The sequence below is a fragment of the Marmota flaviventris genome, chromosome 8 (assembly GCF_047511675.1).
Source record: "Marmota flaviventris isolate mMarFla1 chromosome 8, mMarFla1.hap1, whole genome shotgun sequence".
NCBI classification, from domain to species: domain Eukaryota; kingdom Metazoa; phylum Chordata; class Mammalia; order Rodentia; family Sciuridae; genus Marmota; species Marmota flaviventris.
Window position 1 is genome coordinate 117,943,903 of NC_092505.1, and position 144,179 is coordinate 118,088,081.

Consider the following 144,179-nt stretch of genomic DNA (forward strand, 5'->3'; position numbering starts at 1 on the left):
AAAATTTTTAAAAGTCTACCCTACAATTATAGAGGAAATCAAACTAACTCTTCAAACTAAACTTTTTTTTTTTAATTTTTTATTGTTGGTTGTTCAAAACATTACAAATTTCTTGACATATCATATCCCACACTTTGATTCAAGTGGGTTATGAACTCCCACCTTCACTCCATACACAGATTGCAGAATCACATCAGTTACACATCCATTGATTTACATATTGCCATACTAGTGTCTGTTGTGCTCCGCTGCCTTTCCCATCCTCCACCATCCCCCCTCCCCACCTCTCCCCTCCCCTCCCCTCCCCTTCTCTCTCTCTACCCCCTTCACTGTATAACCCTGAGGGTCTCCTTCCATTTCCATGCAATTTCCCTTCTCTCTCCCTTTCCCTCCCACCTCTCATCCCTGTTAAATGTTAATCTTCTTCTCCTGCTCTTCGTCCCTACTCTGATCTTAGTTACTCTCCTTATATCAAAGAAGACATTTGGCATTTGTTTTTTAGGGATTGGCTAGCTTCACTTAGCATAATCTGCTCTAATGCCATCCATTTCCCTGCAAATTCTGTGATTTTGTCATTTTCTAATGCAGAGTAATACTCCATTGTGTATAAATGCCACATTTTTTTTATCCATTCATCTATTGAAGGGCATCTAGGTTGGTTCCACAGTCTTGCTATTGTGAATTGTGCTGCTATGAACATCGATGTAGCAGTGTCCCTGTAGCATGCTCTTTTTAGGTCTTTAGGGAATAGACTAAGAAGGGGAATAGCTGGGTCAAATGGTGGCTCCATTCCCAGCTTTCCAAGAAATCTCCATACTGCTTTCCAAATTGGCTGCACCAATTTGCAGTCCCACCAGCAATGTACAAGTGTACCCTTTTCCCCACATCCTCGCCAGCACTTGTTGTTGTTTGACTTCATAATGGCTGCCAATCTTACTGGAGTGAGATGGTATCTTAGGGTGGTTTTGATTTGCATTTCTCTGACAGCTAGAGATGGTGAGCATTTTTTCATGTACTTGTTGATTGACTGTATGTCCTCCTCTGAGAAGTGTCGGTTCAGGTCCTTGGCCCATTTGTTGATTGGGTTGTTTGTTCTTTTATTGTCTAATTTTTGGAGTTCTTTGTATACTCTGGATATTAGGGCTCTATCTGAAGTGTGAGGAGTAAAGATTTGTTCGCAGGGTGTAGGCTCACTATTTACCTCTCTTATTGTTTCTTTTGCTGAGAAAAAACTTTTTAGTTTGAGTAAGTCCCATTTGTTGATTCTAGTTATTAACTTTTGTGCTATGGGTGTCCTATTGAGGAATTTGGAGCCCGACCCCACCGAATGTAGATCGTAGCCAACTTTTTCTTCTATCAGATGCCGTGTCTCTGATTTGATATCAAGCTCCTTGATCCATTTTGAATTAACTTTTGTGCATGGCGAGAGAAAGGGATTCAGTTTCATTTTGTTGCATATGGATTTCCAGTTTTCCCAGCACCATTTATTGAAGATGCTATCCTTCCTCCATTGCATGCTTTTAGCCCCTTTATCAAATATAAGATAGTTGTAGTTTTGTGGATTGGTTTCTGTGTCCTCTATTCTGTACCATTGGTCCACCCGCCTGTTTTGGTACCAGTACCATGCTGTTTTTGTTACTATTGCTCTGTAGTATAGTTTGAAGTCTGGTATCGCTATACCGCCTGATTCACACTTCCTGCTTAGCATTGTTTTTGCTATTCTGGGTCTTTTATTTTTCCATATGAATTTCATGATTGCTTTCTCTATTTCTACAAGAAATGCCGTTGGGATTTTGATTGGCATTGCATTAAACCTATAGAGAACTTTTGGTAATATCGCCATTTTGATGATGTTAGTTCTGCCTATCCATGAACAGGGTATATTTTTCCATCTTCTAAGATCTTCTTCTATTTCTCTCTTTAGGGTTCTGTAGTTTTCATTGTATAAGTCTTTCACCTCTTTTGTTAGGTTGATTCCCAAGTATTTTTTTTTTTTAAATATTGTGAATGGAGTGGTTGTCCTCATTTCCATTTCAGAGGATTTGTAGCTAATATACAGGAATGCCTTTGATTTATGCGTGTTGATTTTATATCCTGCCACTTTGCTGAATTCATTTCTTAGCTCTAATAGTTTCTTTGTAGACCCTAGGTATAGAATCATGTCATCTGCAAATAGTGATAACTTAAGTTCTTCTTTTCCTATTTTTATGCCTTTAATTTCTTTCGTCTGTCTAATTGCTCTGGCCAGTATTTCGAGAACTATGTTGAACAGAAGTGGAGAGAGAGGGCATCCCTGTCTTGTTCCAGATTTTAGAGGGAATGCCTTCAGTTTTTCCTCCATTCAGAATGATGCTAGCCTGAGGCTTAGCATAGATTGCTTTTACAATATTGAGGTATGTTCCTGTTATCCCTAGTTTTTCTAGAGTTTTGAACATAAAGGGATGCTGTACTTTGTCGAATGCTTTTTCTGCATCTATCGAGATGATCATATGGTTCTTATTTTTAAGTCTATTGATGTGGTGAATAACATTTATTGATTTCCGTATATTGAACCAGCCTTGCATCCCAGGGATGAATCCTACTTGATCATGGTGCACAATTTTTTTGATATGTTTTTGTATCCGATTCGCCAGAATTTTATTGAGGATTTTTGCATCTAGGTTCATTAGAGATATTGGTCTGTAGTTTTCTTTCTTTGAAGTGTCGTTGTCTGGTTTAGGTATCAGGGTGATGTTGGCCTCATAGAATGAATTTGGAAGTTCTCCCTCTTTTTCTATTTCCTGAAGTAGCTTGAAAAGTATTGGTATTAGTTCTTCTTTAAAGGTTTTGTAAAACTCTGCTGTATACCCATCCGGTCCTGGACTTTTCTTAGTTGGTAGTCCTTTTATGGTTTATTCTATTTCCTCAATTGATATTGGTCTGTTTAGGTTGTCTATATCTTCCTGACTCAATCTGGGCAGATCATATGACTTAAGAAATTTATCTATGCCTTCACTATCTTCTAATTTTTTGGAGTATAAGGATTCAAAATAGTTTTTGATTATCTTCTGTATTTCTGAAGTGTCTGTTGTGATATTGCCTTTTTCATCCCGTATGCTAGTAATTTGAGTTCTCTCTCTTCTTCTCTTCGCTAGCATGGCTAAGGGTCTGTCAATTTTGTTTATTTTTTCAAAGAACCAACTTTTAGTTTTGTCAATTTTTTCAATTGTTTCTTTTGTTTCGATTTCATTAATTTCAGCTCTGATTTTAATTATTTCTTGCCTTCTACTTCTTTTGCTGTTGTTTTGCTCTTCTTTTTCTAGGATTTTGAGATGAAGTATGAGATCATTTATTTGTTGGTTTTTTCTTTTTTTAAGGAATGAACTCCAAGCAATGAATTTTCCTCTTAGAACTGCTTTCAATGTGTCCCATAGATTCCGATATGTTGTGTCTGTGTTTTCATTTATCTCTAAGAATTTTTTAATTTCCTCCTTAATGTCTTCTATAACCCATTGATCATTCAGTAACCTATTGTTCATTCTCCAAGTGATGTATGCTTTTTCCTTCCTTCTTTTATCATTGATTTTCAGTTTCATTCCATTATGATCAGATAAGATGCATGGTATTATCTCTACTCCTTTATATTGTCTAAGAGTTGCCCTGTGACATAATATATGATCTATTTTTGAGAAGGATCCATGTGCTGCTGAGAAAAAAGTGTAACTGCTTGATGTTGGGTGGTATACTCTATATATGTCAATTAAGTCTAGGTTATTAATTGTGTTATTGAGTTCTATAGTTTCCTTATTCAACTTTTGTTTGGAAGATCTGTCCAGTGGCGAGAGAGGTGTGTTGAAGTCTCCCATGATTATTGTATGGTGGTCTATTAGACTCTTGAACTTGAGAAGAGTTTGTTTGACGAACATAGCTGCACCATTGTTTGGGGCATAAATATTTATGATTGTTATGTCTTGTTGGTGTATGGTTCCCTTAAGCAGTATGTAGTGTCCCTCTTTATCCCTTTTGATTAACTTTGGCTTGAAATCTATTTTATTTGATATGAGTATGGACACTCCTGCTTGTTTCCGAAGTCCATATGAGTGATATGATTTTTCCCAACCTTTCACCTTCAGCCTATGTATGTCTTTTCCTATCAAATGCGTCTCCTGTAGGCAGCATATTGTTGGGTCTTGTTTTGTGATCCATTCTACTAGCCTGTGTCTCTTAATTGGTGAGTTTAAGCCATTAACATTTAGGGTTATTATTGATATATGGGTTGTTCTTCCAGCCATATTTGTTTATTTCTGTTACTAAACATGGTTTGTTTTCCTGTTTGATTATTTCCCCCCCCTTTACTGCCCTACCTCCCACTGTTGGTTTTCATTGTTATTTTCCATTTCCTCTTCCTGTAATGCTTTCGCGAGGATGTTTTGAAGAGATGGTTTTCTAGCTGCGAATTCTTTAAACTTTTGTTTATCGTGGAAGGTTTTAATTTCATCTTCCATCCTGAAGCTTAATTTCGCTGGATACACAATTCTTGGTTGGAACCCATTTTCTTTCAGTGTTTGAAATATGTTATTCCAGGATCTTCTAGCTTTCAGAGTCTGTGTTGAAAGATCAGCTGTTATCCTGATTGGCTTACCCCTAAACGTAATCTGCTTCCTTTCTCTTGTAGCTTTTATAATTCTCTCCTTATTCTGTATGTTGGGCATCTTCATTATAATGTGTCTAGGTGTGGATCTCTTATGATTTTGCACATTCGGCGTCCTGTAGGCTTCTAGGATTTGGGATTCTGTCTCATTCTTCAAGTCTGGTAAGTTTTCTCGTATTATTTCATTGAATAGACTGCTCATTCCTTTGGTTTGGAGCTCTGTGCCTTCCTATATCCCAATGACTCTTAAGTTTGGTCTCTTAATGTTATCCCATATTTCTTGGATGTTCTGCTCATGGTTTCTTAACAGTCTTGCTGAGCTGTCTATGTTCTTTTCCAGTTGAAATACTTTGTCTTCATTGTCTGATGTTCTATCTTCTAAGTGTTCTACTCTGCTGGTAGTATTCTCCATTGAGTTTTTAAGTTGGTTTATTGCTTCCTGCATTTCTAGGATTTCTGTTTGTTTGTTTTTTATAACCTCTATCTCCCTGTATAGTTGATCCTTTGCTTCCTGGATTTGTTTGCGTAATTCATTGTCGAAGTGATCTTTCATTGTCTGATTTTGCTGTCTAATGTCTTCCTTGATACTCCAGATCATCTGAAGCATGTATATCCTGAATTCTTTATCTGACATTCCATCTGCTGCAGCTGTTACCTCTTCTAAAGTTGCGTTGACCTGCATTGCTTGTGGTCCTTTCTTTCCTTGTCTTTTCATACTGCTTGCGTATCTTTCCTGCAGGCATGGGCAGCGGCTCTGCTCTCTCCTTATTCCAATTGGGGTGTCGTGACTACCACGCCGGCAGGTCACTGGGCCTGTTCTGGGCCCATGCGGCGGCTCTGTTCTGCCCCTACTCCAATTGGGGTGACGATTGTACCACGCTGGCAGGCCACCGGGCCTGATCCGCCAGTCGGTTGCAGGTTTGCCTACCCTGCAGGCACGGGCGGCGGCTCTACTCTGCCCCTACTCCAAATGGGGTGATGTGTCTGTTGTACCGGCAGGCCACTGGGCCTGTCCCGCTGGTCGGTTGCAGATCTGCCCACCTTTCGGGGTGGTGGCTCTGCTCTGCCCCTACTCCAATTGGGGTGTCGTGACTACCCCGCCTGCAGGACGCTGGGCCTGTTCCTGGCACGGGCGGCGACTCTGCTCTGCCCCTACTCCAATTAGGGTGGTGTGTGTACCACGCCGGCAGGCTCCTGGGCCTGATCCGCCGGTCTGTCGCAGGTCTGCCTACCTTGCAGGCTCGGGCGGCGGATCTGCCCTGCCCCTCCTACCACGCCTGCGGACCGCTGGGCCTGATCTGCAGGTTGGTCACAGGTCTGCTCACCCTGCGGGCACGGGTGGCGGTTCCGCTCCGCCCCCACTCCAATTGGGGTCACGTGACCACCACACTGGCAGGGCCTGATCCGGGCGTGGGCGAAGGATCTGCTCTGCCCCTACTCCAGTTGGGGTGACGTGTGTACCACGCTGGCAGGCCACTGGGCCTGACCCACCAGTCTGTCACAGGCCTGCTTACCTTGCAAGCACGGGCGGAGGCTCTGCCCCGCCCCTCCTACCACGCCCGTGTACCACTGGGTCGCGGATCTGCCCACCTTGTGGGCGCAGGTGGCGGCTCCACTCCGCCCCCTCTCCAATTGGGGTCACGAGGTCACCACGCTGGTGAGCTGCTGGGCCTGCTCTGGGCGCTGGCGGCGGCCCGGCTCCTCTCCTCTGGCTCGAAGACAAATCGAGGAGACTTGGGTGTCTGTGCCTCACCCCCCCCTACCAGGAGACCAACTGTTTCTGTCGCCGCTGGTATTGATGAAGTTCTCTCCTCCGCCGCTTTCTGATGACATCAGATCTCTGCCATGTTGGTATCCTATGCGAATGGCAGCATTTTGTTCCCCTTGCCGGGCCACCAAAGCAACGGGTGAGTCCTGACCGGCCCTCAGCAGGACCCGGACCGAGAAGCAGTTTCCGCGGGCTCCTAGCCCTGGGCCAGGGCAATTCCGGGAGCCGGAACTCGGCCGCTCCGTGTTCGGTGTAAGCTCCTATAAGGGTAGGCTCCAAGAAGCAGTCCCCACGGGCTCAGTTCCAGGACCCGGAACTCGGCCGCTTAGTGCTCAAGAAGCAGCCTCCGCAGGGTCCCCAGCCCTGGGCCAGGGCGGTTCCGGGAGCCGGAACTCGGCCGCCCCACGCTTGGTGTTCGCTCCGATAAGAGCAGGTTCTAAGAAGCACCCAGGCACTGAGCCCGAGCAATCTGTCTGCAAGCCGCAGGCGAATGGCAGCCTGAAATTACCTGTTCTATGGCTGAATGAGCTGTGGTCAATCGAAAACAGGGATGGTGACGTCAGCTTTCCAACATGGTGGCCGCTGGCCTCCTCTGTGGTCTGACCGGTGTGGAGAACCGAGATGGACCGCTTCCTTCCCCCGTCTCGAACCCAGAATTCAGCCCTAAGTACGGTGCTTGCACGGCTGGCAGAAACTGCAGCGCTGTATTCCTGCGTCGCTATCTCCTCCTTTCCCAGCGCGCGCTGCAGACTCTAGCTGCGGGGCGATTAAACAGTGTTACCCTCCATGCGACAAACCTCTCGCGTTTGAGTCCCCGTAGCCGATCCTCGTGCGATGGAAATCCTTCCTCCAGGTTCCGGAGCACCCCACTATTGCTGGAAATTCCTAACAAGATATCCTTTAGCCGCCCTGACTTGTCATACTCCCACACAGTGAAGCAGCACACGGGGGCAATGCACTCCCCTCGCCGCCATCTTCCTAATATCAAACTAAACTTTCATGGATGGAGTGAGTGTAAATATTTATTGAAATGTTTCAGATGCAAAATAGCCATCAGAAAAGAAAGATAATTTCAATGACTCCATCAGACAATAAGAGAGAAAATAAGTCAGTTAACCAAATATTACCAAAAAAATGAAATTTGGCAATAAAAAATACATATATATGTACATATACACACTTTTGAAAATGTGATGTTCAATATCAGTTATAATCTGAGAAATGTTAGTTGAAAATGTAATATTTTTATTTATGTTATGAGTCAAAATTATAAAGATTTTTCAATGGTGGTAAGAGCATAAGAATATTAACTCAATAAAATATCACTGTACTTACCATATTCTGTGTATCCTGACACTTGAGTCATAGCAGTAAAAAACACAGAAAAAAGCTCCACCCTCAGTATATTAATGTCATTGCAATTTTCTTTCATAATCTGTTCAAAGGTAAAATGTGTATATAGAGTATTTATGTCTATCCCCAGTGCACTAATTAAACAAATAAAGGTGAAAGTTGTTATGAAAAGAAATAATATAAGGAAGTGGGAGAGGGAATACTACAGTCAAATGAAAATTGAATTTTGATCTATCCATGCAATGTGGTCCATATTTAATTGACATGGACATTCAGAACAGTTGATAGCAAGCCAAAAATTGCAGCAAGCTCTGAAGGCTTCTGCCAGGCCACATATTAATCTAATTCCTGGGTCATGGGTTCTGGAAGAAGCATTGTGTTGGATGGGGAAGGAGGAGGATTTGGATTTGCTACTTAATCTGTAAGTATGGAATTATTTCCTTATTTTAAGAACTGGTCTGATTGTGTCAGAGTACATTGACTCTAATAGCTGGTAGAGTAGTACTGAGATTTTAAAAAGATCAAAGATTTTTATATCTGATAAATAATGCAAAGTTAAAATGTGTATATAGAGTATTTATGTCTATCCGCAGTGCACTAATTAAACAAATAAAAGTAAAAGTTGTTATGAAAAGAGATTTAAGAAAACAGATAACAGATAATGCAGAAAAGTAAAACATAACCCCATTTACCTCCTGAAACTATTACATACATGCATCGACTCTCACTTTATAAATATATCTATCTATCATCTGTCTATCTATCCACATTAACTTTATACACAGGCATATAAATATACATAATTGCCTATGAAGGTACATGTAAAACTGATTGATAACAGTAAATGACGTGGGGTGGCAAAAGAGAATAGGGAAGATGATTTTAATTTTTAACTAATCTATTACAAGTTTTGTATTTTTATAAGAAGAATGCTATCATTTTTGCACTACTTTTGTCAGTGAAAGTAATCTATTGTGCCTACATTATAACATGTTTTCTCCCATCTTCTGGGGAAAATAAATTAAGAAAATTAATAACTTAAAACAAAGCAAGGCCAATCAGTATTTTCTTCATACGTTGTTAATAGAACTATTTATAATATTGCATAGAATATGCAAGAAAGATAGAAATGGTTGATCATAAATTTGCTGCAAAGTGACTGCTTTTGCCACTTACTGATGTCACTTCATTCCTGGTTATTTTGAATTTAGATGAGGTTCTTCAGCTCATGAAACACAATGACTATCTGTTCTTTCAAGAGTAGAGAATCCTGGAGAGACTGAAGTGCATTTTGTTGACAAATGATTTGTGCAGCATTTCTTAGGTACTGTCTTGACTATGACATATTTTTCAAAGCTCTTCTACATCAACTTCACATTTTTTACCCTGCTACCATCATTAACTTTTAGAAACCCAACATGTGATATGCAAACAGAGCTTTAAGAAAACAGATAACCTTGCCTTGTTAAGACAGATTCTCTCTTTGTTGTTGCAAGAATTATTACTATCTTGCTATTCTTTTCTATTTTATTTTGGAAATTGAGTGTGTGAGTATGTGTTTGTGTGTGTGTGTGTGTGTGTGTAATAAAATATACGTAATGTTAGTCTTATAAATAATGTAATAGATTACAAGTTCATCAATAACATGAGCTGTGATATTCTTCACATCACCTAACTTTTCCGTACATTAAAATTCTTACTTTCTTATCTGTAAAATAGAGGCAAATGTCAAGCAAGAAGGGAAGGGAAAAGTTTCTTTAAGATGCTCCAGCATTTTATGGGTAAAGAAATTGAAGATCTTTGCAATTCACTCTATACCTGAGGAAACAGAAGTTCTTAGAGGTAAAGTGAGTTCTCCGTGGCACTCGGCCGATTTCTCCTCTTTTAGAGTTCATTAAATTTTTCGAATGTAAGATGTTATTGATTCTTGCTATATTATTGATTTGCATAATAATTTGTTTTTTTGTCCTTGGATCCACAGGTCTAGATTTTTTTAGGAGACCAAGTATTATGAAGGAGAATCTGTTTCCAAACCTGTGTGATAATTGTTAATACTATTCCTTTGCAGAAATAAATTTAACTCTTTTTCTCAAAGGTTGTGTGATAATAACAAAGAGTACTGATTCTCATATACTATGATGTAAAGAAAAAATAATAATAGGAGACACAGGGACATAGTTCAGAGGCAGGAAGAAAAATGATTGCTTGTCCAAGTGACCACATTTATATATACTAGTAGGATACATTAGGTCATTAGTACTGTAACTACACTATTGTTTAGAGTATCATTAAGGTTGCTTATTCTGCAGTTATATTCCACAGTTACAGTATGAAATGTCAAGAGCTTTGTCAAATTCTTAAGAAAGTCTATCTTCTAAAGTTACTGTTAAGCTGGCAGATCCAGGAGCACCAGAGCTTGATGAATCATTGTAGTTATCTAGCAAGCAAGTTCCTTTATTCCCAAGAGTTTTGTGCCTAAGATCAAGGTCAAGGTTGATAAAACTCTAAACACAGAGCTTCCTCAAGAAGGACATTGCTACAGTGGCCAGGCATCCCATGTCTTTACATGGAAATTTCCCAGCAGTCAGGCATTCTGCATCTTTGAACAGAAACTTCCTAGCATCCAGGCATTCTGTGCCTTTGCACAGAAACTTCCTAGCCACCAAGCATGCCACAATCTCAAAGTTTATCAGAGACCCCAATTCCAAACACAGAACCCTGCACTTTGATGATTGCAAATGTTATTCGGGAAATACCTGTGATTCTGTCTTCAGTACATAGGATTATGATTCACTGCCCCTGAAGTTAGCTCTGCTTCTGTAAGTAGGACATGGGTGAGATCTACACTTTCAGCTTCTGGAGTTGAGCCTGAGGATAGTTTCCATGGGTACTCCTTCTTACCTTAGTAAATGCAGAAGTTCAGAGACAGAGCTGGCACCCTGAATGAAAGGCAGAGCTGAAGCCCAGGCAGACCCGCGAAGGACATTCACTCCAAGTGAGGTAGTATAGTAGTCTGCCTGGGCTTCAGCTCTGCCTTTATACAGGGTGCCAGCTCTGTCTCTGAACTTCTGCATTTACTAAGGTAAGAAGGATACCCATGGAAACTATCCTCAGGCTCAACTCCAGAAGCTGAAGTGTAGATCTCACCCATGTCCTACTTACAGAGCAGAGCTAACTTCAGGGGCAGTGAATCATAATCCTATGTACTGAAGACAGAATCACAGGTATTTCCCGAATAACATTTGCAATCATCAAAGTGCAGGGTTCTGTGTTTGGAATTGGTGTCTCTGAAAACTTTGAGATTGTGGCATGCTTGGTGGCTAGGAAGTTTCTGTGCAAAGGCACAGAATGCCTGGATGCTAGGAAGTTTCTGTTCAAAGATGCGAGAAGGCCTGTTTTAACCATCTGGAATTATATTGAGTGAGCAATCAAAGATCCTGAAGTTTTACTTTATAGATGAGGGAATTGAGCTTATTGAAAGGCTCTGGGTAAGGAAAACTCTTTGGGTCATTGCATATGTAAACGGACTTAATTGTTCTCATATTTGACTGTTTTCTCAGTTGCATAATTCTAGGATCAGTGATCATCAACAATTGGATGAGACAAAGACCTTACCACTATCAGTCAATGGCATCAAATCTTAATAATGAGACATCTTATGTCAGTTTTATTCTTATATATTTTGTAGTATGTGTTTTGTCTAATTTGTTTATTATTAATCTGGAAAAATTCAACATTTTTCTTATTTTTTGTGTGAAAGATGAACACATATATGTCCCATTAAAATAATTTTCTAGTCTGGCATAAAGTGGACTTTCTAAATGTGATGATTTCTTCAAGTCAGGAATACTTCTAGGTCATGTTTTCTGCTCTGAATTCTGTCTGCTTTCTCCTGCTGTTATTCCTTTTTTAGGGTTTTTAGAATTGCAACTTTGTTCCCTGTCCCTGTAAACTCTTCTGTTGTATTTTCTATCGCCTTTAGTTATTGCTGAAACTTCTAGGAGATTTCTCACAGTTTTAAGTTGCAGGTCACCTACACATGCATTCTCTCCTAGTGGCATTCTATTAAAGTTTTACTTATAGGAATTACATTTTAATTTATAATGACTTCTCTTTCCCATTTATTTATTTATTTATACAAGGGATTGAATCTAAAGATACTGAGTGACTGAGCCACATCCTCTAGCCCTTTTATTTTTCTTTCTTTCTTTCTTTTTTTTTTTTTTTTTTTGTGACAGGGTCTTGCTAAATTGCTCAGGGACTCACTAAGGTGCTGAGGCTGGCTTTGAAATTGCAATCCTCCTGCCTCAGCCTCCTGATCTGTTGGGATTACAGGCATGTGCTACCATGCCTGGCCAATTTCCCCTCTTTTAGAGTTCATTATTTTTTCGTAAATGTAAGATGCTATTGATTCTTGCTATAATACTGATTTACATAGTAGTTAATTTTTGTCCTTGGACCCATAGGTCTAGTTTTGACTGGACCAATGATTTTAATCATTCATAGTAAATATTTTCTTTTTGTTATCTACAATTATCAAATTATGTTTTACTGAGCTGTTATATGTAAAGGCACCACTATGAGAACTGTGTATTTCCCTTGCATTTGTGTGAGTATATTTATTCCTCTGCATTAGAGAGCAGCCCAGAGATATCCTTTGGGCACGTGTGTTCTACCAGAAGCAGACTAAAATAAGAACAAAATGTAAGCTGAAGTGCTTCAGAGTAATCCCACCTTGTTGAATGAAAGGATAGGACAATTTGGGTTTTTCTCTTTCACTTGTGCCCCTTACAGTGTTCTGAAGAGACACTTGGCTATAGTGTACTTTTCTTCCACATGAGCTCCCCATGCAAATATTCCACTGTGTTTATAAAGTGATTCTCACAGTTTGAACCTAGAACCAAATGCAATACTTCATGCTGCTGGAATGAGGACACTGTAGACTCAGATCTTGGCAGGTGTCCATTATTCATTTAGCTATGTTAGCAATTCTCAAACTTTTGGGCCTTACTGTTCATTTCCACACTTTTATCTAACTGAACTGTGTTCCTGATGAGTCCAAAATTAATAGCTAAAAAAATTTTAAAGACAAACTTCAAAACCCCCAAAATCTATACACAGATTTTATTAATCATTGGAGTGATGTCATCATCATGTATAGTCGCTGGGAAATTTTCCATTATACATTGTAGGAAAATAAAACTAAAATAGACAGTGATAATAACAAGAGTTTGTGTCATTATAAAACTACTTTTGAACTCATTGAAGTTCTCATAGGTTTCATGGGGTTCTCTGGATGACAGTTTGAGAAACACTGAATTCTGTTATTGAGTGGATTCACTGGAGCAAAGAAAGCTTGGAGGTAATATAACCTGTTTCTTGTACATTTTCTCTCTTCTCTACCTGTGATAGAATTTAGTCTAAAACTTTTCAATATGACACACAGTGTTGTCTGTAGACTTGTTTCTCTCCATCCTGCTCTGCTTATCCATGACTTAAAAGTTGAAAGATTTTGATACTCAATCCTACTTCTAGTGTTTGTTGACTCTGAGTATAAATTCTCTTAGGAAAACACAATTCATTCTGCGACAACCTTCTTTTTGGGATTTGACTTTTTACTTCTCCTAGGCTCCAGTAGTTTACTCACTTGCTTTCTGAATTCCTTTATAGTCATTCTCCTTTTCTCAGCCAGAGACCCTGGCAGCCAGATACCTGCTATCACTATGGTTTTGCCAATTTTAAGATATGAAAAATGTAATAATACAATATGGTGTCATTCATGGCTGTCTTCTTTCACTTAGCATGATGCCTCTGGGATTCCTTCTGGCTACTGCTGTTTATGAATTTTTTTTTTTTGGTATTTGGTAGTTGCTTAGTTATTTAGTAGTTAGATCCATTTTGTTGCTTGTGCATAGATATTTGGGTTGCTAATCAATTTTTGCTATTACAAAGAAAATTATATTGAATATTTTACCCAAATCTTCATGTGGGCAGATTTTCATTTAACTAGTTTTTAAAACTGTTACTGTATTAATATTTTGATCATGAAGTGATTTGCCATCTGCTAAAAATATAAATTATTATTTTCATTTTAATAAATAAACAGGTTAAATAGAGCTATTAAATATATTGATCTGAAACAAAAATTTTGATACATGGTCGTTTACTGTGGAAGAATTATACTGTAAGATAATTTGTAAATTTTCAAACATACTAGTGAAAAGAGTTAACATCAGTGTTCTTAAATAAATTTATTTTTACATTTTTAAATTATTAACTGATTGACACAATCACAAGAGTTGTACATATTAATGGGGTTATCCTCTGATGTTAGATACATATATAGTAAAATATTTATCTCTTTAAACACTTATCATATTGAAACCAGAGTTGGAGACATTACTTGATGCTCTACTTCTATTGGTGAGTGGGTCCTGTACAAGCTACAGCCTCTGCAGCCAAGAAAGCTTGTTTTAGTGTTTAGCAGCTAATCACAGCAGCGGAGGCCTGCAGGTGACCACTGCCAGCAGAGCCTGATTCTTTTCCACTACCACTGAGAGGTATGCTGTAGCTTTCTGTGTAGGAGAGCAGGCTGTGGCCTCCTGTGTTGAAACAGATCCCAGCAGCTCATTGCCAACTTCTTTCTAGGTTCTTATCTTGCAAATCTGAAGAATGAAAATCATAGGACATGGAAGTGAAAAGAGTTTATTTAAGTGTGAAGAATAGAAATAGAAATCTTGCAGGGCAACAGGGGACACAGACAAGGGTTGCTGCCTGAGAGTGCTAGTCTAGGGGTTTGTATAGCACTTGGGTCTATGTTATTGGTTCCAGTTTTGCTATTCAGGGTTTGGAAAAGTACCAATGCCATTGGTCCAACTTTATGCTAAAAGGAATTTTGAAAAGTACTAATGCTATTGGTTAACACTTGAGTCTAAACTTCCATTCAGGTCTCCCCAACTTCTGTTTTCTTCACCACTCATGTGGAAGAGGGACTTTTTCATTGAGTGAAATATTCTCATTTTCTTTGTGACCAAAGACTGCAGAAGAATTAAAACATTGGTTGAAATTCTTCAGTCATAAGGCTTTCTTTTCAAGAAAAACTATTAGTGGACAACTATCTACTAATTAAAATACCAGATCACATTATTTTAAATAAGGAAATCCTTATTTTTATACCTACTACAAATGTCTAAAGCAAAAAATGGTTAACAAATGTGGATTGAGTTAGTAAAAATAAATGAAAATAAATGAAGAATACCTATTCTGTGAATTTAGAGGTGAAATTGTTTTCTTTTAATTCTAGAGTTCCTGTTTCTGCATTACAAATATGTTAGTTATATGACTTTAAGAATCTTAAAGCAGAATAGTATAATGCACAAGAAAATTTTATTAACAGACTAAATCCAGTACCACTAGAATGATAGACTTTTGTGGGATATCCAAAGAAGTTAATATCATCTACTGAAGAAACAGGGAAATATTTTGCTCAGTAATGTGATTGTCCAGGAAATTAAGTTTAATCTTTCACCAAATAATTATGGACTCTGTTGTTATTTTTATATCAACTTATTCTACATATATTAAAAATAACTTATGTTCCTAGCACTGATTTATCCAATTCCTCTCAACAATGTATTCTTAAGCAGTGTGATATATTTGGACACTAAATATTTCCAGTGAAGGCCACTGAGATTACAATATTAACTGTAAAATATTTTTGAGTGTTCTGACTAAAAATCTATATAATGCCTTAAGAATTCCAGGAAAAAAATGAAAAGAGAAGATATAAGATAAACATTTATAAATCAATAACTTTCCTAGACTACAATAATGAATCTTCAGAAAAAAAAATAATCAGTAAAATTATCTCATTCACAACAACTTAAAAAAATACTCAGGAATAAATCTAACTGAGGAGGTGAAAGATCTCAACAATGAAAACTATAGAGTACTGCTGAAAACAATTGAAGATGACTTCAGAAGATGGAAAAACATTCCATTTTCTTGGATATGCAGAATTAATATAGTTAAATGGCCTTAATACCAAAAGCATTACACATAGTCAATACAATACCCGTCAAAATACCAATGGCATTCTTCACAGAACTGGAAAAAAGGATCTGAAAATTCATTTAGAACAATAAACGACCCAGAATAGTTGGTGCAATGTTAAGCAAGAAGAGTGACACTGGAGAAATTATAAACCTGGTCACAAATTATATAGTGACAAAACCAGCATGGTATCCACATCCAAATATACATGAAAACAATGGAAGAGAATACAAGATACAGAGACAAATCCATATACTTACCGGTTGAAGAAACGATAACCTTTTAATCAAATGGCACTGGGAAAACTAAATATCCATATGTAGAAGAATGAGACTAGGTCTCTCACTCTACACAAAAGTCAAATGAAAGTGAGTCAAAGATTAGAAATTAGACCAGAAATTTTGCAACTGCTAGAGGAAAACATAGGATCAACACTCCAACATACTGGAATTTGACTGCTTGCCTTAACAAAATCCCTAAAGCTCAAGAAATAAAACCAAATATCAATCAGTGGAACAGCATCAAATTAAAAAAAAACAACTTATGCATAGCAATGGAAATGATTGTAGATATAAATGATTATAGATAAAAAGAGTGAGCCTACAGAATGGAAGAAAATCTTTGCCAGGTACTTTTATGACAGGGGACTAAAATCCAGAACATATGAAGAGTTCAAAATACAATATCAAAAGAAAAAAAAATCAATAAATGGGCAAAACAACTAAACAAAAATTCCCCAAAAGTAGAAATACAAATAGCCAAGAAATATATTAAAAAATGTTTAACATCCTTGGCAATCACAGAAATGCAAACCAAAGCTACATTAATGTTTCATCTTACCCCAGTTAGACTATCAATCCACAAGAATACAAAAATAATAAATGCTGAAGAGGAGGTGGGGCAAAGAGACACTCATCCACTGTTGGCATATTGGACATTAGAACAACCACTCTGGAAAGCAATATGGAGATTCCTCAAAATACCACCAATTGAGCTAGCTATTCCACTCCTGGATCTTTGTCCAAAAAGACCTATAATTGGGTTAAGGATATAGTTCAGTTGCTAGAGCACTTGCTTCTCATGTACAAGGCAAAAGACCTATAATTAGTATACTATAGTGATAGAGGCACATTCATTATTATAATAACGCAACTCACAAGAGCCAAGTTTTGGAACCAGCCCAAGTGCTTTTCAACAAATAAATGAATAAACAAAATATGTCACACACACACACACACACACACACAAACCATAGATAATGGAATTTTTATGTGCTTTAATAAAGAATAAAATTATGGAAGTTTTGGGTTTATAGATGGAACTAGAGAACATCATCTTAAGTGAAATAAACCAGACTCAAAGAAACAAAGGTTGAAAGTTTCCTCTGATATGCAGAAACTAGACCGAAATAAAGGGAAAACGGGGCTTCAGATGTAATGAAGTTAGAGGTGAGATCAGTGGAGTAGAGGAAGAGGGTTGGCAGGGATGGGAAAAGGCAGGACCTGCAGGATCAACTTAACAAAATTATGCCATGTACATATATTAATATGGCATAGTGAATTCCACCTTTTTGATTATCTATAAAGCACCAATTTTAAAAAAAAGTAAATAGAAGGAAGACCAGTGCAGTAGAGGAAGGAGACTAGGGGGAGGGAGGAAAGAAAGGAGTAAGGAACCACTGAGGACTGAAATGGAGCAAGTGATACTCCATGAATGTAAGATTATGTCAAAATGAACCCCAATATTAAGTAGGAATATAATGCAACAACAAAAAGTGAAATCAGGAAAATAACAATAAGAGTAAAAGTTCTCTTTCCTCCCCTACAATACGTAGATTACTATAATAATCACATTCAAATACATCATAATAAGTTCTCCCACATCACTTCTTATAGCCTTGATATATTTTTCTCAAAAATCCACAAAAGTTGCTTTTATGGAAGTTATCAATACTTTTTATTAAAATATTTTATTACAAACAACATTAACCAGTCTGCCAAGTAGCAATAACAAATTCCTTATTAGATTCCTATTCTTACCATTATCCTTAATAAATGAATATAACTCCAAGAAAAAAATTAAAATGTGTCACCATTTTTAATTTGAAATAACTTGATAAAAGGCAATATCTACTAGTTTATTTTTTTGTGTCAGTTTGAATTTTAAAAAGGATTTTTTTTTGTGTATATATATATATATATATATATATATATATATATATATATATATATATTTGTAAGCCTGATCTCAAAACCTAAAGGTTTTGATTTCAAGTCTTCAAGATTGTACAAGATTATCTATAATAGAAAATTACTTAAGGTGAGATAAATCCAGCTACTTAGAAATTGCTTTTGTGGTTTTGGAAAAGCCATGAAGCAAACACTTAAACTCATGAAGATTAACAATACTGATCATTCCATTAACAGCTTCCCCAACCCAGAAGTCTTTTCAACCAACAGGGACAAATCTCAAAATAATAAGGAAAGAAATATCAGAAAAGAAATTCCAAATTTACATGTTTAATTTGATTTGGAGGTTCATGCATATGATCTAAGTATATTTAGATAATAATATTCTTGAAATAATCACTTTGTTCCATATGTGTTTAAATGATATAAAATTATTACAAATATCTCAAGCAACAAATTTGTCATTAGTTATTTGTCTACTTCTCACTAGTTTTACTTATTACATTTATGACACTTGGACATTTTCTGCTGTGATGTTATATTTCATCCTGAAATAAATTTTTTGGTTTCCTATATTGAAGCTCTCAATTTTAAATCTCATTATTTGCCTGTCTTTCTAAATACCTTCTATATAAGAGTAATTTCATTAGGGAATACAATTTTATTTACAAAACTATTCCACTGAATCCTGGCTTCTTCGCTGTTGGGAAATTTCCTATCTGCTCCCTTATTAATTGTTTTAAACAACATCTTTCAAGTGGTAACTTAATTTTGCTTTTTTTCTGATCCCTGATTGGGATGTATTCATATTGTTTCTGTAAGCTTTCCTGATTTAGTAGATTCTTGCCTTTTGTTATTTTCTGAAAATTACATCCCTCCAATAAAAAACCAAAAAAATGTCCTCAGGAGGTAAATATTCATTACTTTTAATAAAAACAAATTAGATTTAATTTATGAACTGTAATAATATGCTTTGAGACCTAATTTAGTAGACTAGGAGATAAGTAAAGTGGCAATAAACAGATATTCCAAAAAGCACTGATAATAAAATTTGAAAACTATAGCATAACTTACGGGATAATGTGAAATATTTTATATGGAGGAAAAAAGTTTCTTTTTCTTTTTTTTGTACCAAGGATTGAACTAAAAGGCACTTGACCGCTGAGCCACATCCCAATCCCTAATTTGTATTTGTTTTAGAGACAGGGTCTCACTGAGCTGCTAAGTGCCTTGCTTTTGCTGAGTCTGGCTTTTAACCCGCAATCCTCCTGCTGTAGCCTCTGGAGCTGCTGGGATTACAGGCATGTGCCACTGCGCCTGGCTAAAATGTGGTTTATTTTAAATGAAATTGCTGTACATAAAAATGAGTAAAAACATTTTTTGTATCCCCTGTTCTTTATTTTTTAAAATTTGAATTAAATATAGATAGATTAGTTATAGATAAATATGTTCTTTTTAGTTATACATGGCAATAGAATTTATTTTAACAATGTGGAATATATTTTGTTCTAACTTAGTACTTCTCCTTCCCCTCCCCTTCCTCACCCCATTCTCTTTCCTCTACTCTACTGATCATTTTCCAATTTACATGTATGTATTTAATGTGTATCTTGTAGATTCTCACATTGATGAGATTCACTGTGATATATTCATGCAAGTACATAAGAACATTTGTCTTTCCCTCTTCCATCCCTTGTGCCTTCCCTTCATTCCCCTTTGTCTATTCCACTGATATTTCTTTCTTTCTTTCTTTTTTTTTTTTTGTCTCTTGCCCCTAGCTCTTGTATATCAGAGAAAATATTTAAACTTTCACTTTTGGGGATTGACTTATTTTACTCAGCATGATCATCTAGTGTTCCATCAATTTACCAGAAATGATGTCATAAAGTCATTTCCCTTGACTAAATAATATTCTATTGTATACATACCCATTTTCTTTAGGCATTTATTGGTTGAATCATACCTAGGTTGGCTCCCTCCATTACTTGGCTATTGTAAATTTTGCTGCTATAAACCTTAGTGTGGCCTTATCACTGTAATATGCTGATTTAAAATCCTTTGAATATATTATTTAGAACAAGGAGTGAGCTAGCTTGGTCATATGGTGGTTGCATTCCTTGATTTTTGAGGAATCTCCATATTGATTTCCAGAGTGGTTGCACCAATTTGTACTCCCACCAATAATGCATGAGTGTACCCTTTTCCCTAACATTGATTGTTACTTGCATTTTTGATAATTGACATTCTGACTCCAGTGAGAGGAAATCATAGTACAGTTTTAATTTGCATTTCCCAGTTGCTAGAGATGTTGAATGTTATTTATGTATTTGTTGACCATTTGTATTTCTTCTTTGAGGAAGTGTCTGTTTAGTTCCTTTGCCATTTATTGATTGGATTATTTGGGGTTATTTTTGGTGGTAAGTTTATGGAGTTCTTTTTATAGCCTAAATATTAATGCCCTATCTGAGGAGCAAGTGGTAAAGATTTTCTCCCATTTTGTAGGCTCTCTCTTCAAACTCTTGATGTTTCTTTTGCTATGGGGTAATTTTCTAATTTGATGACATCCCATTTGTTGATTTTGTTGTTGTTGTTGTTTTACTTTTTGTATTTTAGGAGCTTTTTAACAAAGTCAGTTCCTGAGTTGACATGCCTACATTTTCTTCTAGAAGGTACAGGGTTTCTGGTTTGATTCTTAGGTCTTTGATCCACTTTAATTTGAGTTTGGTGCAGTGTGAGAGATAGGGACTTAATTTCATTCTACTACATATGGACTTTCTAGTTTTCCCAGCACCATTTGTTAAAAAATCTATCTTTTCTCCAACATATAATTTTGGCACCTTTGTCTAGTATGAGATAACTGTATTTATGTGGGTTTTTCTCTATGTCTTCCACTGTGTTCCATTAGTTTTCATGCCTGTATTGGTGCCAGTACCATGTTGATTTTTTTACTATAGCTCTATAGTATAATTTGAAATCTTATATTATGATGTATACTTCTAATTTCATTGAATCTGGAGTTTTTGGTGATATGTCCATTTTAAAAATATTAATTCTGCCTATCCAAGAACACGGAAGTTCTTTTTATCTTCTAATGCCTTCTTCAAATTCTTTACTTAATGTTCTATATTTTTCATTGTAGAGGTCTTTCATCTCTTGTTCTCTAAGATTGATTCCCAGTTATTTTATTTTTTTAAGGCTATTTTGAAAGGGATAGTTTTCCTAATTTCTCTTTCAGCAGGGCCATCATTGGTGTTTAAGAACCTGATTGATTTATGGGTGTTGATTTTGCAAAAAGCACTTTCTGAATTCATTTATAAGTTCCTGTAATCTTTTTGGGGGCCTTCTAAACATAGAATCATATCATCAGAAAACTTGAGCTCTTTCTATTTGTATTTCTTTAGTTTCTCTCTCTCTCTCTCTCTCTCTCTCTCTCTCTCTCTCTCTCTCTCTTCTCAATTGCTCTGGCTAGAGTTTCAAGGATCATGCTGAATACTAGCAGTGAAAGTGTACATCCTTGTCTTGTTCCTGTTAGAGAAAATGCTTTCACTTTTTTCCATGCAGAATAATTTTGGCTTTATGTTTGTTTTATATATATAGCCTTTACAATGTTGAGGTGAATTCCTTTTATCTCTAGTTTTTCTAGTGGTTTAAACATGAATGGGTTTTGTACTGTCAAATCTTTTTTCTGCATCTATTAAGATAACCATGTGATTCTTGTCTTTGAATTATTCAGTGAATTACATTTATTGATTTCCATATGTTGAACCAACCTTGCATCCCTGGGATAAAACCCACTTGATCATGGTGTCATATTTTTAATGTGCTTTTGTATGAAGTTTGCTAATGTTGTATTAAGAATTTTTGCATCCATGTTCATCAAAGGTATTGATCTGAAGTTTTCTTTCCTTGATGTGTCTTTGTCTGGTTTTGTTATCAGGGTGATATTTCCTTTAACTGACACATAAAACATAAAAATTGTAGCTATTTTGGGTTACCATGTGATGATGTTAGTATACATGTGTATATTTTATAACATTTAAACCAGGAAAAACAAATTTATCTACTCAAATTGTTATAATTTCTCTATAATAAATATATCCAGACTCCTTTATTATAGCTTTTTTGAAATATGCAGTGTTCTATCACTATCTATACTCAATCCTTTCATGCAGTTCCATACTGAACTTCTTATTCTATTAGTATAATTTAGTCATTGATCAGCCTCTCTCTAGCCCTCTCTGCCTTCCCTGCCCTCTGACATTTTTTATTTTCCACATATAAGTGACATCATTTGTAACTTGTCTTTCTGTATATGGCATACTTTAGTTAACATAATGACCTCCAATTTTATCCATATTGCTCAAATGATAAAGTTATTTTTCCTTTTTGTGACAGAATATATAATCAGAAATCGCTATATATAAAATCTCCAAATTTTCTCTTTTACTCATTCCTCAGTTGATGAAAAAAGTCTTTCTCTTTTTGTATTTGTATTTTATTTATTTGTATATGTGATTGCACACGTGTGTGTATGCACATGCATGTGTAGTAATGAATGGGGGGAGCGCTCTCTGTATTTCTCTCTCTGTCCTTCCTGGCTGATGTGAGCTCCACAGCTTTCCTCTGTTACCCTCTTTCTCCATGACTTTCTGCCTCACCTCAGGCCCAAACCAATGTAGCCTGCCCACCATGGTCACTAAAACCGCTGAAACCATGGGACAAAATACATTTTTCCTCCTCTAAGTTATTGTTTTCAGCATCATCATTGCCTTCAGACGAATGTTGCTCTGAGTGGTGAAATCACAGAATCTTTACAACAAAAATCAAGCTTTTCAACACAACTTTAAATTAACTCAAGTCTAGCCTATTTTGGAGCCATTCTAACATGGAGTAAGGTTGGATATAATGCATAAATAATACAGGTTTAAGATTATAAAATTCATTTTACTTGGCACATAGCTATTCCACAAACTAAATATGTTTTTGCTCTTTTAATTTCATTTTGTATTTCTTTGTAAACTTTGTAACTGTTGCCTGTCAGTGTTTTGCAGAGTTACTGCTTCTCATCAAACAACATGAGTTAATTTGAGATAATTAGCTATCATCTATAGGACAGATAGAGTGTAACATTTACATACAATACTAACTCTGACCCCAACTAAATTAAAGGGGTAACTGTAAAGTTATAGATATTTAAGTTATAACCCATTACTCCCACTTTAAGTCTGGTGAAACCAGCCTGCAGGATTTTAAAACCAAAACTTGGATACCAAAGTCAAGGAAGTAAAAGGGCCAAGGAAAAAGCAGACAAATTTTTGGCCCTCACCTTCTTAAGGTCAGCCATTGCCCATAGAATAATGGGACTCCTCCTGGGCCCTTCAACTCTGGTGAGTCATGTGATCTACCAGTCAGGAAGATCAAGAGGACCCCAGAAATGAACAAGTGCAAATTCTACAGAGAGGAGGGTCTTCGGAGAGGGAAATGTCCCTCATTCTTCCAAGAGGAGCCATATATGATCAACAACACTCTGTCTGATGGCACCCCTGGTAAAGGAAATCTAAGGGAGCCAAGAGGCTTTGCAAACATCCCCAGTAGTGATTTCTGAGGAATTTCAGGTGAACCTTAAGAGTAGGTAGAAAAAGGTCAGTTTTGACCAATTTAGTCTTAATCACCTGTCAGGAAAGTATTGACTAAGCACAGTCCTACCTGGACATTTAAAAGGAAAAATAGTGTTGTTGTTTTTTTTAATGTAACTTTTGATGTACACTTGTGTTAGCCATGCCAAAATAAATAAAACTGGACACTATAAATAAAGGGTTCTTGTGTGGGAGTGCCTAAAAATAACAATCACAAAGGACTCTAGATTTGCAAGTCTGTCCTGAGTTAATTTGAACCTGATCTCAAGGACCTACAAATCTTCCTAACCTCCTACATTGATAAACTCAATCTGTTTTTCACTGATATGATTCTAGGCTACTGTCTTCTTGGTTTTCACAGACTAGTGAAAATAATAATTTCTTTTGTGCTATCTGTTTACAAAGAAGCAGTGCTTTACTGTTTGTTTATTGTTGTCTTAGCATGATCACTGTCCTATGAATGCTTTGTCCAGTCACGTGCCATTTGCCACTGTGGACTTCTGGACTGCCCTAATGCTGAATACCCTTAACCATCCATACCCCACATAATAGAGAACAAGGACTTTGTGTTATTTCCCCCACCCACTTTACCCCTTTTCAGCAGGAAGCAGCTTGGAGATATGGTCAGCCATTTTCCCATGGAAATTGAATATAAAAATTGACAGTGGTCCACTTATGCTGTGAATATAGCCCTTGTTGCTCTGCCACTGCTGCTTATTTTTAAAATGGACATGTTTCTCTTCCTGTCTCTCTGCTCCTCTCTAAACTCTTCCCTCCCTAATTGCAGGGAAAACAGAATTACTTTTCTTCCCCATACTAGTTAGAGTCATCTGTCCTTTAATATACACCCAAAGGAACAGAGTAATCCAGACTTTGGGGATGATACCAGAAGATCTCAGAAATGACTATCTCCCAAACAAACAAGTGAATTATTATTTTTTTCTTTCTGACCTTTGTCATTTCTTATCTTCTACTAGTTGGGTTTTTTTTTTTTTTTTTTGACACTTAAGAGACACTGATAGATTATTTATTCAAGATCTTTCTGCTTTTCTGATGTGGACATTGATTGTTCTGAATTTCCTTCTTAATACTGATTTTGCAGAATCCCATGTCTTAGCTATGTTGTGTTTCTATTTATATTTGATTTTCAAGAAGTCTTCTAATTTGAATTTCTTCCCTGATTCAATCATTGTTCAGTGTAAGTTGTTTAATTTTCATGTGTTTTTATAGTTTCCCAAACTTTTCTTTTTATTGACTTCTAGTTTTATTACATTGTGATATTGTAGTGGAAAAGATGCTTGATACATTTTTTTTTGGACATTTGATTTATGGTTTCTCATATGACCTATTCAGGACCAAACATTATGTTCTAATGAGAAGAATCTGCATTCCACAAGAGTTGGTTGAAACATTTTTGTAGACACACGTTAGGACCATTTGGTCTGAGTGCAATTTAATTATATTTTCTTATTTATTTTCTGTCTGAGATAATCCGTCCATTGCTGAACATGAGATACTCATGTTCCTTACTGTTATTATATTGGAATCTATTTCTACCTGTAAGTTTATTAATGTATTTGGTTGTTCCACTATTTGGTATACATTTATAGTTATTATTCCCTCTTGCTGAATTCATCTTTATCATTATATAGTTAACATTCCTATATGACATTACAGCTTTTGATTTAAAATCTAATTTATCTGTTATAAGGATGATTCATCCTTCTTTTCAACAATTTTTTAGCATGAAATATCTTATTGCATTCTTTCACTTTCAGTCTGTTAATGTCCTTAGAATTGAAGTGAGTTTCTTATATATGGTATATATTTTCTTCTTCATCTTCTTTCCTTCATCCTTCCCCTTCTCCTCTTCCTCCCTGTTTTTTCTTTTTTTATTATATTTTTAATTAATTCACTTTTTTTTGCATGTGTGTCCATTAATACACTTTTTGTTGTTTGTGTGTGTGTGTATTTGCATACACTCATTTACATGTATGTAGTACTAAAGACTGAACCTAAAATCTCAAATGTGTTAGTCAGAAACTATCACTATAGAGTTGCAGTTTTAGTCACTTTATGTCTTTTAATTGAGGAATCCAAAGCATTTACATTTAAGGTAATATTGATAGGTAAGATCTTTTATGAAATTGTATTTATTGGCTCTTTTTAGTCATATACGACAGTAGAGTCCATTTTGACATAATTATGAAAACATGGAATATATCTTGTTCTAATTCAGTCCCCAGTACCTTTCCTCCGTCTGCCACGATTCTCTGTTCCATTTCCCCTACGGATCTTTCTACCATTGTGAAAGGTAAAATCTCACTATAGCCATTTGTTAAAATTGCTTTCTAGCTTAACTGTAGGTCTTTTCCTATTTCTTCCCTTCCTTACAGCTTTCCTGTGTGTTTGTGGTTTACTCTAGCAATGTGTTCTGATTCCTATCTTATATTTTGAATTTCTCTCTTTTAGTTTCATCCTTCTTGATATTATAAAGACTTAGAAAAATATTTTTGATTATAATAAACTAATTTGAAAAGTAACAGTGATGGTGACAGCAGTATGACATGATTAGAAATAAAAGAAACAAAAAACGATTAAATATGACAATAAAACTCTTCACTTGCACTACACTCCTCCAAATTTAAATTTTTCATGCCCCATTTTCCAACTTTCTATTTTACTTACCTCTTACCATGATAATGAAGTTAATATTAATGGTTTTATTTATACTCTTCACACTATAGACATGAATGGTTTATGTACTACATTTTTATTATTAGAGCATTCTGAAATACTTACAGTTATATTCACCAGTCAGTTTGATTATCTTCTGGTGTTTTCTTTTTAGTTTTAATTTCCTTTTCTTTTATTTAGAAGTACTCATTATAGCAATTTTTGTAGGAAATTTCTGGTTGAGATATGGTCTCTTGACTATTGTTTGGAAATATCTTAATCTTTCTTTAATTTCTAAAACACAGCTTTGCTGATTACAGTATTCTTAGATTGTTTTTTTCTCCCTAAAGAATTGTGAAAATCACATGCTGCTGTTTCCTTATCTGTTCACTTTTTGATGAGAAATCTGCTATTAGGACACTTGGGACATACCTATATGGTATTTCTTTCTTTTGTCTTGATAAATTGGCAATCTTTTCAGTATTTATAACTTTTTATAATTCATTATAATATGTGTTTGGTTAGATTTGGTTGAGTTATATCTGACTGGTGACCTTTGACTTGCAGTTTTGAAAATCTTTCTGCTGTGATCTCTTTCAATAAAATTTCTACTTTTGGCTTTTTCAAATCTCTTTTGAACCCCCAATTATGTGAAGATTTCCTCTTTTAATTTTGTCCCAAATTTTCTGCAATCTTTCTACATTACTCTTCAATATTTTTCTTTTTTCTTCTTTAACTATAGTATCAGATAACTTGTCTTCAACTTCACTAATTCCTTCCAATCTTTGACCTACCTTCTGTCATATTTTGATTTTGCTCAATGTACGTTGGAGTTCAATAATTTTTTTGATATTTTAAAACTGTTTTTGTCACTGTAAATTTCTCTATTAGTACATCAAATCATTTCTTTTGCAAATCATTTACTTTCCTTAAAAGAACTGTTCAAATTCTCCAACATTTTTTCCATACTGATTACCATCAGTCAGTTTTTGGTCTCTTATTTTGAACATTAAGGGAGATCAGGGTTCCCTGAAATTTATCCATGATTTTTGTTTATGAACCATGTGAACATTTAATGATATTCCAGTCTTCACAATCTGGCTTTGTTTATGCCTGTCTTTCCAGAAACTAAGCAGTTAATTTTCTTTGAACTTTTATTAACCTTGCTATTTGAACACTAGATGGCACCATAAGATCAGTTCACTGAGTGGTGCACGTTGATGTGGTGTAATTGTTTCAGCACTAAAGGGAAACCCAAGCCTAGATATGTCAATTGTTATGTTTTGGGGCATGAACTAGGGAATAGCCAAAAAAAAAAAAAAAAAAGTAGCATATTTATATCAGTCTTTCCCTGGGGCCTGGGCAGATCCAGATTTATCTTCCACAATTATCAACCTGTGATCAGGCCCTTGGAGTTTCTGCTCAACTCTGGGCAGAACCACCATGAAAGAACCAGCTGCAAGCCCTAATGTCATGCCCATAACCACCCAAACTTCAATGCTGCATCATACCTTAAGCTCTCTGCCCAGAAAAACACAGCACATTACTCGAATAGAACCAAAACTCACACTATGCCCTGCTAACTGCTGTGGACTTCTGGCTTATGACCACTGCAACTAATCACAAGTGATACTAACTGGAATAGATATCCAAGATACTGGGCCACATGTCTCTACCTCACAGCGAGGCAATTACACAGGATCTGTCCATTGGAACTGGCATGGGGGTGAGGTCTGTTAAAGTGTGACCAGAGTTAGGTTTTACCATTTCAGTACTGAGTTCCTTTGCTTACTACCAGGACCTATGCCCAGTGAATGGAGTCTTATTCCAGGCTATGCTTGTAGTAATGGTGAAGCCAATCCCTTGGCTTTAACACTGATGCTGAGCTGGATCACATTTGATTGTCATAAGCAAAAGACCTGAACAATTGCAAGGACTTCCCTGGCCCTTGCCACAGCTGGCAATGATGACGGCAGAATAATGAGTCCATCCCTCTGGGGCACAGGTCCCTCCTGATACCAGAGCAGATCTAGATCGTTACCTGTGAGTACTGCCTGCTAGTAGCTGAGCTGCCAGAGGTGGGGGGCAGGTGATGAAAAGTTCCTACATCTCCAAGGTTAATATTAAGCTGAGTTGCACCAGAGTCTCACAGCCACAGGGGGTGCCATGATAGGGTGTGCCATCTTGGTAGGAGATGATTTTGGTCCACTCTAAGAATGACAATGATGCAGGCCAAAATTGAGTCTACACTATTAGTGTATAAGGCTCTACATGATACTAGAGAAAGACTAGAGGTTCTGTCTGAAATCTTTGGCTGGTTCATAGGATTGTTAATTTTCTGCCTAGTGTTGGTTTTCACTGTGGTAGACCTGGAATTGAGCTCCAAGGCAAAATCCTGTGCTTTGTCAGGAGGTCTGCTCTCAAAAAGATGGAAGCCTGTTCTCCCATCTGTTGCTGTGGTTGGGTTAGGCCTAGTAGAGACCTTCCATAGTTATCAGACTAATGCAGTTCCCATGGCGAAGTCTGTAGTACTGGCTTTGTGGTAGAGGTTGTGGGCTTCTGCCAGGCACTAGGATTAATGGCAAACCTTGCATTGGACTTGAAGTCCATGGACTATACTTAACCCATTCTTCTTCCCTTTAGTGGAAGGCATCTTTCCATATGCTGCTTGGTGTTGGGAGATGGGTGATGTATGCTACTCTTTCTTCCCAGACTTCAATGTATCTTTTTATTATATTTAAAATAGGGCATTTTTATTTTTTAGGTGGATTTTAGCTCTTGTGATGGTAGTTCAGTGCATGAATAGTTGATTAAATTGATGTGTGTGTGTGTCCAGGGGGAAGTTATCAATGCAGGTTCCATCTCAGCTGCCACCTTGCTCTGCCTCCTAAGGAGTAATTTAAAATTTGTTTTAAAACAATAAAAATAGAAACACAAACAAAAATTTGATGTAGGAAGTTTAATTGTATTGAATAAAATTACCTGAATTCAATTACTAATTCCTCAAAACTTTTAAATTAAATTTTAATAACTATTTGGGTTTACTCCCAGAACATAAGAGTAATTCATAACAAATCCATTTCATCAAAAAAAGAAAAAGCAAAAAACACATTATAAAATGTGACACTTGAAAAAGTATTCTATAAGACCCAGTTGCTAATAGTACATTTAAAAACAGAGTAATTAAACATTCTAAGTATGATAAATTACTAATCAGAAATTACAAGAAATATCTTGTTGAAATATTAAAACCATTTTAATAAAAAGCAGCAACTGGATAGGATGCCTGTAGCAAGATTAATATTTCATGATGCATTAGAGCTTCTGACAAATCTAGCAGCACAAGCCAAGTATCCAGAACAGAAGCTCTGATGTGTCTCAGTATTTTTCTGTAATTTTCTGAAATAGAAAAGTTATTTCCTTAGTCATTGCTTCCATATATCTTCCTCAGATTTACTAGAAATACCTGTTTTACATCATTTTCATTTTAAAAATATATGAATTTAGGAGCCCAGAGAACACAGTCAAGAAACCCTTTCCGTTATCCAATATCTTAAGCTTCTGTTCATCAGAAGATGTTAAAAACTAGGTTATTACTCGCTTGAAAATAATTTAGTTCTATTATCTTTTTAGAATGACAACATTCAAAGTAGATGAAGTATTATTAAATTATAACATTGCAATATATCTTCCAATTTTGTTTTAGTTCCACTTTGAAATCTATGAAATAAAATAATCCTAAATACTTTTCAAATATATTCATACACTATGAAAACCTGACATATATAGGTAGTGATATGAATAGTTCATGCTAGGAACTAATTTAAAAATCTAAAATATTTTCATTGTTATAGAGCTTTTCTTTAAGTATAACGAATATTTCATTGCATTTCTAGAATTTTCCAGCTTTCCCTTAGACTTCTAAATAAAACTATGTCAATTAGAAAACAATTTAGGAAAATGTTTTGACTAATTCTTCAATGGCTATGAACAAAATTTTGTATACCATGCTATTTACTTTAAAATTTTTTTTAAAATTCTATTTATTGTAAAATCTCACAAAACTCAGTGCATTTGTAAATTCTTTTACCTTGGTGAGTATTTTTGTTGTTGTTGAGTTGTTTATCCTTCTGACTTGAAACTTCCTATAATGTCAGACTATTTAATAAACATTTGAAGATTTGAAGTTCTTTAAAAATACAAATAATTTTAAAGTAAAAATTATAACAATAAAAATATATATATATATATATATATATATATATATATATATATATATATATATAATGGGGAAATACTAGGGATTGAACCCAGGGTCACTGTACCACTAAGCTACATTCCCATGTCTATTTCATTTTATTTTGGGCAGGGTCTTACCAACTTGCTGAGACTGGCCATGAACTTGGGATCCTCTTGACTTACCCTCCCAAGTCATGTGCCATTTTAACCTACTCTTAAATTATTGCTTCATAATAATTTTTATAGTAATACAAATGACAATTTTTACAATAACAACAATTAAAATATATTATTAATTATTGAGAATTTTTGCTCAGAGGGGATGAGCCACCTGAGAAAATGAAAGTCTGAAACAGTGAAGAATTGAGAGTCAGAGTCAGAAAAATAGATTTAAAAGGAATGGAGCACCTGACAGGTCCAGTCCACACAGGAGCTGAGCAGCTAGAAAATGGCTCTGGTCACTTATTTTAGGGAGAGGACATCAAAGGTAGGGATCAAGTTTCGGTGGGTGGAGTCTTGCTTCATGGTGTTTTGCAGTCAACAGGTTGATTGGCATCTTGGCAAGCCACACCCATCTCTGGGAAGCTGTGTGTCTATGTGGCTTCAGTGAGTCACTCCATCTCCAGTGCTGTATGGAACCTGAGAAAGCTGGGTAGGAAGTCACATGTATTGGGGCAGTCTCACCAGCAGGAGTGTCACAGGGAGTTCCCAGATACCAGATTTCCAATGTCACTTTGGTTCATGGATAGCTCCCAACAAATAATTATATATATATATATATATATATATATATATATATATATATATATATATATATATATATATATACACATACACACACACACACACATACATACACATATATTATATATATTATATATATATATAAATATATGTATATATATATTATATATATATATATACACACACACACACACTTTTATCTATATTACATACAATTTAATTTTAAATTATAACAGTTTTGAAAGACTTTTAGGGGAAAGCCAGTCTTCCATTTTGGTCTGGGGCTGATGATAGTTCACTGTCTCCAACATTGTCTATCACTTAAAATAGCTTTTTAGTAGCAAAAATATTAGATGTGCCATTATATTTAATCATCTTACAAAAATTTTCAGAACAGAAATTTTGTTGTTCTTATTTTAAAGACTCCAAGTATCTAAACATGTTGACTAAGTTACAGCTATTACCACACAGCGAGTGGTGAATCCTAGGCAAAAGCAAGGGTGCTCCACCATGAGTGCTCCCTCTTTGCTCTCTCTTCACTGCTTCTCAGCCATTGACAGTTTCTAGACTCAGATGTCACTATCACTCCTCTTCCTACAGAGACAGAAAGCAGAAAATATGCTGAAATACTTGCCGTTGTGTAAATTTGATGCATTGGGAGAAAATCAAGAACTCTTTTTTTTCGTGAAGAGAAATTTACGGAAGACACATTGTTTTGGACTGAGCTCCTACAAGGGCCACAACAGACCAGACTAGAGTGGAGTCACTTATACCAGCTACCACATAATCACAATGGAGCCTAAAATGGACTCGTTTTCCAAAAATAAATATAGGGTTGATGGCAGTCAATCTGAAAGGGCACACTTTCCCTGAGTGATTATTAAGAGCAATTCTCTTCTGTTTTAACAGGCATAGGGAAAGAAACTGTGAGTCCAACAATCAGATTCGGTTCCCTGTTCCCACTTCTGCTCTCCTTTTTTCTCTATAAATCTCCTCTCCTCTGTTCAACTTCCTCCTATTCTCCATTCCTTTGTCCCTCCTTCTCTCCCTCACTTCCTTTTTTTAAATTTATTTATTGGGCTTAAAACACCCTGTTTGGTTCTGCTTTATCATTGTTGATAACTAAATACATAATATGCACACACAATTATTTTTTCAATTTTCTCTTTGGCTATAGGTAGTTTGACCTGTTTCCTGATATTTTAGCTAGCAACTATAATCACAAAAGGAAAGTACTCAAGCATGATTAGAAAAAAAAATTCTAGTAAATATTGTTCCATTTTACATATACTTTAAAAAGATTCTGCATCAAATTATTTTTAAGAAAATGTTCTCTGATTTGGAAATAAAAAAATAGTTATTCATCTTATTTTCACTTTTTCAAATTATTTAGGAAGAAATGTTACCAGATGAGATAATCCCTTGGCATACCCTCCAGAATTAGTGTATAGCTGTAGAGTGTGAAGCTATCCAGTAGGGGTATGTGTGTGCACATATGCGTCTTTATACACAAGTATATTTATAGTTGTATATAATGACAGAACTGTATAACAGCAGTTTTCAAAAGTCTGTATGGTGCAACTGGCTTTTTTTTTCCCCACAGTCACTGGTTCAATTGTCTTTCAAGCAGAGATAGAATTGGAGGATGGAATATAATTTAAGATTAATGTTACATTTTGTAATAGCTTTTGGAAACTGATTTGTTTTGACAGTAATAATTTTAAATGAAACTGAAGTGATTTTCTTTTGTTTCATCTTAACAACTTGACCTCATGTTGTATGCCAGTTTAATGTTTTGCATGCAAATGCTCAGCGAAGAATGCTGTCCAGATAATAACAAAGCCAGAAGTAAAACCAATGACTTGATAAATTTTCTTATTTCCTCCTGTTATAAGTTCAAAATAGTATTCTTGGTTTATTACATTCATTGATATGATAAATATAATTGAAAACATACCTGAAATTTTCTTCCAAGAATTAAAATTATTGATTATTTATGTTAAACTAATAAAGTTTACTTCAATTTAGAAGTCTGCATTTCTAGTTATTTAATTATTATGTCATTATTAGTCACATTAAGTCAAATTTTTTTTATTTTGTTGCCTTTTGAAATAGTCAATAATTTACTTAAATGATTAAAGCAAAACGTTTCAAAAATTCAAAATACAATTAAATTAATGAATTTTATTTTTGTTATTCTCAGGGAACATGATTGTTTTCATCAAATGTATGAGAAATAGCTCTGCAGGAAAAAAACTATCTATTTAGGACAAATTCGACACTTCAGGGCCAAGACGGTACACAAAAGTTACACAATGAAAAACGACTTTGAGTATTCATTGCATGCAATGTATACCTAGTGTCAAGCCATCATAGTTTTAAGGAATAATAAAATGGCTAAAGCAAGGGAATAAAATCCTTACCTTGGTCTTAGAATTTGGTCTCCATTTTAATAAAATATACAATAGGTAAAATATGTTTTATTCATGAAAGCAAAGTGAATAGTAACAAAGGGAATAAGTTATTTGCTGTAGTAAAAATGGTAAGGCACAAATTGCAATTTGAATGTCTCCCGAGGAGTATGAAAGTCAGACAAAGGATGTGAACCTGAAACTGAAAAAGTGCATCTTAGTGTCCATTGAAGCCACTATACAGTGTCTAGACTCCAGGTGAGATATGTCATTCATACTGTGCATTACAATGACTATTACATTTTAAAAACTACCACAGCCTGTCTTTTTATAAAGCCTATTTTTTTACCTGATTCTGTAGAAGAAAACCAAATAATAATAATAATAATGGAAGTGAAAGTAATTTTGAAAAATGTTCTATGAGAAAAAAATTGTAAAAGTTATATCCCATCTTACATTTTGAAAGAGCTTAACATATTAGAACATAGGCAAACGTTATTAGTTTAATATTGAACCTTAAACTATCACCTTTCCATAAAAAATACTTTTGACAGATATTAAGTATTTGTTATATTCTAGGTATATTTCTAATCTCTTTGCACATTTTATTTAATTTAAATTTCACAATCATAATTACTACTGCAGTTCTATTTCACAGATTGAGAAATGACACATATGAAAAGAAGCCAGCAGCCCAATTTCACAAAATCAGTTAAAAATCTTACAACATCCATATTTTTCAAGACAAAATGATTCAGTGTTTAAGCAAAGTTTAAAGTATGAATCAATTTTTTAAAAAGTGTGTCATGATTGTTGCTGTAATACTAATTGCCTTAAAATACAGTCCAATTAATAATGAACTTTTCCTCCTCAGTTTTAGCACAACAGATATATGGAAAGCACTTGGCTGAGAAATTCTGGTGGATCTCTACTGAGATTTCAGTCCAATGTTAGAGCTGCAGTTATCTGAAGATTTGACTGAGGCTGGGGACTACTTCCCAAGTGGCTCACTCACATGGCCAATAGGCTCCTTACAGGAAGCCTCGCTCTCCACCCAATCCCATGAGGTTCTTTCCACGGGACTGCTGGAGCGTTCTCAGAAATGAAAGCTGACCTCCCCTATCCTGAGTTATTCAAGAAACAAAAGCAGAAGCCACAGATAAATTCTGTGATATGGGCTCAGAAGTTACATACTATTACCTCAGTAATGCCCTATAGATCACACAAGTCTACTGCAATGGGAGAAGAGTGCAGAAGATCATAAGAAATTAGGCCAGGATTATTGGGCACTATTTTGCAGACTCTCTTCCACAAATATTATATTAAAAAAGAAAATATTTTTATGCCTAAACATACCTTAAAAATATACCTTTAATTTCCAGTGGAAGTTAATTTTATTTTATTCATGTGTACTACATTAGTAATAATTGTTTCAACACCAATGAATATTGGATATAGAGTGTTATTTGAATAAGAAAAGAGAATGAACACGTGGAATGCCTTGTCCCTAGTGAAAGTTTGATAGAGTATCTTCCTGATTTTCTGGGACATGTATTGAATAATTACTAAAATAAATCATACAAAAAAACAAGTATTACAACCAATTATTCCAAAATTATGGATTGTGTTGCTGTGCAGCCTAACTTTTAAAGTATTTCAGCTGGCAGTTTTATTTATGCTTTTTTAAAAGTAATTAATTTATTTTAATTAGGTATATATGACAGCAGAACACATTTTGATTCATTGTACCCAATTGCAGCACAACTTTTCACTTCTCTGGTTGTACACAATGTAGTGTTACACCATATGTGCAATCATACAATGTACCTAAGGTAATGACCAAAGGTCATTCCACCGTATTTCCTGCCACCATGCCCCCTCCTCACTCCCCCTCTCATTTTGCCCAATTGAAGTTCCTCCATTTATCCCATGCCCCCTCATTATGGATCAGCATCTACTTATCAGAGAGAACATTCAGTCTTTGGTTTTTTGGGAATGGTTTAATTCACATAGCATGATATTCTCCAACTCCATCCATTTATCTACTAATGCTATAATTTTATTCTCTTTTAATGCTGAGAGTAATATTCTATTGTGTGTGCGTGTGCGTGTGTGTGTGTGTGTGTGTATATATATATATATATATATATATATATATATATATATGACAGTTTCTTTATCCATTCATCTATTGAAGGGCATCTAGGTTGCTTCCACAGTTTAGCTATTGTGAACTGAGCTGCTATAAACATTGAAGTGGCTGCATTACTATGTATGCTGATTTTACATCCTTTGCATATAGACTGGGGAGTGGGATAGCTGGGCCAAATGGTGGTTCCATTCCAAGTTTTCTAAGGAACCTTCATACTGCTTTCCATACTGGCTGTATCAATTTGCAGTCTCACCAGCATTGTATGAGTGTATCTTTTTCCCTACATCCTCATCAACACTTATTGTTCTCTGTATTCTTGATAACCGCTATTCTGACTGTTGTGAGATGAAATTAGAGTGGTTTTGATTTGTATATCTCTAATTACTAGAGATGTTGAGAATTTTTTTCATATATATGTTAATCATCAACTTAACAAAAGAGGTGAAAGACCTCTACAATTAAAATTACAGAACACTAAAGAAATAAATTCAAGAAGACCTTAGAAAATGGAAAGAACTTCCATGCTATTGGATAGGCAAAATAAATATCAAAATGGCCATAGTACCCAAAGCACTATACAGATTCAATGTGATTCCAATTAAAATCCATTCATCATTCCTTATAGAAACAGAAAAAGCAATCATAAAATTCATTTGAAAAATAAGAGACCCAAAATATCCAAAATAATTTTTAGCAAGAAGAGTGAAGCAGGAGGTAGTACAATACCAGAGCTTAAACTATACTACAAAGATACAGTTAAAAAACAGCATGGTATTGGCACCAAAATAGACATGTAGACCAATGCTACAGAATAGAAGACACAGAAACAAGCCCACATAAATACAGTTATCTCATACTAGACAAAGGAGCAGAAAACATAAAAAAAAAGATTGCCTCTTCAACAAATAGTGCTGGGAGAACTAGAAATCCATATGCAGCTAAATGAAATTAGACTCCTATCTCTCACCATGCATGAAACTCAACTCAAAGTGAATCAAGTACCTAGGAATTAGACCAGAGATCCTGCACCTAACAGAGGAAAAAGTAGGCCCAAATCTTTATCACATCAGATTAGGCTCTGACTTCCTTAACAAGACTCCTGAAGTGCAAGAAATAAAATCAAGAATTAATAAATGGTATGGACTCAAACTAAAAAGCATCTTCTCATAAAAAAAATCAATGAGGTGAAGAGAGAGGTTACATTTGGGGAGCAAATTTTTGCCACACGCATGACAGATAGAGCACTAATCTCCAGGATATATAAAGAACTCAAAAAACTTAATGCCAAAAAAACAAACAACCCAATAAATAAATGGACTAAGGAGCTGAACAGACACTTCTCAGAATAAGATATACATTCCATCAACAAATTTATTCATGCTTTCTGCAGCATATCATGGGTTGCTAGCTTTCTCCTCTGCTGTACCTTTATTCTGGGGGTCTGCTGTATGCCTTCTATGAAAACAGATCATTTTTATGACAGCTTCTACTTCCTTCCACTACATTTTCTTTAAGCATTGGTATATAGGCTAAGATGTAGTACACTGAATTTTGATGCATAACAAACCACTCTGAAACTCAGCAACTTAAAAAGCAATCATTCTATTTAGTTCTCTATTCACAGTTCTTGCAGTCTAGGCTGGTTTTGTGCATCTCAGTTTTGAATTACTCATCATTATAAGTTATTTTGGAAGTCTATTGGTGGCTACATAATGTAGGGCAGACTTAGCCACATGTAGTATCCTGACAGATACTGTTCACAACAACCCAACTCCCCCTTATGGGGGTACTTTTCCTTCGATGACTCAATGGACGACCAGGTTTATAGATAGAGTGATCTCTGGTTTCAAGTGCATGAAAAGAGTTCTCAATTGATAAATGCTTTTGTTTAGTCCCTGCTTATAATATGTCTGATATTATCATATTGGCCAAGAAAAAAGTAAAAGATCTAAGCTCATATTTTGAGGATGGAGAAACAAAATCCATTCATTTCCTTTTTTTCAACATTTTTATAATGACATATAGTAACAACAGTACATGTTGATAGACTATGTTGTGACATTACAAAATAGGGTAATTGTAATATCTTTGAACTCAGACATTTGCCATTTGTTTGTGTTGGAAACTTCAAAAGTCTCTAGCTATTTTTAAATCTTCAATTAATTATTGTTGATCATAATTATGATTGTAATTGTAATTGTATGGCTAGTTTCTTTATCCATTGCATGGTTAATTTTCTATAACACAGTATGGTTCTACTGTGCTATGGAAAATTAGATGTTATTCCTCCTATCCAACTGTCCCCCTATACCATTAGCCATCTTCTCTCCCTACCCCTCATCAAGACCCTTCTGAGGGTCCAGTACCACTTTTCTGTTATTTCTATCAGGTCAATATTCTGTTTTTAATATATAAAAATATGGCATTTTTCTGTGCTGAATTATTGTACTTAACATTCTCTGGTTCCATCCATATTGTAGCAAATGGCAGGATTTTGTTTTTTCTTATGACTGAATAATATTCCATTCTGTATACATTCCACATTTTCTTTATTCTTCTATCTGTTGGTCATCACCTATGTGGCTTTCAGATCATGGCCATTGTAAATAGTGCTGCAAAAAAAAATGTAAGTACTCATGTCTCTTCAATATCCTGATGTCAATAACTTTGAATTTATGCAAATTGTACAATTCCTGGTTCATATAGGATTTAGGTCTATTTCTTGGTATTTGAGAACCTCTATATTCTCCCATAATGACTAAACTAAGTTAACATTACTACTAACAGTGTATTTGAGTTTTTCATTCTCCCTATCCTCATCAGCATTTGACATATTATTTTTTGTCATTTTGATAATAGCCATGTTCTAACTGGGGTGAGATGTTATCTGTTAGTGGTTTTGAAGTGAAGTTCCCTAATGATTAGTGATGCTGAAGTTGTTTTTCATACACTTGCAGATCATTTTCATATCCTCTTTAGAAATATTATTTAGATCAACTGCTCATATTTAACTCAGTTTATTTGGCTTTCTGTAGCTGAATTTTTAAAATTTCTCATATATTCTGAATGCAATCCCTACTTGAATAAATGGTTTGCATTTTTTTTCCATTCTGTAGATTGTGTCTCCACTTGGTTAATTGCTTCCTTTGCTGTTAAAAATTTTAAGTTTGTAGTAATCCTAATCGCAATTGTGGTTCCTTTGTTTATGTTTCTTAGGTCATGTTCAAAAATATATTTTTCCAAGCCCAATGTAATTAAACATTTCTCTTATATATTCTTCTAGTATTTTCACAGGTTTGAAAATATCTAAGTCTTTGATCTATTCCAAGTTGACTTTTATGCATTTTGAGGGATAAAGGTCTAAATTCATTCTTTTGCATATGAATATCTCATATTCCCAACATCATTTATGTCATTTTTTGAAGAGGTTCTTCTTCCTCCAATATAGTCTTTTGCTGACTTCAGAGAATTTGAATTGTCTACAGATATGTGGATTTACTTATGCATTCTTTGCACTGTTCCATATGTGGATGTGCTTATTTTTATGACAAAACAATATAGTTTAATTTCTTATAGCATTATGGTATATTTTATAGCCAGGCATTATAATACCTCCAGTTTTGTACTTTTTACTCAGGATTGCTTTAGTCAAGCATGGTCCTTTGTGGTTCTGTACATATTTTAGGAGTGCTTGTTCTTTTTATTTGTTTTTTTTAATTTTTTCATACTTTTGTGAGAAATCTTATTGGTATGTTGATAGGAATTGCATTGACTCTATAGATTTCTTTGTTTAGTATGGACATTTTTTAACAAATTAATACTTCCAAACCATGAACATGGGATACATTTCTATTTGGTGTGTGTGTGTGTGTGTGTGTGTGTGTGTTTGTGTTTCCCCTCTTTAATTTCTTTCATCAGTGTTTTACAATTTTCATTATAAAGGTCATTTTTTGACAATTTCATATCTAGCAATTTTATTTTATTACAGTTATTGTTGCTGCTATTGTGAATGGTACTAATTTCTTGATTTTTTCCTCAGCAATTAAATTATCAGTGCATATATATGTATATATATATATATATATATATATATATATATATATATATTCTGCAAAATTTCTGCATTCATTTATCATTTCCAGAAAGTTTGTTTGGTGCAGTTTTTAGGTGTTTCCATACATAAAATTATATCCCTTGCAAACAGGTAAAATTTATGAGACTGAATCCATTTCTTTACGAGAGCAAATCCATAGTCAGATCACAAAAGAAGTATAAACAAAGATGTAAAGAATATGGAATCATTTGCAAACCTCAATATTCTACCTGTGGTTAAAAATAATTTATATTTCTTTCACATATAAATTATGTTAACCCTGAGTTCTCCCAAAAGTCTTGTCTGATTTATGGTAACAAGTTTCAAGTTCAGAATCGTATGATTGAAAACAAGTCCAAGTTCAGTGGAATTTCCTTGGGTGTGACTCTCCTTGATCTATAGAACTGTAAAACTAAAAGGAAAGTTATGTGGGTTCTATAATCCCAAACTACAATGGAGAGAAAAAAAAAGTTAGATTTACTTTCATTTGTTCTAAGAAGGTAAGAAGAGTCTATTTAGTAGTGCAGAGATTTTGCCCCAAGGAAATAAACCATAGCCTAGCTGTCCCCTCTGTTTTAGGGTAGGCTGGAGGAGAAATTTTACGTAAACATGAACTTTTACATGTAAATATAAGTACATGTCAACGCTATGTGAATTTTCTCAGGTCTTAAATCTGTATGTATTGCATTATAAACCCTTGTCTCTTAGTTCAAAAACCATAGTGAGTAATGTTTAGAACTTTTTTATGATATCAAATAAGGTATTAGTAAACCATTATAGTTAATATTTGTTTTTTAATCATCTCATTTTTTTTAATCACCTCTATTTTTTATTATTTAAAAAGCCAATAGCTGCCAACTATTTAATAAGAATTTATTTCCAATAGTAAGTTGGACACCTGAAAAACCCAAAGTAAGCCCACCATGCCTACTCTCCCCATGATGGTCATAGCAACAAACCAACTACATTCTTTTTCTTTTCCTGGCTTCTCTGGAATTGGAGTGTTCAACTCCCCCCATCAGAACTCTGGTTTCCTTGCAACTGGCAGTAAGAAATGCATATTATGTCACAGGTAGATATGCACACATATACATGCGTATCTGAAAATATATAAGATGGTTTGTATTTTAGGCTAGGTGTACTAAAAGAGTAAACTGTGAATCTGGGAGATAGCAAGATTAAATTGCTTTCATAATATTAAGTCACTGCTCCACATTTTCACCCTCATTTTCTCATGAGGGCCCAGTGAAGTTTTCAATTTTTATTTCCAGAAGTTTCACACTGTGCAATCGCACTAGTGCCTTCTGATTAATTAGAAAGTGTGTAATTGTATATTGGCTTTCAAGAAATTCCAAAGTTATTAGATAGAGGGAATAAATATGTCCATATTCAAATATTAAATCATGTTTGTCTGGCTACTTCTATTGTGCTCCTGCTCGCCGTACTCACATGTTTCTCTTATGATCTGCACATTTACACTTTTGTCCAATATAGTTTAGAATTTAATATTACTCATTATGTACTTTAGAATTACTAATATACTTTGCTAATATTTCAAAGTAGATTATATAATTCAAAAGGGGGAAAACTTGAAGCCTGGCCTTTTCAGCCCACCAATTCTGCTCTTCAATGTCTAATCACACTGAAAAGATGAAATTGGCATAAATATTTATGACCACAAAAGATAGGCATCTACTCCAAAGAAAATGGAAAAATAGTGTAAATAATGAACAGAGATATGAACAGATGCTGTCATTTCGGGGGCTTTTTAAATGTTAATAATTTATCTTATATGTCTTATGCAATAAAAGATTTCCAAAGATGCTTATGCTGCTTGATAAATTATAACACAATTTTTAACCATTTTGCTTACATTTTAAAGAAAGCTAAACTGAATATAATTTTTTCAAACTGGAATTTTAAAAAAGAGTGAACATCTTAACAGTCCAAGTTAATATTATCTTGGTTGGAGAAATTCAGACAATAGCTAATGGATTATTAGATCTAAATGCTGTTGACCTTGGGAGTGCCTGATGGTGAGAAGTAACACTACTGTCTCCAACAGCAGAGAAACTGGACAAGTTAAAGGATAGGCTGTGAGTGTAGATACCGACTCCATGTCTTATGTGCAGAATTGCAACAATGCCTTACATATAAATGAAATGATGGGTAATTGGTGGATGAACTTTCTGTTTGGGTTTTGGCTATCAGTACTCTCTAACAATCAAAGAAACTATTTTATGGGGAGGATTGGAAAAGAACACAAATCATGCTGAAACATTCAGAGTTGAATAGCCCACTGGAACCTCAGGGTACATCAGTAACCTGAACTGATGGTTACTGCTGTGGTCTTAATTGGAATCAAGACCCTGACACTAGCAAATAGTTATGTGATGTTTCCCATCACATATTTTTAGGGGGAAAATTTTCAATGAGGAGTGTCTTTCAAGATTCAGGAAAAAGTATTAATTTTATGAAAGTTCAATGTAAAGTTCAGGTTTTAAAAATATTCTTCAAAATGAAATAAGCACTATATATACCACTGTTATCTCCTGACATTGAAGGTTGTCAAAAGCCCATGTGTGAGTCATTTGACTTGAGAGTTAAAGACAACCTCATCCACAGAATGTTGTTTTTTTCCTTGAAGGAACAACTGACAAACTATGATTATTCAGACTCAGATTATTGGCAAATATTTTTTGAACATGAAAGAGGCAAACTAGGTATTTATTTGTTACATTGATAACCTGAGATTTCAAGCAGAAATTAAAATTTAGAAATCTCCTATTTGGTTCCAGCAGCTTGAGAACTGACAAGTGCTCAAAGACTTTTTTGCAAAGACTGATGGACATAGTAATAGACATAGGTTTATAATAGATGTATGTCTATTTTAGTGATGTATAAAATGTATCAATATTTGGAAGACTGTCATGCTAGAATTTCCAAGTCAGATTTTCAACTCAGATTTTCTTTTGAGATAATGGGAAATAACTTAAATCCTTAACTTCAATATCTGGAATGCTTCTGAAACAAAAAGGTGATTTCAAATATCTGAAAAAAAAAAATAGAAAAAGTAAAAAGAAACTCATCTGTAACCTGTCAGAATATGAGAGGCAGCTGAGAAATTTCAAGAGAAAAAAAAAATTCAGGGGATTAAGAGAGGATGAAACACTTGAGTGTGTAAAATAAAATTGCATTGGTATTAAGGAATTATACAACTCAATCATTGTGCTGATATCCTTTCAAGAATTTTGTATATGATGAATGTTTACTTCAATCGACTATGAATCAGAAGGAAGAAAGTTTAGGTTTGTTTTCCTCTTTTCCTTGAGTGTAAATTGCTGATTATTTTCTAATACAAATATTTGTAGATTTTGTGAAACACTGTTCACACCTCTCTAGGAGTCTCAGTGCCACTCATATGGCAAGTATCAAGGCATAACTAGGAGACGTTTTCCAAAGTGAAGGAGGATTTGATCATACCATCAAGTTTATTTTCTCTCCACACTTACAAAGGATCCTCTCTAAAATAACCAAAAATGTGTTGGTGGCTGCCAGCTCAGATACTATCAGAACATGTTTTAAGATGCTTTGCTGATGAATTTCAAAATAATAATCAATACAAAGAAACCAAATATAGTAAAAAATCAATTATCATACCCAGTCATCTTTCTTAGGGGATCACTGAGGTCTCTAGTTTGTATTGTGTAATAGTGGCACACACTGGAGATATAAAAACAATTATCATCCTCTCCTGTAGTTACAAAGCCATGAATGTAATGAATTCTTGGAAATAAAAGACCACAGTTTTAGTCCCATTTTTCATTTAAATATGACTTGAATATTAGAGGATAGGGAATTTTTTAATTTAAAAAATGGCTTCAAGGTGAATTCCAGAACGAAGCAATTTACTTATGCTAATTTTGGCTAACATATACATAAGCAATTTCAAATAACTGTCAACACTTTTATTACCATAAATCTTTCTTAAGGCATTGATGCTGCTTGGAAATATGTAGAGCCAATGTGTTAATTTCACTTAGTAGCATAGAATTGCTTAATTCAGGTCTTATTCATATTTGTTGTGTGAAACAACATAACTATCTTTCATATTGTTCTCTTCTTCCACTCTTTTTTCCCATTTTATATCTTCATTCTCACCACAGATTTGAAATAGAGCTGATGTGAGATGTGTTTTCCCCCAAACTGAGAAAATATAATGTTTTAGTTTATTTTCCCCACTCTAACACAATATTGGTGACTGGGTAGTTTATAGGCAACATAAAATTATGGGGCTTATGGTTGTAGGAGCTGGGAAATCCAAGAGCAAGGTGGCAGCCTCTAATACCTGCAACTGCAGACTTACTGTATTTATGGAGCAATGTCCCCCAAATCTACTCACCTTTTAAAGATTCCTCCTCTCAATACTTAAACTGGCCATTAAATTTTAACAAGAGTTTTGAAGGGACAGTCAAATCATATGAAGACATCACACATCTTTGATGTTTGATTGGGTAAATTATTTATTTTTCTAATCTCCAGTTTCCTTATAATTTGGAATTCACTGAGCGATTGGATTGAAATATTGCTGTATATTAAATACAGAAATATCTACAAATACTGTATATAATCATCTTTCAAAATACATCCTTTATATTCCAATGCATGCCTAGACCTTAAATATAAATCAATAGAGAAAATATTTAAAAACACATGTCAAGAAATGCCACAGAAACATCAGTATGAATTGTGTTTAGCCTAAAGCATATTCCAATGTTTAGTCAGAAGCAATCACAGGTAGGCTTGTGTGCTCAGGTTGACATGCACACCTGTGTTGTCATGCTCTGTCCACTGCGAAGGCCTGGGAGCAATAATACCTCAGAAGGAATAAGTGTATCCAGATCTTGGAATCTAAGTACTTTTATTCAAGAAAAAGGGCTAGTATTCCTTGCAGAAATCACTGATGCTTGCTGTAGGAAAGGGACAGTACCAGTTAAGCCTGGAGCACATTTTGTACCAGAAAATAGTGTTCAAAAAGCACAAGGATGGAGAATTGTAAAGGGACACAGTCCCAACCTGAAAAATGCCCCCTGTCACCAAAACTGAAAGAATTAGCCACAAACAGAATAATGAGGCACTATCGTGTAATCCAAAGTATGAAATAAATATCCATTAGTCCATGCAGATATAAATAAGAGACCAAATAAATAAATCAGGGGAAAGAAATAAACTTTCCTATAAATGACTGCCAAAATATTTTCATTGCCAGAGTTCTTTCATTTATATTATCCAAATGCATGACACGTTATGGTACAAAAAATAACTCATAAAGCTGAGCACTGCTGGAGAATCCGTGAGTTAAAGGGTGAACTGGCCTAAGGCCTTTAAAGAGCAATATGTCTATGAACTGCAAAACGAAAACAGATCCATCATTTGATCCAGATATAACCCTTTTGAAAGTTTACTTGTAATTTTTTTCTTTTTAGTTGTAGATGGACACAATACCTTCATTTTACTGGTTTTTATTTATTTATTTATTTTATATGGTGACGAAGATCAAAGCCAGTGTCTCATGCATGCTAGGAAGCGCTCTACCACTGAGCCACAACCCTGGCCCCTGAAAGTTTATTTTTGAGAAAATCTTACTTGTATGTATCAGGAGACAGCTATAAACATATTACGCACAGTGTTTTATTATTAAAAGGAAAGCCCATCAATAGGAGAATTGATGATAAAATACTTTATATTGACCCATAAAAATAAGATTAGAAATTACCTAAAATATATTTGCTCTTATCAATACCTTTCGTAGAGATAGAACTGAGTTTTATTGATTAGTTTTTAAAGATTGTTCAAAATCGAAACAATAGAGAAAGAGGAAAGCTTCATGATAAAGGAGAAACAACTGATTTTTTAAAACAGTATCTTAAGTTTAAAAATTTGTTTTTGACCTTCAGTCATTCAAACAGTCAGAAAGATTATTATAAAAATAATAAGATTATTGTAAATCTATTTCTACTTACATAAAGTCTGTTTCATTACTTGGCTTCCCCGTTTAGTGCTGTGGGGGAAATCCTTGCTCCATTACTGCCTCAGCCCTAGGGGGACATGGCATTGGTTGGAGAGAGGCAGCCCTTTGACTCCAGTTCAGTGGTATAGTTTGGATTAAGACTGTCCCCCAAAGGCTCATGAACTAAAGACCTGCCTCCCAGCTGGTGGTGGAAAAGTTAGGTGGGGCCTCGTTGAAGGAAGTAAGTCACCTGGGGCATGTCCTGGAAGGCTGTATCTTGTCCCAACCCCCTCCCCACCTTCTTACTCTCTGATTCTGGCTGTTGTGGGGTCCACTCCACCATGATGTTCTGCCTCACTGCAGGCCCAGAAAAAATGGAGCCCAGAGGCCATGGATGAAAGTCTCTGAAACCATGACCCAAATCTTTCCTCCTTTTATGTAACTTTTCTCAGGTATTTTGTGAAAGTGACAGAAAGTTGACTAATACATATAGATTGTATAATATTAAAGCAGAAAGGAGAAAGTGAAAGATGATTATTTACCATATGTGATGGAGTCCCGTTGAACTGATGGTTAATATCTTATTTATTTATTTATTTTAGTATGTCTTTACTACTGAAACAGATTGAAATGAAGAACCTGTCTGAAATGAAGGGGAACTTATCCATGCTGGGAGTAAAAGCTGAAGAGCTGGCTGTTCCCCTCAACCTGGGAAGTGCATAGAGATTGCCCTTTGCAGCATCTGGTCTAGCAGAGGCTGCCACATCTGCATATATCTATCACCTAGCTTTTGTTTCAGTGAATTGTAACTGCTTCTGTGGGGCCAGTGGGAGCAGTAATCTACCTGCTTCTCTCCAGTTGGATCAAACAGCATAAAACTCATTTATCCAGCCAGCCAGGGTCCAGCTGGGCACCCTGGACTAGGACACCAGGAGCACTACTCTTACTTCCTGAATGTCTTCATATACAGATACAATGCAGAAACCAAACTGTGGTCAGATAATGTACAGGGAAAATGCCACTGGGTTGAAATAGGAGTGTAAATATGTAAATCTTCTAATTATATCTCCACAAACACACACATCATAACTTCTTATAGAAAGGTGATGATTACATTTTTTGGAAGCTTATTTCATAAATATTATAATTTACAAATTGTGACATCTAAGAAAATATGATTGTCATTTATAAAACTGAAAATTGTATAAATAATTACCTGAAAGTCCTAAATATAGGAGATATGTATTGATCACCTTTTAATCGGAGTTGAATATGTTTCTGTGTTCAAATTTATAACTAAAGATTATAGGCAACTTCTTGTTAACCTATTACCTAAACTCATTATCTTGAAGAAGGCTCAGAAATTATCATATTCAAAGTAATAAGTTTTCTATGTAAGAGTTGCAAAAAATCTGAGCATTGCTATTTTTAATGATTGGCTAATAGCATAACTTTCAGTTTTATTATTTTATTTAGCAAGGGTTTATGTAGAAAAGACTGCTGCACTGTACATAAATAGTGCTCATATCTTATGAAGAATAATACATATAACTGTGAAACATCTTGAATAAAGAAATTTAATGAATTGTATTGTCTTTTATCAACTATATATTCTACAAAGGCAGAAATGTATTTTCACACATTTATACTGTATTACAGAAATATTCTAATAATATCTTATTTAATCAGGATACTATGGAAAGAAATCAGAAAATTATTTATTATTGTATGAGTGCTCATTTCTTGTTTGTAAAGTTTAAGTGTCTTACTTGTACATTCAATATTATTTCCCCAGATGTTTCATAGATAATCAACCTGTTTTATCTTTTTATTCAAAATGTTTTTAATTTTATGCACACACTACCCTTTCCCAGGCATTTAGAATTGAGACCAATTTGTAAAACCCTCCTGATAATTCATCATGGTTTTGTACTCATTTTTTTAATTGTTTAAATTTTAAGGCAAAAGCTAAAACTTGGAGAAATCGAGTTTAATTTATTCCTTTATGGTTTAAGTATTTGTTACTCTACTATTTTAGATGTTTATATCTACTGCATTTTCTTTTTGTCCTTTGAATTTAACTAAATAATTAAAATCCGTGGGAAATACCTTTAAGCCAAAGTAATATATCTCCTGGGCCTTATGAAGAGTAAAATAGAGACTTAAAGAACTTACTGGGGGAAAAAAATCAATAAAATTCAGTTTTGAATTAAATATGAAACTTTCAAGAATTTGTTGTCTTCTCACTTTTATTTGCAGTTGAGTGGGGGATATCAACACCCTGTTGCTTAAACCAGGGATCAGGTGATATCTTAAAGCATCAAGAGTGAACTTAATTTTTTTATAATGTCTGTTTTTTTTTCCTCCATATTGCCGATCTATTCTAGTTGCTCAGCAGGAATTTGCAAGTCCCCCTTAAATCTCTCTAAACAACTTGTCTCTGCGATTTCCCACATGGCTGTAGCTCTACAAATTTATAATTCAGTGTGCATTTATATACTCCATTTCCTTTTAGGGGTTTTAAATTTTCTCCAAGTCCTAGGCATTATGTGTCCCTTTGCTCTTGTAGTATGGAGTTGGATGAAGAGATGTGGGTGATGAGTGTTGTTTTAATAACCTATTAATTATTCATCAAGCTGCTAAAATGCAACATTTGCTATCTCCTGTCTCCAAGTTCTGTTTTTTTTTTTTTTTTAGTTACTCCAAAGACACATACCATTCTTTGAGTTGCTGTTATCACCATCCCTTAGGAGCTTAGCATATTCACAGAAGATTTTTATAGTAAGAAACTCAGCATACGATGAGTATTTAAAGGTGAGGTGTTATTCATGCCGCTTGCTCTGAAGTTGCTTGGAACAAATAATTAGTAATTCTTTCCCTTACAAAGAGAACAACTGGTATTCCTAGAACCCATGTCTAGTAGTCATATAATATTTCTTTCTCCAGGATGTAATAGTTCATATTTGTTTTTTTAACTTTTCTAACGATATGCATTGTTTTTATCCATCTTTTATTTGACAAATAGCTTTTTCACAGCCCAATAAACTCCTCAGATTGTTTTATTTGGTCTATATACTGCGGAGGAAGTTGCTGATTTAAAGTCCACTGGTAGTCCTGAAATCTGTGAGAATTGTCATTCTGCATTTTCATATAATTAATGAGACTGGGAAATAACACTATTTGAGCACAGGCCTCTCTTGTTCTAAGTAAAATAAAATGGAAAGTCAGCTTGTATCCCTTTGACATTGTTCAATTTTCTGTTTCTATTTGGAATCTTGAGGCATCTTTATACAGAAGTCTCAGCCAGCCACCTTTGAAAATTTGAGACAATTGACAGAAACAGTTACAAAAACTGCTTATGTAATTCTTTGATTTACATGACTTGAATAAACAGTCACAGACATGGTAGAAATTAAAATAAGGCCACTATCTAATCTGTTATTGGTTTATAATGAGAGTACTCTAAAAAGCATAAGCATATCTTTTAAAGTGAAATATATGGATCTTAGTTATAAGCATCTATTACTGGAAAAATGTATGACTATATTCATTTACTTTGTCTGTATAACCAACAATCATGCTTTTGGTCATACTTTTAAAAACCTAGTTTTACCAATTTTTTTTGTCTTGACCTCAGAGGAGGAATTTGCCTGTCTGCTCTTTGGTGATGTAGTCATGTTACAGTTTCATGGTGCTTCTTCCTAGTGCTCCATGAGGTGGAATAAGGTGCTGAAAAGCACATGTGAATCATTCTGAATCAGTCCAACAAATTCACAAATGCCTGAAGGGTCATTATTTATGACATCATATTAAATAAGAAGCAGAGTATTGTATTAGAGGCCATGAGATTTTCAAAATCATATTACACATATTTTTGAATTAGGTTACTAGTATTGATCCAACTGATAGGCTTAGATTTATGGTTCCAAGGAATGAACTCATACATGTTCTTTTTATCCTTGTAAAATGGGAAAAGAGGGAATTTCCTCAGAAGTCAACCACAAGCAGTTACAATGTTTTATATTTAGTTAAAGGAAAATACGAATAGCTTAAGTCCTATCCTGTGAAAATTATTTTTAGCATTAATCAGGTGTTGATATGTATATTGTCTATTCAAAGTTGTATGTGATTACTCATTTTTAGTGGACTTTTACATCACTCTAGGGAGATCTGAAACATAATATCAGCATACTAGTGGGTTAATTATGCTGCAAAAGATAACATCTGTCCTCTTCTGTGATTATTTGCAATAGTTAATGAAATTATGTCTTTAACTTACAAATCAAATTGCAGATTTTAATTTTTTTGCAAATTAGTAAGGTTTTATAGCTAAAAAGCTATTATAGAAAACTATTAACTTTAGCTCTACTTATTTGATGATTTTTTCTATTATTAATACCATGATTTCATCTTGATTATCACATTTCTTGAACCTAGAGTATAAACTTTGAATGCAACAAAAATTACCTTTAGTATTGTAAAATCATGAAAAATATATATTTAAATTCTTTTTTTAAGAGAGAGAGAGAGAGAGAATTTTTTAAATATTTATTTATTTATTTATTTTTAGTTTTTTCGGCGGACACAACATCTTTCTTTGTATGTGATGCTGAGGATTGAACCCGGGTCGCACACATGCCAGGCGAGCATTAGACCCCTTGAGTCACATCCCCAGCCCAATATTTAAATTCTTGATATAGCATAGAAACTTTGAATTACTATCTCCAGTTACATTTTTTGCATGAATGCAACAAATGCTTAGTGAAGATTAAGAAATTATAGAAAACAACTGAATAGATGTATCTACATGTATAAAGATGTGTTTGTTAAAAACACAGAAGAGTAATTAATCCCTATTGAGTGTATAGGACTGAAGGTAAGAAACACTCTCAGTAGCATCAAAATGAATTTCAACAAAAAACAATCTTTACCATTAAGTTATTAGAGACTCTAAGTGTATGTGCTCAAACAGTCATTTGGAAAGGAAAGACGTGATCCTTTCTTACTTTCTTTCCACCAATGAACTATTACATAGTTTTTAAATTGCAAATAGAGTCCACAGATTTATTATCTATTGTTAAGTGAAAAATAGCATAAATTAATATGCATTTTGATTATTCACAAAAACAAACATTAAATAGAAACAACTATAATAAAAGTAAATATGCACATATATTAATGATATAAATATACATATGTATTTTTCCTCTATGTATGGCTATCCAGCTCTCCATGTGAAAGAGAAGGAGGCCTGAATAGGTTCAGCAGAGTTGGAGGAAAAATATCTGCTTTGTCTAGATCTGTACAATTTGATACTATGCAAGGATATATTCAAACATCACTGGTTTTACATGAAAATGGTGAATACTGTAACAATCCTAAAATCTATTTTAATTCAGTACAGTGTTTAAATAGGTAACTGGAGATTAGTTTATGGTTTCTCAGAATGCTAGAAAATAAATTTTAGTAGTTTGAAGTAATTTAACTTAACAATGGGTAACTAATTATGTAGGATTCTTCATTTAATTTTTGTAGTGAATTTGCTCTTTAAAGTACCCATTTAAAGAAGAGTCACTACTTTTCAAGCAGTTTTGGATTCACAGCACAAGGAAGCTGAAGGCAGAGTCCTCTTGACCTCCTGTCCCCCTCCCACTCTCTGCCCACCTGCATGGCTTCCCCATGATCCCCCTCTGCAGTGGGCATCTGTTACAATTGATGAATGGGGATCACACCTCATTAGCACCCTAAGTTCATAGTTCAGTGTTCACATTGTTTTGGGCATGCTCAGTGGACACTCTACCTGCTTCTTTCCAGCATCTAATAAATTCATGGAAGCAATTCTGTTACATTTGTGTAATTAAGTATAAGCATTGTCACTGAAGTAAGCTTAGGTCAAATGAAAAATACATGGTCTCATTTATATTGACTTCAAGAAAACATCATAAAATTAACATATTTTTCTATTCCAAGAGGAGTTTATGACGTATAGTGGGCTCTTCAGTTCTTATTTATACTTCCTTCCCTTCTTTGTTATTTGGCTTTTAGGTCACAGCAAAGACTAACAAAAAATCTGTAAATAATTAACCTTCAAACTCACATACTTGCAGTAAGTTAGAGCTTTTATTTATTTATTTTTGTTTGTTTTATTTTGCATATTCTTATTCAATCCTGCTAAGCAAAATAAGCCAATCCTCTAAAACCAAATGCTAAATATTTTCTCTAATATGTGAGTGTTAATTCATAATAAGGCAGGAGGCACTAGGGAAGAGTAGCCTTACCTTAGATTAGGTAGAAGGAAGTGATGTGAAAGGAGGGGAGGGGATGTGGGAATAGGAAAGATAGTAGAATGAAACAGACTTTATTAATATATGTATATATGTGACTGCATGACCAAAGTGATTCTGTAACGTGTACATTCAGAAAATTGAGAAATTATATCCCATCTATGTATATCAAAGTGCATAAATGTATTCTACTGTCATGTATAACTAATTAAAATAAATTTTAAAAATTAAGAAAAAGAAAGATAATTAGCAATTAACACTAAATAACCATCACTAAATCATCATTTGAATTTTTGTTTTGTTTCCTTTTTTTTTTGTGTGTGTGTGTGGAGCTGGAGATTGAACCCAGGGCCTTGTGCATGCACTCTATCAACTGAGCCACATCCTCAGGCCTTATCATTCAAATTTCATCAATGAATTTCCTTTTTTGTTTGTTATTTTTATCCTGAGAGGGCTATAAAACATTGGACTCCATGTCTAATTTAATCTATAGGAAAAAACCTTGAGACAACCCAGTACATAAGGCAAATGAGAATTCCAAGGACACTGGATCCTCATGAAGCCTTCAGGGTTGTCCAGAAAAAAACGCAGAAGGTACATGTTACTGTGAAGGATGGAAAACTTGCTATGGAGTGTCCAGGCTTCTTACTAAGAGGTCACAGGGTTGTGCATCCTTCAGAACTTCTCAGTACAATTAAACAAGCATCCTGGAGATGCTTATGTTCCCACAAGCCAGGCCCTCACTAGCTTCCAGGAGATGAGTTTGGAAACTCAGAGTTAAACTTAACTAGAACATTGGTGAGACTAAGGCCAAGAAATGTGATGAGTTTCTTCCCAAAGCTATGTAGCAACTCAAGGATAAAGACAGGTTTGGAAGCTGGAGTCTCCCAAGTTCTGCCTGTAGCCTGGTCTCTTCCTACTAGAGCAAGCTCATTCTACCAGTTTTCCATTAGAATTCCCATTAGAAATCATACACAATTTTGCAAAATCCAATTCATAATGTGAGATATACTAATATTAAAAATAAGCATCAAATATGATTATTTTCTTGGAGAAAGGACCTAATTTAAAGTGAATTTTGTATGGAACATTCCTTGATTATCAAACTATCCTGGACATGATTGAAGTCCATGAGTTTTTGAGTTTTCATCCTGGGAATATATTTGTCTACAGTGAACAATGTCAGAACTGTGTAAGTCACAAAATTATTACTTGAAATTGACTAATTCCATAATTTCATTATTCTTTTTAAAAATATTTTTTGTAGCTGTTGATGGATTTTTATTTTATTTATTGATATGTGGTGCTGAGATTAGAACCCAGTGCCTCACACATGCAAAGCAAGCACTCTACCACTGAGCCACAACCCCAGCCCAATTTCATTATTCTTTATGATTGAGTAATATTTCATTATGTATATATGACACATTTTCTTTATCCATTCATCTGTTGAAGAGCACCTAGGTTGGTTCCATAACATGGCTATTGGAAGTTGAGATTCTTTAGACTTTGATGTGGCTGAGTCACTGTAGTATGCTGATTTTAATACCTTTGAGTATAGACTGAGGAGTGGGATAACTGGATCAAAAGGGTGGTTTCATTTAAAGTTTTCTAGGGGATCTTCATACTGCTTTCTAGAGTGGTGACATCACTTTGCAGTCCTATCAGTTATGTATGAGTGTACCTTCCCCCCACATCCTCACCAACATATATTGTTTCTTGTATTCTTGATAATTGCCTTTCTGACTGGAGGGAGATGAAGTTTTAATTTGCATTTCTCTAATTGCTAGAGATGTTGATTTTTTTTTTCATTTTTTCATATTTTTTTTTCTGTGAAGTATTTGTTCAGTTCTTTTGCTATTTATTGATTGGGTTATTTATTTGTTTAGTGTTAATTGTTTGTGTTCTTTTTATATCCTGGAGATTAATGTTCTATCTGAAGTGCAGATGGTAAAGATTTTCTCCCCTTTGGTAGGCTCTCTGCTCATTTTCTTGATTGTTTCCTTTTCTGTGAAGAAGTTTTTTAGTTTAATGTCATCCCATTTATTAATTCTTTTTTTTTTTTTTGATTGGCTATTGGGGATTGAGCTCAGTAGCACTTGACCAATGAGCAACATCCCCAGTCCTACTTTGCATTTTATTTAGACATGGTCTCACCGAATTGGTTAGTGGCTCACTTTTGCTGAGGCTGGCTTTGAACTCATGATCCTCCTGCCTCAGCCTCCAAAACTTCTGGGATTACAGGCATGTGCCACCTCATTGTTGATTCTTGATTTTACTTCTGTACTTTGGGAATCTTATTGAAGAAGTCCATTTCTGAGTTAACAAGATGGTGAATTGGGCCGGCATTTTCTTCTAATTGACACAGGGTCTCTGGCGTAATGGCAAGGTCCTTGATCCACTTTGAGTTGTGTTTTATGCAGGGTGAGATCTAGGCCCTCAATTTCAATCTACTACATATGGATATCCAGTTTTCCCAGCACCATTTGTTGAAGAGGCTATCTTTTCTCCAATATATATTTATGGCACCTATGTCTAGTATGAGAAAACTGCATTTATGTGAACATGTCTCTGTGTCTTCTATTATATTCCATTGGTCTTCAATGATATTTTTCTGCTAATACTATGCTGTTTTTGTTACTATATCTCTGTAATATAATTTAACATCTGGTATCATGATGCCTACTGTATTACTTTTCTTAATAAGGACTGTGCTGGCTATTCTGAGACTCTTATTTTTCCAAATGAATTCCATATTTTTTTTTATTTCTATGAAGAACATCATTGGAATTTTAATGGCAATTACATTAAATCTGTATAGCACGTTTTATAGTATGGTCATTTTGATAATATTAATTCTGCCTTTCCATTAACATGGTAGAGCCTTACATTTTATAAGGTCTTCTTCAATTTCTTTGTTTAGTGTTCTGCAGTTTTTATTGTAGAGGCCTTACATCTATTTTGCTAGATTGATCCCCCTCCCTTTTTTTGAGGCTTTATGAATGGGATAGTTTTCCTGATTCCTCTTTCAACTGATTTGTCACTGGTGTATAGGAATGTAATTGATTTATGGCTATTAATTTTATATCCTGCAAAGTTGCTAAATTTGTATATGAATTCCAGAAGCTTTTTGGTGGAGTTTTTTGGGTCTTCTCAATATAGAGTCATGTCCTTGGCAAATAGGGATTGTTTGAGCTCTTTTATTTTTCCTATTTGTATGTCTTTAATTTCTTTCTTTTGTAAGATTGGTTTGGCTAGGGTTTCAAGGATTATGTTGAATAGAACTGGTGAAAGATGGAATCCCTGTCTTGTTACAGGATTTAGGGGAAATGCTTTTAGTTGTTTTCCATTTACAGTGATGTTGACCTTGGATTTAACATCTATTGCATATATATAATGTGAAGGTCTGTTACTAGTCTCCCTAGTTTTTTGAACATGAATTGCTGCAGTCCGGCTGCAGCAAAATAACCGGGGTGGGGGGGGGGGTGATGAACAACTTGTGTACGTTGATACAGCAGGAGTGGGAGCCGTTTATTGCAGGACAGGAGCAGTATTTATACATTCCACACAGCTTATCTAATTAGCATAAACTAGATACAGCAGTCAACCAATCAGGAATCTCCACACTTAATGGCTCCCTTTTGTTACTTCTCAAACCACTCCCTCTGGCATTTTGCCAGGCACCATCCAGACTTGTTTACGAACTCTAACATTCCCCTGGCAAAATGCCAGGTGTTATTTTGACTTGTTTACAGACTAACAATGAATGGATACTGAATTTTGTCAAATGCTTTTTCTACATCTATTGAAATAATCCTGTGATTCTTGTCTTTAAGTCTATTGATGTGAGGAATTAACAATATTGATCTGTATATTGAATTAACCTTGTATTCCTAGAATGAATCCCACTTGATTATTGTGCACTAACGTCTTATTATGTTTTTTATGATATTAGCCAGAATTTTATTAAGAATGTTTGCATCTATGTTCATCAGGGATATTGGTGTGAAGTTTTCTTTCCTTGATGTGTCTTTGTCTGGCTTTGGGATCAGGGTTAGCTGATCCCATTAGCTTCATAGAATGAGGTTGGAAGGGTTCTCTCCTTTTTATTTCATGAAATAATTAGAGGAGTATTGGTGTAAGTTCTTCTTTGAAGATCTGGTAGAACTCAACTGAAAATCCATATTGTCTTGTTTTTTTGTTGTTGTTGTTGGTAGGCTTTTGATGGCCTCTTCAATTTCATTGCTTAAAATTGATCTGTTTAAATTTTCTGTGTCCTCCTGATTCAATTTTGGTAGGTCATATGTCTCTAGAAATTTGTCAATGTCATCATGATTTTCTATTTTATTGGAGTATAGATTTTCAAAGTAGTTTCTGATTATCATCTGTATTTCAATAATGTTTTTGGTGATATTTTTTCATTATGAATTTTAGTGAATTGAATTTTCTCTCTCTCTTTTATTAGCTTGGTTAAGGGTTTATTGACTTTATTTTTTTTTTCAAAGAACCAACTTTTGGTTTTTCAATTTTCTTGAATTGTTTCTTTTATTTCAATTTCAATTATTTCAGTTCTGATTTTAAATATTTCCTGTCTTCTATTTCTTTTGGAGTTGGTTTGTTATTCTTTTTCTAGGTCTTTGAGATGTAATATTAGATATTTATTTAGTGACTTACTATTCTTTTAAAAAATGTCTTCAATGCAATGAACTTTCCTCTTAGAACTGCCTTCATTGTTTCCCAGAAGTTTTGATAAGTAGTGTAGCAATTCTTATTTACCTCTAAGTATTTATTTGTTTCATTACTGATTTCTTCTTCTATCCATTGGTCATTCAATAGCATATTATTTAGTCCCCAGATGCTGACAAGCTTCTATTATTTTATTTAATCTTGATTTCTAATTTTATTCCATTATGATAAGATAGAATGCAAGGTATTAGGTTTATTTATTTATGTTTTTATTTGTTAAGAGTTCCTATGTGACCTAAGATATGGTCTATTTTAGAGAACTAGAGAAGAAAGTGTATTCAGTGCTGAGGATAAAGTGTTTTCAGTCCTTGATGAATGAAATATTATATATATATATATAGAGAGAGATAGATATCCATCTATCTATCTATATATATATATATAATATTAAGTCTAAATTATAAGTTGTATTCATTAGTGCTATAGCATCTTTATTTAGTGTTTTTTTTTTTGTTGTTTTTTGGTTTTTTTTAGTGGTGAGAGAGGCATGTTAAAGTCACCCAGTATTAATGTGTTGTGGTCTATTTGATTCTTAAAATTGAGAAGGGTTTGTTTGATATACATACATGCTCTGCTGTTTTGGACATAAATATTTATAATTGTTATGTCTTGTTGATGTATTGTTCCCTTAAGAAGTATAGAAATATCCTTCTTGTTCCTTTCTTATTAACTTTGGCTTGAAGTCCACTTTATCTTATATGTGGATAGAAATTCCTAGATATTTACAAGATCCATGTGAATAATATGTTTTTTCCCATTCTTTTACCTTAAGTCTCTGGATGTCTTTGTTTATGAGGTGAGTCTTTTGCAAATAGCATACTGCTGGGTCTTGTTTTTTAATCCAATCTGCCAGTCTATGTCTTTTGATTGATGAATTTAGGCCATTTACATTAATGTCATTAAGGGGATATGATTTCTATTTCCTGTCATTTTTATTTATTTCTGGTTTTTAATTTGAATTATTTCCTCCTTTGATTGACTGCTATTCTAGTGTAGTTCCTCCCTTTTCTGGTTTTCACTTTTATTTTTTTATTTCTTCTTCATGAAATATTTCATTGAGTATGTTTTGTAGTTTAGGCTTTCTATTTGTAAATTATTTTAAGTTTTGTTTGTCATGGAAGTTTTTGCTTCATTGTCAATACTGAAACTTAATTTTGCTGGGTATAGTATTCTTGGCTGACATTAATTTTCTTTCAGAGCTTGGTATATATTATTCTAAGACCTCCTGACTTTGAGGGTCAGGGTTTAGAAATAAGTTGAGATCTGGATTGGTTTCCCTCTAAATGTTATCTATCACTTTCCTCTGGCAGCCTTTAAAATCCTCTCTATTCTGTATGTTAGGCATTTTTATATTAATATGTGTTATGTTATTGTTTGGATGTGGGGTGTCATCCAAAAGCTCACATGTGAGAAAATGCAAGGTTCAGAAGAGAAATTACTGGATTGTAAGAGTCTTAACCCAATCAGTAAATTAATCCCCTGATAGGGATTAACTAAATGGTAACAGAAGTGGTGGGGTGTGGCTGGAGGAGGTGGAAAATGGGTCATGGTTTGGGGGTATATATTTGTATCTGGCAAGTGAAGACTCTCTCTCTCTGCTTCCTGATAACCACGTGAGCTGCTTCCTTTTGCCACTCTCTTGCACCATTATGTTCAGCCTCACCTCAAGCCCAGAGGAATGGAGCTGTCTTCCTATGGGCTAAGACTTCTGAAACCATGAGCCCTCAAATAAACTTTCCTCCTATACAATTGTTCTGGTTAGATCCTTTATTCACGGCAGCAAAAAAAAAAATCTGACTAGAACAATGTGCCTTGGTGTGAGTCTGTTGTAATTTTGTATATTTGTGGTTCTATTAGCCTCCCTTATTTGGTTTTCTATTTCCTTTTTATGGTTTGGGACACTTTCTAATTTTATTTTATTGAAAAGATTATGCATTGTTTGGTTTGTATCTCTAAGCCTTCATCTATCCAAATAAATCTTAAGTTTTATGTTTCCATGTAATCCCATATTTCTTGGAAGTTCTGTTCATGGTCTATTAACGTCTTTTCCCTCTGGTCACCTTAATTTTGTAGGTTATATATTTTGTCTTCATTGGCTAAAATTCTGTCTTCCAAATGGTCTTGTCTATTGGTGATGCTTTCCACTGATTTTTAAATTTGGCCTATTGTTTCCTTCATTTCAAGTATTTCTGACTGATTCTTCTTCAAGATCTCTATCTTCTTGTTGAAATTATTTTCACTTCTTGAATTTTCTCTCCAATTTCATTTCTTATGTTACCTTTTACCTCATAGATCAGTTTAACCATGAACTTTCTGAATTCTGACTCTGATATTTCCTCTACTGTGGTGTCAATGGATTCTAGTAACCTGTGTTATTTGGGATGGTTTCTTCCCTTGTTTTTTCAGGTTGTTTGTGTGTCTAGTCGTCTATCTGAATGGATCTGATGCTGTAGAGTTTCTACCTTAGTAGTTCTTTTTAATGTCCCTCTATGTTACAACAACACATCTTGGTGAAATGTCATGAAATTAAGAAGTCATATCCACTGCAGTGGACAAAATAATCAGTGAGTGTATATGTCCCTTGTCTATGCCCACCTGATTTTCTTTTCATTTCTTCTTGAGGAAGAATGTAATTGTGGGAGTATGAGCCATGTTTTGTGTATCATTCCTTTTATTATGTTGCTCACTGTTTGAAAATTTGGGGTTTAAGACTTCCCAATTTCCCTTCTTTGAAAATCAGTGTTGGGCAGACCAGGCTGCAGGCCTGGAAGAGAAGTGGTAAGCTGGGGAAGTTGGGTTGTGGGCAGCTGGCAAAGCAGCTGTCCTTCTGGTTGGGAGTTGGATCAGCGCTGGGTGCTGGGTCCTGTGGGCCAACAATGAGGCTTCATGCTGGACCAGTCGGGTCTGACAGTAAAGCAATATGTGGGGCCGGGCCACATCAGTGGTCTAGCTGGTCTGTGCCGGGTGGGTGAGTGCTGGATGCTAGGACCTGTGGGCCAGCTATGAAGCTACATGCTGGACCATGAAGGTTTGACAGCAAAGCAGTGGCCTTGCAGGCAGGGGTACGGGATAGCAGTTATGCTGCATGCTAGTTGAGGAGCAGTGGGCAGTGTCAGAGGCTGGGGGTTTGGGAGACTGAGGAATGGAGGGCCAGAGACCCCTGGAGGGTGCTGAACTGGTGCCAGACATGGTGGGTCCTGGGAACCCAAAGAGGGAGCCGAGGACCAGGGTAGTTCTGGGACCCAGTCAGTGCCAGACTGGCTGGTTTGGTGAGTCAAGAGCAAAATGTCCTCATATCCACCATTTCAACCTCTCAGTCCACTATAGCCAGCCCTGCCAGTCCCCTCAAGTGAACTGGGGAAAGCCTGGCTCCCTGGAACCTCTCTAACCAGTGTTCCCCTTGGACAAGATGCTCCCAGTTTCTGACTTTCAACAGGTTTGCTAGGCTAGACAGGCCGATGAAAACCCTGGTGGAAACTCACAGATCTGGGTTCCCAGTTTCTATAGTCTCTGCCCGCTGTTGTCCCAAGTTGGCTATGGATGGACTCTCCATGAATACTTGATGAACTTCATCTGAGAGGGGTTTTCTTTTTAGATTCTATTAATGAATCAAACAATCTCTTGTTCTGTGAGGGCAGACTCCCCTTCAGTCTGAGATTTTTCACTGTAAGCCTCAGGGAGATGTGTACTCCTACTGCTGGAGTTCTGGGTAGCCGAGCTGAGAAATGTTGCTTCCCTCTGATCCACCATCTTGCTCGTCTCCCTATACACTATATTTTTAAAACAGAATTGTTTTCCTTTAAATATTCCCTCCTACCCCTACATTACCTTATTTTCGTATCTCTGACTGCCGTGGTTCACTTTTGAACACTGTCACTTGAGTTTATCCAAGGTAAGTTATAAATTTTTGGTTATAGAATTTTAATAGTGAAAATAACATTCAAAATTAATAAGTCAGGAACACTTTAAGTATCAGGAAATATGCTGACCAATCTACCTGTTCTGTTTCTTTCACCATTTTAGCAAAGTAGTGCAAATATCTTAGTTTCAAAAAGCAATTACAATAGTGGCTCCATCACTTGAAATCAACTTTGTGATAGTTGTGACCAGAATAGTGTTGTCAATTTTTTTTTTTTTTTTTTTTTTTTTTTGGTAAATAAAGAAGACTTTTTTCCATCACGTCAAAAATTTTCAAAACCTGCAACATTTAGGTACTTCATCTATAAGTGAATAAAATTATTCACCTATTATTCATATTATATGTGTGCTATGTGAGCAAATGCCATTTTATTTGTATACTGTAAGGAGAGGAATTCACGGATAAAAGGTAAAATTGAATACACGTTTATTTTAAAAGCACTGATAATAACAGAGGCCTTCTCACATGCTCTTCTTTTCCAAGAAGGAGGTTTAACTGTACTCCATTAGTATATATATTTAAACAATCAGACATTCTAGTGTTCTGATACCTGAACTACTTCTCTACTATTATCTGGTTCCCTTTCCTTTTATCTTGAGAAGAATGGGAAATGACTATAAGAAAGTTTCATTCACATAGAGTCAAAATGATGTAAAACTACCAGAATTAATGCTAGACTCAAAATGTTGGTGGGGGCAAGAATAATAAAAGATTGTTAATGAATATTTTGTATTTGCAGCTTTAAATTACCCCTGCTAATGAGTGTGGGAAGAGTAGTAGTATGCATAACAGATCATTCAGATTTGGCTTTGGAATGGCATTTCTCGTAGCAAGTTAGTATTGCTGCTGTTTTATTATGCATGGCTTAAGAACTCATTTGTAACCCACAAACATTCAATTTATATTGTCAAGAGGAGACTGAGACATATTCTGAAGGACTAAGAATCAATAATATAAACTCAAGTTTTGTTATGAGCCATCTACCTAAAAGAACATTGTCTAAGTGTTATTACTGGGCATTGCAAATCCCTAGTGGCCAATAACAGGAAGCAAAAACATGCAGAGACTTGCTTAATCCACAAAACTTTTCTATATACTTATTCTTTAAATGTATCCCTAAGTATTATAGATTTTATGTTTCCATTATGAGTCAGATTTTTCTTTCACTATATTTTATGTTGTAAATGTATTGAGAAAGGCTCTTGATTATTATATGACTTCATCCTAAGCCTTATTACTGCAGGACTTCTGTTATTCCCAATATTTTCTCTCAATTTTTTTTTCTAATTTCTGTGCATAGATTACATCAGAAACAAATAGTAATCATTGTTGTCTTTTGCTTTTGGGTATTTAATGTTGTAAATTCTTCCTGTAATTGTAAGATTACTTGTTCCAGAAAATGATAATATAACATGGATGAGAAAAGACATTTTTATTGTTCCTAGTTCAATGGGATTACTTACCAATTTTTTAATTGATGTGATCTTTTTATTAAACCATAACCTTCACACAGGACAGTTTAGAGAGTGAATGTGCACAGCAGGATGAATTTTCATAAACTGGATTTCATGGTACCCTGGACACAGGGCAACAAAGCCAAGATCCCCAGTACTCCAGAAACCCACTTTGCCCTGGCCAGGAACTACCCAAGACAAGAGAATCACCATTCTATTGTCAAAGAGTAGTCCCTCTGCTTTTCACTCTTATTTAAATGAAATTAGGCCATGTGTTGATTACTATATCTGGTTTCTCTTGCCAAACATTTCCTATGTGAAATTCACCCATGTTTTTGTGTATATAATAATAGTTTTAAAAATTCTTATACTGTATAGTTATCAGTTATGTGGATACAGACCCATTGTATGTTGGGCTATCATGAGGAAAACAGTTATGGACATTCATGTACACATCTCTTTTTGCACATATTCACGTGTGTAAGATCATATCATCTGTGAATAGCAATAGTGCTATTCCTTCTTTTCTTCTTTTTAACCATTTTAAAGGCATTTTAGCCCTGTCTTTGTTTTTTATCTTTCTGACTGGCTCTTCAGGAATGGTGTTGTTTGTTATTGTCCAGTACTGGGCACACTTGAATTCTCCATGTTTTCAGGGTGGAAACTTGCAGCAATTCTCTAATATTCATGTGTGATGAAGGACTTCACCTTTACTCTTTATCAGAATTAAGAGTGGCTTTCCATTTCTAATATTCTAACAGTTTTATCACTAAACAATATGAGGGTTGAAAGAACATTATCTGCCTCTACCAAGACAGGGGTATTATTTTTCAATGCTTTCTGTTAATGAGATGAAATAAACCAGTCTTGTGTTCCTAAAACCACAATATTTATTACTTTTGATATATTGCTAAATTCAATTTAGAGTTTAGTTTATAAGTGAGACTGGTGTCATATTTCTTTCTTGTTCAGTAACAAAAGCCTAAGCCTTCCTAAAATGAGAAAAATTACAATCAAATGATGAGAAAATGTATCACATTGTAAAAGACCATGGAAGATAAAAATATTAAGTTTTCTTTAGCTGGAATACTAAGAAAAAAAAATCCTATGATACAACAAATATATTTTGACTAAAAATAGAAAAAGAAATTAGTATATTTTATATGCTTAAGTTAGTCCCTTAGTCCCTCAGGTTCTTCTTACCATAAAAATACATATTTAACAGTCATATATCTCATATTTAAATTAAATAGCACTATAACTGACCTTTTGTCTACTTTTCAGCAGAAAAAATGTATTCAATTATTTTGTTGACATTTCCTTTAAATGACAGATGTCCCACTAGAACTACTTACATTCTCAGTGATTTATTCAATGTCACAAATTTAAAAAAGAAATATGTGGGGAAAAAATCATACTGAACTTGTCTCATCTTTATAATTATGATTGATTTGACAACATCATGAATAAACTTAGTTATTAATTATAAAAATAAAAATAAGTTGTATTATTATCAATAACTCTAGTTATTTTAAACTTTATATCTAATAGGAATATAGATTGAAAATGGATGCATTTGCCAGATTTCTTGAAATCTGAATAAAATTGGGATTAGGTAATTTATATCATCTTGGTTTTGACACCTAAAACCTGAGGGACTAAGGGCTATCTATTTAACCAATATATGTCTTAGGATTTTCATCTCTAAAATGGAAATAATAATACTTATCTAATTAATAAAGTAGTACAAAAAAGAATGGTAGTTACTACTTCAATAATAACCATTAATCACTGTATGAAATAGCTAATTTTTATTCTCCAGCAGAGTTCAGAAGTTTGAATAAACATATATCAAATGTATTCAACAGTTTCAGAAAACTGTGAGAAACTGAAACTTTAACATTGCGTGTTAGTTGTTAGGTATTTGAGTACAAGTCATTTTCTACCATATTGTACTTTCACCACTTTCTCCGAGTAGTAGAAGATTGATCGTAATATCATTAAGAATGACAACCCACTGAGTGGTCACTGTGTTTTATTATTTTTAAGTGTTTTCAAGGTAATAATTTATTTAATTTGAATTGTGAGGTATTATTATTATTATCATACTCCCTACTGTTGAGGAAATTAAGGAGAAAGGATGCTAATAAATTGTCCCAAGGCTGTGCAGAAAGTCAATGATAAAGTAGCTTGTCTCAACATAATCAAACTTACTACAGAGCCCTTGCCCTTAATGCCTGTGCTATATTGGGAGATGAGTGGAGATTCGGAATGAATGAATCCAGTGTTTTCCAACAAGGTAGTAAAATGAACAACTGTCAACTGTAGAAATGGAATTACAGTGGGCCATTGTTATGCATCCATAGATTTAGCCAAGTGTGGATGGAAAATATTTGAAAAACAAACCAACCATTGCATCTGTACTGAACATATACTAACTTTTCTTTCCTGTCATTATTTCTGAAATAACAGAGTATAACAATTACTTATTTAGCATTTACTTTGCATTATGTGTCTTAGTCATCTTTTGTTTCTGTGACCAAAAGACCTGACAAGAACAATTTAGAGGAGGAAAATTTATTTTGTACTGATGGTTTCAGGCATTCAGTCCATAGATGGCTGACTTCATTGCTGTGGGTCTAAGGTGAAGCAGAACATCATGGCCATCATGGTGAAAGGGCACAGTGAAGAAAATGGCAATCAGGAAGCTGAAAGAGCTCCATTTACCAGGGATGAAATATAAACCTCAAAGGCACGCCCCCAATGACCTCCTCCAGTCACACTTTACCTGTTAAAGGCTACAGCTCACTGAATCCATATAATGGATTGATTCACTGATTAGGTTACACCTTATTATCTATTCACTTTGCCTCTGAAAATTCTTGCATTGTCTCACACATGAACTTTCGAGGAACACCTCATGTGTAAACTATGACAGTAAATAATCTAGCAATGGAAAGATGTGTGCATATTATACGCAAATACCACATCACTTTATATAACAGATTTTGAGCAGTCCCGGAGTTTGATAACTTCAAGAGTCCTGGATGTCTAGGTGTGGTCCCTTGCAGTGACCAAGATACATCCATATACAATAAAAAGGTGGATCACTTCAAGAACCAAAGCCAAGCTATATCAAAATCATGTAGTTTGTCAAAATGTTTCTGTCAGGAAATGAATAGATATTCTTTATTTGCTTCCATTCCCCTGCCCAAACATTGGATACTTTAGATTCTCAGAAAATAGTCCAAGAGAAGGAAGACTTAAATAAATATAGTTAGCTAAGGTCTAGTTTAGACTCTTTCATTAACTCAGGAGGTTGTGAGTCTCTGACATTTCTTTGACATTTCTTTTTTTTAGTTTTCCTGTTTCTGAAATGGAGAGGAGTTAATCTCTAACAGAAAATTTACCTTTAAGTCCTACCACTGAAAGATAATTTATGTATAGCACTTAGGGTATTGAATCAGCTTATTATGCTAATCACACTTATGAAAAGCGTGTCTTTGAACAAACTTTTAAATCTAAGAATGCAACAATGGTTGGGAATGCAATTCATGGTTTTATTGTTTGCCTACTATGAGTAAGATCTTGAGTTCAATTCCAAGCATTGCAAAAAGAAAGAAAGAAAGAAAGAGAAAGAAAGAAACACTGATATACAAGAAAAGCAAATAAGTTGTTAGCTGTTCATATTCCTACAACTGCTAATCCCCCAAGTACTGGAGTTTCTCTGGACCCTGTGGATATATACTTCCCCCTTCAGCACCCTCTTCTTGCATGATTTTCTTGCTTTCTATGCATAATAAACAGTTATATTATGAATACTCTAAATGCAAACTTCTCTTATGAATTGAGTACTTGACTATGCAGGGAATTACTCATTGCTAAGTGAACACTTCCCAGGCATTTGACACATTTCAGATCAGGTAGTGTATTTGATACTGGATGCACAAGTCACATCAATTACTTTTACAGATAATTTAATATAGTACATTTTGAACAGATATTGAAGGCTGAGAAGGCAAGAATAGAATACTAAAGTCACATAGAGAGCTGTTCTCCCTAGGGGATAGGTAAGAATAATGTCCAAGGAAATAAGAATAAGTTAAAAGATTCTCAGAGTCATCATTAAAAATAACTTGGTATTAGACTGGATGTGAAGAAGAGAGAAAGATAGGATATAAAGAATCATGCTTAGGTTTGGCCTTGGACTACTCCTGCATGGATCACTGAATAAGGAGCAGGTTGCTGAATCTGCTTCCATGGGTAAATGGTTCCAGATTACCAGGTTTGTCAAGTACACCCAGATGTTCTTGTACCAAATCACACCCCATCCATCCTAACCTTCGCATGGCCCCTAAAGATGGAAATGAATTCAACATGTGTAATTATTAACTACCAGACTTAAAATTTGGTTGTAATTGTCATTGAAGTTGATCCTGTGTTTGCAAGGCAGAAAGGATTATTTTAGGACTTCTGAATAAGTTCTCTGGTTCTCTGATGCTGAGTTCAGCTGAAAGTTTAAAGCTCTTAGCTATTTATTTTATTTCTAGTGGTTCTTCTATGACCTTATAAACAGTCATCCTTCATCCCAATGTCTAGATTAAAGACCTACTTCTTTTATTTAGTGGGAAAATAAAGTCAGAAAAGAGTAGAGACTTCAGAGAAAGGGAATACAGTTGAAGGTTGTAATAGATAACAGAAAATTATTTCACTGATTCATGAAGTAGTATCCACTCATGAATCAGTGAAATTAAACTGGATTTAGTTTCTTAAAATTTATACTTTACTTTTAAATCAGATAAAAATTAACAAATATGTGCTGCATTTTTTTCTAATACAGAAGAGGATATCGAGAAAGTAATTTATTCATTTTTCTTGTAGAAATAGTAACCTTTTTTGTGATTTTTTATGTATTTTTAACCATACTTAGGATGATTGTTTTGTTTTTTCAAATTATCTTCAGAGCATGTGAGATAAAATTTGTATTTATGCACATCTATCTGTATCCTTTATTTCACTCTGTGATTATGTATAGCTTAGATAGAAAATATGTCAGGTCTTTTTAAAAATATGCTTCTAATAAACTACGATGAATTAGAGTATTTGATTTAAAAATGCATTGGAGGGCAAAGGATATAGCTCAGTTGGTAGAGTGCTTGTCTTGCATTCACAAGGGCCTGGGTTCAATCCCCAGCACCATAAAATAAAATGTATTGGAATTGGTTGGATTCATATTATGAAGGCAGAAGTGGAATTTCTGCAGTATATGTAAACTTTGCCACCAAAACATCACCAAAAGTGGAAAAAAACATATTACTAAACAATATAAATTAAATAGAACATTCTTTTTAAAAGGGAGATAGTAGATCTGAAATATTACTTTAAAGATGTCATATTTTTCTCTAGCAAATTGCAGCTGTTTAACTCTCATTTATTCTCTTTAGCCACTATATTTAATTACTTAATCAAACCTGATGCTGTGGTTTCAGGTACTATTTTCCAATTGTATAGAAGAGGAAATTGAATAATAGAGGATCATATAATTTAACCAAGCTCCAGAGATTTCAGAGCCAGGGGTGAAAAGAGAACTCGAGGTCTGTTACTTCAGTTCCTTTTATAAAATCCCAGGACAAAAGTCTCTTAAAAAATTATTTGAGTGTCAGGAACTTTATAAAGCTTAAGACAAAATAATTCAATGTGTCTTTCTAAGTATAATGACTGAAAAATGTAACCATATTTTCAAAACAATGGAAACAGATGAAAAAAATTAACAAAGCATTTATTAAATATCATTCTTGCAATCATTTTTTTCATATTGAAAGTGAACATTCTTTAAATGGTTTAAATCCCTTACATACCCCATACTTACCAAGAATTGCACTGAACACCTTTACCCAAAGAAATTCTGCTTTTGTGTGGATTCAAGGTTATGAAACAAGTCAGTCTTGGGCACATAATGTGGTTCTTTCTAGCAAAGAAGTAGTTCTCAAACGTTGGCATATATCAGATAAATCTGGAAGGTGTGTTCATTCACATGGCTACATCTCACTCTCAGGATTTTTGATTTTGTAGATCTGGAGTGATACTAAAAAAATTGTATTTGTACCAAGTTCCCAGGTGATGCTAATGCTAGATGACACAGACAAGAACTAGAAGACCACTACACTAAGAGGTAATAAACTGGGCTGGGGTTGTAGCTCAGTGGAAGACTTCTTGCCTATCATGTACAAGCACTGGGTTCAATGATCAGCACCATATAAATAAGTTAAATAAAGATCCATTGACACTTAAAAAATGTTAAAAGTAAGATTTTTTTAAAGAGTAATATACTTCACTCCTGCCCTACCCAATAACCATGCCCACTGACCCACTCAATCTGAATGAAAGCAGAAAACTAAACCAAGGGTAAACAGGGTAGTTCTTATCATATAAAGGAAAATACAGTTGCCTTTATAGGCAGGGATGGTTCTGTAGGTTTGATTTTATATTTTGGAAATAATTATATTTTTCACATGGATCTCGATTTGTCTATATTATTATAGAATCATTTCTCATTCTCATGAGGTATGTGTGTGTATTATATGAAGCAAAGGAAGATCCCAACCTCCTGCCACATGACCAGGATTGTAGGAAAGGTATATTAAATACTTACACTGTCAGAAACACATTGAATGTGCCTGAAATCACTGGGGATATGCAGTATGATTCATTTGTGGATGTCCTTTCACTCTATATAGCTCAGTCATGTCAAAAAACTTCCCAGAACAATGGGAGCCATTACTCAGCTGATGATCTTCTCTCTAAGCTGTGCACTGTGCCTCCACTGTGTCCAATCAAGGAAAGGCCAGGATTTTAGTAGCATACATGAACAGGAACCTTATTTTCCAGCTGTAGTGCTCAATTAATCAGCTGCTTCTAATACTTTTAACACTGAGCTATAATTGCAGACTGAGAGCCCACATGGGGAGGAAATGGACCACAGGTCAAGAGCAAACTCCACCTACCTACTGAACACATTTTTAAAATGAAGTGGAGGTGATCTCTGTGCAAATGTGAAGGAGAAAGACTCCAAATCTAGATCACTGGAACTCCAGATAGAGGAGAAACGCCACCAGCTTGGGTGTTACTAGGTGCTAACCCATCTTAACAGTATGGCTTTTAAACTTCCATAATGTGAGCACCCTCTATTTCTAGTGTTTGAAATTTATTATTTTTATACATGTTGTCCCACCCCCCCAATTGTAAATCAGCTATTTATTTTGTATTCTCACAAAGCTATCAATTCTTTTCTAGCACTGGAGGCAGGCTGTGTTGTTTAGTAAATGCACACAAATTTTTAGGCTTCTGAAAACTGTGTTTAAGGAAAATTTTGACCATGCTCGATTTTGTATTATGTGCTGGTTTAATTCCAAATCCTTGTTTACAGTGAAACTCTATTTAGTGTACAATTTACATCAATTGCAATTTGCCTCAGGTACCTGGAACTTGTCAATAAACTCTGTTATATGAAGCCGCAGGGTTGAATGTATATCCTATGAGCAGCTACCATCAGAAGAAAAAAATGAAGATAAGCTACTTGGTTTCCAAGTGTGATTTTTAAAAAATCTCACTTAAACTAGAGAAGCTGGCATATGAGTAAGCCATTTGAAATCCCAGTATTCACTTTGAGAATAATGTTGTAGAGATACATATGTGAGCTTTGGGGTAAGGATGATGGAGATATGACCTGGCTCTAGTCCTGCTTCAGTGAATGGCTTTTAGGACCTGATAATGCTTATAGTCTTTCATTAAAAGCCAGCAAATGATCATTTTTCTAGTTAGATTATTAGGTTACTACCAAACATTCTTTTTAAAATTTATTTAAAATGAGTCTTGGATTTTATTGTACAAAATGTACAAAACAGTTTGAAATCACGGCCATGTTCTTCTGGGAATGAAATCTCACTGATACTACCTGCACCACTTTCTTTGGTGTTGATAGTTTATTTCCTCACTTTTGTGTAAATTAAAGCATACAACATATTCTTCCTTAAATTTATTGTGTGGGTTCCAAGTGAGTTTTTGTTGCTCAGTTTGGTGATCTGGATGATCTGGGGGATGATTTAAATGGCTAGATGCCATTAACTCAGACATTTCTCTTAATTTACCATTACTGTCATCACATACCATTATGAACTCCAGATCTGCACTGGATACATTGTTCCTAAATCACATGTCACAATGCATGTGCACATTAAGTCAACTCTGCTGTTTCCTTGTCACTAATGATTCACCTAGGCCAAATTTCCTGACCCAATGCTGGCAGTATTTATTGAAAAGTTTTAAATATCAAAATTAATTAAGTTTCCCTTAATATACTCTTGCAACAGATTAAATTTGTTGGGGGTTAGTTATAAAATGGCAGAAGCAGATGAGTAGTAAGGCCCAATGTTTCATAAATTAATATTACCTTATTAGGCCAAAGAATGAAAAACTATTGTATATAATATATACTAATTAATGGTATAATATTAATTTAATTAATATTAAATTTTATAATTAATTCAATTATATAATGTACATTTATTAATACATACCATATATTAAATAATATATAATGTAATTATATTAAAAATAATTACTTTATCAATAGTGACTGGTTGTTATATAATGAATAATACATTATATAATCAATATATCACTTATATTATACATATATTAACATATATATATTTACATACTTTTTTTTCTGTGACACCAATGTTACTCATGCAAAATATTTTCCCTGAACAGTGAGCAAGAGATAAAATAGTTCATATTTGGGGATATTAAGCCAAACTGGCCTATTAGAAGTTAGTTAAAAGAGATAACAAAGATGGTGGACTAACCAGGTTATTTTTCTATCCAATAGTACTACCTGGAATAATATTTTGAATGTCTGGAGAGAGGAGAAACACGCACACACACACACACACAAAATGAAAGAATACAGAAAATTAAAACAGCTACTTAAAAAGATAGAAAGCTTTTATAGAATTCAGTACTCTGGAGAAATGCAATGTTAGGCATCTTCATTCAAAGTGAACAAAGGCAAAGAAAAAGGTCAAAGTTCAAGTGCCATAAATATATTTTTAAGGTAATTAACTATGTTAGTCACAATGTTAAACAACTTAGGTTCCTCATCCCTCCCTTACCACAGAGTTAATGGAAATCAGATAAATACCAATAGCCATCTGGCAAACTCTGAATTTCAATAATTAGAACCTAACTACATTTTAGCAGAGTGGTAAATAGATAATCAGTCTCCAAATACGGTGGTATACTCACAACTCTATTTAATATTATTATAACTTAAAAAAAGGAAAAAAGACAAGATAGAGGGCTGAATCATTTGTTCTAACAAGTGGCATTATATGGATCACACAACAGCTTTGCCGAGTGATTTATTTCTGTTCAGCTTACCTGCAATGATAGTTTTACATTTACTTACATTGTAGAATATTCCGGATGCTAGTAGTGTGTAATATGAATCAAAAACAAAAACTCCAATCATGTGTAAAAGAACCAAATTTTATTATTACATAAAATCTTTCATTTAATTTATTTCCATAGTGTGTATGAATCTCTATTTATTAAATATATGCTATGATATATTTTGGATATATAATTATTAATATATAAACAATAATTTTGTGTGTGTGCTGCTAGGAATTGAACATAGGCCTGCAAAGTGCAAGCTCTACCACTGAGCTACATTTCCAGTCCTAATATTATACATTTCTGAAGAAAGGCTGTATATTATGTAGATATTAATATGTATACCATATAAGCTCACTTATTAACATCTGTTTTGGGAAATCACAACCTTATATTTCAAGTGGTGAGTTAATAGGTAGATGATTCATTCTGAGGATAAAATGATTTATCAGCCAGGAAGAGAGCCTGCAAGAGTCCTGATTGGCTGAAACCTTGATCTTGGACTTTTAGCCTCCAGAACAGTACAAAAATTAATGTATGTTGTTTAGGCTACTCAGTCTACCTTATTTACTTTTGAGCCAGAACAAACTAATACGGCAACTGTGATCTCTATCTAGAACATTCTCAAATCTAGACCCTTGTTCTCCCCAATTCATTTACACTATACTTCTTCCATATTCCTCATTCCCTCTGTAGGCCATGGTGCATGCGCACATGCGCGGGCACACACAATGCATTCACCTGTCTTATTCCCTTTACTTTCCCAGTTGTATACTAGGATTTTGACACACAGCAATAGTTCCTAGGATGTGTTTCTTTACTGTCAAATATCCTAGTCAAAGTTGGATTTATGCTGATATATTTTCAGTCTTACTTAGATGCAGTGTTTGAGGTCATTGCATAGGGTTAATTTCATGGCATAACCCCTTAGAGTTTGGGTAAGTCACCAGCATAATCCACTGATAAACATCATCAAACAGACAATGCTGTTGCATTGTAAAATAAGTCCATGCTAAATTCAATCTTCTCTACTAGGGGTGTTATTAATGTGCGAGGTGCAGTTGTTTAATTTACCATTTTTCCCCTTTGCAAATAATCTTTTATTAAAACAGTAAAACTCTGAAACCTGCATTCCCCATACCATAAGTAAATAAATATAGTATTCTTATATCATGTATTTAAGTAGAATTGCTTAAAAGTATCTCTAAACACATTCACCCATTTATTTACTAAATCTGTTGCTAACATCACCTTTTGTATATCTAAACTTAAGAGCACTTGACTGGAACCCAGTGTTTTTTGATTCTTTGTTTTAAATTCCAGTTTAATCTTGAGGGCCTCTTGTGCCCTTGCAAGCTTCCTTTATAAAATGGAAGAACATACCATATTAATTGTCAGATCGCTTTTAACATTGGTGTTACTTAATCTGAGAGACTTAAAAGTATATTCTCTGTCACCCACAATATTTTTATATCATTTTTTAGTTTATGTAAGCCTTAATTTCAGGTTTCTTGGAATACCACTAATTATCTTCTATATAATTTTTGGTTCCCCCCTTCCTTGATGTTTTCTCTATCTGACTTTTCTTCTCCCTGAATACTCTTCCTCTGAGCTTTGTAATAGCACTTGCTCTATTAGGCAAACAGATTAACATTCATTGTTTTTAAAGCAAGGAAGAAGCAACATTAATGCTTATCTCAAAGCTAGGATTAACCATTTTTTTCTTTTATGATTTTCTAAACTTTGACTTAAAAATATGTCATCAGGTGATTTAATATTCCTCCCACTGAAACATGAAGTCTATAGCCCCTTTGTTGGATCTAGATTGATTTGCAACTGCTTAGAAAACTAGAGCCCAGCTATGTGACTTTGGAGTCATGTCATTAAGACTACGCAGCTTCTTTTTTGAACATTGGGGACCTCAGTTTTGAAGCACCAAGTTGCCATGCCAGAAGTCTATTTTAAGGCTGTTGTGGTGGAATGACTAAGCTTTATTGTTTCTGTTAAGAGTCCATACTTCAGACTTTATCCTAACTCATTCTTTATTCCAAATCAGGGCCCAGGCACTTAAGTGTAGGAACCATTTTGAAAGATTGATGCTCCAATCCTCAAATCTTCAGTTATTCCAGGAATCCAACTGAGTCATTCCAGGTAAGGAATGGGAAGTCCTGAAGCAGAGACAAGATATTCCCAATGTACCTGAATCTTTCATTCACAAAATCTGTCAGCATAATAAAATGGTTGCTGTAAGCTTCTGTGTTATGGTCAATGAATTCCACAGCAATACATTAGAATGATACCTCTAAAGGATCAGTGAATATTATCAACAAAAGAGAAGCATTTCCTTTTCTTGAATATATATTCCAGTCCATTAAAAATAAAGTTTTAAATGGGCAAATTTGTAGTGGATATTAATACAACCATGCTACAATGCAATAGGTCCAGACTGAAAATATTTAAAGCTCTCAGCTTTATAATAAATGTGTGCTTCTAAGACTCGGAAGCTGGTGACACATGCTTTCAGTTGTTAAATGTGTTTGCAATTTATTTATGCTTACACTAACTAATAAACACAATTATTAATTGCAGCAGTGATCATTTTTATGGTTTTTGGAAAACTGCAAAGTCTGTCTTTATTTCAGGAAAGAATTATTTAAATTTGATGTAAACATTTGGAAACTAGTGTACTATCATTACTGTAAAACATTGGCAAAGGTAATGCAATGGCTGGCCAAAAATAATATTGAAGAGATAGGATTATTAATGTTTGAAATGGTGCTCTGAAAGAGGTCAAATTGTATAATTTTGTATCTTAAAATATTTTCTGATAAAATTAAGCATTAAAAATTGCTGATATGTTTCCATTTCACAGAAAATAATTTAACATTATTCCCTAAATCTAAAATACTTTATTTGAGTACCAGATATTAAATATAGAATCCAAAATTATATGGACCATTTATATGGTACCTATTGTTAAATTATTTCTTAGAGTGGTCTATACCATATTTTACCCTGAACAGTAATACAGTTGTTAATTAATTTCACACAATATTCTAATGATTCTTGAGAACTACATTTTTTTAAAAAAACTGCAATGATAGAATCGAAAAGACATGTATATTTTTTTAATCTACGAAATTAACAAACACCAGGCTTTTTCTAGGCACTGTTCTAAGTTAAGAAATCAGGGAAAATAACTACATAGATTGTTAATTTATAACACAGGGGAAAAATAGATCACCATATTCAGAACAGGGTGCAAGGATGAAAGGGTTCCCTACACCTGGAGTAGGGTACCTTCTCTTAAGTTCTGTCCTTCTTTCTGCTGCATCAACCTGCCCTGCTGATGGCGTGGTTTTGAAGAACAGCCTTGAGGTTGATCAAAGATGCTTAGCCAACAGAAGGTGTCTAGAAGCAACATATGTTTGTTATATTGAGGCAGATAAGGAACAATTTCACCTGCCTAACAGATGCAGTTCACTGTAATGTTAATAAGCACCTATGAATTTTATTTGCATTTCTTAGGTAGAGCATGCGTGATTATGGGCATAAGATAATCAGTATATTACTTCATAAATATTGAGTGGCTCTTATATAGTCATAGGATCGTGAATATTTGTGATCTTCTGTCCATTTCATCTCTGTTAAAAATATTTGTTCAGCAAAGATATTATCTACTTAATTTATCGTTGCTTAAAACATCTCAAAATTTACCTAATTACTTAATCATGCCTATCATGTTTCACAGGTTACTAACTTTCTTGTCTGTGCTGACGTCTTTAAAGATTCTGCCCACATCATTTAATTTACCTGCAGACTTTTTATACACTTGCAAAATCTCATGTACTTTTCATCTTTTCCATTAATTTTCTTGTATTTATAGCAAAACAGAACATTCTTTTAATTCTGGTTTTGCAGTGTTGGAAATACCCTGTATCCCTGAGTTATACCCTGAGCACCAGAGAACATCTTAAAATAATATACCACATATGTTTTGCAATATGTCCCTAGAATATTCAAGCTTCTAATACAGTTACAATGATTTAAAAACAACAAGTAACAAAAACTGCAGTAAGCAATAGGAAGCCTGGGTCTCAAAACCTAACATCCATATTAGCAAGAGTCTAGTCAGTCTCCCCTTTCTAAAAATCCTTCCCAAGATTGGCAACTACCATCTAATTGTCTAAAGCAGAAGAAAATGTAGCTGCAGGGACTATGTATTACAGTTCTCGTAGCTATTCTGATTGAATTCTCTATGTTAACTTTCTGATAAGAGTCATGTTTGCAAATTCATCTTTAGTACTTTCTTCTCAGAATCATTATTTGTGATATTTCCATAAATATGCATTACAATATATTTGTCATTTGCATTGATGTCTAAAATCTCAATTTAGTATACAAATGAGTTAAAATGATGACTAAAATATTACTTTCTGAACAAGCTCAAACTTTTCTCCTGTGAAAATTTCAGGAAAGCAAGACTAAAATTTGTTATCCAACGAGGTCAAGCTGTTAGGAATTTTCTTATTTATTATGAAATTAACTACCATTTTGAATAAATTTTACAAATGTGTCTAAATAATAATATTTACAGAATTATTTTCATTAGATTTTATGAAAAATGTTCAGCTTAATACATTATGCTTAAATCCTTCATAGGATTTTTTTCTTTCTGAACTTCAAGTGTTGGGTTGCAAATGGCTCTCATTTACAGTATGCTAAATGAAGGGCCAGTGCCATACTAGGAAGCCATAATTAACTCATTTAATTTAGTCTTAGGGAATCGATTCTTGCTTTCTAATTACTTTTCTGCAGTGCTTGGGATTGAACCAGGGCCTCATCCACACAAGGTGAGCGGTCTCTCTGAGCTACAGCCCTACCCACTTCTTGTTTTGTGGATTTTGAGTTTCTTTTCCTGTGAGGCTGTTGTCTTCTAAGCTGGGATCTATCTGAGCTCTGAATCCAGCTTCTGGAAGGAGTCTGTTTTTTGGCTCTGAGGCAATGAGGTATAGAATTTGGCAATGGCTATTATGTTATTTCTTCTAGAAAACTCAATTCTAACAACACTTTGCAGTAGAGGGTTATTTACTAATAGGTAAGAGACAAAAACATGTATATAATTGTTTTAGTGAAAGATATGAATAGCACTGGGCAGTTAATTATGTCAGTTCTTATCACCATAATGGAGTAAATTTATCAGTTTGTGAATATTCAGTCAATGATTATACAGGGGCCATAAGTAGTATGAGAAGTTAGCTGCTGCTTAACTCCACAGCCTTTTGATTTACTCCATATAGAAATGTCATAATCACCAAGAATGACAAGCATATTTATACCTAGCAAAAATTTAATTTGTGTATAGGTGCATATCAGTTTTTGAACATGAACCTTAATGTGGTCTACCTAACCTGACAAATACTCTGCTTATGAAACGTTTATGGTGATAGCATTTACCTCTATGTAATTTACCCAGGGCAAATCAATGTCTTCTTGTTTTCAAGAATTTGGATAACAAACAAGAAGAGTAGTTATGTAGCACAAATTTTAATCAAAATAGTCCTCTTTTATTGAAGTGAGGAAAACCCATTTGTATGGTGCAGGATTGCATGCAAAACCCCAAAGCTATTGTGATGTAAATACCATATTAACTTTTTTTTTTAATTTAGGTTCTAGATTTGGGGAAAACAATGTTAAAAAGAGCTGCTAAACATTTTCTTACATAAGGATATACACAGATGCCCCCTGGGTATTTGAAAACAAGCTATATTGAAGTGCTAGTTATAAAATAATTTTAATTAATTTTTTTCTCCTTTTAAAAAAGTATCTTTAAAAATAATTGAAAATCAGTGCACAGCCACAAATATATGTCTTAGAGAAACTGACATTTGGTATGATAAGAAACTTTCTCTAAAGAAGACAGAGAACAATTTATTCATTTGTTTTTGTCTAAATCAAATAATTTAAATTAAAGATGAATTAATTTTTCTTCTTGATGTCTCAAAAGCTCTATTTTAGTATCTAATTTACCATCTTGACTGGAAGCTTTAAAAAAGTGAATATATTTTAAAGCATATTTATTACTTAAGAAATATATATGTTTAGAAATTCATCAGAAAAATAAAGATACAACTAAAGAATATCCATTAGGTAACTTAATATTCATTAAAGTGTTCAAGGGTATTAAATATTTATAGCATAATATGGCTGTTCTTGACATTAAGAGTCAGAGAGATGGCATTTGAAATGTTTTTTTTTTTCTGATTAAATAAGAAAAAGAAAGCTCAATTGAAATTATTTTCATTATTATTTAGAATTTCACAGACAGATCTTTTGCAAAGACAACATTTGTTAATACTCAATATAGTTAAACACATATTTATAATTTCATATACTTAACACATTTAATGGAAAGAAAATTAATTTATCTGTCAAATAAATTCAGTACTTTAAGTTTAGAAAATTCAAGTAATTTTAGATATTTAAAATAATTTAACAAATTAATTTGTTAAAATATTCATATGTCAAATAGGAACATTAAAAACTTTTCATCAATTCAATTTTAAAATCCTAAGTACCTAAATTTTATAAAATGTGTGGAAAAGTTTAGAATTTATAATTGCACTACTTTTTTTCCTCAGTAATTTTTTAATTGTTTTTTGGTTTTGTGTGTTACTATGTTACTAGCCAGTGATTTTTACATCTGGTTTCTCCTTTTTTTCTCTTTCGTTTGTGTTTTTGTTCACTACTTAAAAGAAAATGAAGCTTTTTGAAAATTCAACACAGCATCTAAAACATTAAAAGTTCAATTTATTCCTTCTTTGATGTTTTCTAGTTAAATTGTTTTAAATTAATGTTTATTAGTTTCTTTAGACCTACAAGTAAAATGAATTGACCATACTTATTATTTTTATGAAGGCCATTTAATCTTTCATTTATTTTTTCTTAACAAATAGGGAGAGTTTTTTTTAATCCAAATTCTCAATAAAGTATTATTTCACCAAAGTGCAAGTTGGCCCCAAGAACCAAAACAAAGACTGTCTGTGTTTTTATCAGCCTGGAATGTACACCTCAGGCATCACAGTTAATTTGCAATAGTTGATAAATTCACCAAAGCACAACTGTAGAGATTAATTTGGCCCTGGGCCCTTTCAGTACAGCCAAAAAATGACTGAAAAAAAATTCTGATTAAGCTAATATTTTCTTTCTTGCTAGAAGAATGTGTATTTGTGTTATGAACATTCTCAAACATTGTTAGAGCTTTTAGAACTCAAGATTTGTCTGTGTTGCATCCAAAACACAGTGTAAACATGTTTTAAATATTAATTCAGTAACTGGGAGAAATTTTATTTTTCAATTCCTCAGTTTTGTCTATTAAGTAAATTATTTTAATTTCATTTCAAAAGTTTCATTCCCATAGTAAAAAAAGGAACAATATATAATTTTTTAAATTAAAAAATAAACCCTACTTCCGGCCTTCAGTAGTGAAAAGCAGACAGAAGCAAATCTCAAGAGTTGAATCTCATTCTACCAGTCTGATATGAAGATCCATTTCCAGTAGCATCAGAGAGAAGTGGAGTCAAAACAGAAAGCAGCAATTTTGTTGTTTTAAGAAAAAGAGACTGGAGTTCAGGATTGCTGGGGTTCCTAGGCAGAGGGCACTGTTCTATTGTAGGGTTAAGTTTAAGTCTGTTCCCAGTTCCCAGGATGTACCAGCAGAAGGTCAGCACAGAGAAGCTTCCTCATACACTGCTTGAACCACTGGGTCTCTGGCCTAGCTTATCTGGAAAGACCACAGCAAATACGCCATCTTGATTTAGCACCACATGAAGCCGGTGGCCTAGACCTATGGGCCAACCCTTGGAAAAGTGCTGAACTTACGACCAATCCGAGGGCTGAAATAGGTCTGCTATAATAAAGCCTAAGACTGAACTTTGACCAGAATAAGATTATTCTCTTGAAATTGAAAAGCCTTATTACTTAAAAAAAATCAGTTGGCATTCTGTACTTCAGAGGCCAACTATAGCTTTTTGTCCAGCTGCCCATTTTGGTAAGGAACTTAATAGGAACACATTTTTGACCATGAATCTTCATGATTCTGGATCTATTTTCACTCACAACTGCAGAGTAAGTAGCTATGACCCCACGTGGTTCTCAGATCTCCAATACTCTCTAGTTTGTTTAAAAAAAAAAAAAAGCCAACTTCTGCTTGAGAGTAAGGTAATATAATTCAGACAGACCTTCTAGTAAGTAGTATAAAATACAAAAAAAAAATAATTCCAGGAGATAATTTAGAAAATTTGACTGATAATCAAGAGATAAAATAATGTAAGCTAACACTGAGATGACCCAGGTATTAGAGTTAGCAAAGAAGAATTAACTAATATATCATTATTAACTGCAATTAAAATAGAAATATAGAATAATATTAACAATGATAAATAAATAACAATATAAAATAAATAGATAAATGGGAGAAAAAACTAATTCAGTGGTCATAAGTTATGAGAGAGGAATCAAATGGTCATTTCAGAACTGACGAATAGTGCTTCTCACAATGTGCTTCAGAAGTCGGAGGTTGGACTCTACAGCTAGATGCATCACAATGTCAAATTAGGAGTTTGATGATGAGTCTGAAAACATAGATGCACCATGTAAATACAGACTTTACTAAATTATGAAAGTAATTATAGCAGTGGTACCTTGTTTTGTGTTAAGGAATCCTGTCTAGTGCAATATGTCAGGTTGCAAGGTTCAGGGGTCAGTAGGTAGAACAAAATGTAAGATGCAGTTAGGAGAGTAGACATTTTTTATTCAGAGGTGGCAACAGCCTTCTGCCTCAGTATCAGCCACAACCAATTCCATTTTTTGCCCCAGCCAATTCTATGTAGCTCCAGTCATTTCCATTTAGCCTCCCGGGTCTTTTCTATAGGCCTTTCTTTTATACAGGTCAGACAAAGAAAGCACACTGCCAACAGGTTACACCAGTGGGCATGTGCTCACAAGCAAATGTTTATGACCTTGGGTACAAACACTGAATCAGAGTGTTTCTGACCCTGCCTACACACTAACCATTACACAGTCAATTCATGGACTTGGTTTCACACTAAAAATATAACAGCCTTCTGGAAACTTGATGAGGGAGTATAACTATAGCTATTTTGAGTCTGCCCCAACACAACAGAATTTCAAGTGTCTTGTCTAATAATAAATTAATTTTTATTTTTCAAGATAAAGTTCCCCATTTTTACAAGTCTTCAGAGACATTAGAAGGATATCTGGAGAAAACACAGGGTCATACACTCTACCCTCATTAATTCTTGTCTCAGTTGGGTGGTACATGGATCTGATTTTATTATAATAACTATTTTTTTCTTCCTCAGGGCTTGTTCAGTACTTTATTTTCATATTTCACAGATGTTTTCTCTGAATTTTTTAAATACAAAGACAAATATTTGCTGGGTTGTTGTCTTCTGTACTGATTGGAAGGCATGCTCTGTTAATCTTAGCTAATATTTAAAATAGAAAATGTTTAACTTTTCTCCACATGAAATTTTCAGGGGTATTGAAAGTATGTACTTATTTATTACCCCCCTTAAGTATACTCATTAATTTCTTCCTGATATTCAGACAGTATTACACAGTCAATATGCCTAGAGGCTGTATTCCTTCACTGGATCTGTGTGGTTCCTACTCTTAAATACACCAATTACTCACCCCTCATGTCAGCTAATCAACTTGCCAGGTAGTCCCAACTCTTTCATCAGCATTAATCAGTTGATAGTGGAGAGTTGTTATATTTTAGGCTGTTAAGTTCCTACAGAATCATCAAACAGTGTACATGAGTACATATGCTGAATCAGAGTGCTTCTGAACTTGACTACACACTACAAATGAAAAACATAACACAGATTTAGATATTTTAGAAGAAAAATTAAACAAACTGAAAGATGCAAGATACATTTATCTCATTTACTCACTTGTTTTTTTACGACAAGATTTACAGGATTTTTTCATAGATATCCCTTCAGAAATAAAAGTAATTTAGAGAAACACAAAGTCAACTTGCAAGGAAAAAGAAAAGGGAAGGGGACATAGAACTTTGGTGACTGCTTATTAGTATTTGTAATAATCAGAAGATTTATAACAAAATGTTTAACCTTTGTGCCCTTTTAGAATTGCAACTGCTTATGTGTTAAGCCAAAAACATGACTGTGGATTATAGAGTCAGAATCTGTGACTTGTTAGGGAGACTAGGGACATCTGCTTTTCCCAAACCATAGAGAGTTGAGAATTGGGGGTAGATGAAAGGGGAGCAGAAGCAATGGATCATTATCTGTAACAACGCACTGCAGAGAATGTTGTGGCACTACAGTTAGAACAAGCTACTTTTGGAGGAGGCGTGACTGATGACAGGGTGACATGGAGAGAGCCCTACAATAAGTCATAGAAGATCGTTTGTCTGTTTGCAGGAGAGACTTGAATTCTTCTTCAACTCTTTTATTATCTCTTTTATGCCTAGAGATTTTTTTTATAAAAGATGGTAATTAAAACAAATATCTTGGGCATAGGAAATGGTTAAGGGCACAGACAGCAGAAACTAACACCTGCAGTTGGTTAAATCTTGATTTTGTTGCTTCTTAGTTATCTATATTTGAGCCAACAGCATTGTTGTGAAAGTGGTGTTATTTACTTCACTGTAATAATGGGAGAGCATGGGAGCAAATAGATTTAGACAATGCAGGATGTGATGACAGCATGCAAGTCCTAAAGGAGGTGTGAGAATGGAGGCAGGGATTCCTGTTAACACAGCCATAATGGCATCTCTTTGTTGCTTTTAAAGGTGTTTTGGAATATAAGGTGAAACAAGAGGCAATCCCAGTGATAGTGTACAAAAAAGAGGAATTTTAAAAAATGTTTTAAAGAAAGCATCATCAAGGCTTGGAGGTTCGGAGGAAATGAAATATATGCTTTGAAAAGCTAATTAGAGGGAGGAATTGACCATGCAATTGAAATTCTTACTCTGCTTTAGGGAAAAGTTTAGCATCCTTAATTAAATCTATGTTATGAGACTGTAAGTCAAGCATGGAAAGACAGATACTTCAAGGTATCCCTGCTTGTAGAATTTAAAGGAGTCACTCTTGTAGTAATAGGGCACAGGAAATTTACCAGAAGCAGGGAGTAGAGGGAGAATTGGTTTTAGAAGAGTCTTGCTCCAAGAAGGAAAAGTATCAACTAGGCCAGAGGAGTAAGATTTAGCCATCTATTGTACTGAGATTAATAATAATGGGTTGTTTATTTCAAAATTGCTGAAAGAACAGAGTTTTAATTCACTATCACAAAAAATGATGTTAGTAATAGGTATCATACCTTGATTGAATCTTTCCATAATTTATACCTAAGTCCAAATAGCACATGGTGCCCCATAATTATGTTCATTTTTTAAAATTTTCCAACTAAAAATAAATTAAATAAAAAATAATGGTTTGTTTTTTGAAGAAAAATGTGAAGCTATCTTCTTCACTTCAAGGCCAAGCAGGTTGCATAACATAATGCATATGTTTAAAGCAATCCATTCACCAGGATTAAGGCATTCAGGTAGGGATCGCTTCTGAGGGTTTGGTGGGGTATAGGCACCATTTGTGGATATATCTCAGTTGCAAATTGCCTTGGGTAAGGGAATGGAACCAGCAGTATTGGGAATATTCAGGTTTACAGAGAGATGAAGGCTGAAGAGTGAAATGGGAGGTTGGGGACATTCCTGAAATAAGGAACAATATACCAACCGCCTGAGGTTAAAGACAGTATGGAATTTGGGGTATCTTGTCAGTAATTTCACTGGCTATCCTATCCAAAAGAGCAAGCTCCCTTACACATAGACACTGAGCACATGATGTCTCTTGCCACCACTTTATTTTCCTAAACTCATAGAAATAACTGAAGTTAGGATATTGCTTTATAAAATCAGGAATGTTTTACTGTTTTGTGTCTTGTGCATGACACAGAAAAAATTCTTAATAAATATTTTGACTACATCAACATTCTAATGAATTACAGAGCAAATTAGATCATAAAAATTTGAGAGAAGAGGACTCCCAAACACATTTGTCTAAAATAAATAAATAAATAACATTAAACTAATTAATACACTTCAGGGAAAGAGAGTTGGCCAACCTAAGAAGAGGTAATGAGGGTTGACCTTATTTGGGGAGAGAGAAGGTATCAAGCAAAGTTGATCCATCTTTCTTTCTACAGTCTGAGGAGTAGTTTGAGAACAAGCTAATAAAATTCTGCACAAGAAATGAAAGAGTATTAAAAGGCCAAGGGTGATTAAATTATTCAAAACTGAACTGTAAGAGGAGTCATATTCATGCAATACTTTCATCTTGTGTTTTGGAGGCCAAGTGTAACTTTTAAGAGTGCTGTAAATGCATATTAAAGTAGACCTTTTGAAAATGTGAATTAGAACATAAATGGCTGCAGAAGAATCAGAGAGTGTGAGTGGATAGCTCATTTAAAGGCAAATTTCCCGGAAATTTATAATTATAATAATTCTACAACAAACATTGTTTATAATGAATCATTTACTTTAATTGTTCTTAATCAGGGTTCTTTTTTTAAATGCTAAAACTAATGAAAGGCATTTTGATCGTTAATTTTGTGGAACTATGTTTTTTATTATCATTTTGACTCACTGAGCTCTGTTATAAAATATTTCTATCTCAATATGCAGTCAAATAAAATTGCTGACTTGAATTGCATTTCATGTAATATTAAGATAAAAAATGCATGTACTTTCATTCTAGTCAAGACAGAAAACATTACAGGAAGCTAGATATAATTGCTTTGTCAATATAAGAAAATTATACAACTGCCAACTAGTCAGCTTAAAGTGATGTTTGAAGGGCTGGTTTCAGTACTATCCATGCCCAGAGGCTATAGAAAATTTGCAGACCTATCAGTGTCTTCTCAGACAAGTCTGTTCTTGGTTCTTTATCATTATTGAAATTTATTATGTAAATGAATACTGGAACTAACAAGGGATAATAATAGTTAAAACAGATGTAAGTGGTAATAATTGTACATTAAATAATCTGACAAACTCATTAACGTATGAAGTCCACACATTGTTAACATAGCTGAATCCACACACAAAAAATCGGTTGATTAATTGAAAATTCCTGCAAAAATAAACATACGGAACTAGAGGAAATATTTATATTATTTGATTTAATTTAGATTCCATTCCACAAGTCTGTCCAGTATTCTGATGCTTGTTTTTCAGTGGAGAGGATTGTGGCTTGCCCATGTTTCTGCTTAGAATTAGGGTTAAATCACAACTCAGTATTCTACAACATTAGTATTTTTTTTTCCACAATACTTGATTGATTCACATAAAAATTACAATCAACCTCAATCTATAGCCAAAAGTTTGGTTGTTTTATTTAATTATGATTTATCAAGTTTTATGCCCTGTTTATAATTTCCATAAAAATAAATTAATTCCAGTTGCTTTGCTTTATATTAACTGTTGAACAAACTTATAACAATGATATACAATTATTTTTTCCCTAAATGCCCACTTTACATATTTACTCATTGTTGTTTGACTACAGCCTCTCCATTCTTTAGTAATTTTCTTTGTTTCATCTCATGGTGGATGAGTTTTGATAATTTATAGTGTTATTCATAAAGGTATCTTTTCATCTGTATTTGTTTTATTTTTGATTGATGTGTATTCACATATACATTTTGGGGCTCATTGACATATTTCAGTAGGTCTATTCATCATGCATTGGTGAAATCCAGCCTTCTTTACAGCTGTTTCTCAATCTCTGGTAATCACTCTATGTATTCAGTTCAACTTTGATTTTTTTAAACTTCCAGATAGGAGATAAAACATATAATACTTGTTCTTCCATATCTGGCTTATTTCACTTAACATGACATCCTAAAGTTCCACCCATTCTTTCTGTTTGTGAATGAATAACACAACACTGTATATACACACTATGTTTTTCTTTATCCATTCATTTATTATAGGAACCAGATTGATTCCATCTCAGCTATTGTGAATATTGCCACAATAAACATGGAAACCTGTAGGAATCTTTCTGTTAGGCTGATTTCATTTTCTTCTCAAGAGTAAAATAGCTGAGTTCTTGACCACTATATTTTTTAAACATTTGCAAGTTTGATAGTTAGCACAATTACAATTACACTTAACATCTTTGCATTATGAGAGATTTCACATCCACTGTAGTTGATATATTTTGTTTTTATTTTTTAGCTAATTGTATTTTTCTTATTTTCTATTTAATCTTCATGCAATTTGCATTAAATATTTCATACTATCAGTGAAAATTATTTTATTTTCAAGGAAGAGAGAATAATCTGTTTTAAGTAGTAAGCAAATTTAATGAAAATAATTCATGTATTATTTTTGAGTCATAGAATTGAAAGACAGAATACAGGCTCAGGAAGTATAGGAGTTATCCTGCTTTCAGACCTTGTCAAGTTGCTCGCACTGGGATGATTTTAAAAATAAATAGAAAATTATCAGTAAATGTAACAATTGCCAGTGTTTGTTATACATAATTCTGATTTCATCTTGGAAGCATTTAAATTTATTTTCCATGGAGTATCTTCCCACCTATCTCACCAAATTTCTTCTAGTATCAAGAAACTGTTACTATACAGAGATCAAACAGTTTGCTGTTTTCAAAATGAGACAGAGTAGATGCTGATAGCCAGCAACAGAAAAACAATAGACCATCACAGGCATGAAAGTCTGATCTTAATTGTCTTCAACATTTTCACTCAGATTTTCCATCCTTTTTTTTTTTCATTTTGTACAGTATTTTGGAAATATTTTCCTCTTTTCCTTCCAGTAATTTTATTTCTTCGAATTGTTTTATTTCAAGGTCATATTTGAATGTGTGACAGCTCTTTTTGTAACTGTTTAGTCTTTTTTAAATTAAGAATATAATCTCTCTTAAAAATTTAAAGCATAAATATAAGGCTGAAGATTGAGTCCTGCTCCCCATAGAACTGGAGTTGAGAGGAAACTCATTTTTCACTTCTTTGGCGTGTGGGGCCTGTGCAAGCTGCTTTGGTTCCAAGAAAGCCTGTTTTAGTGTTCGTAGTTAATCACAGCATAGGATGCCTGGGGATGTCAGCTCTGAGGTCACTAGCAAAGCCTCAGTCTTCCCTACTACATTTGAGTGCCACATTGCAGATCTCACTATTGCAGCTCTAAGTGGAGGTTGTGCCCTTCAGGATTGCAATGGACTCCAGCAACTCTCTGCCAACGTCTCTTGAGTTTCTTATCTCACAAATCCAAAGAATAAAATTTACAGCACAATTGAAGGCAAGCATGAAAGGAGTAGGATTTATTCAAATGTGAAGAATAGAAACAGAACTCTTACAAGGGCAAGAGGGTCTCCTATATGGGTTGTTGCCTAGTGTGCTAGTCCAGTGGTTTATATAGCACTTGGTTCAACTCCCGTTGTCCAAATTTATGCTAATGACAGTTAGGAAAAGTACCAATGCTATTGGTTAGCCCTGAAATCCCATTCCTTATTTTCCTTTTCCTATAATTCATTGGTGTAATGGTTTTGTTGTGAGGTGCCCTCCTCATGTGTGAGACAATGCAAGAAGGTTCAGTGCTGAGAGCTATAGCCGAGTCGGAATGAGGCATGGCATTTTTGCCAGAACAGAGTGGTTGAGAGGTGATGCCAGCAAGCCATTGAGATGATAATGGTTATGTTAAGCTGTGTATATTAGACCCCTGCTGTCCACCTTGGCTTGCTACTTTGGAGTTCTCCCGGGGATTCCCGGAGAGTTCCCATTGGTTGGGGAAGTGCTGGAGGAGGGAGTTCCAGTTGGTGGTTCCTGGACGAGCAGCGTGGAGTTTGGGAAAGTTCCCGGGAGCGGGTGTGGAGTGTTCTGGTGAAGTTCAGAAATAAAGTTTGTTCCTGCTTCAGTGGCTCATGATTTGTGCCCAGCCAGACTGTGGCAGTTCAGAAGAGATATGCTTGGGTTATGAGAGACTTAACCCAATCAGTGAATTAATCTCTATCAGGGGATTAACTGAGTGGTAACTGAAGGCAAGTAGGATGTGACTGGAGAAGATGGGTCCCTGGGGTTGCGGCTATGGGGTATATATTTTATATCTGGCCAGTGGAGTCTCTCTCTGCTTTCTGATCACCATGTGAGTTGCTTCCCTTTGCCATGATGTTCAGCCTCACCTCAAGCCTTGAGGAATGGGACCAACTGTAGGAATTCTGACTGTGGAAATGTACACAGAAGTTTTCCTCTGGTAAGAAAACTCCTGGGGACAAGGGGTAACAGGTGCTCTGTTTCCCACCCTTAAAGTGCTCTGCAATTTCTCCTAGAATCCAGTAAAATAACTAAATACATGTGCAATGTCTAGCTGGTATGGCAATGCCCTGCTCGAGAAGCCTCTATGCTAGAACCTCATCAGCCTCAACCTTGATTGTAGGCACACAGCTCCTGGGAATAAAGGAACTTGCTTGCTAGGTAACTAGAATGTTTCACCAAGCTCCAGTGCCTAACAGTAACTTCAGACAATGGACTTTCTTGAGAGCTGCAGAAAGCTCCTGACATTGCATACTGTAACTGTAGAATGTAACTGCAGAATAAGCAACATTACTGATACTATAAACAATAATGTAGTTGTGGCTCTAATTACCTAATGCCACCTATTGATATAAATAAATGTGGCTGCTTGGAGGGGCAGCCACTTTCCTGTCTCTGTACCTTGTCTCTGTATCTCCTTTATTATTTTCCTGACAGCCAGCCTTCTATGGACTTCCAAAATCATGAACTCTTAAATCAATTTTTTCTCCCTACCATTGTTCTGCTTGGGTCTTTAAGTCACATCAGTGAATGAGCTGAACAAAACGATTGGGAAGCAGTGGGTAGAGGTTGATGGATCATGTATGCTCAGGGTTGGGGCTACAGTGCTGTGCGGACCAGGCCACCTAGGCTGCCTCAGGCTGGCACTGGCATGGTAGACTTCTGCCTATGCTCATGCCCGTGCTCCAACCCCACTGCTCTACAGTTCAGCAGCTCTGGCCCAGGGCTTTGATCCACCTCCATGAGTCTTCCTCCTTAGCCTCTCCCATCAAGAACTTACCAGGTTTTTAGTTATGCTCCTGTAACACCTTTCTGTCTGTATCCTGAGCAATTCTGGAATGGCATTTGGTGAAAATATCTTTTCTTGCATAAGTTGAATTTTACTGTGTTTACCATTTAGCAAAATTTTCCTTCCTGTCAAATTATGCTTTAGATGTTCATACCAGCATATATGCAATTGCCAAATTTTTAATATTTTGAAAATTGAATTGTACCCTACATGCTGCAGAGGGCAAAGATCACATGTATAAAGTTCAAATAAAATCATGCATCATTTTTACCACCCCAGGAGACTTACATTTTTCTCTTCATGGCACACACTCTGTGTGCATGGATATATAGCTACATTCTGACTTCTGTCAGTCTTTTGTGTTTAAATTGTTTTAGTAGTTGCTTTTAATCTGAGATTAATCTTTTTTAAAAAGAAAACATTTTAAATACTGTTGAATATACAGTAATTTATACATACATTCTATGAATGTGCATTTGGATTTCATTCAATTTACCTTATTGGTATTAAATCTATAGAAAATAAATGTACACATGTCTTTTGATGGATAAAGATAAGTATTAATTATTTTTTTAATATAACTTGGAAGAAAATTACTAGGATACAAGGTGGATGGATACTTGCCATTTGTGGGTAATATCAAATAATTTTCAAGATGTTTGCACCAGTTTATACGTGAAATAACAATGCACTAAATTTCCATTTTTTTACATTCTCACCAATGCCTGATTTTATTTTTTTTTCATTTTCACCATTATGTATTGATGTACCATTATGAATATAATTTGTGTTTCACTGATAAATGCTAAGCATTTTATTTGCAAAGACTCCTGAGACATCTGTCTATTCTTCTAGTCTTATTGAAGTGTTTGCCTTGTTAAATAAAGACTATTTAGTCTCATCAATTTAGAAGATACTCTAAATAAGAATATATAGTAAAATAACTGTATCATGAATATCTTCAGGCTACTTAATCAGTCTTGTCTTTTATACTTAATGGTTTTTAGATATCATTTTTATTGACCTCAGTTTCATAAATATAATACTATAGTTGTTTCGGAAACTTTATTTTTGTTTTCATAATAAGAACTATGATACATCTTAAATTCTGTTTGCTTACATAATATATTACTGATCCTAGCTCATATTTTTCCATATGTTTATATGTTTGATATTACAACAGTCCCTGTGTTATAAATCAGGCTATTGAATATATGTATGAGTGTTTCACAATCTACTCTGTACTGTTGACATGTACTCCTATTTTTACATGAATACTACACTGTTTTAAAGTGATTTTTAGATAAATATGATATATTTTATAAGTTCATTTTTAAACATTATTTGGAAAATCTAGACCATCAATTTCTATGTAAATCTTAAAATATAATTGACAATTTCCATGAAATATAACTGATAGGAATTTTATAGCATTGCACTTAAGCTCTATACCATTTTTGGAAAAAATAAACTTATTCCCAATACTGAGTCTTAAAGGCTGATGCATGTTATAACTTTACATTAATTATTTATCTCATTTTATTGGTACTTTCTGGTTTTAATTGAGGTTATCTTGTATTTACTTCAGTAGATTTATAACTTGTTTATTAGTTTGTTTGATTAGTTTGTTTATAAAGGTATTATAAAGAATGTTTTAAATTTATACCTTGGGGATGGGGGTGTGGCTCTTAGTACAAAGCTTGCCTGGTCTGAGCAAGGCCCTGGGTTTTCTCCTTGGCATGGTGGAAAAATAAAATCTAAAATTTTGTTTCTATTATATAGAAATATGTATTTTTAAAAATATTTATATTAATGCTGTGTTTAGCACCTTTCTAAAGTTATTTATTATTTTTGCAGCATGTTAAAGTTTATTTTGGATTTCCAAACTACATAAATGTCATGCTTTCTGTAGGTTTACATCTTTCTTTCCAACTCTCATGTCAGTCTTCAGGTTGAATTCACTTTTATCAAAATGAAATACACTTGTTCCTCTCATAATAATGCTTGCTTAAACGTGTTTACTGCCTGATGTATTAAGGTGGCACAGCCTTTCAGGAGGGTTCTTCTGCATGCTGTACCCATTTTTTTCTTTTACTTTCAACATATAACACAGTCATCTCCTTATTTAGAATGTGCTTTTCTAATAAGCAGCATGTATATACGACTCCTGTATAGCCCATCTGTTAACACTTTCTGTAAACATTATATTTGATGTTTTCATATTCAGAGTAATTATTGACACCTTGAAAACTTTGAAAAAAATTCTTGGTCTTTGTCATTTATCTGTTAATAAAGGGATTTTTCATTTATATTTAAGAATGTGTTATAAAATCTCTGTGTATTTGTCCAAGGGTGCTTCCTTTGGAAGAAATTCAAACAAACTATATTCTGGTTCACAGTACATAAAATAACAAAATGCAAGTTTTATGTTGAGACACTAAGCCCCATACTCTGTCCTAGTTAAAAAGTGCGCTGAGTTTGGGAGGGTCAGTACTTGTCAGTTTTGCTTTCTTTTATTCTGTTGATAAACATCTGGATGTAGACAATACCCTCTGAAGATGTGCTAAAGAGATAGAAGATTGACTGTCTTGTGCCTAATATCAATCTTGTTTTGAATGTTTTCTTTAAATGATAAGGTGTTTAGATGTTTAGCTCTTATATATGCATCTCTACAATAAACATTATTGATTGCTTCAATAATTTAGGCATTGATGGCATCAATATTGAAATAATGAAGTCGAAATCCTCCCTGGCTCTGAAGTTATATTCTAAGGGCAGACATAGGTGAACTGTGTGAAATTTTAATAATTATGCATAGGACAATGGGCTGTATGATCAGTACCATGAAGAAATTGAAAGTGGTTAGGTGTTTGAGAATGCCAGCTTTACCATTTTGTATTATGTCAGCAGAAAAGAAATCTTAAGAATATTTACTATCGCTGGGTGTGGTGGCGCCCACCTGTAATCCCCACCGCTGGGGATACTAAGGCAGGAGGATTACAAGTTCAAAGCCAGCCTCAGCAAAATCAAAGGGTGCAGCAACTCAGTGAGAACCTGTCTCTAGATAAAATACAAAATAGGGCTCGGAATGTGGCTCACTGGCCAAGTGCCCCTGAGTTCAATCCTTGGTACCGCCTTCCAAAAAAAATTAACTATTGGATGGATGCTAAAGTGAAATAAAAAGAGACTCAAGGATCCTTAAGTTTATGAAGATTTTATTTGAATAATATTTTATTTGCATAAGATTTCTTTCATTCAAAGTTGAAAAGCTTTTTGACCATTCCTTGAGACCATTTTTGAAAGAGGCTCATCTGTTCAAGTAATAATGGTTCTTTATCAAAAAGATAAAAGATGACAAATGCAGGTAAGGGTTTGGAGAAAGCAGAACTTTGTGTACTGTTAGTGGTTACAGAAAACAGTATGGAGTTTCTAAAAGAGTTAGTAATATAACTGCCCATGATCCAGCATCTCCACTGCTGGGTACATAGCCAAACAGAAATGGGAAAGTATGTCACAGACATCAACATTCCCATTTTTATTGCAGCACTATTCAAACTAACTAAGACATGGGAAAAGTTAAGTGTTTGTTGATGGAAATGGATAAAGAAAATGTGTTGGGAATAGTGTTCAGCCTCACAAAAAGATTTTTTTTTCCTTTATGATGACATGGATGAACCTCAAAGACATTATGCTTAGTGAAATAAGTCAGATATTGACTGCATGATCTCAAGCATATGTGGAATCTGAACAAAGTTGAACTCAGAAAAGAGTTAAATGGACATTACCAGGCACTGTAGGGATGGGTAGTTGAATGAGGGAGATGTTGATCAAAGAGTACATAATCTTAGGTAGGATAAATAAATTCTGGAGGTCTATTGTACAACATGTTAACTACAGTTAATAATAATGTATATTACACTTGAAAATTGCTAAGATAGTCTAGCTTAAATGTTCCTACCTCACACACACAAAAGATTTTGATATAATGTGATGCATATGTTAATCACTTTGATTGTAATAATCATTTTACAGTGTGTATATCTATCCGTATATCACATTGTGTACCTTAAATATATAGAATTGTATCAATTAAACCCTAATAAAGGGATAAGAGTGAAAACTATACAGAAAAAAAAATAGTGCTTCTTAACAACATTATAGACCGATTCTTTCATACCCACTCTAATATTCAAAATTATGTATATGTGTGCATGTGTATTTATCTATATATATTTAATTTGGGGATTATATGATTTAAGTTATTTTGGAGATAACTGAGAAGACTTAAGAGTGAAATTAATAGAACTTATTATAGTTATATAGTTTCCATCTTATCTGATTCAACATTGTTAAATTAGTATTCTTCCTTGACTTAATTTTTTGTAGGAATCTTTTTTTAAAAAATATTTTTTAGTTGCCAATAACCTTTATTATTTATTTATGTATTTATATGCAGCGCTGAGAGTTGAACCCAGTGCTTCACACATGGCAGGCAAGTGCTCTACCATTGAGCCACCACGCCAACCCCTTGGGAATCTTAATGATGACTTCCACACATTTTAGGTGATCTTACTCCAAGTCAACATAATTATTTTAATTTGAAGATCAAACCAGAAGTATTATTTTATTCAATAATAAATACATATCATGAAGTAAATAATCTATAAGATAAAGTGCCACAGCAAATATTTTGCAAAATTGGCCAATTTGTATATTGTTTTAAACATCAGCAGTAACTAGTAGTGCAGCTGAATTAAAGGAAGAATTTTTAAAGCCCTCATCAAAGTGGCCATAGATTAATGCATTGTTTTTAAGTCATATCCTTACAGAAAGTGATAATTTCAAAATACTCCCATACTTCCCTCATTCAGCAGAATTTGATGCCACTGCATTTTTCACAGGTTGCCACAGAAATCATTTTAATCCTTAGTGATAGTTTTAACCTCCTGTTTTATTGTGTACTCATAGTCTTCAGAGACAGTGCTTTTGGTCCATGACAAGTAAGTTGTCACAGGAAATCTTAAAACTCTTCATCATCTAGTAATTCTTACCAAAGTGGTGCTGTATTTATGTAAAATTAATTTTGAAATATTACATCAATCACAAAACCCCTGATATTTTAATCCGACTTTTCTGAACAAAGTGCTGTGTATTTGCAGATGTATATTATACATCAACACTTGTTTTCTGAATTAATTGATGTTTGTTCATTGTAATTATAACTTTACAGGACTCTAGGACTTCCAGATCATAGTATGGGGCAAATAACAAAAACAATTTCAGTAAGATTTATTTCCCAAGAAGGTAAATAATCGTCATTGATTTGCCTTTTCCTGAACTCTTGCCTGTTATAGTAAAGAGTACTTCAGAAGATGCTTGGAGTTTTATGAGTAAATTAATTTATATGTTAAAAAATATCCCGTGTAGTATAGGGTAAAGATTTTTATCACAGAAATTAAAACAACAACAGCAGGAATAAACATTAACTCACAAATTTTAAAGGTTAGTAGAGAGAAGAAAGAATCCAGAATTGTTTACAGAATTAAAAAGACAGATGTGTGGGAGTGAGAGGGAAATAAAACTGTAGAGAAATAGTAATTCACTGTCATACAGGTGAGGAGGGTGATTTGAAAGCCATTATCATTTCCATATGGATGATATGTGTTATAATAAAAGCTTGATCTTGTGTTTGATTTATAATGAAGCTAATCCCAGACACTGGACCTGTTATCACAAGAAATTTAATAAAAATTATTAAATGGCAGTAATGACAATGAGATGAAATTTTTTAAAAAGCCATTAAAAATTCCCCAAATGGAAAACTAGTTTTATTATGTACATAACTTATTATGTACAAAATATGATGAAATGACAACACTTTTGGGACAAATTTATAAAATATAAAATCATAGTTTTTACACAAGTTTCTATAAATAAAGTTCATCACACTTTTAAATATATATATAATATATAATATATATATATATATTTATATATATATATATATATAATATAATATATATATATATTTTTTAGTTGTAGTTATACACAATACCTTCATTTTATTTATTTATTTGTATGTGATGCTGAGGATGGAACCCAAGGCCTTGCACTTACTAGGCAAACATGCTATTGCTGAGCCATAACCCCAGCCCTGGTCACACCTTTTTTTTTTTTTTCTTTTCACTTTTTACTGCTCTAAAAGTCATTGGAAAATTGTGGAACAAGACTCAGGAAAAGCAAAGCCTGAACAGATGTTTTGATGGTGTTTCCTCAATTCGGATCCCCTTAATATGAGGCAACATTAACAAGTGACAATGAAACTGTCGTATATTAGGAACAATTGAAACACTTATCAAATATATATATATATATATATATATATATATATATATATATATATATATATATATATGAAACTTTAAAGTTAGATTCATAAGATGCGCTCAGAAATAAAATACATTTTTGAAAAATGATGCTATCAAGAGATATTAAGTGCATAATACTTCTCTATTATATAAGTTGAATGGTTGCAAGACTGTAATAATTAATTTTAATAGGAAGAAACATGAATTCAGAGAATTTTAAATTACATGTACGTAGTAGAGGGATTTCATATAAGGAACTGGTAAAGTTGAGTATGTAATATATTTGCTGAAACTGAGTTTTTCAGGATACACTGAATAAATGCAGTTTTACTTAATATAAAACTATTATTATAATAGACATACGGTACTTTTTTTGGCCTACACGTGAAGCCACTTTTGTGTTAAGTTGTTCTTTTAGCTCTAGTTCTTGATCACTGGTCTGGAGCCGTGGTAAAGTAGATGGAATTGGAGCATACTCCCAAAATTGAAGAATTCTGACTGCAGTAGGCAGGAGACAGGGCCATTCCTTACCAGGCCACATTCCAGATTTTTTTTCTGACAATTGCTGCCCCATATGTTCTCTTTAAAAAAGAGAGAACACATCTGCAGTGCCAGAGGATGAACACCCTAAGAGTACAAGTCAGAGATGGACAGAGGGGAAAGAGAATGGCTGGGGTGGTTGAAACTCTTGGTTTTACTATTCTGAAACCAGCTTCATTTTTTTGTTCTCTGCATTTGAGTCAATAATTCTCTTTTGGTTTAGAATATTTTGAATTGAAATTTCTGACATTTGTACAAATAGTGACGACAAGGTCGTAAACATACATTTCATTTTTATGCCAAATAGTACTACTACATGGCTAGTTGACCTTTTTCTCTGCAGTATTTTCTGACACTAATAAATTGCTCTAGGTTTTATGAACATGAGAAACCGTACGATGTCCACACTTTCCATGAAGGTGAGTCAAATGGTCAACAATTAAAAGATGACTCCTACAAGCAGTCAATACTGTGAGTTTCATTGTGAGGATCCATTGAGCCTCAATGCCAGGAATCTTGAGGTCTTGATTAGATGAGGTTCACAGCTCATATGAGATTTCTGAAAGAAGGTCTAGTGAATGCTGTCTCATTCTCTGAGTTGAGATGCTTCAATAACAGGTGGTGGTATTCACTGGCAAATGTAATAATCAATAATTGTTTTGGACCTGATTGTTTCTTTTTAAGAGATCTGAGTTTATTGAAAAAATATATTTTGGGTCTAATAAAATTTCTATTATTTATTCCAAAAAATTGCAGATAACTCACAGGAACCTGCTGTGTTCCATGCACTGATTTAATCCTTGGAGATAGATCAATAAAATAAAGATAGAGTCTTTGATGAGCTCTCAGTGCAGGGGAAGAAAGAGTACGGTAGATATAGTTAGTATATAATGCTATAATTTTCCCATAGAAAAATAAATTGACTTTTCTAAGAGTAGATAAGAGGGACCACTTCTATGAATTTCTAAGCCTCTCAAGCTATTGGGGTTCATGATTAAAGGGAATGAAAATAGGGAACTGTCTCCTTTGATCTACCCAGTTGGATGCGCATTCCCCACCTTTTTAGATCAATTTTCTAATAATCTGTACTTTGAATTAAAAAAGTCCTCGTCTACAAATTCAGAAGTAGAAGAGTTTGAATGTCAGCTTTCCCAATTATCATTAGCAAAGTCACATTTCAGAGACTCAGTTTTTCCAGGTAGAGACATATTTACCCCAGAGATACAGAGGATTGTTTTGGTTTTCTCATTGAGTGTCTCCCTCTCTTGTGTTAATGCAGGAAACGTTTGTGGGTGAAATTATTAATTTATGAGAGTGATAACTTGTTCATTCCATCCTATTTTTGAATGGACTAACTGGCTAGTATCTGTAAGCAGGTGGGATGTGGCTGGGCCAGGTGGCTTACTGGGGGTTATGTTATGCTCTTGGGGTTTACATCTTGTTTCCTCTGGCCGCTCCTTTTCTCTCTCTGTTTCTTTGCCACCACGAGCTAAAAAGCTTTCCTTTGCCATGATGTTCATCCTCACTTTTGGGCCCAGAGCAATGGAATCAGCTGCACACAGCCTGAGACCTTTGAAACCATGAGCCAAAATACACTTTTCTCTACTAAGTTGTTCTTGTCAGGTATTTTGGTCACAGCAATGAAAAGCTGACTGACACAAAGGGTAAGCTTCAATATTTGACCATTGCATGGCCATACTTCTGTATACAAATGAAAACAAAAATGCAAAATTCATAGCCACACAAATTTTACAAAAACCTGGAACTTTAGGTATTTAATATAATCATTAAGTATAATAATTGCATTTACTCTGAGAATTACATGGGGAATATGAAAGGGCTCTAACAAACGGCAGGATGAGCAGTAAGTAGTTAATATTAAGACTTCCCGAACTCTACTTTAAGCTCCATCCATTAATCATTGGGACGACTAAACTTCAGGTAAACAAGTTTTCTGAAGCTGTCCTAAAAATACAACTAAAAATATACATAAAAAACAGATTTTTAGAAAAAAATAAGTTTAAATAACTTTTCTTAATTTTAGGACCCTCAAGGATAGAGAATCCCTCAAGGATAGAGACTAATCCCTGTCCAAAGAAGACCTTGTTCAAAACATGCTCCATAACAAACGTTTATTTTGTTGCTCAGAATCTCTGCAAACAATCTGAATGCCAACTCTCTACTTTCTATTATCCTCATGTCAGTTGTAAATTGCCTTCCAAAAACGTAGTTCCTTGTGTTTATGAAGTGTTCTGCTGCTGTTAAAATATGTTACACTTTAACGGTGGTGTGACATAACAAATAATGTTCATAAAATTTCAGGTGCTTTGCAGTTTTATGCACCCGATATGCATGCTTCAAAAACACAAAAGGACATGTTCAGCAAACTAATGCTTCAAAACTAGAATGATGATGACATTCCTTATATGCCTTGCTGAACAGAAAAAGTAAATTATGTCATTCTTGTAAAGTATCTTTAATATTAATACAAACACTGTGTGTTTCTATCACATTATGTATTTGCATATTTCAGATCCCTACAACAATCATGTGTCAAGTTGGGACAATGTGTTTGCCTTCTTAATCTGCGCCTTGGGGAAAGAACAATGGTATACAACTGAATTTCAAATGCTGATATTTGCATTTTTCATCGTGAAGGTTCATTTATTTTTGCAAAGCTTCTTCCTTATTTCTTGTATTTTTTCTTCCAAATTCCACCAACTAACTACAGTGTGGAGTCTAAACTGGAGAGAAATCAGAAACTATTCTAATTAATTTACTGACAATTTTTCTACAGGAACTGTTAACAAAGACCACAGGTTCTCACTCAGGTGGATACTTGCATATATCAAATTTGAGGACCTATTAACAACAGTTTGCTATATTGATTTTGGTCATTTGTATTTCGCAGATTTGAGATCAAAACTAGGAAAAGTATTCCTTAGAATAAAAAGTGGAGATCTATTTGAACCATATGTAGTGATTGAAAAGAAAGAGGATTGCTTCTTAAAAGAGAAAGTGGAACCTGGAGAAATCATCTAGATCTTCATAAAAGCAGTTTCTTCTCCATATTCCTGGAATACAAACTATATTTTCCATTCTCCTCTGCAGAATTTTACTCAGCAATAAGAGAGAATAAAATCATGGTGTTTGCAGGTAAATACATAGTGTTGGAGAAGATAATGCTAAGTGAAGTTAGCCAATCCCAAAAAAACAAATGCTGAATGTTTTCTCTGATATAAGGAGGCTGACTCATAGTGGTGTTGGGAGGGGGAGCATGGGAGGAATAGATGAACTCTACATAGGAGAGAGGGGTGAGAGGGAAAGGGAGGGGCAGGGGATTAGCAAGGATGGTGGACATGTGATGGACATCATTATCCAAAGTACATGTATGAAGACACGAATTGGTGGAATTGGTGTCAACATACTTTATATACAATCAGAGATATGAAAAACTGTGCTGTATAAGTGTAATAAGAATTGTAATGCATTCCACTGTCATTTATTTTTTTTTTTAAATCAATAAAAAATTAAATAAATAAATAAAATAGGCTAGGGATGTAGCTCAGTGGTAGGGTATTCCTGGGTTCATTTCACAGTACAGAAAAAATAATTCCATTCCTTTGATGTTATCTAAATTAGAGCATTGACCTTAGAGTTGAGAATTTGAAACTCAACAAGAAGAGAAGATTATACTTTATTTAGTGAAGGGGGAGGTATGTCATTTACCTGTGAACTTTGCTGTATTTAAACAACACTGAGCCAGTTGGCTATTGTGCCTAAATATGGACTAATTCTTTGCATGTGTGTTAGTGAGAATGAATATTTATGCATAGCAGAGCTTAAAATTTGTACATTTTCAATATTCTAAATCCTTAACTTTTAAGATCATATACTATGTAGCAACTTCTGACAAGCATACTGATTATTTTTTTACACTAAAATAAAGAATCATTCCAGGCTAAAAAAAAAAAAAAAAAGAAAAGAAAAAAAGTAAAAGAAAGAAAAGAAAAAAACAGGATTGCTTCTTAAAAGAGAAAGTGGAATTGGTAGAAATCATCTTGATCTTCATAAAAGCAGTTTCTTCCCCATATTCCTGGAATACAAACTATATTTTCCATTCTCCTCTGCAGATAGTAATTTTACTCATTCTTGCCTGTGAACATGATGTGCACCAGTTAGACATCTTGCCTGAAAACAGCATTCATGTGTGATTCTCTAACTTCTTTCTTTTCTACAAGCTAGAGGTCTGAATCCAAGAAGAGCCAACAAATTGTGAAATGTTACAGGTGCTCAGACTCCCAAAGTCTGAGATTCTGAAGGAAACTGATGAGCATAAATCTTTGCTCGCCACCAAATATCAGCTTGAAATCTCTGTGGGATTTTTATAACTGAGGAATGAAACCTGTCATTGGCTGCCATTGAGTTTGGTGGCTATTTGCTATTATAGTCAACAAAATGCTCATGTGCACATTGTTTTGTTTGTTGCAAAATATATTCATCCACTTTTCACATTAGGATGGCAGATAGCACAGTTCCAACTCCACTTCCACCACTACTCTTCACTTCCTGCTATATGGTTAAGAATTGGAAGTTCCTATATTGTCATTGAGGAATATGACCACAAGCTATGTTGGCAAAGAATCAATCTTTGAATCTTTGATAAAGACATGTTTTTATTTAAGTCCTATCTTGAGTCATTATTGAACATCTACTTCAATGGTTCTTAATATGAATTAACTTTCCTAAACTTCTGAATGTCTATAATAAGGATTAGAATGATAAATCTACAGTACAAGTCAAATAAAAGTGTTATATCACAATATTTAATTTAAATTTGTCTATTATTATTATTATTATTATTAGCTTAGCAGTTATTTTGCTAGAGGGATAAGGAATATATTTAAAGAGAAAGATCCAGATGCTCATTAAAATATGATAAGATATATGTTGTAAGGAGGTACAAGCAATGTCCATAGAAATTCTGAAAATAGAATAACTAAGTATCCCACTTAAAAACCCAAAATGACATTTCACAGAAAAGATAATGCCACTGGTAGTGACTCTGAATGATGATTAAGTCCATAGCAAGCAAAAGCGCAGAAAATTATGTTTCCTTCCAGATGTTTAAAAACTATTTTCATAAATATTATCTCGTTTGTTTTTATAATATTCCCATACTTTGAGACATTAAAAATCAATACAAATCAATACAATAATTCAGCATATCCATGCACATTAAAAATTTCCATTGTAAGGCAAAAGTATTCTTGTTACACCAAAGTATTCCTATTACATGCAGTTCTTGGTTTTGCAACCTGCTAAAGGAAGTATCCTATTGGCAAGTGGCCCTCACAATGATTAGAAAATTAAATGAAAGTTTTAGTATTTAATCTTCACACATCACTGCTCCTGTTAATGTTCTGTTTAGGCATTCCTGCTGAGCCATATTGGTGCACAAATATGCAGAAAAATATCAAGGTGACAGCTAGTCATTGAAAACAGTTATCTTAAAGAAGAGAGGAAGGAGCAACTTTAATGGTAAGAGATTTAAGAGTGCCATAATCAACCAGATTTTTCTTCAATTGATTTCTTGATGTAGCATGACCTGGCTTAGTATTAAAAATAATCAAAGAACCACTTATGCAGATTTGTCCATAGAATTTTGATGTTTCATTGTCTAGTTATAAAATGAAATTCAGGGAAAACATTTTACAAGTAATTGCCCTAACCAGTGATCTGATCAACTAAAGAAATGCATCTAGCTTTTTGTGAAGTATTTGCTTTATTTTGGAAGTTTTGTAGATCTGTTGTCACATTTCTTTTTTTATTATTTATATATGACAGCAGAATGCATTACAATTCTTATTACACATAGAGAGCACGATTTCTCATATCTCTGGTTGTATACTGTTGTCATATTTCATCATGACGTCTTAAAGAAAAATTATCTGCAAATTTGAACATAAGGTGAGAGTAAACAAGGTTTTGGAGTCATATTTGTTGGCTTAATCAAAAAGGAAAATCAAAGCAAAATACTATTAAACAGTAGAACAATAAAAAGAAATTTTCAAGCCATAAAAAGACTTGGAGAAACTGAAAAGATAACATACCATGACTCCAACCACAGAATATTTTGAAAAAGGCAAACTCTATAAAGAATAAAAGACTGTGGTTGTTAGAACATTGAGGGATGGAGAGGGGATACATTGGTGAAGTGCAGGAGATCTAAATATTCAAAAATATCCAACAGGATAAGGTGATGTTTCCTATGCCATTATGCATCTTTAAAAACACATGTAACTCGGGAAGGAAGGAGGGAAAGACTGTGGACTGACTGGGGAATTAAATCAATCAATTTATTTATACTACATTTTTATATGAATATGTCACAATGAACCACATTATTATGTATAAGTAGTACTCAACAATTAAAAAAACACATAGAAGTGGACAACACAAAAAGGGAGGTTGGTATAAACTATGGACTTTATACTAATGTACACACATTCCACTTAACTAGAAACAAAATACAAATGGAAGACTTGAAGAGTTGAAGGAGAACTTATATACCACTTGAATGTGTGATGTGTATCTTTTGTCATGGACATTCTCTTATCTATCCCAACATTTTAAATTTCTGATATCCCACTTTTAGTTGTTGGTCTTTTTTAGTTGTATGCTAAAAATATGAACAATTTATGTAACACACTTACAATATTAGAAAATTCTGAATTGATAACTTCCCTTGGTTTTTTTGTACTCTTTTTTGGGGGGTTGAAAAACTTCTCTTTTCATTTCTTGCCAAGCAGGTTCTGGTGGAGACAAGTTCCCTCAGCTTTTGCACATCTGGGAGTTTTTATCCCTCCTCATTTCTGCAGGAGAACTTGTCTGGGTGCAATATTCTTGGTCAAAGTGTTTACCTTCAGTGCAATGAAGATATCATCCCACTTTCTCATGGCCTATAAGGTTTCTGCTGGGAAGGTAACTGTCAGGCAAATTGAGATGACCCTAGGTGCTATTTCATTAATTTCTCTGGCTAACTTGAGAATATTCTCTTTAACTTTCACCTGTGACATCTTGACTATAATACATCTTAGGTAGATTTGGCTGAATTAAATTTGATGGAGACCTTTGATCCTCCTGTACCTTGCTATACTTTTCTAGGTTGAACAAAGTTTTCATTATTATTCCATTGAATATATTTTCTACCCCTTTAGCATCCTCGGGTCCTTTCTGAACTACAACAACCCTTATATTTGCTCTTTTAATATTGTCCCAAGTTTCCCATAAGCTTCTTTCATTCCTCAATTTTTTCTCTCCTCCAAAGGTAGACTTTAAAAAAGCCTGTCTTCGAGCTCACTAGTTCTTTTTTCTGTTTGATCTACCCTACCATTGATATCATGTGTTTAATTTTGTTGAGTATATTTTTCAGCTCGGGAATTTGTTCAAATTTTTAATTGCCTTCATCTCTTTGTTAAGTTTCTTTGTTAGAGTATTGAAATGCTTCTCTGTGCTTTCTTCCAGCTCACTGAGTTTCCTTGACGTAGCTATTTCAAATTCCCTGACTGTTCTCCCAAGACCAGTTACTGCCTGGTCAGTTTCTTCCACTTTATTTTGATTACTAGGTGAGATCATCATTTCCTGAAGGTTCTTGGCTCTTTTAGTTTTGTGACAACACCTGGGCATTGGAGAATCAGGTATTTATTACAGTCATGTTAACCTGCTGTATGCCTATCTTTCTGGAAATCGCAAGCAGGCTGCATGTTTTTTTCAAAGCCTGTGGTAACTTCCATTATTTTAGCATTGGATGGTACCCAGATCCAGATTTGCTATTGTTGGTGTTCTCTAGTACTCGTGCTAGAGGGTAATCTCCAAACACCAATTTGTCCCAAATACTCTGTGAGTGTAGGCATTCTCAGAGGAATACTAGAGAGAGTAGTCTGTCTCCCCAGCTTTTTTTCTGGAAACAGGGTAGGCCTATACCTTTTTCACAGTCATGGATCCCTGAACAAGCCCTGAGGATTCTGCCTATCTCTGAGCTGATTCACCAAGGATGGAACTGCCTCAGGATCTTATGTCACACCTGTGGTCAAAAAAGCTGCTAAGCTCCACCTAATTTCAGAGCCAGTCAAGAGTCTGTCTATGAGCTGAAGTCTGCAGATAGTCTTCAGTTTCTATTGGAGAGGTGGGCTCACCACAACAGGGCTGGGCTCTGAGACAGAGAACTGTTCTAACTTCCATGCCTTAATTCCTACGTAGCAGAGTCCTGCTGCCTGTTATGCACCCATTGTTTTATCTTGTTATTAAAAATAAATTCCTGGAATACCATAACAACAGAATAAAATGGCATATGTACTGGGAGTTAAAAATGACAATATTATGGTTGTAATATAAATAAGAGAAAGCCAAAGTAAAAAGATACATGTTACACACAAATGTGATATAAACCATTTTTTAAAGTAATATTTATATTTTGTTGCTGTTAATTTTGTTAAGTAGAACACATAGGAAGCTATAATATTTATTAAAATAAGCAGAAGTAATGAGATTCATTAAGTACACAGACTCTGTTTCTAGTCTGAGAAAATCAGTTTAGACTAGTAATTTGTGCTTCTCTGCATCACAAGCTCAATCTCCCAGTGAGCTGATGAACAGTGGAAGTGGGCAGTAGATCCCCATCAATCCCTTCATTCTTATTCTGGTGATCAAAATGAGAAAAGAAGATTGTGTAAACTATTGTCTGATGCAATTTACATCCATTCTGAGCAACATCATTATTACAAAAAACAAAGTCATTATTTGTTGGAACATAATTAAAGAAAAAACCAAAACTTCCCCAAGATAGGATCTGAAATTTGGGTCTTTGGAAGAGAATTGGAGTCTAGATACATGCTAACCTGAAGAAAATGTTCTAATTGTACACAGTAGTACAATGTTCCAAAATTGTCTATCAACTAACAGGTGATGCTCTGTATGAAAATCACATAATATGCTACCTACACATTTGATATACCCAGAGTGCTCAACAAAAAAACAATCCACAAATGCAAAAACAGATTTAAATTTCAAGAGGCTTTGGAGAGAAGAAGGAGTGGCTGTTTAATGATAGCAAGTTTTCTTTTTAAGATGATAGAAATTCCTGGAACTAGATAGCAAAGGTTATTGTGCAATGCTGTGAATGTACTTAACACCACTAAATTTCACATTTCATGGTGGGTAAAATGATCAGTGCTTTGTTATGTATGTTTTATTAAAATAAAACACAAGTTAAAAAATTGTTTTTGTCCTCTGCACATACATTGAAATGTGGATAAAGGTAAATGCCACGAATCTGTACTTTGAATTTGCCCAATGCAACAATTAGTCTTGTAATTCACTATTTCTATATCTTATTCTGTAAAATTAACAATGGTTTGATGAAAGATGGAACCATAAGATTAAAACCCCTTTGTCAAATCGTAAATGAAATTTTTACCTCCTTCTTACTTTTTTTCTCTATATAATAATTTTGTGTTTACCTGAACCTACATCACTGGTCAATTTTATTCACCTGCAGCAGAAAAGCATTTTAACCATAATTTGTATTTACATATTATAATTAGTATTTGATCCTAAACCCACCCTAGATTTTGTTATGCATCACATCTATTATGATAGCAGATGAGGAAACAGGACATAGGGACACGAGGCCACTTGCCTGAACAGAGCCCATATTCTAGATATTCTGGCTGCAGAAGTGAAAACTGTCCTAGTACACTGTGCGGAAGGGCACACCGATGAAGGAACCGCATCTGAGAATGGTTAATGGTAATGACAATGTCACAGAGTCCCTAAGGGTCTAACCACTTGTTCAATGTGCCCTGGTTCTGATTGCATTTTCCATAGCACTAAAATAGGAAAATACACCTACCTCTGACTGGAGGAAGGAAACTCAAAATTACCATAGATTATAGAGGAAACTGAACTGCTTCTATTTTGTAAAATAGTTCCATGAAGGAATTATTTTTTTATAAAACAAGCACCCAGAATTTATAAAAACTTAAAGGCCAGTTCAGAACAAATGAAATGCAGCTTCCTCCTGCAATCTTTCATTTGAGAGTTTGGAGTGTAGCGTAAGTTGTATAAGCTACTTACAAATGTAATAAATCTGATTTTAATAATATTGTTTTAACTGATACAAGCATTCTGAAAGTTGCACCTAAATCTTTTTCCACGGAAAGGAGTTTATTATTTTAAGCACACTTTACATACAATTTGTGAATTAATGTCTATCCTATCACATTCCTTAAATTGCTTAAGGGCTTGAATTGCATGGTTTTTATTGTGCTGGTTTATTTCATTCATTTTTCTTTTTTTGAACTTAAAATTAGAAGATAAATGATAGATAAATAGATTAAATGTTTGTGTTCTCTTTGGAATATACCATGCATTGTGTACAATATCCCAGCACACTAGATAGCACACATTTTTCAGAAACCAGTCTTCAGGCTACTCTACATGGACACTTAAAAAATTCAACAGTCTTATACTATGAAATCTGACTTAAGAAGCTTAAAGTTTGTTTAAAATGTGAGTATATGGGCCGGAGTTATGGCTCAGTGGCAGAGTGCTTGCCTAGCATGTGTGAAGCACTGGGTTTGATTCTCAGCACCACATACAGAAACAAATAAATGAAATAAAGGTGCATCAACAACTAAAAATAAATAAATAAATAAAATGAGAGTATAACATAACTTTCTGAAAACTTAGTAGATTTTAAGAAAAGAACATCATACAAATCATAATGGTTGTACTATGACAATTGAAGATCTTCTGTTTTTTTTTAAAAATTAGGTTATGTACCTAAGTGAAAGTCAACATATTAGGGATTAACTTGAAGAATCAGAAGAATACCATTGGGCAAGAAGCTAGGGGCCCTTTGCCAAACTGGAGTGGAATAAGTTGTGGCATTTTATTGAGGTTTCAATTATTTCCTTTATCATTTCTTTCTTTACATAGCATTATACTGGGCAGAGAAATACTGGATTCCAGGATCATCTGATTAAAAAAAAGATTGGATCAATGTCTTCAGTTAGTCCAGTATTAGGGGTGCCAGGGCTCAGAAAAACAAGCCATTTTCTCTGGCCAGAGTGACATCTTTTTCATAAATGAAATGAATAGCACCTGAACCCCTTTTGTCACCATTGTCATAGGAACCTCTGGAGTGAAATTATAAGTCTTTATATTGCTGTAGACCCAGGAAATGAGAAGTCTTGTAGAAATACAGAAAAACATTTTCAAGTTCAAATCTACTAGGTATTAACTTGAGACTGTGTCTTTCTAACAATAGCACATCCAAAGAAACAGCACTGAAATAGAACAAAATTTTAAAAATAATTAAAAAAATGAAAAATAGAAAAATAATTGAAATTTTGTCTAAATCTACTATCTTGTCTTAGCTAGTTATTTAATTTCTGAGCCTCAGTTCTCCTTTGTAAAATGTATGTAATACTCGGGGCTACAGGAAGCATTTCTGTAGTATTGTTCTATTGTTTGCTTGAAAATAAGTTATTAAGCATTATTTTTACTTCTGTTATCAATCAAGTACCTAAAGTTCAATGGCAATGTCCTGACATAGTGCAACTTTAAACAACTTTATAAATTTATAACTTACTCTCAAAATCATGAAAATCGAATCTCTATTACAACAGTTTCTCATGAACATCACGCTGCAGTATCCTTTTCCATCAAATGCAGAACTGTTTAGGTCCTCCTGAGCTTAGTCCAAGCAACTTTCCACCTGTTTTGGAAAACCCAGTCCTGGTGTATGAGAAGCAGTGGCCACATGCAGAATGTGACTTGAAACTAAAGAAAGAAGTGACCATATCCATGGTGGCACAAAAAGCAGTTTATAAGGGACTTTTGACCACAGTCATGTCTTGAATGATGGCAAGACTGCGGGATTCCCATGCCCCAACCAAAAGTAAGTGTAAAGGTTAATTTGGGTTGTCAACTTGATAATTAAGAGAAGTGGATGATTGAGAGGTTTATGGATGTGTCAAAGAGAGTGAATCTGGGAATGATTGGCATGTGAGATAGCCAACTGAAATGGAGACCCTCCCTAAGCTTGGACAGCACTCTCCAAAAGGATGATGGCTTGGATGGAATAAAAGTTGGATGAATAAGGAAGCAGCAGAAGATGCAAGCTTGATTCTTCTTGAAGGGGCTCTTGATTGTTGCTTGTATCACCTGGTGATATCAAACTCTCCTTTCTTCACTCTTCCAAAGTGGACTCTGCCAGTGATTCTCCGGTGATTCTCCAGAAGCCTTTGGTAGGATAGCACCAGACTAGGGTAGTACCATTGATCCTTTTTGTTCTGGGGCTGCAGCCTCTTGGACTGCACAGCTACTGGTTCTTCTAGCTCTCCAGCCTGCAGATGGTCATTGTGGACTATCCAGCTTCTGATCATGAAAGCCAACCTAATAAATCCCCTTTTTATAACCATACTTCCTATAGATTGTGTTATTTTAGAGAACCCTTACTAACACAGTAAGCTAGAGACAGGTGGGCCATGCCCAGCAGAAACATACCTGTTCTTTCTCAAAAACTATTAACAGCTTCAGCCTCACCCAAGAAACAGTGCAGGTGTCAGTGGCTGCACAACATACTCAAATACCACCTTAAGAATATCACTGTTCCTAAGGGTTTGAGATATAAGACAAGGTCACCTTAAAGCAATGTGGCTATTGCATAAACATGGCTATCAGCATGTGAATTTGAACCTACTGAACCTCAAGAAAAGTAGTTTATTTTCTTACATGAAGCTGAAGTCAAGTTATCTTCTTCTAGAATTTAGAGGAGTCGGAGTTTAGGTATTCTGTATGTAAGCAAAAAAGGAGTGCCTAAAAAATTGAATATATTTGCAAAGTACTGAGAAAGTTTAAACAACATTTTTTTTGAGTGTGTCCCAGAGATTCCCAGCTCAATAAATAAATAAATAAATAAATAAATAAATTTTTAAAAATCTTAAAATAAAATAAGGAGGATTGGTTCCTAGCAGTTTCTAAAAATGCTGCTCTTTTTTTGTCAGAGTTAGATGTGATTTAGCCTAGATGATTCTAATACTATGAAACCTAATATTAAACTTACCCTTTTCATTGTTCATGCTTTGATATAGAGGGCAGTAAGCCTTTCTTTTAAATGTTACTGTCTAGGTAAATCTTAGAAAATTTAAATGTGAAATCTATTGTTAACAAAATTTTAAAAACATATTTTGTATTATCTTTTGATTTGAAAGATCATGCCATTAAATATAATGTCTATTTACATTATTTTTTAAAACAGAAACACATTTCTGCAGTGATGCTCCGAACAAAGACCGATAAGGCCATTGCCCAGTGAAAAAAAGTTCACTAGCAAAGTTATTAAAACCCTATTTAACCTGTACAATTACCTGATCAATTATTTTTTTTTTTTGTATTCGGATTAGAAGCATCCCCAGATCAAATTATTTGCTGATGTTAAGTATATTCTATCTCAAATGTTTAAGTAAGTTATGGTTTTTAGGAAGACAGAATCTCCTTTAGTTAATGCTTTGTATGATGAGCAAAAATCTGTTAGAAGTTACTTCCCATGAGCATAAGAAATTTTGTACTCTAATGAGCCTTTATACTGCTTAGCACATACTATGTGCTTTAAAAACATAGACACATATGTATATATACATTTGTATATAAAAATATTATAGTAACATTAAATAAATTAATTATAAGAATAAAGATTGTTAGTGTCTCTCTCTCTCTCTCTCTCTCTCTCTCTCTCTCTCTCTCTCTCTCTCTCTCTTTTGGTGATTGGAATTTAAAACCAGAGCCTCATGCATATGGGGCAAGCACTTTATTGTTGAGCCACATCCCCAATCCAAAGGAAACAATCAATAATGTGAAGAGAGAGTCTGCAGAATGGGAGGAAATCTTTACCACAGATAGAGCATTAATTTCCAGGATATATAAAGAACTCACAAATTTAACACCAAAAGACAAATAACCCAATCAATAAATGGATAAAGGAACTAAACAGACACTTTGCAGAAAAAGAAAAGCAATCCATTAACAAATACATGAAAAAATGTTCAACATCTTTAGCAATTAGAGAAATGGAAATCAAAACTAAGATTTTAACTCACCCCAGTCAGATTGGCAATTATCAAGAACACTAACAACAATAAATACTAACAAGAATGTAAGGAAAAAGGTACACTCATACATTTTTTGCTGGTAGGAATGCAAATTGGTGCAACCATTATGAGAAGCAGTATGGAGGTTTCTCTGAAAACTTGGAATGGAACCATCATTTGACCCAGCTATCTCACTTCTCAGTTTATACTCAACGGACTTAAAATCAGCATGTTACAGTGATGCAGCCACACCAGTGTTTATAGCAGCCCAATTCACAGTAGCTAAACTATGGAACCAACCTAGGCACCCTCCAACAGATGAATGGACAAAAAATGCGGCATATATATATATATATATATATATATATATATATATATATATATGATGGATTATTAATTAGCCTTAAAGAAAAATAAAATTATGGCATTTGACAATAAATGGATGGAGCCAGAGAATATAATGCTAAGTGAAATAAGCCAATGCCCCCAAATCAAAAGCCAAATATTTTCTCTAATATTTGGATGCTAATTTCAATGTGGATGGTGGGGCTAGAGAAGAATAGAGTTGCTTTAGATTAAATAGAGGGTAGTGATGGGAGGGGAGGGAGTATGGGGATAGAAAAGATAGTAGAATTAATTGGACATCATTATCCTATGTACATATATGACTATACGACAGATGGGATTCTACATCATGTCTAACCAGAAGAATGAGAAATTATTCTCCATTATATATGATGTATTAAAGTGCATTCTATTGTCATGTATAACTAATTAAAACAAATTAAAAAAATAAATAAAACAAAGAAATAAATAAATTATGCAAGTAAAGGATATTTACCATCCCATTGTTTTTCCTGGTCAAGAACATTAGTCTAACTCTATGACAGCCTTAAAAACATTTGAATGAATATATATGTGGACACACACACTCACTCTGTCAGCCTCAGTTCAGCACAGTTTAGGGCTCCTTTACTTAAATTTTCTGTTGATTTCTTTCTGTGACATCACTTTCATAGTTTTCTCAACCTCACTTGCTAAATCTTTTGCTTTGATTTTCAACACTGTCTTCTCTGGCTCCCTGGAACTCCCCATGTTCAATAAGTGCCCATTCTCCCCATGGAAGTGTTATGCTCTCACCCTATGTCATCTCCGCATACAGTCCTCTAGAACAACCTCTGAAGGACAAGGTCAAGAGAGCATGACATTTCTAGCAAGAAAAACCTTCCCAGCCTTACTGGAAGAATTTCCCTTAGACTCTTCATCTGCGATTAATTATGTACCCCCCACACACCACACACACACACACAAAAAAAAAAAAAATAGCCAAGGACAGCTGGATCACCTGTGCTGCCATTCACTCTGAGCCTGATGGGATTCTGTATGTCTCATTTACCTCCACAGTGACTACATGCTGTGTCTGTGAGAATTCACATTCATTAATAAATATGACCTTGCCATGAATTCAGTATCTTCTCTCTAAGCTGTCTGTTCTTAAGTTGATTTTAGTGGAAACTGACTTTTATTGAGCTCCGCTCTTCCAACAGCCTTCTCAAGAGCAGGTGTTTTGTTCTCCCAGAGATTCTCTATCAGTGGCTTGCTTAGATGAAGAATTTTTTTTACATCATTATATCTTCTGATCATTCATTTTCCATTGCTGTGTTTGTAATTTGTGCTACCAGATAACACCACACATGATCTTTCCTTATTGAAGTCATCTTATGGAGCTGAAAACCCTACTCCCTATTCTTTGAGAACTTTAGCTAAGAAAAAAAAAAAAAAGATATGACAGTCAAATGGAAGCGTTCATAATATACCTTTGAAAAGTTTCAAAAAAGTTATCCATTATATATGGGAGGATTCACATATATTTGATATGATTTATATCAAAGTTTGATATGATTTCTCTAATTACTGGCATGTGTCCTAAATATTCAAGAAAATTTCTGAAGTGTCCATTGTCCTTCTATATAAGACAAAATCATAATTTTGATGTTAAATAGAAAATATTGGAGTATTGATATTTACTATTCATTGCTTCCTCCTGGGGCTCTTCTATTTATATCCTTTGAAGTTAAGCAGAACTTGCAACAGGTTGTAGCATGTGGAAGTTTCATATGTATTTCAAGGGCAAAGTGTTTAAGAGCTAGTATGTAACTTTATTTTATAGAGTATCCTTCTTCTTGGCAATGACCTAAGGATACCTCTATGTACTTACCTATATATGCAAAGATACATAGCTGTTATGGTTTTGATCACTACTCTTCTCCCAAAAGACTAATGGGTTAATTCAGGAATGTTCAGAGGTAAAATAATTAGACTATGGGAGCTATAACCCAATCATTAGTAGTCCAAAAGGACTACTGGGTATCGATACCCTGCTTTCTTGCAGACAGATTAGGAAGCCATGGGTAAAAGAGAAACCAAAGTTATAGATTACAAAGAATAATAAGAAACTTTTGGAAGTGATGGATATATTAATGATGTTGATAATTGTAATTGTCTGATAGATGTACACATATGCTAAAACCCATCAGATTGTACACCTTAAATATTACAGTTCATTTTGTGTCAATTTTGCTTTAGTAAAGCTGTTGAAATATTATTAATAGTAATACACTATGATAAAATCTAATTTAATTGTTATATTGGAAATATTTTCTGGAAAAAATGAAAATGTTGTTTGAAAGAATGAGATGAACTAAAATTCTGTTGAACATTATTTTTCTTCTAAGAGTCACAGAGCATAAATAAATTTAATGGCAAGTCAGAATAACAAGGAGCATTATATATATATATATATATATATATATATATATATATATATATATATATATATATATATATAACAAAAATATGTTGAACATCACATTGGTCTCCCATCTCTTTAAATAAATATGAATTTGGAACACTTTCTTATAAAACTGTATTATAATAATATTACTTGATGAACTTGAGAATGCTTCTGTAGCCCAGTCCATTTTCCCAATCATATCATTATGATTTTGATTTGTGTAGTATTGTTATTGACCAAATATTTCTGACATAGGATTTTACTAGAAAGGCAAAATGCACCTCTACTATAAATCATGACACTAGACCTGCCAGAATAAGTACTTCAGAATTTATTTATTCTGGGTTTTTATTTATTGCTTGAGGAAGTCACAGGAAAAAACAAAACAGTTCACCTCCTGAGTTAATTTGTACTGACAGCAAGTCCTGTGAAGCTGAAAGAAACCAGGGTACCTCTCCCTGTGCTAAAAGAGCAGATAAAATAAAACTTTTATGAACAAAGGATCTTCAAAAAGATAAAATATTTAGTATTTTATAGTAGTTAAAATGTAAAGAACATCTGTTGTGATAAAAATGAAGATTGTATGAAATCAAGTTTATGAAAACACTGTAAAGTATTTCATGTGATAAATACTGTATTCATAAGGCACCAGAGGAAGGAAGAACTTGGACAGGATCAGAATGTTTTCTTAAATGAAACCTAACATGAATCATTCACATTGTATTAATATATATTTAATTATTAGTAAGCAAAATATATCATAAAATGTTTCAAAATTGTCAGAATGATGCAATAAAGTGGAACTCAACATTAGATAACTTTTTTTAAAATTAACTTTTAAAGTTTTTCTTGTGATGATGTAAAGTTTCTTCATTGAGTTGGTAAATCGGTTAATAATCAATTAATTTAGTTTTTCCATATGAAACTTATAATTAAACATATTAATCCCATTTTTATTTTAATAACTAAGTACTCTGAGAGGTGTGGGAGGAATGGCAGGTATACTTTTGCTGGCTTCAAGAGTATTCCATATAGATTTCCACTTTACCCAGGAAGAGTGAGAGATGAACATTCATAGGATGAACCCAACGTTTCCAATACACAAGTACTTTTTATATTTCCACTTGATATCCTATCTAAATTTCTTAGACTGTGATAGGTCAAATAGTAATATATTAACTTATGACTAGTGATTCTCAGTGTTTATATTGTGAGCTGCCTCCAAAAGTTGCATTATTAGACTGGGTCCTCAGAAAGGCAGAAATGACAGCAGAATTGGATGCAGAAGGAAGTTCCTAGTGGGGATGCTGTGATGAGAAAAAAGAGGGAGAGTGTCATGCAAAGTTGTCATAGTGTCAGAGTGGGAGTTTGACCCTGAGTGAAGAAGAGGGGGGAGGGGAAGAGTTGGATGAAGAATTTAAAGAAGGTCCTCAGAAAGTCAAAGGTCAAATGTGTTCTCTCATAATTGGAAACTAGACAGGAAAAAGGAAAAGAAAGGTGGAGGGATCTTACAAAAATGAAAGAGAGGTCAGCAGAGGAGAGTAAAGGGATGGAGGTCAGGAGGAAGGGAGGAAGGGAAGGAAAGAGGGAGGACTGGGGAAAGATATTGGCCAAATTATAATCTTATGTCGAATGGGCCAACCTTTCTTGTTTATTTGTATGATTTAGAATGTGTTGTTGCTTTTGAGAAAGAGACATTTATATCTAAAACTGAGATAACTGTGAAAACCAATTTCTCCCCCTTTACCAAAAGTTTTAATTGTTTTTTTTTTTAATTGTAGGACTTTCCATGCCACAAACCAGCCTGATATATGAACTTAAGTTTCTCTCAAGTCTTTTCTGTGCCTAGGCCTGTGCCTGAGACTGTGCCTTCATCTGGGCATGTATAGTCACTCTCTAATTTCTTAGGACATTCAGGTAAGTTTTTTTTTTTTTTTTTTTTTGATGTGTGTGTGTGTGTCTGTGACTTATTCTTTAGTGTCTGGCTCATAAAAACAAAAGAAAGCAATGGTATATTGGTGACACACAGTGGAATTTAAGTTTCTCATTGTTATAAGAGGTAAAGAGAAAGAACAATCCATGTGGTAGTGGATTGGAGTTGAAGACATCAGCATAAAATAATGGAGATACAGATGGCTCCATACCAACACACACACTCACACACACACACACACACTCATGGATTAGTGCACACGTATATACTTCTTGTCAGTTGGGATTGCCAAGAACCAAGGACACCTTTTTTTTTTTTCCAAGTGTACAGATGAATGTATTTAATAATCATTCTTTTTACAACTTTAAAAATTGAGATAAAATTCAGTTACAACATTTATACAATTCAGTAGTTTTTATAATGTATTCACAAGGCCATACAATGATCACTTCTATCTAATTCCAAAATATTCTTATTACTTCATAAAACAAACAAAAAGCACAAACTCATTCACAGTCACTTACCATTCACTCTCCTCTTAGTAAGTCCCAAGGATTTACTTATTTTAGATATTTCATAGAAATAGAATTTTACAAAATGTGACTTTTATGGTTGGCTCCTTTTGCTTCGCAGAATGCATTTTGACATATTCTCCACAAATGTAGCACAACTTCTCATTCCTCTGGCATGGTGCAGAGTTACACCAGTAGTGTAATCATACATGTATATAGGATAATAATGTCCATCTCAATCCACTGTCCTTTCTATCCCCACACACTCTCCCTCTTCTCACTCCCCTCTGTACAAGCCAAAGATCCTTTGTTCTTCCCTACCCACCCTCCCACTCTGCTCATTCTGGATCACCTTCTGCATATCAAATAAAACATTGAACTTTGGGTTTGGGGGTTAGGCTTATTTTGTTTAACATGATATTCTCCAGCTCTATATATCTACCTGAAAATGCCATAATTTCATTCTTTTTTAAGGTTGAATAATATTTCATTGTGTATGTGTACCACATTAATAGCAACAGGTGCACCCTTGTCCCAATCTTGCTTTCTGATTCTACCCTCCAACAAAAGGAGCTGTAAATCCTGGGATAAATGGCACATTCTTGGATGGGGCCAAGAAGATAAACCACAGGAACCCAAGACATATTAATTTCAGAAATCAAGCATTAAGGATGACAAGAAATGATGAAGTGTTTTCAAGTTTTTCTGTTCGTTTAAAATGGGTGGTGTTGAGTGGCTTCCTCCTTGTGTGATATTTTCAGAAACTGGCTTTCTGAAAGGTTCCAAACCAACTTGCAGAATATAGTCATTACAGAATGCAACTGATTTTAAGAAGAAAACAACATAAGTATGAAAAACTCCTTTATAAAATAGTCTACAGTTGGGGTAAGACCCTCAGGTTGCTTTAAACAGTTGCTTTACAAAGTTTAAAATGTTTGAAATTCTGATTGATGAAGAGCAAAAGGAGAAAGGACATGCTGCTAAGCTGAACTCTTTCTAAATTAAATATTAGTTTTTTTTTTAAAACAGAGCTTGTCATTTACTTTTATTTATAGAAATTTCTTCTAAAATTTAAAGGCCATATATTCTATTCTGTTTGGCAGAACAATGCAGGCTTTTTGAATCCAATTATATATTATGTGAGCAGTGTGGGCAATGAAAAGTAGACTTCTCTATGTTGTATGTAATTTAGTAAGATGCTTGTGTAATCTGAAATCATAATGTTTATGTTTCTTTAAAAACATTTCAAACGAATGTTCAGTAGTATTAACAATGTCAGGTATTTCCTGTTCCACAAATTTTGCATTGACCAGAAAATCAAACATTGTTTGAACTACGATAACTGATTTTTAAATTTAAAGTCTGTGACAGGACAGTGTGGGAGTTACTCTTTGTGAAGCTGTTTTTCTGTGAATGCAACTGATGTTAGAGTCTATATTTTCACTTTTTATATGTACCCAAGAAAGTTAGGGGTATAAACAGAGTGAGATTGGTTTAAAATAGTCTTCTAATATAAATGAAAAACCATCTGTGCTAATGGTTAGTCACCCTGGTTAAGGTGAGATTTGGGACACACTCAGTGAGTGCCTGGGTGGTCTCTATGTCTCTGTTCCTGATGACAAAACTTGGTCCAGAAACAGGGCCTCTGTGTCTGTGCAAAAACTGTGGCTCCAGGCAGAAGTGTGCTTTCAAGTCTGGGAGTCCCCATTGCTACCCAGGAGCTGCAGGCCTGAAGACCCTGAGCCCGGTTGGCCTGTGACTCAAGGCATACTTGGACTTTTCTGACCAGTGAAAATCTTGTGTTTGTGTGAAATTTGTTTTTGTTCTTTTACTTCCTTCCTTTCATCCATCACACTCTTCCCTCCCTCACTCTCTCTTCCAGTATATGGTTCAAGCAGAGAGAAGTAACACAAAATATGAACTTTTCCTATCTTACCAGAAATCAACCCCAACTTTTTGTATCTTAAAAGCTCATAGAAAAAATGTGTTTAAAATTATATACACATGTATTGTATTGCATATTATATAATAGTAACTACATAATGAAATAAGTTATATATGACAATATATAATTATAAATACATATGTATGTGTGTGTGTTTATCCACTAAGTAAGGCATTAGTTTACTTAAACATATGTGTATTCTTGTTCTGAAATGTACATGTATTCATATAAACATAGTGTTGTTACTCATATCGGTATGTGCTGATAAATGTTTAATCACTAGCTCTCTATTAGAGAAAAATAAACTCTGATTTATAGTGATGGCTTATTTCTGTAGGGGAAATACTTGCACCATGGTCCATTTCAAACTACCAAGAGAATATTACTAAATGCAGATTCAGGAAGAGATGATCAATGGCATGTCATAATATAGTATTTCTTCCTTAAGGACATGTGGGGAAAAAAACTTTAAGATCATAAAAAGAATAGAGTATTGCAATTGAGATAAGAGGAGTTCTGTGGTTTTATTACTTTTGATTTTAAAATAAGTAAGTTGAAGAATAAAAAAAAAACATTGTTTTATTATTTAATGATGGCTGGATTTATTAGCAGTTTAAAATGCCTAAAATTTTAAGAGCTGGTTGTAAAGAGCTGGTGAGATCTGGCTCCAACCACTATTATTTATATGTTAGATAGTTATATGACTTCATAAAAGAAAAGAAATAACTATTTTTTTGTGTGTCTATTGTCATCTTAAGACACTTAAGGTAGTTTTTTTTTCCCCGTCAGGGATGATCTTAGTGTATTAATAAAAATGTACTCAATTTATTTGTAGAAAATTGATAATTATTGAAAATGTTCAAAGAATGATAGCATATTAAAGACTATGAAATGCACCTATTCTGGACACTTACAATTTGTTCTGGTCAGTATTTCTGAAACTCCTTCAACCATAGAGGCCTCCCTCTGTTAGTGGGAAATTATACATATCACCATTTGGAATTGATTTTTGAAATTCAGTATGATGACTTCAGAGATTACGATTTATTTTTAAGTGATTCCTGAAAAACTGAATGTTTTTTCAGTTGAATTTCTGCCTAACAAAGGTGTTATTGATTATTTTTGCTCTAAAGTTTAGTCCATGATAAATCTAAGGCATCGTAAAATACTAATCTAAGTTACCAAAAATGCAAAAAAAAGAAAGAAAGAAAATTTCAATGTAAAATGAAAAATCAACAAATGTTTGGATAAAAATGTCAAAAATAGGACAAAAAAAGAAAAAATACTATGACATAGTAAAAATACCTACATTTATATTATATATTAGGAATGCATTTTTCTTAATATGAAATAAGCATATATTTTAGTGTTTTCATTAGTGCATCATAGCTACTATATATAATAATAATAAGATTTATTTCACATACAAGCATGGAATATAACTTGCTCATTTCAATCCCCAGTACTGCCATTTTCCTCCTTTTCTCCCACCCTATGATCAGCTTCCTCTACCATATGTTTCCTTGACATAGACTAAAAGTTAGTTTATATTATGCTGCTCTAAGTACACTGTACAGAGTTCACAGTGGACAAATTGTACTCAATTTTACCTAGAGGGGAAAAGAAAAACTGTCCTTTTGGCTTTTGTGAATTTTATGAAATTATAAAGGCAAAATTAGTCATAATAATTTGCTATTGCATCTGACTTTACATTAAGTATTAAAATATAGACAATAAACTGTATTTGCAATTGTTCACTTATATTATAACATAGTCATAAGGTATCATGCTATTCTTAAAATTTTTACTACTTTTTATTTTAAGTAATTGATTATTTTTAAATATATTTCCTATTCAATTTTGAGATACTTGCTGATTTCATCATTTTCAAATCAATTTGATTTTGCTTCATTTTTAACCATTCTGTTTTATGTTAATGTTCTTGTTGTCATAGATATATTTTCATTTATTTTATATTAAAGCATAAAAGTACATGCCTGTTAATACCATATTTATTTATTATTTTCTCTTACAAAAGGTGATAAATAAGGTGTTTATGTCACTAAGATAATTCCTTGAAATTAGAGTGAATTGAAAAGAGATTCAACATCCTTATATGGTTAAGGGAAAGTTAGGCAAGGATTAAAGTGAATACTAATGCCATGTGAGAAGTGGTATTCAATAGTTTTTCAACCTTGTATAAATGTGGGACTATTAAAGTTTGAGGAGAAACTGTTGATTCTTCTTTTACCACCAAGTACATACTTCAACCTGCCAGTGAATAAATTGCTCCAGAGAGCCTTCCATATGGACAGTTGGACGTGGTTTTGCAAATGCATGTTGACGTCTGTGATGGTATCCAGTCACCAGGATCAGCAATGAGGCATGTGAGTCCCTTCAGTGAGAAGAGGGACAAGCTCTTCAAAGGGAAATTTTCTAGAGGATATGGACCATGTGTATGGTTGCCATGACAACGGAGAATTGTTTATAATGACTTTATAAATGAAAACATTCTGGTAGCAAAGGAATGATGTTAACATTTTGTGATTAGGACTATTACATTTAGTGACTGACAGCTTTATTTTGTTTTAAATATGACTTTCTGAATTGATCAGGATGAACTTGGATATAAAAATTTGCTCTGCAATTTTCATCGCAAAGGTCTTTAACCTATTTAGTTAGATTGATTCCCAGGTATCTTATTTTATTTTATTTTATTTTGAGGCTCTTGTGAATGGGGTAGATTTTTTAATTTCCCTTTCATTGGATTCATCACTGATTATAGGAATGCATTTGATTTATGAGTGTTGATTTTATATTCTGCTACTTTGCTGAATTCATTTGTTAGTTCTACAAGTTTTCTGGTGGAATTTTTTTGAATCTTATAGATATAGAATCTTGTCATCAGCCAATAGTGAAAGTTTGAGTTCTTCTTCACCTATTTGTATCCCCTTAATTTCTTTCTTTTGTCTAATTTCTCTGGTTAGAGTTTATGAATGATGGTGAATAGAAGTGATGAAAGAGGATATCCTTGTCTTGCTCCAGTTTTTAGAGTGAATGCTTTCAATTTTTCTCCATTTAGAATGATGATGGCCTCGGGTTTAGCGAATATACTTTTTACAATGTGGAAGTGTGTTCCTACTATCCCTAGTTTTTTTAGTATTTTGAACATGAAGATATGCTGTATTTAACACTAAAGAAGACATAGAAGAAAACCTCAGAAGATGGAAAGATCTCCCATGCTCCTGGATAGGCCAAATTAATATTGTCAAAATGGCCATACTACCAAAAGCACTATACAGATTTAATGAAATTCCTATTAAAATCCCAATGACATTCTTCATATGAATAGAAAAAAAAAATCATAAAATATATTTGGAAAAATAAGAGACCAGAATAGCTAAAGTAATCCTTAGCAAGAAGACTGAAGCAGGAGGCATCACCCTACCAGACCTTAAACTATACTACAGAGATATATTCTTGTAGATCAACGGTACAGGATAGAGTACACAGAGACAAATCCACATAAATACACTTATGTCATACTAGACAAAGGTGTCAAAAACATTCAATGGAGAAACGATAGCCTCTTCAACAAAAGGTGCTGTGAAACTGGAAATCCATATTAGCAAAATAAAATTAAATTTCTCTTTCTCACCCTGCACAAAAAATCAACTCAAAGATCAAAGACTTAAGCACTAGAACAGAGACCCTGTGCCTAATAGAAGAAAAAACAGCCCCAAATTTGCACCACATTGGCCTAAGATCTGAATTCCTTAACAAGATTCTTAAAGCACAAGAAGTAAAATCAAGAATTAATAAATGGGATGGATTCAAATTAAAAAGCTTCTTATCAGCAAAGGAAACAATCAATAATGTGAGGAGAGAGCCTACAGATTGGCAGAAATTCTTCACCACATGCACCACTTATTAAGCATTAATCTTCAGGATACATAAAAAACCCAAAAAACTTAACACCCAAAAACCCAAATAACCCAATCAATAAATGGACTAAAGAACTGAACAGACACTTTACAGAAGAATAAATACAATTGTTTAACAAATACATGAAAAAGTGTTCAACATCTCTAGCAATTAGAGAAAAGCAAATCAAAACTACACTCAGAATTCATCTCACTCCTATCAGAAAGCCAATCATCAAGTATTGAGGCAACAATAAATGTTGTTGAGGATGTGGGGGAAAAGGTACATTTATACATTGCTGATGGGTTTGCAAATTGGTGCAACCACTATGGAAAGCAGTATGGAGATTCTTTAGGAAACTTAGAATAGAACCACAATTTAACCCCACTCTTTGCTCTCCCACTCCTCAGCTTATACCCAAAGGACTCAAAATTAGCATACTACAGTAATGCAGCCATGTCAATGTTTATAGCAGCTCAATTCACAATAGCTAAACTGTGGAACCAACTTAGGTGTCCTTCAAGAGATGAATGGATAAAGAAAATGTGGCATATATATTCAATGAAATATTATTCAGCTTTAAAGAAGAATGAAATTATGGCATTTGCAGGAAAATGGATGGAGTTGGAGAATATCATGTAAATGAAATAAGCAAATTCTAAAAAACCAAAAGCCAAATGTTTTCTCTAATATTCAGATGCTAATTCACAATAAGGCAGGGTATACTAAAAAAAGAATAGCATTACCTTAGATTAGGTAGAGGGAAGTGAAGAGAGGGGAAAGGGGGGAATTTGGGGATAGGGAAGATAGTAGATCAAAACAGACATTGTTACTTTATGTATATATGTAGAATATGATTGTACAATATGAACACTCAGAAAAATGAGAAATTATATTCCATCTATGTATGATATATCAAAGTACATAAATGCATTCTACTGTCATGTATAACTAATTAAGACAAAATAAAAAGAAAAAATGCATTGTACAGTTCTTCAGAGTGAAGTGATGTTCTATCACTTTTGACTTTATACAAATATACATTTCACCTTTATTTATAAATTTATTTTCTTAATGCAACAACTGTCTTCCTTAGGATAAGGAAATTATCAACTGTATATCTTTACTTTCTCTGTATTCCCCTTCCATTGCTATATTTTATTCGTATTTTCATTTGTATTATTCCATTTTTACCTTTCTTACATTAAGTATCATTTTTCCTAGTCCATTAACTTGATTTTAATTCCCCTTTGATTTTAAGGGAAAGAATCTCATACTTTCAAAGAAGCCCCCTACATATAGCGCTCAGTTCGCTCCACTTCCCCACTCCTTTGGTTACAGAATTGTTTTTGCATTGCCTAGGAACTGACATATCCACAGAATTTTCTGTGATTTGCCTGCAGATGGTATTTGATAAATGTATTCTGATAAAATCACATTCTGACAAACATGTGGCCATAATAGACAGTAGAATTTGGAAATGAGAACTGTGTGCCACTAAAATTATTCTTCCAAAAGATAAAATCCATGAAATCTAACCATTCTTACATTTTTATTTAAATTCTTGACTTCAAGGATACCACATTTTAAATTATTTTATATGTGGACTTACTTTCCTCCTGGTTTTGTTTCAAAATACATTTTCTGCATTGTTCATGAATTTTCATTCCTAGAAAAATTATAGAGCTAAAATTACACACTACATACTCTTTATGGTTGGCTCTATCCATTCAAAATAATTATTTTGAGATCCACCCAAGCTTTTGGGTGTACAATTTTTTCTCATTTCTTTTTCTTTTCTTTCTTTCTTTCTTTTTTTTTTTTTTTTTTTTTTTTTTTTTGCTGAGTAATATCCCCTGACATGAATATAGCACAGATGTTTTACATCATCTGTTGTTGATAGTCTTTTGGCTATTTTTAGCTATTGGATTATTACATATAAAGCTACCATAAACTTTCCTGCATGAAAAACTCTTTGTGTCAACATGTTGTCTCATTTCTCTTGATTCAATAGCTGAGAGAGAAGTGATGCGGTCATTAGGTACCTGTTTAACATTTTAAGTATAACACCAATTTTGGAGTTCAGGTTTCTTCCCATCATTATCAATGCTTGGCAAAGACAAGGTTTTTAATTTCAGCCATTCTAATGAGTATTTAATGACACTTCATTGTGGTTTTAATTGAAATTTCCTTGATTATGCTGTACATCCTTCATATGCTTATTTACTGTAGTTGTATCTTGGAAAAGAAGGTTCATGAATTTTGTACATTTTATTGCCTGATTTTTAAACTATGCAGGGTTTTTATCATAGGAAGCTCCATGTATTTTATCTTTTTGTTTTGAAATAGCTTCAGTTTTACAAAGGAGTTGCAAAGAAGTATGGAGAGCTCCTACATACCTTTCACCTGGCGACTCCTAAAGATAACATCAAATGAAATCATGATTCATTTGTTAAAGCTAAGAAAGTGACCAAATGTTTTGATGACATAAATTCAGGCTAGGCAAATATCCTATTTCTTCTTAAATTTTCATATATGGACTTTAAGATTCACCTATGGATCTTGCTTAGAATTGCCATTGTGCAAATCTGATGATTATTTTCTTTTTTTTCCTAATTATTTCTGCATATTTGAATTTATTCTGTAGGAAAAATGTATCCTTTCTCATTTTTTCAATATTTTATTTTTTTAAAAAAATATTTATTTTTTTAGGTGTAGGTAGACACAACACAATGCCTTTATTTTTATGTGGTGCTGAGGATCGAACCCGGGTCCCACCCGTGCTAGGCAAGCGCTCTACCACTGAGCCACAATCCCAGCCCCCAATCTTTTATTTTTTAATCACTATATATTCACTGTTATAATCTACTACTATCATTATTTATTTTGTTGCTCAAATGGTTTTAACTTTGTGTGCTGGGTGATCTTTCAAGTTGGTTTCCTGTCATGTTGACATACTCCCATTTGTTTTTAAGCCCTTCCTACCTTCTAGCTCCATAAAAATCCCCAGGATTTTTATAGTATCGTGCTTTATTTTTTTCAGTCTAACAGTAGACACTTATACAGACACTCCTGGTTCCTTCTATTGAGTGGTAGTATTTAGAACCTAAGGTCAAGACACAAGTATACCTGTTGCTCTTAGGATATCACTGTTTCCAGCTCATGTCAAGAGACAGGAAATATGGGTATACTAAGTCTTTTATAATAACCATCTGTATTTAATTCTGTTGACTATCAATATGTGTGTATGCATATCTATGTATACGCATATCTATATGTATTTTGTACATATATCATATGTGTGTATGTATATATATACATATATATGTGTGTATATATATATATATATATATATATATATATATATGTGTGTGTGTGTGTGTGTATATATATATATATATATATATATATATATATATATGACAAACATTAGTTTGTACTGAAATCTCCTATTCTGATTCATCACCAGAGGGATATTCTAACTTCCAACTTCCATTACTTATTTCTATCAGCTGTATCTTATTTATTTCTCAAATAATGAATATTCAAACCAATAACTGCTTTTACGGTTGAACTGTGTTCAACCTCAATATATTTATAATATATTTTTTAGATGTCTGAACAGTACTTACTTATATGAGAGAAAAGAATACCAAATAGATTGTAATACTTGCATACTCTTAGTTTTTTTTTTCCTCTGCCCTCATAGTTTTCAGTCATAACACTGCTTTCCAGTTATCTCCTTCAACCCCACCTTTTGCTGGCATTATATTATAGATTTGTATTTTGGTTAGAGTCACTGATCACAGTATACACTTTTCGCTGTGATACTGTAAATCCTTCATGATTCCCTCTTTGTGGTTTACAGTTCTATGATTTCTGACAAATCTAGAGTCCTACATGGTACTAGCGGCAGATGTTTTACCTCCACCACCAAAATAGTTACAGCGCTTTAAAGTTTACCTTTGTAGTTAGCAATTATCCCTCAACTTCTGTTCTATTTCAAAAATTTACCTTTTCCTGTAGGTGCAAAAGATGCGTCCAATTCTAGGCAATTTTGAATAAAGATTCCCATAAGCATTGTTGAACAGAATTTGTGTCAGCATAAATTTTTATTTCTTTTAGGTGCATTCTTTTATGATTTATGTGCCATATAATGGGTTTTTTGTTGTTATTTTTTTTCCTTTTAGTGAGGATTGAGCCCAGAGATGCTTTACTGCTGAACTACAGTCCTTGCATTTTTTATTTCATACTTGGAGATAGTGTCTCCTTAGGTTGCTGAGGGTCTTCTTAAGTTGTTGAGGCTGGGGGAATTTGTGAGCCTTCTGCATCAGTGTCCAGTCGTAGGATTACTGAAAGTAGCTTGGTCCTTCCCCCTTAACCCAGGCAATCCAATAAGGAAGACTCAGTTTTGTAAAAAGGGAAAAGAATTTTTATTGCTTTGTTAGCACAGGAGAAACACAGGGGACTCCTGTCCCAGAGGCTATGATCCTGCCCAACAAGAACACAGAGGGCTTTTACAGAAGTGATTCATTCCAGGGGAGAGTTATGATTCATTTGTCAATTTGGGAGATAGCCATTTCTTAGATCTTCTGGTGTCATCCCTGAAGTCTGAATCACTAGGTTCCTTTTGTGGGTGGGTGCTCCAAGACAGATAACTAGGCTTAGGATGGGCAAAAGGTAATCCTGCTTCCCCTGAGGATAGGGAGAGGAAAAGAAAGAAGAGGATAGAAACACACAGTTAACTTAAAAATAAGCCTCAGTGGCAGAGCAGCAAGGGTAATATTCATAGCATGAGGTAGATCACATTCACAATTCAGTGTTTTAAAGAAACTGGCAACCACCCCCCTTCCCCCTGACTCAAGTGGCCTTTTTACCTGTGTTGCAACATGTGTGTCCTCACCAGAAACATTTGACATTGTTTCTCCGCCTTACTGTCAGCAGTTGGCCAAAGTATCCTTATTTGGTTTGGGGCTCTTTTTGGCCTTTCTAATGGCTAGGTACTTGTATGTTGTTGTGAGTTTATTTTTTTCACAAAAAAAAAATGAAAATTCTAACCATCTTTTTTGTTCCATTAGCTATTGATATATCTTCTTCTATGACACTCAAACTTACTGTCCTTTGGGTTATTTGGGGGCTGTTGTGTTTAAAGACTTCTTGTGTAACAACCAGTTTTGATTTTTTTTAACACAAATAAGTTTTGAAAAAATCTTCTCCCTGTTTCCTCTCTTTTCAAAACACTTATAGCATCCTTTGAAGATCAGATGTCTTTAATTCTCATGTCAATTTTGTCTCTTTTTTTTCTATTATGGCTTACAGGTTTCTAGCCTAGAAAATTGTTGTTTAATCAATGATCACAAATATTTTGTGCTACATATTTTTCAATGATAATAATGATTTTCATTCTTGTAGTTAGGTCTAAGATATATATTTTTGTTAACCTTTGAATATAGCAAAAGATCAAGTTTTTTTGTTGTTTTTTTTGTTTTGCTTACAATATATAATTTGAAAAAAAGAACATCTCCCCTTCCTGTTAAATTTCTATGCTATTATGTCAAATATAAACTGACCACAAGCATTTGAGTTTAATTTTCAAATCCATTGTTATCCATTGATCTACTTGTCTAACCATGTGTCAATAGCTTCCTCTCCTGATGATAGTTATAGTAATTCTTACCATCAGAGCTGTGAAAATTTGAAAGCCAATAATCTTAAAATTTGTTTTACTTTTGTCAATTGATGTATAAATTTTATAGTTATTTGAATATTTCTATTTTTAATATATATTTTTTTAGTTGTAGGTGGACTCAATACCTTTATTTTATTTATTTATATATGGTACTGAGGATAAAACCCAAGGCCTCTCACATACTATGCGAACGCTCTACCCCTGAGCCACAGTCCCAGCCTTAGTATTTATTTTTTTTAAGTCATGTTGGTATTATATTTTGTTTGCATGCCTACAAATCAAATTGGGAAGAACTGATCTCTAAATATATTGAGGTTTCTAAACCATAATATGATATGTCTCCATTTATTTAAGTCCTATTTAATTTCTCTTAGTAATAATTTATACTATTTAGAATATCATTCTTTTGTATGTTTTAGTAATGTATCCTTAATTTTTCCCTGTTTTGATAATATTTAAATCATATTTTGTTAAACTTTGAGTTCCCATTTTAACATATAGAAATATAATAAGTTTTAATATGGTCACCATGTATTACATAATCCTGATAGACCCCCCAAGTGCTCTAGTAGTTAATGGATAATCTTAAAATCTTCATATTAGAAAAATTCACTTTTTAATTTCAATATGTAGACTATTTATTTTTTATTTTTATTGACAAGCATAAAACATTGAATAGTCTAGAAGTTTTATTTTTATTTATTAAGTGCCCGGAATATGTCATAATAAGTTTCTTATATAGATCCTGATTCATTTATATATTTTTCTAAATATAATATCCAAGAACATGTTATTTCTCTCCAATGCAATCATTATTACTGTTAGGTAGGTAGAGAGCCATGAGCCGGTGAGTAGAGGACAAAAAAGGGGGTAACTTACAGAAAGAACTCGAACCATTTGCATCAACAAGAATCCACGAGTCTCAGGACTAGGAATCACTGGAACTTCTATCAAAGCAGGCAAGGAACTGGAAAATGGGAACTGTTATGCCAACTACCCCTCTTAAGGGAACTGTCATTTCAAGACCATGCTACACTTGAACCTTGTGACCACATTATCACTGACCCTCACAAAAATAAACTCTGCCAAGGGATAAATATAGGGCAATAAACCATTAAAGACAAATGAGAGACTAAAACAAGAACAAAAGAACCCAAGTCCCAAAAAACCCCAGACCCTGTAAGAGCTACACCACAGTACGTAGCTGTACTGCTCATTGTACTCTCAGTTTTTTTTTAATAAACCCCTGTCTGTAATATGGTGTAACTCATTTGAAATCCTTCCTGCTGGATTGCAAGAACCTGTCCTTGCTGGACCCCTGTGGTCCATTTGGCTTCTGCAAGTGGTTCTCCTCTACAATTGTGAAGCTTATGAAACTGATTGTTCATCTAGTTTGGCATTAAAAATTATAGTTCTGTGTTACCTTTTAAAAAATAATCAATCAAAATAGTAAACTCTTCCAAGTATTTATCCTATTCAATCAAAGTTGATATTTTTTTCTTGAATAAATGCCTGCAGGGCTAATAATGAAGCAAGTGAAAAAAAAAAAAAAAACTTTAGATGTTTGTTTATATGACTGATAACAGGAATAGACTGTTTCTATTTTCTTCTTTACCTAATTCATCCAAGATCACCACAATTTAACTAAGGAAGTAATTTTTTTAATATTATGATTTCAAATTCTCTCATTCAAATCCTCCTTTCATTTAAAATGCAGGTCAGTACTTGCTTTTAAGCTCTTTCTGAACAATTATTCTCCAGAAAGTTCTCACGGTCAGCAGTGTTTAATTTGTATAAAATTCTTTCTCATTAATTCCTTGCTTTTTTCCCACTTGTATTATAAGTGTTCAAAACAGATTTCATTATCATAGTAAATTTTGCATGATTTACACATTTTAAAAGAAATCTATATCTGTGTCTGTATTTACATATGTCTATCTACATCGATCTACATACACTTAATGCTAAGGAGTTCCTTTGCCTTTAAAAGTTAAACAACAGTCTCTTTTATTACTTTGACTCATTCCATCTTGTTTAGTAAAATGAATACGACTAAATCTTACTCCTAAATATGTGTATGTGTCTAGTATGTATGTATATAAGTATGCAATCCTATAAAAAATAGTTCCACTAAAGTTTTCTGAGTGTTAACAAGTAGTCCGGACAAAGAGCTATTAGCAACATCATTTAGTCCTTACTAGACTTAATTCTCTTGTGTGAATGGGCTAACAAACTAAAAATCTACTCTTTTTAAGGACTGTTCATAAGACACTTTCTATTAACTTTAACGAATGTATGCATGCTTTCCTGTAATTTCATGTTTTCCACTGTAGTTAATTGTTCTTTCTGTTTTCTCAATTGTATTTGAAATGAGGCTGGGGCAAAAGGGCAGTCAGTGTAGCTAATGAATGATTGGGTCAGGAAGATGGGGGCTGATTCAGAAGGAAATAAAATACTAATACCTCCAGAAGACTTCTCCCTCCTCCAACATGTTGCCTAGGCTACCTGTCTCCAAGAAATTGTTTCTTCAAGCAAGATGTTGTTAATGAGTGCCCCGTGGACAACTCTCTTCCTTTCTGTAACCCTGGACAACTGCTTTCATACCCTTGGTTACTCCACCTTTTGGTCACCTAGGCAAGATAAAGAGGAGAAGGGCAGAAGAGAAGAAAGAAAATTTGAAATCTATAAAAGGGGCAGGACACCCTCACTCCCTTGGGCACCAGTTTGGACTCCTTCCTCTACAGAAGAGTAACTATCTTTGTCTCTCTCTATGTTCTATTCTTTAAACTTTTTGCTCTTGACTGGGTGTTTCTTGGATGTTCAGTATTCAATACCAAGGGAACAGGACCAGATTCTGATGGTCAAAAATGGTATCAAAAGTTATTTGAGAGGAGTGTTGTATTTTCATATTTCTGTGTTCTCAGCTCTTAGCCTGTCTCTGACAAGTACCAGGATTTCAATCAATGTTTACTGAATTAATCAAAAATTTGCATGACTCAAGATTATATTTGAAAATACAGTTATAAAGATGAAATTAATAAATGATTATGCTAATTTATTTCAACTGTAGAAAATTAGACTGATAAGAACTGAGTAAATAAGTAATTTATTTGCTTGCTTCCTTTATTATTAACTTAAGGGATTAGGTCATGATTTATATTTATAGTTAAATAAGATTATTTTTCAATGAATATAACTTTATTACTAAATTGCCAAAAAATTGACCTGGGCATATCAAATGATGATGGTAGAATTTTCAACAAAGGGGGAAAAAGGCTTCAGTTAAATGTGTATTTAGAAAGACAGATAAGTTAAAGGTAGAAAGATATTGATTTAAATTTATTTATCTATTCTAATTTGTTATATATGATAGCAAAATGCATTTCAATTCATAGTACTCATATAGAGCACAACTTTTCATGTCTCTGGTTATACACAAAAAGTCACACCATTCTTGTCTCCATACATGTACTTGGGATAATGATGTTCATCTTATTCCACTCTCTTTCCTACCCCTATACACTCTCCCTTCCCATCTTTCAGCTTTGACATATCTAAAGTTCCTCCATTCCTCCCATGCTCCCTTCCATCCCCATTATGGATCATCATTCTCATTTCAGAGAAAAAAATTGGCATTTGTGTGTGTGTGTGGGGGGGGAGGGATTGGCTAACTTCACTTAGCATTATATTCTCCAACTCCATCTATTTATCTGCAAATGCCATGATTTTCTTCTCTTTTATTGCTAATATTCCATTGTGTATATATACCACAGTTTCTTTATCCATTCATCTACTGAAGGGCATCTAGATTGCATCCACAAGTTAGCTATTATGAATTGTGCTGCTATGTGAACATTGATGTGGCTGTTATCAATATAGTATGCTGTTTTTAAGTCCTTTGGGTATAAATCAAGGAGTGGGATAGCTGGGTCAAATGGAGGTTTCATTCCAAGTTTTCCAAGGAATCTCCATACTGCTTTCCATATTGGATGCACCAGTTTGCAGTCCCACCAGCAATGTATAAGTGTGCCTTTCTCCCAACATTCTCACCAACACTTATGGTTGTTTGTATTTTTAATAGCTGCCATTCTGACAGGAGTGACATAAAATCTTAGAGTAGTTTTGATTTGCATTCTTATAATTGCTAGAGATGTTGTACATTTTTTCTTATATTTGTTGATTAAGTGTATATCTTCTTCTAGGAAGGGTCTGCTCAGTTCCTTGATCCATTTATTAATTGTGTTATTTGTTTTTTGGTGTTAAGATTTTTTAGTTCTTTATATATCCTAGAGATTAGTGCTCTATCTGATGTTCTGTGGTAAAAATTTGCTCCCATTCTGTAGGCTTTCTATTCACTTCACTGATTGTTTCCTTTGCTGAGAAGAAGCTTTTTAGTTTGAATCCATCCTATTTATTTATTCTTTATTTTATTTCTTGCACTTTAGGAGCCTTGTTAAGTAAGTTGGGGCCTAATCTAACATGATGGCAAATTACTGAAAACAAGTTGTTTAAATTAACAAGAGATCATGAGTTTCTATCATGCACTGGCAAAATAGTAAACTAATTTAATGAATATCATTTTAAAGTCATTTTATCTAACCATATTTTGAAATATTCTTGTTTTGTGTATAGAGAAAGGTTGCTTATTGGTTATATTTTTTGTTTTTGGTTCTCAGATGTTACTTATATCATTCTCCAGATGCTAAGGTGAGTAGAAAAGAGAGTTTGCATTTCTTTATAAAAATAGCTGATATTAAATAGACCAAATATCAATTCTACTTTTCACATCTCAAAATGTGGCCCTCAGTTGATGAAACCAGTTTGCATGAGAATTACAGTTCCAGTTAAGTTGAAAAATGTTGCTTTTCCACCTTTTTAAATTAGAATCTGAGTGGAGTGGAGACCTAGCAAGAACATCTAGTACTTCTAAGTCAAAACCTGCCCTGTGTCCTGTGTTTGTAGAGAACTGAGCTGGACTGAATCAGTGAAAAACAGAGAGACTAATGTGAATGAGACTCAGAATCTCTGAGCTCAAGAATTCATCTAACCCTTAACCCTAATTGGTTCAGATTAGATTTTTAGTTCTGTTTTTCTTGAACTTTATTTAATGCATAGGTGTTTAATTGGTGACTATCTGAAAAATAAATGCACTTTTTCTGTCAATCTGCCAAAAGTGTAGCATAAAATGTGTCACTGAAATATCAGTTTGTAACGTTAGGAGGACTAGATGGGCCTTGGGCTTCATTATTGTTGAAATGATTTTATGTGTGGAAGGGGGTATGTTTGTGTGCACATGCATATGCTTTATTCCTGTAGTTGTTTTTTTTTCTCTTCAATAATGTCTTATTTATGATTCTAATGTTATCTATTCCAGGATCTTTACCTTTTCTTCTCTGTCAAATACAAAGTATGCTCTGTTGGAAAGCTAATCGAACATTTAATTAGAAAAGTTGGTTTAAATTCTAAGCTCCAATAAGTAATAGCAATATGAGGATGATCAAGGAAATTTAAATCCACTGGGGTTGGGTTTCCTCATTTGTAAAACATAACATAAAGTGTTCTTCAAAATCTATAATCTCAAAAGACAAGCAGCTCTCTGTGCTTCCCAAGCCATTATCCAGGCTTTGCAGAGCACTGACCTGTACAGACACTGTTTACTCTGAGGCTCAGTGCTTGTGGATGGTGCAGAATTCAAAGTATACACAGGAGTTTTCAGTGAGAGAACCTGGACATGTCAGGGTGTTAAGGAATGCTTCTCATGCTATATACCGCAAATAATCTATGTGGGTTAAACTGTTCTTATAAAGTAATAGTCAAATAAAAACAACTAGCATGGTTGTTCAAAACATTACAAAGCTCTTAAAAAATAAATAAATAAAAATTAAAAACATCAGTCCTAAAAAACAAAACTAGCATGACAACATATTAAAATAATACAGGGGCTGTGGGAACAAGAAGAGAGAGAAAAAAAGGAGGAGGAAAAGAAAACAGATAGGAGTTATGTTCAGGGTGGCAAAGGAAAGGTATTAAATCTTTGTAACTTCTGTTCATTGATTCTGCTACAAAAGATCTTAATAAAAATATATATCCAGTAAAACAAGAACACAGCATTCAGAAGATGTAATAAAGATAATATTTTTCTTAACAAAGATATGCATGTATATGCATAGTATTCTGTTTGAATTCTGCATGCATAATTGATTGATGAATTAGATTTCTTTATAATGAACCAGATTAACTAGATTGATATATCATTAATTGATTGACAAGAAACAGCAAGTTACAAAACTTGATTGATTTTTAACAAAGCTGTCAGTAGAAGTGATACCAGAAGCAGGTTCAGGAGAATGACTGCCTGTGTGACAAACCAGTTTCCATCATTTTAGCCTTATAATTTTGATCTATGACTTATCTGTGATGGACTATCTGTATGGTTGTTATGATTATAATTAGATATGTTGACAATGTTTATGAAATTAAATAATAATTTACTTAATATTTTTAAATTCATGTTTTATTCAAAATTATGAAGAATCAACTCAAATATTAACAAAAATTTATTTAAGATTGTGAATTTCTTAAGTAAAATTTGTATTCTAGCAATCTATGATCTTTCCTAAAAGCATCAGCCATACTTCACATGTATCTATAAATCATGGGAACTTGTTCCTTAGGAAGCAAGCATATTGCAGGAAAGTATTGTTATATGAAAAGTGGTTTGATTTTTCATTGTGAAATTTCCAAATTCTTGAAGCCAAGATTTGTGTGGTTGACAGTATTTTATTAATAGTCAAGAAAAATCTGTTAGGATAAATCTTCAAGGTGATACTTTTCTACATATTACTAATCATCAGTCACATATAACCATTTGACCTACAATAATATTCAATACATTTTGCATTGAAATGAATTAAGAAACACGAATGTGTTAAAAAATCAAAAGAAAAAAAAAGCTAACAGAGAGTTTGGTGGAAAAGGAAGTAATAGAAGAAGATGGAAAACAATTGCTAGAAATTTTAATAATCATAAAAATATTAAACTTGCATTATTCTTACCTCCAAATTGAAAGCCAATAATAATGGGTTAGTTGTTGTGTTTCTGATAATATTAAGGACATAAGATGCAGATATTTTGCACTTTCTGATATTTACAATCAATATTAGATTCCAGCAATTTGAAGTGATTGTCTTTATTTCTATTATTTAGCAATAGGGAGCCAATGTCAATTGTAATATATTCTCCATCACTTAAGTGCTCCTAAGGGAAATGCAGGAATTGAGGAACAGAACTAAATAGGTGAAAAATAATTACAATAAGCTTTCTATTTTAAAATCCATTTCAGGTTAAGATAAATATAATTTCAAAGTGTTCAAAATTACACACCAAGCTGTACCTAAAACCTATATTCCATTCAGTAGAATTTTCAACCTCATGTCACACAAACCCTTCTTCATTGTGCCACAAAATGCCCATCAGCACATACATACTATACTTTTACTCTAACAGAGCAGCCCCTGATATCTGTCAGATACTGGATTGAGCAGATTCTAAGTCTGTGAAGAGCCGGTTACAATTTGTAGAAGTAAGAGGCTTAGAACTTGTGCAATTTCAAAAGTGTGACAAAGAATAGCTCATATATGTCATGAAAAATGAGAGAATGCTACCCCATGTATCTCCAAGGGTGTCTCTCAAGTCAAAGATGTGACTATATAGAAGGGGCACCAGGCCTACCAGCAGGAAAGGATACTGGGACATTGCAAGGTGCTGTTACTTTGATACACTAAGCTAGGAGCTAAATCGCAATTGCTGATGACTTGTACTTTGCTTTGTGTCATTTTTTACCCACTATGAAAACTAAAATTTGTACACATTTATGGGGTAATTTCAATACCTACTTGTAATGTTAAAGTGTCACATGTGTTTGCAGCTGCTACATTTGGCAAATTTGATCTGATAGACCATAAAGACACTCTATGTGAGATAGCATTTATTTTAGTAATAATGTGAAAGCAAAAGCAAAAGTGAAAGGTGATGTTGCCAAAATCTTAGTCCTTGTCCCTTGATGCCATCCAATAATGAGAAAAAGGAAAAAAGTCAGTTTATTGCTTTGCTAGCAAAGGAGAAACACAGGGGGGCTCCTTGCCCAAAGGCTGTGATTCTACCCATCAAGAAGAACAAGGGGCTTTTATAGAGGTGATTCAGAGAAAATGAGATCAGGGAGAAGACATCAGGAAGGAGAAGATCAGGGAAAAGAAGATCAGGGAGGAGATCAGGGATAAGAAGTTTGGGGCAAGGAGAAAAAAAAGAACACAGACATTTTAAAGCCACAAGGATATTGTCAAGTGAACCCCTGTTACTGTGGGAGAGAAAAATAAAAAAAAATACATCACCATATCAGGGAAAACCAATACCTGAAGTCATGTAACTGGAAATTCCTGAGCAGAGTGTCCTCTCCACAGGTGGGACTCCAAAGTCTTACTTCTGGTGGGGCTCTTTAAATACAAGTCACAGCACAGGGATCTTTGTTCGAACAACCAGAAGGACCTAGTGATCTGCTTAATGACACTTCATCCCCCCCAAACTGGCTAGATATCCGAAGGGAGGAAGTGATAATTTTGAGATAATCAATGACTCTAACTTTCCCTGAGTGAGCCAAACCACAGAGCATTCAGCTTTCCTTTCATAATCCATCAAGGGTGTGTGAAAGTCATGGTAGTCACATGGAGATGGAAGATCTTTAATATTTTTCTTAACCTTTTAATTGTATTATTTAAATATGAGTACTCATATCTATCTCTTCAATCATTTATTCAGCTTTTACATCATTGTTATTTGTAGTCACTCTACTTGGGCAATAGCATATGTGAACTTTTTAATACTATCTAAGTGCTTTGATTCTCTAATTCTCTTTGAGTATAAAATTCTGGTATGTGGTTATTAGCTATTAAAAATAATTTTCAAGTAATGTTAATTTGGGACTCACAGAACAATATAAAATTAAAATGTGTCAACTATTTTGTTTATGCTATAAATGAGAGAACCAGTTTAAAGAAGTATCCAAATAATTGTTAAAGAAGCAGAAATGGATATAAAGTATAAGAATTTTTGAAAAGAATATGTAAATGGACTAAAAACTATTTTATCCATGGAGATGAGGAGAAAGTCAATTGAACCTATAGTAAAGATCATTTGCATTTATTTGCAAGGATAAACATATTAATTATTTGATGCTACTATCAGTTATCTACAATTTACATAGGTAGAATCCAGTTTTCACAGAATCTGAATGAGATAATTTGAAAGAGTATATGCTAAATATTGCAGAGTTTTCTGCTACAGCACAAGTTTTATTCATACTCTCATGAACCTACAACCTGAATCATTCTATGAGTGTTTTCTGAAGCAAAAAAGATAATGTTAATTATTTTATAACTTGATATAAAGATATACTATCCCACACAATAAGAAAATGTACTCTATCTCAGTCAAACACACAATCTTTTATGCTCACAAACACACATACACACACTTGCAATGGAAAGATATGCTTTCTTGTTAACCTGTGGTAGCAGTTTTGTTTGCATATATAATTGTATTGCATAATGTTTACAACAGGTTAAGCATATCTGTCTTATCAAATACTATTTTTTATGATGAAAACTTTCACACTGAATTCTAGCTTTTTGCAATATTCAGAACACTATTGTTATCTATAGGAACACTATTGTGCAATAGAATAGGAGAACTTTTTACTTTTATCTGTTACTTAGTAACATTGTTTTCTTATGAAAAGACAAATAAAATGGAAAACATGTATTGCTGACTGTCTCTCTATAATTACTGTATTTTGACATATTTGTGGTCCTTCATATCTGTAAAAGAACAACATGAGAAAAATTTTCACATAAATGAATGGCTGAAACAACAGATCATTATTGACCATCTATGTTTGAAAATTTTTAGTTGCAAAAGGGGAAGCCACTTTGTTCTTTTTCTCCCCTTTGACAAATTCACTCATTTATATATTATATTACCTGTAGAGTGTCTTCTGGGGAAAATGATGTAGTAAATGTCATGAAACCCTGGTGATGGCAGGTTTGTGGGTGGTGAGAAGAGTTCACCAAGACAGAATTTACTGAAGGAAGATAGACTGCAAGGGTTCAGTAGGAACGTAACATAGACATCTGCTCAGGAACTCAGAGGGGAAGGGGCTTAAGGGAAGAAATGTTAAAGAAGGAGGCTTACAGGACCCCAAATACAAAAAATTACAGCAGACCCACACCAAAGCACATTATTAGGAAAATGCCTAACACACAGAATGAAGGTAAAATTTTAAAGCCTCCCAGAGGAAAAAAAAGTCACATTTAGAGGGGAACAAATCCAGATCTCAGCTGACTTCTTTAGCCAGACCCTCAAAGCTAGGAGGTCTTGAAATGATATATACCAAATTTGAAAAGAAAATGGATGTCATCCAATACTATACTCAGCAAAATTAAGCTTTAGAATTGACAATGAAATAAAAACCTTCTATGATAAACAAAGTTAAAATAATTAACAACTAGAAAGCCTACACTACAAAACATACTCAATAAAACATTTTATGAAGAAGAAATGACAAGTGAAAAACCAGAGAAGGGAGGAACTACACTATAAAAATAGACAATCAAAGAAGAAATTAATGCAAATTGAAAACCAGAAATAAAAATGACAGGGAATGAAAATCACTTTTCAATAATAATTTTGAATGTAAATGGCCTAAATTCATCAATCAAAAGACACAGACTGGAAGATTGGATTAAAAGACAAGACCCAAAAATATGCTGTCTCCAAGAGACTCAACTCATCAGCCACGACATCCACAAACTGAGTGTAAAAGGATGGGAAAAACACATCATTCACATGGATCTTGTAAACACACAGGGATTTCTATCCTCATATCAGATAAAGTGAATACTTCAAGTAACTTCAAGTCAAAGTTAATCAGAAGGGACCAAGAAGATTACTTCATACTGCTTAAGGGAATTATACATCAACAAGACATAACAATCATAAATATTTATGCCATAAAAAATTGAGCATCTATGTACATTAAACAAGCTTGTCTCAATTTCAAGGATCTACCATCTTTTCAGGAAAGATGGTGGAATGAGATGGACATCATTACCCTAGGTACATGTATGACTGCACATATGATGAAATGCTATCTTAGGTAGAACCAGAGAAATGAAAAGTTGTACTGAAATATTGTGTACAATGAATCAAAATGCATTCTGCTCTCATATAGATCTAATTAAAATAAATTAATTAATAAAAAAGAATCTAATAGACTACAACACAATAATATTGGGTGACTTTAACATGCCTCTTTAATCACTGAATAAATTCTCTAAACAAAAACTAAATAAAGAAGCTATAGAACTAAAAAAATGCAATTAATAACTTAGACTTAACAGACATATATAGAATATATATACAATACACAATTCAGTCAATGACTGAATATTCCTTTTTCTCAACAGTACAGAGATTCTCTAAAATAGACCAACTCTTAGGAAATACAACAAACAAAAACAAAACAAAACAAACCAAAAAACATAGCAATAATACCTTGCATTCTCTCAGATCATAATGGAATGAAATTAGAAATCAACAATAAAATTAAAAAAATAGAAACTATTCTAAAACCTGGGGACTAAATAATTTGGTTTTGAATGACCATTGGATAAGAAATCAGGGATGAAATTAAAAAGTATTTAAACATATAATCTTTTTATTTTATAAATTTATAAAAATTCTTGCTCCTGTCTAACTATAACTCAGTACCCATTGATCAATGCCCCCACCCTGACTCTCCTCAGCCACTGGTAACCAAGATTCTACTCCTTGTTCATATGAAATGAATTTTTCTGTGTTCACATATGAATGAGATCGCATGGTACTTGTTTTTTCTGTCCCTGGCAGTATTTATCTTAGCACAACTTAGCACAGTAATCTCTAGTACCATGCATGTTGTTGCAAGACAGAATTGTATTCCCCTGTGTATTCTTACTGCATTTTCTTTATCCATTCATTAGTAGATGGGCACTGATTAATTATTAGCTCACCTAAAATTACCATCATTTTTCCCTTCTTAGGGTTTGTTTAATAAATGCACCCAGTGTATTCATTTGGATGACATATCAAATAAATGTGAATTGCCAAAACAACATTCATTATTATTTTACTAGATGGAATTTTTAATCAGGATCATGCTTCAGAAAGGATTCCACTGATATCAGCCTCTGTTACCAGAATGATGGCTCCTCTGTGGTGACCAAATCAATAAAAAATGAGTCAAGACATTCCCTTCAATAAGAGATCTACCCATGTTTTGAAGAGTCATAGATGACTTGCAATAATATTGAGGAAATCTCAGAGTAATTGAAGGGAGAGTTCTGAGGTTCTATTTTGTCTGCTTCTAAAGGAAGTGCCAAATGAGATAATATCTCTTAGTCACACTAATATAGTCATATGTTAACCACTGGCATCCCACTACCCCTTCATTTAAAATATAATATTTATGGAGTTCATAAAATATATAATTATTAGGACAAACAGTATATGTATTATAATAGTTTTAGAATGAAATATGTTTACTTTCCAGTTGTAGATGAGAAAACTGAGGAATAATGAGGTTAAACATGGTTGAAATCACTCCAAGGGCAGGTCAGTAGAAGAATTAGGATTTTGATATAGTTTTGTCTCCTGTCAGAACCTGTTCTTTGGCCACCATGTTAGACTGGTTCTCACATCTTAGATTTCATTTTTTTATTCAATTCTTGCTTAGCACTGTAAAATTATTGTCATTTCTATTTTTTTAGTATTTCCATTCATATGATCATATAATAAAGAGTATTGTAAGAAAGATATGTAATATTCTAAAAACTATATAAGGCAAAAACAAAATCTCAAAATTCACTGATGCGTATTACAATAACTTATAAAACTGGTAGTTTCAGAAAGAAACAGATTATGATATGATGTGACAAATTAATGCCTAAATCTTCCTGCTACTCATCCCTCAAAGATGTATTGATGCAATGATATTGGAATTAATAAGCCTTCTTATATTGTCATACACAAAATTTTTGAACAGCATGGCAAAATGAAAAATTATCATATTGAAGTTATTCTAGAACAAAACAAAGAATGATAAAAGAAAGAAATATGAATGGAATTATTAAGAAAAAGATGCAATCAACCTGAGCAAAAGTAGTTCCCCAAATTCATTTCAATTCATTACATTATATGTGTGTTCATAGCAATTATTGCTGTCATTAAAAAAAATCAGGACAATACATCCCAGGTTTTGAGATAATGTGAGGGCTATACATACATATTCTACTAATTAGATACAAATTAAATATGAAATACATGCAAATGTGGAACACTGCATACACGAAACATTAAAAATTATTTGGGGGGCTGGGATTGTTGCTCAGCAGTAGAGCGCTCACCTAGCACCAGCGGGATCTGGGTTTGATACTCAGCACCACATAAAAGTAAAGGCATTGTGTTGAGCCCATCTACACCTAAAAATAAATATTAAAAAAATAAAATTAAAAATAATTATTTGGAAGCTGGATGAGGTGGTGCAAGCCTGTAATCCTGGCAGCTGGGGAGGCTGAGGCAGGAGGCTCACAAGTTCAAAGCCAGCCTCAGTAAAAGCAAGACACTAAGTTTCATTAAATATGAAATACATGCAGTGTTCCACATTTGCATGTATTTCATATTTAATTTGTATCTAATTAGTAGAATATGTATGTATAGCCCTCACATTATCTCAAAACCTGGGATGTATTGTCCTGATTTTTTTTAATGACAGCAATAATTGCTATGAACACACATATAATGTAATGAATTGAAATGAATTTGGGGAACTACTTTTGCTCAGGTTGATTGCATCTTTTTCTTAACTCAGTGAGACCTGGTCTCTAAATAAAATAAAACATAGGGCTGGGGATGTGACTCCATGGTTAAAAATCCAATTTATCAATATTTTTTTTGCATGTGATTCATGGTTTTGTGTAAGATGTGCCTATTACTAGAACCTGAAGACTTTTTTCTTAAAGTTTTATTGTTTCATGTTTTATATTTAAGTCCATTATCCATTTAAGTTAATCTTTTAATAAGGTATTAGAGTACTTTTCCTTTTTCCTTTCCTTCTTTTTCATCTGTAGTTATCCAACAAGTTCAGTAGAGTTGTTTGAAAAAAGCTTTCTTTCTTCCTTTAGACAGCTTTTCAATTTGTGTCCAAAATCATCTTGGTCTCTTTGTTCTTCTGTTTTGTTCTATTAATCTGTGTATCTATGACTTTGCTGAGACCAAAGTGACAATTACTTTATGACCTGTTTTAAGACAGTGGGTAAGTGAATTACTGCCATTTTATTCTTCTTTTCAAAAATTGTTTTGGCTATTCTAGTTCCTCTGCCCATCCATACACATTTTAGTAAAAGCTTGTCAATATTTGCCAAAAAGTTCTTCTTGAGGCTCTGAGAGAAATTGTATTAGTCTGTGTATTAATTGGAAAGTACTGACATCTTTAGTATATTAAGTCTTTTTATACATCCACACAATGTCTCTCCACTCATTTAGATATTATTTGATTTCCTTATTAAGTGTTTTATAGTTTTCAGTATATATTTTCTATATATACTGTGTTCAACGTTCACCTCTGTTTTTTCTCCTTCTTGAGCAATTACAAATTATATTTTATTTTTAATTTGGGAGCTCATAGGTTAATTGCTAGCATGTAAAAATGATTGATATTTAAATGTATATTTTATATTCTTGATGTGTTTGAGATAAATATTAGTTCTGGAAATTGATTTTTTGTTTTGTTTTGTTTTTGTAGATTCTTTGGGAAACCTACAATAAGACACATAATTAATTCCATTGAGCTTGCAATATGAGCAAGAGCAGAAGAAGCACACTTTGCATAAAAATTGAGGCTGTCAATGCAAGAATCCTCATGACAAGCACTTCTAAAGAAGGAAATAAAAGTCTTGCTTCAAGGGTTTCAAAATGTCTTCCATAGTATTTTTCACATTTTATTTGCTTTAATCTAGTGAAATAACATAAACTTATAGAGCCAATCAGACAAATGTTGCATTTAAATGTCTTGGATTAAGAAAGGTGTAAAATCAAGAAGTATCTGTGCTTTTTTTATGGATAGCATTTCTAATTCATTCTGAAAACAAAGCAAACTTTTCACAACCTTGTCTATCATTAATGTATTTTTAACATAAAATGAAAACATACAAGCTTATACTTTATATGTATTTTATATTCAATATTTCTCTCACTTTCAACTATTGATAAGCCAAAGTAAAAAATATTTCCCGAATATTTAAAATTTTAATTTTGGAATATTGTCTTCTTTGGTCCACAGTTTCACTCTGTGTAACGTACTTTTTTCTATGGTGGCCAAATGTGGCATTTTACCTGGTAAACAGAAACATATGTTGTAACCAGGGAGCATATCTGCCTAGGATTCTCTTCCCATGCTTCCTGATTGCCTCCCACCCACAGCATACCTTCTACCTGCCCCAGATGGACGTGGCACTCAGGCTCTCAGTGCTGGTTCACTTGTTGAGGTGATTGTGGCTGAATCATTTCTTTAATCTGCCCTCTGGATCAGTGATGCTCGAAGACTGAAACCAGAGCATTTCAAATGAATGCCTGGGAATGTAGAAATGTATCTCCTTTCTTCTGCATATTTCCCAGAGCTTTTCTTTCTCATTCATTTATGCATATCTTTGACTATTTAGTCCCTTATAAGAACTTAGACATATCTAAAGGGAGACATTTTCAAGGATGTGGAATGTAATATCTCACTCTGAATAGGGTATAAATTCGGTGATTCATTTACATTTAGCAACTTATGTTGGGCTTTCTAAAACACCAATGGATGATATAAGATTAGAATCAATATGCTGGAAAAATTATCTCACATTTAGTGGGAAAACATCAAAGTAATGAAGGAATATTATCTAGGAAAGTGTGTTGTTTATAACAACTAATAGTTAAAATTTAAATACTAATAAATTATATTTGGCATTTACCTAGCAATTTACATAGTGCATATTATTTCCAAGGAAATACATATTTTAAACATGTAAGAAATTTTTTGAGTACATCTCTGTGCTGAACATATAGAATTATGACAGACACTGTTCCTCATTTCCTATGAGTCTTACAACATTCATTGATAAGAGGGAGGACATCTCACCTCAGACATGTATTTGGTAAATGATAACTGAAAACTAACCATCTGGAACGCAACACATGGTTGTATTTATGTTTCACAGGGTAAGAGCTCAAAATGTTCACAATGAAAAAAAATGTTTGTCTAGTGTCATGCTTGTTCTCTAAGTGCAGAAAATGTGCTTTATTCAAAGATGCTCACAGATGAGTTTGCCCTTAGGACAAGTTTCTTTACAATAAGATAGAAGTAAGCTAAGTGATTTTTCAGGAAGTTTTATACCAGGTTAAAACTAATTAAAGAGCTTTTGTGGTACCATAAACATCAGGTATTGTTTTTTATTGCTAAGCAAAACGTTTTAAAATTAAATAGGTTATACATGCGTGTGTTTAGTAAGTCAGTTTTACTTCTCAGCAGCATTAAGAAATCAAATTGTTGATAGATTTCAGATAATATTTTTGTCATGTATGTTCTTATTCCTTAGACAAAGCTTAATTCACTTGTATAATGTAGTTTTCAAGTCTCTATTTTACATATAGCAGAGTGGTGCTTTGTGTATTCTATGGATTCTTTCTATCAGGTACAAAGCATTAGCTAATCATTCATGGGGAAAGAGAAGACACCAATAAATGGGGTTACCTTTAGCTCTATTTCTGAAATACATCAAGCCAAGTACCTAATTTTATTGATTCTTCTTGTTTTATTTGTAAAATAATTATGTCATCCTTGATATTTCTACACCTCCAAATATATTAATTATATATACTTCTATTAATAGTTTGTTTATGATAAGAGTATTATATTATTACTATGTCTTAAGAGAAGGGAGGGATTCCTTTCTATTACTTCATTTATTTCTCAAATAAGGATTATGGCCAGTCACATTTTTTTTTCAAATAAGATAACACTTTTTTATCTGTTTGTGTTTATGTACAATTTGAAATTCATTTATGTTCAAATAGATCATTACAAAGGTCTTTGTACATGATATATACAAAATGGTCTTAAAGTTATTAATTATAAGAATTAAAATACATATGAATAAGGATGGAAATATTAAGAATACAATGTGTGTATCTAGTCCTACCTCTGA